Raw genomic sequence first — 119,202 nt, 5'->3', positions numbered from 1 at the left:
ATGACAATGCATGATTAGCATGAACATGAAAGGTATTGCTATTTTTACGTTATTTACAACAACAACAACAACATAATCCTAAATTAACTAACAACACTACAAATAATAACAATCCTATAGGAATAATATAATGGGGCTGTTGTGAACTACAATCGTGAACACAAAGCACAAAACATCATACCTAGTACATAAAGTAAACACTCTATAAGCTGTATGAAAGGCATTCCTTCCAGCTTGATATACATTCTAAAACATGGGAATTTGCCCTTGCAATTCAGAGATTCTTTGAACCTTTGGTAACAATGAAAGCAAATTTTGAAACCAATCAGGTACTATTCTAGTCCAATTAAAATATACCTGAAATCTAAGAGCTACATGTAACATTCTATCTGCAGGCCAGGAAATGATAGGATTGCCTGCAGCAGTGGTAAGATCAATATGTATATCTTGTAAAGTGGTGGCATTAACGCACACACAGCTATCATTAGCTTGAAAAGTGGGTGTCTCTCAACAAATATTGTCATAAACAGTGACAACTTCCCTAGCTTCAGTTTATAGATACACTGAGCTGTGGTGGTTCTAACGGCCAAAATGTCCATTGACTCTCTATTCTTATCCAAAATGTCAGGTGTCATTCCAGGGGTACTGTCTAGAAATCAGTTGGAGATACCAGGTGGTCTAATTTCCCAGATGTCTACAGTCCCACAGGCATCCTCCCCATGGACCCAGCAGGATTCGAGCCCACACCCACCCTAACCGGTCCATATGCTTGGAAGGAGCACTGTGAATGTCCACATTTCCATCCAGAAAGTGTCCAAGTATGTCTTCATGACCACAGATCAGATGGTACTCCTGACGTCTGTAAGGGCAGTGGGCCAAGTCTAGTCCAGATCCCACTGCAATGCCTTCCCAGCCTCAGTGATATTCAATACCATCTCTGTCAGTAACTTCTGGGTCATAGAACTAAGGGTGGAAATTACATGTAACTCAGCAACTCCAGCCTGTACTGAAGATAGCTGAGCTTCAAAAATAAGACTAGTGGCCCCTTCTAGTTGCCCCAATTTCTTATCATGTTCTTGGCCTGGAAGAATAGTCCAAATGGCTACTACACTATTGGCCAGATGAAATAACCCAGCCCACAGGGATCTGGTCAATTCCCTTTTGTCCAGAGGAAATAACCCAGGCCTTTTTGTTGTGCTAATCTAATGGTAGCCGAGCAATCTGGGTATGTAGAAAACTGGATAAGGGCAATGTCAGGTAAAATCCAATTAGGAGGGCAATACATACTGAAGGATTTATCCAGAACACAGGGCGCAGCCTGTAGAATAAACCCCAAAATCCAATTAATACCACAGTCCCAAGCATGGGTCCCACAAATTTCTTCCTGCCAGTATGTAATTCTTTGTTTCTTCACCAGGGTCAGTTCTCAGTGTCCTTTTCAGTCAGGAATTCCTGGACTTTGGCAATGTCAGTGGAGTGAGTGAGTCTTCTTCTTTCCCAAAACAATCGAGGTTTAGCATCCTACAGGGGAGAGGTTTCCAGCACATATCACCCTGTAATAGCTGTGCTCTTTTCTAGAAAAGTCTAAAGGCACAGTTGGTCTGTCAGTGGTCAAGGGAGCTTTTTCCCTGCTGTCCAGAAGCACAGTAGAACTAGAAGAAAGAATAGGCTAATCATCAATAGGAAAATTCTTCTGATGTGGAAGGGTCTTTTTGCAGTGAGAATCCTGGGTCCAAGCAGTCAGTTTGTGGCACTTCACAGCGGTGTCGGTAGTCAGCAGGACTGGGAAAGGGCCTTTCCAGCATGGAGCCAAGGCAGTCTTTCGCTGATGGATCTTTATGTAGACCCAGGCTCCTGGTTCCATGCACAGGATCCTTTGGTAGTGCTTCCATCACCTGTGTATAAAAAGACTTAACACATTTCATTAGTGCCTGACAATATTTAAGCATTATGTTATCCAGCAAATGAATGTCCATCTGAGCTTGCAGTTGGTAGTCAGCATTGGGTGTCCTGTCAAATTTCATGAGGGCTGAGTCCAGTATTGGGAATGGCTCTCATACACCTCAGTGCCAAAAGAAGGGCATCCGCAGCACAAATCTGGGCCAGTTTATTCTGTAAAATCCCCACTGTCCCAACTGTGGGTGGTGAGGGCAGTGAGTTGCACATAACTCCTTCACAATCGGTCCAGTAAAAATGAATTCCACGATCACTGTTGATACCCACAGGGATGGCAAAACGTGGCACAAAATCTTTAAGCAAAATGTCACAACAGTCCTGACACCTGCTTTCCTGCAGGGAAAAGCTTTAACCCAATTGGTAAATACATCAACTAAAACAAATACATATCCATAACCACAACATGTAGACATCGAAATAAAATCAATCTGAATATTTACAAAAGGTCCCCAAGGAGGAGAGGTAACTGCAGCAAACATTTCCTTCCTTGGTAGGCAGCCAAGCGGTGTCCTTGACTGGGGCCAGCACATGTTAGCCATTCTCTACTTGGCTTTTTTTTTTTCTTCATTTAACCTACAAAGGAAACTTTTACTCTTCGATTATACAACTTTTTCATACCATGAACACATAAACAGTACTGTTATACAGTACAGAAGTATTATCATTCAATGTATGCCACATATACCCTTTCACTAAAATAACCTTATTACAGAACTTTGGAAGAACAAGCCAGGACAAGCACACCCACTTTGAGAAGTTCACTTAATATAACTTCTAGTCCAATAGCTATCCACCATCCCCAGCCCTCTGGCTAAAAGTCTGAGGTAGCCAGAAGGATCCAATATGGGGAGTGGGTTAACTTTTCATGTCCTCCAAAGACTGTCAGTATGCAAATTTTAACAACAATTCTCAATTAAAAGATTTGGCCAATGTAGTTTCTTTCTCTCACTTAAGAAAATGTATTAGACTTTAGTATATCACATTTTTCAGATATAACTAAACACTTTGTACTCTAAGTTGAACAAAACAAGTATCTGCATTGCAATGCAACATTTTCGCTTGATGTCAAATCAGACCATCTCATGAAAATATTAAACACAACAATTTTTTTGGCAAAACACCACAAAACAGAACATAGAACACACAACATAATTGTGACTGCCAGTAAATCATAGTATGTTGAATGCTGTGTAGCTGGCATTAATGTTCTTTGATTATCTGAAAGACAAAAACAGAGGTCCAGTTAAATACTTAAAATATACAAATACTCTTGTTGATTCTAGGCAAAACAGAGGAATTATTAGACAGCCCTGGTTCAGCGGCATCTACCTTATCAGTTAGTTAATTTGCATTAACACAGATGCCCTCCGGCTTGCTTTTTATTTCTTTTAACTCCTGCTTTTAAACACTGAAAGAAAACATCACCACTTATAGTGCCTGTAGGGCCTAATACAAGGTCATTACATAGCACTGTATACATTCTTCAACTGATTTAACAAAATTGTTCATAGCCAAATGAGTGCAATCTAATAATTTCTTAGCCTGAATTCATTCACAAACATGTCAAAGACACCAAAAACTGTTCTCTTCAGCTTTTTCACAAAGTTCAAGTGCTGTTCCCCAGCAAACACAGAGTCAATTTTTCATTTTCCTTAAAAATCAATTGCTTTCTCCTTCCAACAGCCACTTTACCAATGCAAATCACCATTCCAAATATCCTTCTGAGTATTTGAAATCCTCATGCTTATATTCACTTACTCCTTCTTTCCACTACACCTCAAAAGTTTCCAAATCTCTCTGTCTGTTGCCCGCCTGCCTGGGCCCGATCCTTTATGGACACGAGCTTGTTCCACAACCAGTTCTTAGCTAGGAGGGTGGGCTACTCAACTAGCCCCCACCCTTCTGGTCTTGTCCCCCAAACATTTCTACTCACAAGACTACCTGAGTCCTTCCTAGTAAGGCTTGCCACCTGGGCAAAAATACATGGCCATTCACTTAACACATAATCCAAACCCCTTTGGGGGCATACCCAGAGACCCACCCATTTGTCTGCTGACACTTAAACAGAAAAGAAAATTACACAAAAAACAAAGAAAATTACAGTCTAAGCCAAATTTTTTCTACTTCTATTACATTGTCTCAGGACAACCTCAGAGCTTCATCGCACACATGGCTTCCACCCTGAGGAATTACGAATGAGAAGTTCAGTTCCGCTCACACACCCATCGCCCAAATGAACAGAGCAGAAAAAACAACAGTAACCGGTTAAACAAAACAGAGCCAAAGCTAAATAGTGCACCAAAACCAAATAGTGTTTCCTTATTCTATTAGAGCTCACCTATAATCATGCTATTCTTAACACAAAACACCAACAGTACCAAACAAAGCAAACATAAACTAACAAGGGTAAAACAGATAGATGGTGTAAATTCTACAGTGCCCCCCATTCTTAATTGCTCACCAAACTGTGACAAATTCCTGTTACTAATTTATCCCTCATGTCAGGTGATCAAACTGACAGAGCATATAATCAAATTTTAAAGCTTCATTAAAAATAATAAAACAACAATGGAGAGTGTTGGGAATGCTCCCACATCACTCGGGAAAAATATGAATGCCCCAAGCCTTAAGCCACTTTAATACTTACACATATCCAGACTGGCATGTCTGTGTATAATGTTCAGAGAAGGGAAATAGGTGAGATTATCCTGTATACAGCTTGTCCAGCATTTCCAACATGCTTCCACTCTTGGGATGGCTGTTCTTTTACACCCTGGAATCTCCTGCGTCTCTTTCAGAGATTCCAGTTCAGGTCAGCTGCCTGTCCTGTTGGATCTCACTGAACCGTTAAGTTTTTGAACTGCAATCTCAGTTTTGTAACTTATACTGCTTTTTGGTGTGCCTTTTTTATTTTCCACAACCAGCTGGGGCTGAAGCAGTTGTACTTAGCACTTAGCATAGTCCTCACTAATTCATGACCTTGAAGACAAAACAACTTCTCCTTATCTCAGGGCTAAGCCGAATTTCAAATTAACAGACAAATTGCTCACACTGTAACAGAGGTTTTTCTTTGTGATTAAAGCTCCACTGAGATATATGATCTTATCTAGATTGAAGGTACCTTCTAATGGGCATTGTTTAAATGAATTTTACAGATTCCAATCATTTAAATACCTGCAGGTTTTAGGATCATAATTGAGGTGGAATATTTAGACAGTCCCTTACCCATTTTCCACTCACACAGGAGAGACTCACAAGGAAAGGGGAGGGAAGATGGAGGCAGCTTCACTATGCCAGGCTGAGTCAGCCCACCGTGGGTCGGCTCTCCTAAAGATCCACTAGTTACTGCAGCCACTCACACTGGTGTACACACACACGGCCTCTTTTTCTTCCTTTTTCTTTTCTTTCTTTTTAACCCTTTTTCAACCTTTTTATCTTTTTTTTTTTTTTTTTTTTTAAAACAATGATGCATCTTGACCTGGTCCGACCAATACCATGAGGCGGTATGACAACCTGCATTCTAATGCATTTACCTATGCATTACCTTATGCATTACCTTATGCATTTCTTGGCCAACTCAGCAGTTCCCAGTACTGCTATAAACTAACCTTATTGGGGCCTCTCCCAATACCACTTTGCATCTGATCCTGCTGCACAGTCAATAAGTTCAGATGGCGTGAGCCCAACAGAGAGACAGACGCCTCACGGAAAGTCCTCCTCCGATACCCCAATAGAGATTTCAAAAGGTCTCATACCTCTCATGTGGCGCCATGGGGTAATGATCCGTAGTAGTTGTAAATTGTCGAAGAAAAACTCAGTTCTCACTTTTTGTTTGGATGCAGCAAAATCAAATACTTTATTATTTCTCCAGTAATTACAATGGAGGGAGAGAGTGCCATAGGACACAGGGTCCTGGACAGGTCTCTCCACTGGTAAACAATCACAGCAAGCCTTTATACCTTTTACAGACAATTTCTAGCAATAATACAGACAGTAAAAAGCAACAAATACATTTTGTTTATACATAAGCTTTCCTGCTATCTCACTAGAAAAACAAGACTGCAAGACTGCACATTGCAAGGTCGTAATAACTTTCACACAATTCACTCTGTCTTACATTATCTTGCTTCCTCACGTAACCAGGGTCACAGTTAACCTAACTCATGCTAACTAACATTCATTAAGATCTCTTCAAAACCTTGTTAATTATTTACTGGCTTCCACACAACAAAACTCCAACCATGACAATCATGACTGACGCTTCCCTAATAGGTTGGGGGGCACATCTACACAACAATATGATCCAAGGCCGCTGGTCCCCAGCGGAGTCCAACCTGCACACAAACTTATTGGAGCTAATGACAGTCTGAAATGCATGCGAGCACTTTCTCCCTTTAATCAAGAACAATGCCATCAAGATCCTCACAGACAATATAGCCTCTATGTCAGGGGTCCCCAACGCGGTGCCCGCGGGCACCATGGCGCCCGCGGGGGCATCTTTATGCGCCCGTGTCCCGGCCCCCGGGAGAGCACCCGCCGAAATTCTGCCGAATTTCAGCAGGGACGCCCGATGGCAAGCGGCGTCAAGAGGCGTCAAGAGGCGTCGCCGCTGAAATGCCGCCGAAATTCGGCGGCATTTCAGCGGGTGCTCCACCGCCGCAGTGGTCCTTCGTCTGGCAGGCACCAGACAAAAAGGTTGGGGACCACTGCTGTATGTTTTATATAAACTGCCAAGAGGGAGTGCAATCATACTCTCTATGTACACAGGCAATATGCCATTGGAATTGGTGCATCACCAGCAACATTAATGATCTGGAGGATGGCGTGGACTGCACCCTCAGCAAGTTTGCAGATGACACTCATAGGCGCTGACTCCGTGGGTGATCCAGGGCTGGAGCACCCACGGGGAAAAATTGGCAGGTGCTCTGCACCCACCAGCAGCTCCCTGCCCCACTCCCCCCGTGCCAGCTTACCTCCACCTCCGCTCCACCTCCTCCCCTGAGCATACTGCCGCGTCCTGCTTCTCCCCACTCCCACCCAGTGCTTGCCATCTGAAACAGCTGGGAGGGAGGACGGAGGAGGAACTCAGCGCACTCAGGGAAGAGGCAGGGCCAGGATTTGGGGAGAGGTACAATAGGGGCAGGGAGGGGGCTGAGTCGGGACGGGGGGCTCGAGCACCCACCAGCACCAATGAAAGTTGGTGTGTGTGATGACACTAAACTGTGAGGAGTGGTAGATACACTGGAGGGTAGGGATAGAATACAGAGGGCCCTAGACAAATTAGATGATTGGGCCAAAAGAAATCTGATCAGGTTCAACAAGGACAAGTGCAGAGTCCTGCACTTAGGAAGGAAGAATCCCATTCACTGTTACAGACTAGGGACCGAATGGCTAGGAAGCAGTTCTGCAGAAAAGGACCTAGAAGTTTCAGTGGACAAGAAGCTGGATATGAGTCGACAATGTGCCCTTATTGCCAAGAAGACTAACAGCATTTTGGGCTGTATAAGTAGGGGCATTGCCAGCAGAACGAGGGACGTGATCATTTCCTCTCTATTCGACATTGGTGAGGCCTCATTTGGAGTACTGTGTCCAGTTTTGGGCCCCACGCTACAAGAAGGATGTGAAAAAATTGAAGAGTCCAGCGGAGGGCAACAAAAATGATGAGGGGGCTGGAGCACATGACTTACGAGGAGAGGCTGAGGGAACTGGGATTGTTTAGTCTGCAGAAGAGAAGAATGAGGGGGGATTTGATAGCTGCTTTCAACTACCTGAAAGGGGGTTCCAAAGTGTTTGGAGCTTGGCTGTTCTCAGCGGTGGCAGATGCCCGAACAAGGAGCAATGGTCAAGTTGCAGTGGGGGAGGTTTAGGTTGGATATTAGGAAACACTATTTCACTAGAAGCAGCAAAGAATCCTGTGGCACCTTATAGACTAACAGATGTTTTGCAGCATAAGCTTTCATAGGTGAATACCCACTTCTTCGGATGCACTAGGAGGGTGGTGAAGCACTGGAATGGGTTCCCTAGGGAGGTGGTGGAATCTCCTTCCTTAGAGGTGTTTAAGGTCAGGCTTGACAAAGCCCTGGCTGGGGTGATTTAGTTGGGGTTGGTCCTGCTTTGAGCAGGGGGTTGGACTGGATACCTCCTGAGGTCCCTTCCAACCCTGATACTCTATGAGTCTAACATAGAAATATCAGCATCGTAGCCGCCTAGGCGTCAGAATACAACACTGGACCTACGAAGCAGGGATTTCCCACAAACCCACGCGTGGGCGATGGATCCCGGAATTCTCAAACCCATCTCCAAACTACGGGGGCTCCCCACCACAGATCTATGTGCCACAGCTCGGGACGCCAAACGCCCACACCACTGCTCCAGCGCGGCACTGGGACACCACTCCCGGGGTGACGCTCTCCTCACTAAATGGGCGGCGGCACCACTGAGATCCAGCCTCAGCGGAGTCATTCACAAGCTCAGGCAGGCGACCCGGGGCCGCTTCCCCTCCCAATGACGCGAGCGCCGCTCCTACAGACAACGGTCAGGGTCTGCTCTTCCCGCCCTTTCTAACGGTCACTCCTGGCCTTCCTCTGCGCTCGAGGCAGCCTCAGCCTCAGCCTCAGCCTCGGCCTCGGCGCCGACGCTTGCGCAGAGAAGAGACCCCCCGAGGCCGGCGCGCGGGCGGAGGGATGAGGGAAGCCCCGAAGTGGGCGGATCCGCGAGCCGGCGCGCGCCTGAGGACGTGGCGCTTTCCAGCCAATCCAGGCGGAGTCGCTGCAGCCCTCCGGCGCCTCCGCGCGGTGGGAGGGGAGGGGAAAGGGCGGCCAATCCGCGCCCCGCGCGTGGCGGCGAGGGAGGCGGGGGCGATTCCTGATTGGGTGGCCGGGCGGGCGCGGTGGGCGGTGCTGGCGCCGCTGTTTCCGGTCAGTGCGGCGAGCTGAGGGAGAACGAAGCCGGAGGGCGCTTGGCGGGAGAAGGTACCGGGTGGTTGTCGGCCTCCGTCACCCGCTGGCGCCGGGGCCTGTCTCCCCCCGGGAGGAGGGAGGTGACCGCCTGGGCCGGGCCCCGCGCGCTGCGCTCCCTCCCCGGCCGGGGGGCCCGGGGCTCAGGGCGGGGCGGCGCCCCGGGGTGGGGGCAGCCCCGGGCCTCCCTGCAGCGCCTCTGGCTGAGGGGGCGGCCCTGCCCCGGGGGTCGAGCGGCGGCTTGGCCGCGACGTTCCGCCGCCTGAAGCGGAGCGGGGCGGGGGTAGCGCCTTTGTTCCTCGCCCCCACCCCCCGCTGCACGTCCGGGCCCCGAGCCCGGGGCCTGCCCGCGTGTAACTGCCCCGGCGCGGGCGCGCCCAGCCGGGCTCGGTGGGGGCAGCCCACGGCATGGGCGGGCGGTGGCTTCAGCACCACGGCGCAAAGGCCACCGTTGGGGGGAGGGGGCTTGGGGGTCCTGATGGCATGAGACTTAATCCAACAAGCGCCTTCATTATGTACAAAGCCTCGTTTGTGTGTTGGGCACTGGGCACTACATTGGGAACACAAGACCGGCCCAGCTGGGACAGACCAGTGGCCAGCTAGCCCAGTGCCCTGTCTTCCCAGGTGCTTCAGAGGGAGTGAACAGAACAAGGCAATTACTGAGTGATGGATCCATCTGCTGTTCAAGCCCAGCTTCTGACAGTCCGAGATACCCTCAAGACTAGCCCTGCCCACAAGGCACTTACCTCTGACTTAAAATAAATAATTGGAGATATACCTGTCTCATAGAGCTGGAAGGGACCTCGAACTGTCATCGAGTCCAGCCCCTTTGCCTTCACTAGCAGGACCAAGTACTGATTTTTGCCCTAGATCCCTAAGTGGCCCCCTCAAGGACTGAACTCACAACCCTGGGTTTAGCAGGCAAGTGCTCAAACCACTGAGCTATGCTTGTATGAATTATAAGGGCTTGAAGTCTGTCACTATTTAAAAAAGCTCTTTAGATCTAGGGTGTGATCCTGTACGGGTATCTGGAATGGCCTGTGGCTCACTGGATGGTCATTCATGCTGATTTATAGCATCATCCCTTGAGAAAGTGAGAGGAGGTGTGCCACTTCAAAATTTAATCTGTTATTTCATAAAAAACAGCATGTTTCATTGTTCATTGAATGTTCACAGAAGAGCCAAATAAGGTTTCAAGCTGTCAAAATGTCAGCTGTGTGGGTGAATGAATTTTTTTTCATACACTGTAAATTGCTGTACTGTTTCTCACCATTACTCATATTGGTGTTTACTAAAACTAAGAGTTTAGATACTGAGTTGATAAAAAACCTGTATAAATGCCTTTAAATATGTAATTTTGCGTTTCTATGATACTTTCTCCAAGAGGATCTGTGAATTGACATACTAGCTACATGGGGGCATGTGAAGTAATCTCTCTAAAATAGTCATCTCTATGAAAACATTGCAGTTGGATACTACAGCTGTTTCTCCATGCCTCATGCTGAGGGTTGCTGCATTCTTTTCCCCTTGCCCAACCTATACAGCAGTGACCTTTGCTGTAACCACCAGCTTTTGAAATGGAAAAACTTCAAAGCCAGTAAATATTTTTTTGTATTTGACTAGAGCAGTTATTTGAGCAATCTCAAGCATTCCCTCTCTCCACCACCAGCGGAGTACATATGTACTGCACCTCCCGATTTTCAACCAGGATCATGAGTAAAGACCTGGTGTTTCTATGTGACAAGACAGATCAATAGGCCGTGGGCTGTTTCGATGTCAGTATTATTAAAGGACAAACTTGAGCATAATTTCAAGGTTTATTGAGCTGTTGTGTCCATGTTTTTTCTGTGTGCTGGAAGAGAGATATTTTTTTTTTTTTACTGTATTACTGTAGCACCTAGGAGCTCTAGTCATTGGCACCTAGTATAAGGGGGTCCTGGCCTAAGAGCCGCTCAGGTGTTGCACTGTTGTGAGTGAGCTCTTGCTGCAAATGCAAGAAAGGAATAACATGAAATCAGCATTCAGAAGGTAGTGAACAAGTTAAGATTGCTATGAGCTCGTATTGTTGCAAGTACAGATCTCTCAACTCCAAGCCATTAATTACCACTTCCTAGTACTTAGCAATGAACCCCAGTACCCATTTATGCAGGTAGCTTAGTTCATGGCTTGCTTATTGTGACTTTGTGGAAAAAACTTACATCAGTGAGGTAAATGGTGGCTTGATTTTCCTTTGATTGTAACATAATTTAGAGGGTCTTTAGATGTTGCAAAAGTTTTGTCATATTCTATAAACAGAACTGTTGATGACTTGTGGAAAACTTTGTCTTTAGTAATAACTTTACCTAAAGATTTTTCTCTTGTTTACAACATTGAATTGGAACAAAATCTCTGATCGTGGGTATGAGATTGTGTCAGAGTCTAATGTTTGGATAGTGTGAAAATGATTCAGAGTTGATTTGATTAAATCACTAGTCAGGAAGACTTGATTTAATCATGGCTTTCTACATAAAAGTGCATTCTTGTTGGTTGTTATACATATTCTTCACAACTCAGAGATGTAGGTTTCATTTGTAGAAGGTATACCCTATACATTTTTAAACAGTGATTTATTTTGAAAACTTTTTAGATTAGTTTTACAGCTATATCAGAAAATGAATGATTGTTTGGTTATTTCATTTACCAAAGGTAATTGAAGCAGATATTTATGAAGTCATTAGGAGGTGAACTATCTCCAGTTTAACAGGTTAATCATTAATATTTGGAGGATTTTCTTGCCATGCTGTATTATGAAGCGAACATAACCAGACAGACATTTAAATTGTTTTATTTAATTAAAACAACATTATGTATTAAGCATATTTTTGCTGTTGAAGAAAAAAATCCAGGTTTTGTAAAATATTATATGTCCCTCTCTTCTTACATTTATCTCCAGACTTCTTCCCCTTGTCCAGATCTATTCCGCCCCCAAAAATCTTCTATTTATTGAACTTTTTGAAACTTTGCACTTTTAGAGAGAGGTAAGGGATTGATGCTGTTTACACAAATTTGCAGAGAGACAATAGAGTTGAGGTCTGTTATTTCTCACCTCTATATATTATTTATTCAAAAACATTTTTGCTGTTAACCGGCATGTTACCTCTGGAGACACACATCCATGGTTTGAGAACTGCAAAACTAAGCATTTCTGATGGTCTCTTCTAGAGTGAGCACTGAGTCCCATTGGGTAGATAGAAAGATTAACCTAAATAATCTATACAGAAGCCCGTGGAACCCCATAAGATTGCGACCCTAATCCATGAACTATTGGAACTCATTTACAAAACTTTTCTTAAACATTAAATGAATATATTGTCTCATACTATAGAATTAGAATTTATAATCCTTATTCCATGATGAGATATCTTTCAGCTATAATGTATCTTAATCTTTAGATAGGTTTTTCCTCAAAAAGCATTTTATCAAAAAAATTCCAATTTAAATAAAAAATAAATTAATTTGTTTTTTAAATAATTGATTTTTATCCACCCTGAAATGATTACGGTCCTGTCCATGCTTCAACTTTACAGGTTAGAACCAACTAACTGTTTCAGAATGTCATTTGTGTCCACATACAGCATAGATGCCACAATTGCAGAGTTTCATCCAACATCATCATCCCTACCAGAAGACTAGTCTGACAAATGGTTGTCTTCCTGTAACCAGTCTTGCAAACCTGTTGTTTTTGTGGGGGGGGGTTTCTGGTGTGGATAGGACCCCTTAACAGTGTTTGGTTTTTCAGGTTTCCCTATACACTCTGGTATGTCCTAACACAGACAGATGGGAGTATTATCTACTTGAAATGTTCTGTGTGCATGTCATTAGAGTGCTCTGAATTTTCCCAGAAAATGCTGATTAATACAGGGTAGGCTGCATCTGAGGAGTGGGCTCATAGATGATTCAGGCATCTTGAAGGGAGAAAAACTTCAGTGGACACAATTCTGCCTCTGTCATTGTAACAGTGTTACATGAAACCATTACAAACTGGTTTCAAAACATAATTGTAATATGGAGACACCTTAATATGATGGTTACTCTCCACCTGAATACTGTGTTTGGTTCTGGTCATCCCAGCTCATAAGGTTCAGAGAAGGGTTATAAAATTGACTAGAAGCATGGAAAGACTTTTACATGAGGAGCAATTAAAAAGGTTAGGTCAACTTAAGTTAGAGAGTAGAAAAAATCATGGCACAAAATAGAGAAATATAAAAATGACATAGCATAGAGAAAGTCATTTGGCTGTTCCCATTTAATCTTTCTCATAATACAAGAACACAGGGACATACAGCAAACAAAAGAGCAACACATTTAAACCTTATAAAAGGAAATGTGATGCTTAGTTAACCCATGGAATGAACTGAACAAGATACCGAGGTCAACAGCTTAGTATGATTAGACACTTTAACAAAATTATGGATATTATTTGCATTAGGATAAATATTCATAAAAGATATAAACCGTCATGCTTCAGGAATTAAGCCAACTGCTAACTTCCTGAGGTTGGCGAAAAACTTCCTTTACCAGGAGGCGTTTCTGGAAATTTTCAGTTTCATTATAGAATATTAAAATTTTTCCCTGAAGCATCTATCACATTTCTTGTGTTTGTAAGAGCTTGGAAAATGTAAAGCAGTATATAATTACTAATAATTTTCATAACCATAATGTCTATGGCTGGAGCAGTGTTGTGAGACCTGAATTAGTGTTTGAAAAGCATTTTGAGATCTTTAAAGGCAGAACTTTTTGTTTAAAGTAGTACAGTTATGTTCCTTGATTAGAATATCAAAACATGAAATAACGAACAATAATATTGCAATTGCAGCATCGTCCCAAAATTAAATTAAATCAAACAGAACAATTGCATGACAGTCTCAGTGGCAAGTCAGGTTTGCTGGGTGTTATCTCTCTTCAGAGTAGATATGTTCATACACTGTTAAGATGACAGACTGCCTGAATGCTTTATGTAGCTGAGGAATCCTAGTTTTATGGTGATGCATGTTTCTGTTGCAGAAGCTAGCTGAGGACTCTTGACAGTCTTGGAGGATTCCAGATGATGTTCCCCGCCCTCCTTCCAAATGTTCCAACATTCAACTTATCAAAAATTCTTTAACTAAACTACAACTTAAAGCGTTGTCTTTGATGTGGAAAGGAAATTTATTCCTTTATAATTAAGCTAATTTTTTAGTCAGTCAGGTCTTCCTCTTACTAGTTATTTGCATTTCAGTAGCCCCCAGTGACCCCTGTCAGGATTGAGGCCTCATTGTGATGGGCTCTTCACAGAAATGATTCCCCGCTTCAGCAAGTTTACAGTCTGAGGGTATGGCTACACTTAGAGCTGCACAGCGCTGCCGCGGGAGCGCTCCCATGGCAGTGCTTTGAAGTGCGAGTGTGGTCGCGACGCCAGTGCTGGGAGAGAGCTCTCCCAGCGCTGCATGTACTCCAGCTCCACAGCGCTGGACACTGGCGCTTGGTCACACCCTGCTGCCCTGCCGCAGGCCAGTGCAGCCAAGCCCCTGGGTGAGGTGCCTTTAGAGCAGCACAGCCAGCGAGCGAGGAGCGCTCCCGGTGCGTGCTTTGAAGTGGTGGTGGTCGGCGCCAGTGCTGGGAGAGAGCTCCACCTCCCCAAGGGGATTAGCTTACAGCGCTGGGGCACTGTTTACACTGGCACTTTGCAGCGCTGTAATTTGCTGCGCTCAGGAGGGGTGTTTTTTCACACCCCTGAGCGAGAAAGTTGCAGCGCTGTAAAGTGCCAGTGTAGCCAAGGCCTAAATTGAGACAAGATGTGAAGCGGGGGTGGGAGGGAGAGGGAAGACTAGGGAAGTACTTAGTTTTGTTTTTGTTTTTTAACAATCAGTGAACAAAAGATAACTCACTAACTGGCCACCTGCCTACCCACCATAATTTCCATGTTTGATCGTCTTGATTATATAGCGGTGAGGGAGGAAATGCTTTTATGCGTTTGTTTTCCATACAGACATATGAAGTGCAGTTAAATTTGATCAGAAAGTAGGTTGGTTGCCTTTCTAAATCTTACCTCCTTTCTCTGTCTGCTCCTTGTTCTGTTAGGCAGGCTTGGTTTAAGGCATTTATAGGAAACACAAGATTTGCTACATGGGATTCAAACAGTGGTTCATCAAATCCTGTAACTTTTCTCTGGCAACAGCCAGATGCTTCAGCAGAAATAAAGGAAACCCTACAATGAATAGTTATGGAATAACCTATTCATAAAAATTTCTTTCTTAACCTTGTTCATTTCATGTTCGATTTAATGCCCTAAGGATAAGGGTTTACATTAATTAAGCAAAAACCCAACCCTTTTGCTGTGGGTTAATAAAAATTGATGATTTGTTTAAAAAATCCTATTTTCTATTTAAATTGGATTTTTATAAAATTTAAATTAAATACAGGTTTATTTTTTAAAAAACAAACCTATTTGCAATTGACAGCCTATATTAAGGCTTAAACTTACCATATATTAAAATCATTTAAATTAAACACAAAAAAATAGTATTAAGCAGTACATGTTTACCACGAAGTTTTAAAGAAAGTCAGACCACTGAACTGATGGAAGTCAGTGGCTGAGCACCTGGAACCAGTGTTTGCTGAAGTGCTAAACCAGCTTCTTATAGCAGTAGCTTCTTCTACAGGTACAGAGAGAATATTTTCTTCATTTCAGTTTATTCAGCTAATTCAGTTCAATTACTACTAGTTCCTTGAAAGTTAAGAAACCAATTGAGAGTTGAAAAAGCAGGAAAGCTTGTTTTCTTCTTCCAATCTGTGAATAAAAACTAGGTGTGATAGGATGAGATCTACTAGTTCTGAAATTGTGACGGACATGGTGACCAGAAACCATTAGTTCAATTCACTACCTATAGATAATATTTGTTTGTTTCATAAATCAGTTGTTCTGCATTTAAAATTATTTTTGATTATCCTTTTCTTATGTATCCAGCACATTTAAGGTACTTAAATTTTAAAAAATGCTGAGCTTGACACACATCACAAGTAAGTAAATTTTGTAAATAAGAAATACGTCAATCACTATTTTCTAGCATCATAAATGTAAAAATTAAGAATCTGAATGAATGTAAATTAAGCTATATAATTGCTTAAATGTATAGCTATAGTGTATCCTTCTGGTTAGTAAAAAGAAGCACCAAATTTAACATAAAAATCTATATTTAATTTCAAATCAACATATTTTAATGGTTACTAACCAGTAAAAATCAAACTTTCTTTAAAAAATAATTGAAGTACAAATAAATAATTAAAACTAATTATTTAAATCAAGGTTTTCTGATTGCTGATTTAAATCATGATTAAAATCAGTCACTTAAATTACTTTGATTTAAATCAGTCCGTTCTGGTAACATAACTGTAGATGGTCATATTATCCACAAATATCTAATTCTCTTGTAAACCTTCCTAAATCCCCAGGCTCAATGATACCTTGTGATAATGAAGTCACAGATTAATTATGAATTGTGTGAGTATGTATGTAAGGGCACAATTAGTTACTTGCAGCCTTTAGATTTCATTTAATGTCCCTTTGTCCCTGTATTATGAGTAATTAAATATGGGCTCCTCTTTTGCCTTCTCTTTACCATGCATTATGCTGTGTGTCCTCTGTAATATTCTTTCTTACACATCTCTCTAAGCAAAACAGTCCAAATCTTTGAAGTCTCTCTCTCTACCTTTATTTTATTCTGGAACTCTGAGTACCTACTGCTTCTTCTAAATCTTCTCATAGATAAGAACCAGAACATGAAGACACACCATGATTGATATATAGGCTTTGTAATTTATAACCTCTGTACGTCTAGCCTCCAATATCACAAGTTATAATGTGATCTGCTTTGAGACTGGCAACTCCAAATACAGAGCTCTTGCTTAATACGAATGGTAGAGCTCTTTGTCAGGGCTGTGTGTTACATCTGTTTTAACTTCATATCCTCTGGGTGTTAATATTAGTTACATAGCAGGATTATCTTCATCGGATTATTTCTTCTGTCATAATAACATTAAATCGCTTCCAGGGCCTGGGAAACCTACATCTGTGTTGAATGTGGCATTGAATCTCATCCTAACAACTTCACAATGATTCATGTGGCAAACAGACTGCACAGATCCATTGGATGTTGTTTCTTACTGTGATATTTACATCATCTTAAACTAATATTTGTAATGCGGTTATGCGCCACTTAAACAACAGAAATATTGTGACGTTACAAGAAGACTCAAGTAACTGTTTAAGTATTTTATTTAACTTTTCCTACTTGTTTCACTTGCTTAAAGGATGGCAAACTTTCCTTTTTGTTGTTGGCTTTTTAACCTCTTGAAGTAGTTTAAACTAATGTGGGAGGCTTTTTTCATGACTCCTATTTCTGTGAAATAGAACTTAGTTTTATAAAGCTCTTCTTGCAGGACTTTACTCTTCATGTAAACGTCTCCACTTGTACCATAGTGGGTGAATGTGAGTGCCTAGGATTTAGATATTGGGTATATGTATGTTACCTACTCATACTTCTAAATCCAAGTTATGACTAATTAAATCAGATAATCAAAGGTAATATTTGTGTGGGAGATGGGAGAGACAATTGCTTATCGGGGGAGACTAGAATAGTTTACCCTTCGTGAGTCCATTTTTACATAATATCTGTCTCCTAGAAAGATTTGGGGTGTGGGGAAGAGATGTGCATTTGTAATCTGATTCTAGGGTTTGAAGACTACTGAACTAACTGATCAGGTTTCAAAATAAATAGTCTACAGTTGCTGTTATCTATTTGTATTGGATGTGTTGGGCTAAGGACAATTAGGGCTATGATGGCTGTAAAAAGTTGAATCTTCTTACTGCATGAATCTAATAAATCAAACTTTAATATTTGAACTGTGGCAAGTTAAACATTAGCCTTCAATGTGTATTTGCACAACTCACAAGCCATTCATTGTCTTTAAATCCAGGCTGTGCATCGTTGTAGTACCTGTCTGCAACGTATCATTTCTAATTTGGCTGCAACCTTCAACTTGATCACTTTTGGAGATAGCACCTGGCAATTTGCAGGCAATAAAGTAGCATCGAGGTCAGGGATCGGCACCCTTTGGCATGCAACCTGTCAGGGAAAGCCCCTGGCGGGCTGGGCTGGTTTGTTTACCTGCAGCATCTGCAGGTTCGGCCAATCACAGCTCTCACTGGCCGCAGTCCCCCGTCCCAGGCCAATGGGGGCTGCGGGAAGCGGCGCAGACTGAGGGATATGCTGGCTGCCCTTCCTCCACTCTCCATTGGCCTGGGAAGGCGAACCGCGGCCAGTGGGAGCTGCGCTGGGCCAAACCTGCAGACACTGCAGGTAAACAGACAGGCCCAGCCCTCCAGGGGCTTTTCCTGGCGTGCTGCGTGCCAGAGGTTGCCGATCCCTGATTTAGATCAATGGTGTCAAATCATAAGGCTGTGTGGACAGGATGTGGCTTACATGGAATGTTAAAATCTTAGATTCTGCAGAATTTTGTTTAAAAAACAGTTTCTAACTCTCACAGTTGCCAAATTTGCTTTGTGAAAAGCAACATAGTCTTCTTGAGTCCGCAGACAGCCTGAAACAGTTGTGCTCAGGTGTACCTCCTTGTCCCTATTAATCTAACTGGTGTGTTAACTCTAAAGCTTAATGGTAAATTAGTTAATGATATTTAAAAATGTGTTTCTGATCATTGCAGATGGCATAGGGAAAGAGTAGGAGTGAAACCATAGTGGGTGGATTTGGGAGTTACTTCAGTGAAGGAAATGCAGAAGGAAGAAAGGAGAAGCAATATAAAGACCCAGGAAGTGGGGGAGAAGTAGAGAAAGGAGGTTGAAGTGAGAGTATTCCCATTGAGTGATGCTGAATACAAGAAGTTACTGAATAAAAAAATGTTTGTTTTCTATATTAAGACTACATTCTACCATTAATCTTTGTGCAGACTTTACATTGACGTCAGTAGGAATTCTGTTGTAGATCAAGAAGAGTCTTAAAATTATGGAGTCTTAAAAATTTCCCAAAACCACAGAAAATGATTTAAAGTGAAATTCAGCCCTCTGCACAGAATGAGTTTGACAGTGGTGAATTAAGTGTTTGTCTGGAGGGCTGTACATCTTTGGGGTTTTGTTTTTGTTTTTGTTCAATATTGTTGCACCTCCGATAGAAGTGATGCTAATATAATTCCTCACATTTGAAAGAAATGGAGCATCTTTTTAATAGACGTTAAATATGGTGAATCATAGGATTAGAATAACTTGATTGTGTTTTGATTTAGTCCTTACACTGCAACTTTAAGGTAGTAATACAGATTTTTGCTGCTGATCCCCCGGGATTTATTAAGGGGGAAACAATGTTACGGAGAATATTCTAGTTCTGTGACCGACAGGACCCAGGTGACAGTTGCCTCTCTGTCATTAGTGCACTATGCATTTGTAGACTTATGGCTCATCAACATCTAAAACTTAGATCAATCAAACTACGTTCCTCAGGGATGTGAAAAATTCACACCCCCAAGAGATGTTGTTCTGTCAACCTAAGCTCTGGTGTAAGTACCAAGAGGTCAATGGAATAATTCTTCCATCAACTTAGCAATTGCCTCTGGGAAGGGTAGATTTACTACAGGGACCGAAAAGAATTCTTCTGTTGCTGTAACAAGTGTCTGTGCTGCAGTTGTGTCACTATAACACTTGTAGTGTAGGACCTATACTTAAAGCAACCATTTGCCAAAGGCTTAATAGTGTCTGTTTGTCTGGTAGGTGAGGGACCCAATCCTTAAATGGGATCCACTAATATGGAGTCCCATTGACTTCAGTGGGATTCCTTATGTCTGCAAGACAATTGTATATCCTGCTGATGGACATAATATAAAAACTTAAACAAAACAGAACAAACCTGTATGAGATAACGGTTAACCAAGACTTGTCAATTTTAAATATTAATAACTTCAAAATTATTGACTCAACTGACTTCAAACTTGGCTCAAATTGTTTAGCTCTATTTGTGAGCTACAAAATAAGACAAGCTTATAAGAAAATTGGCTCTAATTTAAAAGGCATGGACAATTGATATGAGCAAACCATTTTTGAAGATTGCAGACTTAATTAGTGGTATGTGCATGCATGCATAACACACTTGTGTGCACCTGGAAACACAGCAAAAAATTGTGCATGTTCAGTATGCAAGTTTCAAACTCCCATAACTTTAAACAGATTCAATTGTATTTTTTAAACCATGTGACGACACTAGTTGTGGACTTGACAACAAAGGTCTTGGAAGAGCCTGGCTGAAGGCAGATCTGTGGGGTGTTGATAGCCTCAGAGGGGGCCCTATTGAAATGCAGTGGCTGCTTGTAATCTGTGAGTGAGTAAGGCAGAACAAAATGAAAAGTTGGGCAGAAATTCCAGGTGTCTGGATTCATCCATCCTTCATTATTAACACAGAATATTGAATCTGAATGAGTATCTTGGGCAAAGCAAGGGGGGAGAGAGAGTTCAGTGGTTTGAGCATTGGCCTGCTAAACCCAGGGTTGTGAGTTCAATCCTTGAGGGGGCCACCTAGGGATCTGGGGCAAAATCAGTACTTGGTCCTGCTAGTGAAGGCAGGGGGCTGGACTCGATGACCTTTCGGGGTCCCTTTGAGTTCTATGAGAGAGGTATATATCTCCATATATTTTAAGCAAACCCCTACATGATTTATCTGTTAATATCCCAAAGGTTCATCTTGAATCGTCATGACCATTCAGCAGTTTCTTGTGTACCTATCCCTTTGTGCGGTCTGTGTCCTGACCAAACCCACGGACAAGAAGGACCGTGTTCACCATGACCCGCAACTCAGTGACAAAGTCCATGATGATGCACAGAACTTTGAGTACGACCATGATGCTTTCCTTGGTGCAGATGAGGCCAAAACCTTTGACCAGCTGACACCAGAGGAGAGCAAGGAGAGACTTGGGTAAGGAAATTAACTAGCTTTTTACTTCATGTCAGAAGAACTACCTCACACTTTTACTCATCTGGAATTTTGCAAAATAGTTTTCCCATTCTTTGAAATGTAATCCTAAAACTCAAGTATATTGATATTTCTTCTATACCAGATGACTGGTACACATGTTCTAAATTTAAAACTATAAATGGGGTTCAGAAGTCAGTAGTGGTTCACATGTGACTCGCAAGTCAAATGTAGCCTTATGAAGTCATAGGTTGTCTGCAGCACTTCTCATCTTTAATATGGAGCTGTTTCTTTAGAGGTCTCATCATGCAATATGGTCTTGCCTCTCATATCCAGTTATAACATTGCATGCTGGGCTAAGTTCCCTCTAAGTTACGTGGCCACGCAGTAGCCTATTAAGAGGCTTCTCCCCAGCCCCGGACCTGCCACGGCCAGTGGGGAGAGGCACCCCTCCCCTGGTCCCCCAACCCAGACTTGCAACAGCTGGAGGAGAGGCATCTGTCCCATGGCCCCAGCCCCAGAGCTGCTGCAGCAGGGAGAGATGCCTCCCCTTTTCCCCCCAGGTGCTGCTGCAGGGAGAGGGAACTGGGGGGAGTCCTCCCCGGCGCAGCCTGTACCCAAAACCCCTCATCCCTGGCCCTACCCCAGAGCCCACACCCCAGCCAGAGCCCTTACCCCCCTCCCACTCCAACCCTCTGTCCCAGCCCTCATCCCTGGCCCCACCCCAGAGCGCACACCCCCAGCCGGAGTCCTCACCTGCCCATACCCCAACTCTGTGCCCCAGTCCTGAGCCCCCTCCCACATTCTGAACCCCTTGGGCCCACCCCGCCACATGAATTTTGTTATGTGCCCCAGTATGGAGGTGATGTGTCACATGCATCACCTCCATATTGGTTTACATAACAAAATTCATTCCGCACATGTGTGGGGAAGAATTGGAGGGAACACTGATGCTGGGCTTATAATATCCAAGAGCCTAGTGAGCTACAGATTGGTACAATGTCTAAATCAAATTAAATAGCTTTGCTGTTTGCTCCACTCCATACAGTTTAAGGTAACTGGGTGCTGGCAAGCTGTCGTTATTTGAACAAAGCTTGGCTCCTATCGTAAGGAAGAACTAAAACCCCCTGGCAGCAGCTGGGCTCTCCAGCCGTATTAATTCCCATCTAAGAGGCAACTGCAGCACAAAAAACACACCCATTGGCACAACTAATGAAAATAGCATGCTTTTTAATTAACTTTTGTCTTCCTACTTTCACTCTAATTGGCTCCCATTGATAACGCCAGAGTCTGACCTTGAGAAGGATACAGTAAGAGCTGGGGCACAGCAGTCTTTTGCTCTTCAGCATAGCAGGGCATTCCCCTCTGTCCAAGTGCCACATAGCTGCACCTGTCACCACTGTGGTTTATATTTGGCTTTACACTTTGAAGCATAAGCCTACCCAGCACTGAAAGCTCTTGTTGAAGTGGCTCTTGTGAGTGCCCCACCTACAACACCTCCACACACAGCCTTCCCAACCTGCCAGATACTCGAATAGAACATTTTTCAGCTTTATTTTAGGGACTATATCAAGTTAAAAACTGTAAAACTGTAAATGTCTTTTTATGGTATTAACACTAAAATTATTACAACATAAACTTGTTTTTTGCAATTTAGTTTTCACTTCGTGTTTTTTCCCTCAGCGTGGCAATTAAATTAGGCCAATCAATTTCACTTTTTAATTCTCATGCACAGTTCTTGCATCATAAATGTAAGAAGGTGCTCTGTAAACAGACAAGACAGGGCTCCTGCCCCAAAGTGCATCTAAGTGACACAAACAAAAGCAAATGCAGGACAACTGGTTTTGGAGACATTACTGAGGTGACGATATGTGCCCTATGCTTTGCACAAAGATGGAATGTTCATGTTGCAGAGACTGACTGGAGAAAAATTTAAGTCCAAATTAAAGTAGTGATTGGCACTTAAAAAAAAAATCTTTTCTGTAAGACATTGCAAACACTTCCGTTTTATAAAAGCCTGAATTTCAAGAATAAACTGAGTGTCTACGTGAAATACTTGTTTCAGTTCTCCAGACTAGTGCGATTTTTGTCTGGAAAAACTAATATGTAGCACCCTTTCTGAAAGTTTCCTTGTATGACGTTATTGCACATTACATCACCTTCACTGTATTTTTCTTCTGTTCTCCGTCTCAGTTCCTCCAAGTTCCTAAAGGAATCCTGATGGTAGGAACATAGGCATTGTCATATTGTATCAGCCAATGGTCCATTTAGAGAGACAAGGTGGGTGAGGTAATATCTGTTGTTGGACCAACTTCTCTCTAATTTCCTGGGACTGACACAGCTACAATTACACTGCATTCAATGATCCATTTTAGTCTAGTTTTCTGTCCCTGACACTAATATCATATGCTTCAGGTGAAGGTGTGTTTTCTTAAAAATGGACCGTTATGTCCATGGAGTAAGTTTTTCCTAACTTTAAAATATACACCTACAACCTCAAGTGCTTGTTACAATCATACTCTTTTAGGCTGAGGAAGACTAGATTAGAAGGTTATTGAAGAAGGAATAAGGGGTTGCCTTTGCTTGACATGGGAAAATGATTGCCTGCTGCCTGGAATTAATATGTTTCCTCTCTGTGGCACACTCAGCTCAAGGAGCAAAAGATTGCTGTGGAAATCACACCTGGGTGTTCACTGTGCCAACCAACATTTTTTTCATAACTTCCAAAGTGCTTGGCTCCCAGTGCTGCTGAGGCAATGAATGAATGATTTTTTTCAGAACGCAAGTTGCTCTTCATGCTTGTGTAACAAGCTTTTCTTGGGCTGTCAGTTGTAAAATTAAACAAGCTTGTTTTTATTGCTTTTGTGAAGAAAGTGTTCTAGTGGGAAAGATCAAGAGGTTCTCTTCTAGTGCATGAGCATGTGCAAGAGAAATGTGCAGCTCAGAAAACTGGTTACAGAATGCAGAGATACGCAAGAGATCCTCTTTTCAGGTTGCTTTGCTTTTCTAACCTTTAGGTTTCATCATTGCTTTGCATTTTAATTTCACAGTTCTGCTAAGTTATTGGCTAGAAAAAGCTGGCAATGGGAAGAGTGGGGACTAGGGTAAAATTTTGCTCCTTTAAAATGTCAGAATGGGTATTCGAACCCACCCCTCCCTCTGACATGCCATTTTTCTTTGTTTTACATGTGAAAGGCACTTTCATTACTCTTTTTGATTCTGAACTGGTATTGTGCTTGGTCAGTCGTAACACACTACTCAAGCTGATTCTTGTGGCTGGCATGTTTGTGTGTCTGCTTTTGAAAGAGCACAGCCTTCGGAGTTGAGAAGGTTCTTGCTCCAGAGCTTTTACAGCACTGCTTTTGGCTGTTCCCTGAAGTCACTGTCTTTCTGGTGATCTTCACATTGTCAACTGAACTGGAGTTCAACCTGTGATTAGAGCCACATGCGGTCTAACATGCTGTTCTTATGGACTCCTGGGATGTATTTGGAACAGGTCCTTGTGCTCTGCCTGAGCTGAAAGTGAATGGAGTGTTGACTCAGGGAGCATTCCCTAAGCTGCCAGACATGAGGCAATGAGGGGAGTGCTGAGGAAATGGGATCCTGGTGAGGTCTGTCCTTCCCAGCAGGCCGGGCATTAGAGGTGGGAAAGAAAGGAATGTATCAGAGTTGTAAGGAATCACAAAATACACCTCTGCCCTGATATAACGCGACCTGATATAACACGAATTCGGATATAATGCGGTAAAGCAGCACTCCGGGGAGGGGGGCTGCGCACTCCGGTGGATCAAAGCAAGTTCGATATAACGCAGTTTCACCTATAACACAGTAAGTTTTTTTGGCTCCCGAGGACAGCGTTATATCGAGGTAGAGGTGTAACTGAAGCATCATGTCTTAATTGTGCTGTGATGCATTGCATTGTGCATCAATATGTGATGAAGCTGCATTTTTCTTATGGCTATGAAGAGTTCCATGACTCACGTTTTTAAAATATCCATGACTTCTGATTTGGGAGTCTTGCCCATAGGTGTCTGGATGTGGTATCAAATAATGGAACCAACTTTACCCAAAGCCTTAATAGCTGGCCAAGTTAAAACTTATTCTACTGGGGAGGCTCAGAGCACAAATTCTTGTAAACTAGGGCTGCTGACTTGTCATGGACTCCAGTGTGGATGAACTAAAACTATTAGTAAAATGGTTGTAAACTATTATTGAAAAAGTAAGATTTTGATTAAAATATTGTATCAGATGCGTGGCTTTTTCTGTAAAACCATGCTTTTTACCTTTTGTCCTGACAGTACTGTGATTTGGCATATCATATCGCAAACCTCTAGCCCTAAGTGGTGACTCAACATCCTTAGGCAAGTAGAACATCAGGGCATTATGCAGCTGCTATTTTACAGCTCTCTGCAACTCCATTCTTAGATTCCTTAAGGCTGAGTGCCTCTGACAGGAGGATTAAAAATGATTCTAGGCTGGACTAATATTGCTGGAATTCTAGGAACCAACCAAATGGCACAAACCTGACAGTTAGACGCTCCAAAGTTTAGAGCAGAGTCCCACCGCCTCTTGGATATATTGCACTGAAAGCTGTTCGACAGCTTCATCTACAAAAATGAGTCACTGGTACAAAGATATTCTGGTAAGTTAGTTTTACTTCCATTAAAGTAGGTGGAAAGTCTCCCACTGGGAGCTGAATGAGGCCCTTAATATTCCCTCTAGCCAAAAGGTTATGAAGACTAAAGTTCATAATTTTCAGAAGGAATATGGTAGATGATGTGCTGAGTGTTGTATGACTTATGAGGTTAAACAATGGATGCAGCATTGCTAGTTTTAGACTAGCGACTGAGCAAATCTACTAGTATGTTTTGTATTGACACTGAATCCACATATTGTTCATAAAACACTAGTATATTTATCCAATTATGCTTCTTTGGGGAGGGGAAGTCAGTCACTTGCAACATGTTCATTATCATTGGAAAGTGTTATCACAGAATCATAGAATATCAGGGTTGGAAGGGACCTCAGGAGGTATCTAGTCCAACCCCCTGCTCAAAGCAGGACCAATCCCCAACTAAATCATCCCAGCCAGGGCTTTGTCAAGCCTGACCTTAAAAACCTCTAAGGAAGGAGATTCCACCACCTCCCTAGGTAACCCATTCCAGTGCTTCACCACCCTCCTAGTGAAAAAGTTTTTCCTAATATCCAACCTAAGCCTCCCCCACTGCAACTTGAGTTTAAGTGTCTCATACTTCTTCACAGCTATGTCAGTGTTTATGAGCCTGTTATCTATATACTTTCTAGACCGCTGATACTGATTACACCTATAGAGAGTGGAGCTGATGTGATGTTTATAAATGAAATGGCTGAGAACGTTTAGGACTGTAACATGCTGTCTGCACAAGTCTGTCTGCATGACAGAATAGAAATGTTATAATGGAGTTCAGTCATCATGTGTATCATCCCCTCCCACAGACAGTATACAATGTCTTGCTGGAGGTATTATTACACTCAAATATTATAGTAGCTTTTAATATATGAAATTTAAATGTCATTACTTCAAAGTGGCTAGCTTAAACTATACTTTGTTACATTTTTGTTAAACAGGTGTCCTTTATTAAAGTAAAACACTGATTTTTGGGCAATCCTGGGAATAGAAAAGCCCCATACTTTGTTCTAAACAGTGCTTCTTCTGCCATCAGACTTTTTCTGTTTTTAAAATGCAAGAAGTTCTGCAATAAATAACTTAGTTTTAAAAACACTACCTTAAATTCTAGTACAACCAGTTGCAAGTGAAGCAGTAACAAAAGACACAACTGCATGGATTCCAAGGGAGGTTTTGAAAACAAAGCTCTCTTCTCAAGAAGAATGTGCTGTATCTTGGCTTTGTTTAAAAACTAGTTAGGTGTCACTGCTTGGGAGAATGGCAGGAAGGTGGGGAAATTTTCGTTTGATTTATAATTCTGGTGAATAATATTAACAAAAAATGGTTCATCAGCTATGTACATGCTATTAAGAATGGATACTGCTCAGAAGGTCAGAGCTTATCTTAGAGGGGGGGAAGGATTCTGGTCATATTGAACCACTCCAAATTTAACTCTTGCTCTGTTATCATAACTTCTCTTTTCATTAATAACATTGTAATTAATGTACACCTCTACCCCCTATATAACGCAGTCCTCGGGAGCCAAAAAATCTTACCGCATTATAGGTGAAACCATGTTATATCAGGGTAGTGGTGGCAGGGCTCCGACGGTGATTTAAAGGGCCCGGGGCTCCCCGCAGCAGCCCGGAGCCCCGGGCCCTTTAAAGCACCACCTGAGCCCCGCTGCAAGAGCCCTGGGGTAGCGGCAGCAGGGCTCCAGCGGTGATTTAAAGAGCCCCGGGCTTCGGCCGCTGCAGGGCACCCCGGGCCCTTTAAATCTTCACCCAAGCCCTGCTGCTGGATATAACGCAATAAAGCAGCCCCGCCCCCCAGAGCGCTGCTTTACCACGTTATATCCAAATTTGTGTTATATCGGGTCACGTTATATCGGGGTCGAGGTGTATTTGCACTTACATAGCAAAGTGCTGTACAGACATTAATCTTCAAATTCCATCTAGGGGAAATACACACATTTGTGAATGTATATTTGCGTTCCTTCAATGGCTTTTCTTCACAGCTGTCATTGAAAAAAGTCTGCAGTCTCAAAGCATGTTTTATAAACCACGCATCTTTAATTTCTTCCTTTATAGAGTGGTGAACATCACACTCAGATGTTCTGATCAGTGACCTCTGTGTGGTAGTTTTTCATCATTCTGTGGCTGTAGGATCTTTATTACATTGATTGGCTTGAGCATGTAAATGAGCTAGGACTGGGTATAGTGGTTTTTGTATTTCTTCAGCTGAGGAGTCTTTTCATTTTGTTTCAAATACACACAAGTCGTTGCTTAACAGCTTTGCAAATTATAATTTTGCTGAAATGTGCAGCCAGGTTTGTTCTAGACTAATGACGGATGCTTCAGTAGTAGAAGACATACACTTCATGAAGAATACAAAAACTGAACATCTTAGGAATGAACAAGTCAGTATTCCAGTAGCATGTGACACACTGAGGCTGAACTGTGCACCATCCATTTTGAATCAAGTGTTCGCTACATCAATCTGGTAAATCACTTTCTAAAATTGTGTGACTGGCAAAAGCGTATAGAATGACACCAGCTGGAAAGCAGTTTTTTGGTAGCTTGCTGGGTTACAGTTTGGAATTGACTTGTTCAATCCTGCCTAAAGGTGCAGTGTGCCGCCAATTAAAATGCGCTTATTTCCCTTAACTTTTCCTGCATTTCTCTGCATTTTCTACAGAAAGATTGTAAGTAAAATAGATGAAGACAAGGACGGGTTTGTAACTGTGGAGGAGCTCAGAGACTGGATTAAATTTGCACAAAAACGCTGGATTTACGAGGATGTAGAGCGCCAGTGGAAGGGGCACGACCTCAATGAGGACGGCCTCATTTCCTGGGAAGAGTATAAAAATGCCACCTACGGCTACATCTTAGGTAGGTCTTTATTCTTGGGGTGAAGGCTTTGTGGAGCTGGCACCTTGAAACTTGCTGTTTTGTCTTGTAGAATGATTGTAGATAAAATAGACACGGATAAGGATGGGTTTGTGACGGAGGGGGAGCTGAAAGCCTGGATTAAGAAGGCCCAGAAGAAGTACGTGTATGACAATGTCGAACGCCAGTGGCAGGAGTTTGACATGAATCAAGATGGATTAATCTCCTGGGATGAGTACAGAAACGTGACATATGGCACTTACCTGGGTAAGGGGCAAGATGTCAAACCTGCGGACACCGTAGTCTCTAATCAATAAAGCAGAAGTGTTGTGTAATACAGAGCATGGAGAGCTCTTTTCCTTCATATTAGTAAGAGGTCCATGTGAAATTGGCAAGCGTGCAGAAAAATCTTAAAAGCTAAAGTTTGTATGAAGATATGGCTTTGTAACTCTGCTTTATTGATTCATTTTAATTTAAAAATCTAATTTAAAATTCAATCTGAGCAGTAATCTTGACAGTTTTATTCAAGGCTCCTGGGAAGACCCTTTGTTTAATACTTAGTTTAACTCTCCATTGCTTGTAATATCCCACTTGGAGCTCTAAAGCTTTTCCCTAGCAATAGTTATCCACTGGTGGTCTGCAACATCTGCAGAAATATATATGTGGCTGTGGACACGCAGCCATGCTGTAGCAAGGTACGGTATGTTGTCTCTGTTTGTATAAAGTGTGGTTCACTTGGCTTTTAACAGCTACACTTCTGGAATTTGAAGCTCTTGAACAACATCATCAATGTCTTTTCTTAACCTTAGGACGAAAAAATAAAATGTGTGTCTTATCCTCTCCACTCCACCCCTACTTCCAGTGGGGGCCCGCCCTTTTTTTAGCCATGCCACTATGACATAGGGCCTAGATCTGGTTTACCAAGAAGCAGAGACTGGCAGTAGCTGTGGAGACCTTTGAGGGGGGGAGCTGGTGGGGGAGGAGCTATTTTGTGTAAGGGTTGGGGAGAACAAAGACTAACAAAGGGACTTGTAACCTGATTGCGAACAGGTGTGGTATGATGGAATACATTTTGCAGAGCAGTGTGACTATTTGTGGATCTACATAATAAATTTATTACATGCTTTCAAAACGTATGCTGCATCTTGTCTGCTCTCTTCTGGCTAATCCGTGTCCCTCCAGGACTGTTTCTATCACTTCACTCTGCTGACAGCTCTGAGGTCTGGGGCTCTCCTCCCTTTAAATAACCTGTTAAAACTCAAGCCCGGCAATGTTCAGTGCAGCACCAATGGCTGGTTAAGAACAAAGATCCCGTGACCCTGTAGAACTAGAAACAAGTCTTATCCCATGAACTAGAAAGGGAAAATACCAGATTTCTGATGGCATCCACAGCACTTGTTTCTAGCCCTGGGACATCCCAAGCTATCTGATTTTCACAATTAGACAATGTAAAGTATAAAAAAACTATCTTGGGTAATCTTGAGGGTTTTATGGCTTTCTCTGAACCCATGCAGTTGGATCAGACAGCTGTCTCTTCAGGTATATTTTTAAAATGTCCTAATGAAGAAAAGTAATATACTAAAATATTTCAAGGTTTTTTTGTAACATATATGGCATATGTAGAGCCCCTGGGCTGGTGGTATGCCATAAAGATCTCAATCCCAGGAGTTTGGGATGGGCATATGACTCACCAGTCCCCTGGGCTAATGCTGATAAAACCTTCAGAATGCACTTGCACCACCTTTTACTGACTTTGTTATATACAATTTATAAGTACAGATATATTTCTCTACTAAATAGTTAATATATTAAAACTACTCTGGTCTTCCTTTCATAACAACAATGCTGATCTGTCCTTGACAAAGCCATGTATGTTTAATGGCTTGGCTTTCCACTTCTGTTAAAAAGTAAATACTTTGCCATAATATATTTCTGGTGAAAGATCTTCATGTCTGTTGTGAAAAGCTGTTTTCCCTTTCTCTGGCATGAACACATTTGGAAATGCCCCTCAAATGTTTGATGCCCAGACAGGAAGCTAACAGACCCCTTTACCTAATGGAGAACATACATCTTCCATACTGCAGGAGCGGAGACACCATCCTCTTTTACTGCAGCTATGTTGGCTGTTGTATGTAGTATTTTTAAAATTAGATTTTTGTGATCTGAATGGAACCGCATGTTAGTAAGCTCCAAGACCATGCTGGTCACTTCATTGCTGCATTTGAATAGTGTGTGTAAGCCTCTGAGTACCCCATGCTTTAGTGTACCTCACCAGAATGCAAGAGGAATTTCTGTGGACCCAAGCTGTGCGCGATACAATAAGCAGGCATAGCTCTCTGTGGAAGATTTGCTTAGATTATGATCTGATGTCCTCTTTAAAGAACAAAGCCATTATATTCTTTGCGTTTGTTTAATATTGGCTCTAAATGGCACCAACTTCATATGCAGGCTTCAGAACCTGGCACCTGGCCTTGCTGGTATGTTGCTCATAAACAGTGATTTTTTTTTATTTTTTTTTAATACTCTGGATCTGCATTCTCTTCCATCTGTGGTTCTTTAGGCCCCAAGGACAGCTTTCTGAATTTTCCCATATATACCCTCAAGTACTCCATGCTGTGGTGAGCCGGGGGTGTTAGATGTAAGTGCTCTTGAGCTGGCGAGATGAAGTACTAAAGAGCAACCCTAGATGCTGCTGCTGCTACAGTGTTAACAGTGCCACTAATTGACCTGAATTTTAGTGAGTACCTTGAATGCTTTCTACATCTATTTCCGTTGTGGCCTTGCTCTGCGAAGTTCTAACGAGCTGTGCAGTTGAAGCCATTAACTGCAAATCACTAAGGGTATGTCTACACTACGAAATAAGGTCGAATTTATGGAAGTTGATTTTTTAGGAAGCAATTTTATACAGTAGATTGTGTATGTCCCCACTAAGAGCATTAAGTCGGTGGAGTGCATCCACAGGGCTAGCGTCGACTTTCAGAGCGTTGCACTGTGGGTAGCTGTCCCACAGTTCCTGCAGTCTCTGCCACCCATTGGAATTCTGGGTTGAGCTCCCACTGCCTGATGAGGCAAAAACATTGTCATGGGTGGTTTTGGATACATGTCATCAGTCGCCCCTCCCTCCGTGAGAGGAACGGCAGACAATCGTTTCGCACCTTTTTTCCACGGAGACGCCATAGCACGGCAAGCGTGAAGCCCGCTCAGCTCAGCCGCTGCTGTTATGTCCTGGGTGCTGCTGGTAGCAGATGGTGCAGTAGGTGCAGATGGTGACAGCTTCCGCTGCCACTCTGCTGTCCTGCAGACATCATACCACGGCAAGCATGGAGCCCGCTCAGATCACCGCAGCAGTTATGAGCACTGTAAACACCTCGCACATTATCCTGCAGTATATGCAGCACCAGAACCTGCAAAAGCAAGCGAGGAGGCGACGACAGCATGGTGACAAGAGTGATGAGGACATGGACACAGACTTCTCTCAAAGCACGGGCCCTGGCAGTTTGGACATCATGGTGGTAATGGGGCAGGTTCATGCTGTGGAACGCTGATTCTGGGCCCGGGAAACAAGCACAGACTGGTGGGACCGCATAGTGTTGCAGGTCTGGGATGATTCCCAGTGGCTGCAAAACTTTCACATGCGTAAGGGCACTTTCATGGAACTTTGACTTGCTTTCCCCTGCCCTTAAGCGCCAGAATACCAAGATGAGAGCAGCCCTCACAGTTCACAAGTGAGTGGCGATAGCCCTCTGGAAGCTTGCAATGCCAGACAGCTACCGGTCAGTTGGGAATCAATTTGGAGTGGGCAAATCTACTGTGGGGGCTGCTGTGATCCAAGTAGACAACGCAATCACTGAGCTGCTACTATCAAGGGTATCAGAGGGGTAGCCATGTTAGTCTGGTTCTGTAGAAGCAGCAAAGAATCCTGTGGCACCTTATAGACTAACAGATGTTTTGCAGCATGAGCTTTCGTGGGAAATGTGCAGGTCATAGTGGATGGCTTTGCTGCAATGGGATTCCCTAACTGTGGTGGGGCGATAGATGGAACCCATATCCCTATCTTGGCACCGGAGCACCAAGGCAGCCAGTACATAAACCGCAAGGGGTACTTTTCAACGGTGCTGCAAGCACTGGTGGATCACAAGGGACGTTTCACCAACATCAACGTGGGATGGCTGGGAAAGGTACATGACACTCGCATCTTCAGGAACTGTGGTCTGTCTGAACGGCTGCAGCAGGGGACTTACTTTTCAGACCAGAAAATAACAATTGGGATGTTGAAATGCCTAAAGTTATCCTTGGGGACCCAGCATACCCCTTAATGCCATAGCTCATGAAACCGTACACAGGCAGCATGGACAGTAGTCAGGAGCTGTTCAACTCTAGGCTGAGCAAGTGCAGAATGGCGGTAGAATGTTCATTTGGATGTTTAAAAACGTGCTGGCGCAGTTTACTGACTCGGTTAGACCTCAGCGAAACCAATATTCCCATCGTTATTACTGCTTGCTGTGTGCTCCACAATATCTGTGAGAGTAAGGGGGAGACATTTATGGCAGGGTGGGAGGTTGAGGCAAATTACCTGGCTGCTGATTACGTGGAGCCTGACACCAGGGCAGTTAGAAGAGAACAGGAGGGCGTACTGCGCATCCGAGAAGCTTTGAAAACCAGTTTCATGACTGGCCAGGCTACCGTGTGAAAGTTCTGGTTGTTTATCCTTGATGAAAACCTGCCTCCCTGGTTCACTCTACTTCCCTGTAAGCCAACCACCCTCCCCTCCCCCCTTCAATCACCATTTTCAGAGGCAATAAAGTCATTGTTATTTCAAATTCATGCATTCTTTATTAATTAGTCACAGGAATAGGGGGATAACTGCCAAGGTAGCCCAGGAGGGGTGGTGGAGGAGGGAAGGACAAGGCCATACTGGACTTCAAAACTTATTGAATGCCAGCCTTCTGTTGCTTGGGCAGTCCTCTGGGACGGAGTGGGTTGGTGCCTGGAGGGGGACCCTCCCCCCCACGTTCTTGGGCATCAGGGTGAGGAGGCTGTGGAACTTGGGGAGGAGGGCGGTTGGTTACACAGGGGCTGTCACAGCGGCGGTCTGTGCTCCTGCTGCCTTTCCTGCACCTCAAACATACGCCAGAGCATATCAGTTTGATCCTCCAGTAGCCTCAGCATTGCATCCTGCTTCCTCTCATCACGCTTCCACCACCGCTCCTCTTGCTCCAGCCATCTATCCTCTCACGCGTCCCTCCTGTCCTTGCCTTCATCTTGTGCTTTCCTGGACTCTGACATTGTCTGCCTCCACACATTGTGCTCGGCTCATTCTGTGGGAGGATTGCAAGTGCTCAGAGAACATGTCATCGTGAGTGCATTTTTTTCGCCTTCTTATCTGCACTAGCCTCTGGGACGGAGATGATGGGGGAGCGTTGAAACATTTGCAGCTGCAGGAGGGGGAAAAAAGGGAGAGTTGTGTTGACCATTTAAAATGGGTTGGCCATTTAAAAGGAGGGGCTGCGGTTTTCGGGTTAACGTGCAGCACAAACCCAACTAAACCCCTCCCTCACACCCAATTCTCTGGGATGATCGCTTCACCCCTCCCCCACCGCGTGGCTAACAGCGGGGATGGTTTCTTTTCGGCCACAGGCACACAGCCCAGCAGGAACGGCCACCTCTGAATGTCCCCTTAATAAAATTTCCCAATTTCAACCAGGTGACCATGAATGATATCACTCTCTGAGGATAACACAAACGGATAAAGAACGGATGTTGCTTGACTGCATTCCAGTAGCTTTACTGGCCGCGAATACATCCCAAATCTTCAGGGCAAATTAATCATTAAACACGCTTACTTTTAAACCATGTATTATATTTACAAAGGTACACTCACCAGAGGTGCCTTCTCCGCCTTCAAGGTCCGGGAGCCCAGGTTGGGAGGGTAATGTCTCCAGAGTGATAAAGAGTTCCTGGCTGTTGGGGAGAACGGTTTCTCCGCTTGCCTGCTGTGCGCAATCTTCAACCTCCTCCTCATCCCCAAAATCCTCATCCCTGTTGCGTGAGACTCCCCTGCAGGAGTCCACGTAGAGGGGTGGGGTCGTTGTAGGGGCACCCCCTCGAATTGCATGCATGATAGAAGCAGCATGTCTGGGGGATCTTTGGTTTTTTGGTAGGCTTGCCTGAGCTCCTTAAGTTTCACGCGACACTGCTGTGGGTCTCTGTTATAGCCTCTGTCCTTCATGCCCTTGGAGATTTTTTTCAAATATTTTGGCATTTCGTCTTTTGGGATGTCTTTTGGATTTGTCTCCCCATACAGCGATCAGATCCAGTACCACCTGTTCGGTCCATGCTGGAACTCTTTTGCGATTCGGGACTCCATGGTCACCTCTGCTGATGATCAGCTTGCCACACTGGCCAAACAGGAAATAAAATTCAAAAGTTTGCAGGGCTTTTCCTGTCTCCCTGGCCAGTGCATCTGAGTTGAGAGTGCTGTCCAGAGCAATCACAATGGAGCACTCTAGGATAGCTCCGGGAGGCCAATACCATCGAATCATGTCGACCCTACCCTCAAATTCGACCCAGCGATGTCAATTTCAGCACTAATCCCCTCGTCAGGGAGGAGTACAGAAATCGATTTTAAGACCCCTTTAATTTGACAAAAATGGCTTCGTCGTGTGGACGGGTACAGGGTTAAATCAATCTAACACTGCTAAATTCGACCTAAACTTGTAGTGTAGACCAGGGCTAAGTCTTGGCTTGGTTCATAGCTCTTTAACGCCAATTTTTTGGAGAGTCTTAATCTTTTGTAAACAAGCATAGGAATTTTTCTGCCACATGTGCAGGTATTTTACTAAAGCACTTAGTTTAGTCTAGCCTGACATGAGGACACAGGGGAAAAAAAAGTTAGCAAGTTATTTGCTTCCTTTAATTTACCCTTAATTAATTCACATGGTTGTTACATATGTGTTTCTCTAAGCAGTTATCCTTGTCTTTTAAATTACACGTAAAAGGAATTTATTCCTTATACTTCTGCTCCATGTTAAAAATGAACGTGAGACCGGTGACCTCACAACTTGAATTCAAGGTGCCATTGGCAGCAGTTGTAGCAAATGGAGTGTGAACCAGCCCACTGTATAGCTTGGGTGCTAACTTACCCACAGAGAGAGAGAGTGGTTTTGCTTTAGCAGATAAATGGACAATAATAGTATAGCCCCCAAGCTGTCACAACTGAACGTGCATTCACCAGATCAAAAATCTTTTTACTGTTTTATTTTTAATATTTGCCTAATATCGGAATTTTAAAGTGTCACTATTTAATTTAGTGTTTCATATTCACAAGATGGTAACCACATTCTGGACTAAATAAACTCTAAACTGGGCTTTTGGTAGCCCAGGATATGATTTATTACTCTGTTGATAAAGGGGCACCTGTATGTTGTTACTATTTTAGTTGTTAAATGCACTTTGTCCTCAAGTATTCACTGTTAATTAAAAATATCTTGCTACAAACATGGGTCCTATAAATAAATATATAATTTTTATTTGAAATTACTGAAATCTGCTTAAATTTAATCACCCTAACAGTCTCTCAGATACTTTTGGGGAGCATATAAGTATCTAGATTTGGACAGTCAGCAGTGTTGCTCTTGCTTTGAAAATGCCTGTTGCACCTCAGTGGGAGAGCATTATCCCATTACATATTCTGTTCCAGGAGTAGTCAAAATCTAGCCCACAGTCTCTTGTACCTTAAACACAGAGACCATGCAGCCCAATGAGATTACAGCTGTCAGAACCAATATTTATCTTAAAGTGTCCTTAGCTGAGATAAGCTTGGGAGCATTTCATGTTGACACTTCTCTCTTCAAGATGCCCCTCTGTTAAAATGTAGAACCAGTGGAGACCTTTTCCACTTCATGCAAAATAGGTGCAGTCTCTGGAGTCCTAATGAGTTTTCACTGTGACCCTTGGATGTGCAAAGTTTGGGCTCTTCTAACACACACATTGTGACGTTTCCCTGGTCAACAGCAAAAGGAAAATTTGACATGCAATATTGGTGCAGTTGTTTTGTGGATGAGCTTTGGAGTCTAAAATGGGTATAACGTGTCTGTTTCTGCCCAGATGACCCAGACCCTGATGATGGGTTCAACTACAAACAGATGATGATGAGGGATGAACGAAGGTTCAAAATGGCTGACAAGGATGGAGACTTGATTGCTACCAAGGAAGAATTCACTGCCTTTCTGCATCCAGAAGAATATGACTACATGAAAGATATAGTAGTACAGGTGGGTGCCATTTCGAAAGCAGGTTGAGATGATAGAGTTTTTTATACTTGCTATTCAGGCTAGTAAGAGTCTGGCACCTCCCAGTTACCAGTGATCTCACAGGAGCACGTAGTTGGCCTGTTGGGTGAGGGGGAGTCATGTGTAAGGTTTCCTTACTGGTGGGCACAGCTTTTTGTAAGGTTTCACTTTTTTATCCTAAAGTTTTGAAGTTTTTATGCACTATTCCAAATGTTTGAAAAAAATCTTGCCTGAACCCTCCTCCCCATAAGCAGCAGTTCCAGGCAGCAACCAGTTCTGTGATGGATAGTGTTGCAAACCTGATGAATGCCCTGATAGGACATCAGGGCAAAACATTGTTGGGCTTTGCAGGAACTAAGAGAAGAAAAGATGCTTCTAGTCACGTGCTGAGTGGCTCCTTTTCACTTGGCTAGTTGCTGAAGGGGGCAGAGTTATGTTCCGCTTCCAGAGCACATTGAAACTCCTTTGTCAGTCTGTCCTCGTCTGCTGTGCACCAGGGCAGACCTTCCATACGTAGCTGCATTTGGTAGCTGCTTTTGGAGAGTTTTCCATTTAGCAATTGCTGTTTTCTGAAGTACAGGTGTGTTACTTTATTTCTAGAAGGATTAGCTATGTACAGTAACTCCTCGCCTAACGTTGTAGTTATGTTCCTGAAAAATGCTACTTCCCGTTTCCCCATAAAAATTAATGTAAATGAGGGGGGGTTAGGTTCTAGGGAATTTTTTTTCGCCAGGCAAAATACTTTTTATTTATTTATAGATAGATACACACACGCGATACGTTTTAAACAAACAATTGAATACTGTACATGGCAATGATGATTGTGAAGCTTGGTTGAGGTGGTGGAGTAAGAGGGTGGAATATTTCCCTGGGAATGCCTCACTGCTAAATGATGAACTGGCGCTCGGCTGAGCCCTCAAGGGTTAACACATTGTTAATGTAGCCTCCCACTCTACAAGGCAGCACGAATGGAGGGAGGGGAGACAGCGTGGCAGAGAGAGACAGAGACACACACCGTGAGAGAGAGAGACGCATTGCTCCTTTAAGTACGCTGACCCCACTCTAAGTACATTCCTTTTTTAAGTAGCTCAGTAAGTTGAGACAGCAGCTGCTGCCAACAAGCTCCTCTCATGTCCCCCCTGCTGTTCTGTGAAGATAGGGTACAGGAGCAGGGGGGAAGGGGGCACCCTGACATTAGCACCCCTCTTCCCCTGCCCTCTGCACTGCAGAGTGGGAGCAGCTCCAAGGCAGAGGGGGGAGGGACAGCTGAACTGCCCGGCAGTTGATAGCCTGCTGGGCGGCTGCCACACAGTGAACTTAAGGGAGCAGGGAGCTGATGTGGAGGCTGCCAGTCCACCCTGCTTCCAAGCCCCCACCAGCTAGCTCCAACAAGCTGCTCTTTCTGCAAGCAGTGGACAAAGCAGGCAGCTGCCAAATAACGTTATAAGGGAGCATTGGGCAACTTTAAATGAGTGTGTTCTCTAATTGATCAGCAACGTAACAACGAAACAATGTTAACTGGGATGACTTTAAGTGAGGAGTTACTGTACTTAGGCCTGGTCTATACTGGGGTGGGGGGGGGAAACGATCTAAGATACGCAACTTTAGCTACGAGAATAGCGTAGCTGAAGTCAACTTATCTTAGATAGAATTAAAATTACCTTGTGTCCTCGTGGCGCTGGATCGACGGCCATGCCTCCCCCATTGACTTTGCTGCCTCTTGCACTGCTGGAGTTCAGCAGTCGACGGGAGAGCAATCGGGGATTGATTTATCGCGTCTAGTGTAGATGCGATAAATCAATCCCCGATAGATCGATCGCTACCCGCCGATCCGGCGGGCAGTGTAGACGTACCCTTAGATAGCATTCAGTTTAGTTCACTATTTGATACTGCATAATTCATGGAGGGTTTTTTTTTCTGGCGCTCATGTTTGGCACCAAAAGTAGTATTTATGTGCTTGGCTGCACAGAGATGAGAAGGCATTAAACTGAACATAATCTGTCTCAGCAAAACACTTTCTCTTGCTACAGTAAGCAAATCTTACCCAAAATCAAACCATACCTCTGTTACAGTTAATAAAACTAAACCTTGACTAGTATGGGAGTACAGCTAGATTCTAGTTCCCTTAAGTGTCATACACTGTAACAAAACTTCAGATCTGAAAAGTCATGAATGAATGAAGATATCCCATCTCCTAGAACTGGAAGGGACCTCAAAAGGTCATTGAGTCCAGCCTCCTGCCTTCACTAGCAGGACCAAGTACTGATTTTTGCCCCAGATCCCTAAGTGGCCCCCTCAAGGATTGAACACTCAACCCTGGGTTTAGCAGGCCAGTGCTCAAACCACTGAGCTATCGCTCCCCACCAATAGGCATAGTTACCAAAAAGCATAGCATTTCAGTTTTTACAGTAATTAACAAGACAAACAAAAAGACATTCTGCATTTCTTTCAGTAATAGGGTGCAAAAAACTTGCATACACACATCTCAAAAAGATGTCCTCTTTTTTAAATTCTTAAATCTTAAAATATATTTACTTACAGTAAAAGCAAAAACTTGAGTTCTCAACTGGAATAAATTATCACACAGATTTTGAAGCTACCACTTTTCCTTTCAAACGCTAGAGGGAGATTTAAAAGGCGGCTTCTAATGGGAGCCTGGTTATAGCCTTTACAGTATGAAGTCACAACTGATGCTTCCTTAATAATATAAATAGAAAGAGGTTGAGGTCTTGTGAAACTCTGTGAGATGGCCTCTGCAGATCCTTACTCTTAGAGTGGTGACCCAGGCATGGTACTCACCTCCATCAAAGTAGATATGGGGAGACAACAGATTCACAGATTCCAAGACCAGAAGGGACCATTGTGATCATCTAAATTGACCCCCTGTATTACAAGGCCACAGAACTGTCCAAAAATAATTCCTAGATCATATCTTTTAGAAAACATCCAACCCTGATTTTAAAATAGTCAGTGATGGAGAATCCACCATGGCCCTTGGTAAATTGTTCCAATTGTTGATTACACCATTACAAATATACACCTTATTTCCAGTCTGAATTTGTGTAGCTTCAACTTCCAGCCATGGGATCGTGTTATACTTTTGTCTGCTAGATTAAAGAACTCTTTATTGAATATTTGTCCCCCTTGTAGGTATGTACAGACTGTGAGTAAGTCACCCCTTAATGTTCTGCTTGTTAAGCTAACTAGATATAGTGATTGAACTCTTTGAGTCTAATAATACAGCGATAACTCAATTAACTAGTAAATACATTTGCTGTCTCATGTTTTCCCCTCTAAGTGGTAGAGAGCCATAAAAAGACCTGTTTTGTCCATGAACTTTGAGGCTAACCTAGTCCTTTTTTAAATAGGAAACAATGGAAGATATTGACAAGAATAGAGATGGTGTCATTGACTTGGAAGAATACATAGGTAAGCAACTTGCTCAACTCCATTTTTTCTCCTTGAGTCTGATGATAATGTGTTCACTTCCCATCAGTGCTTTGTAAAAAGATACTCCCAAAAGAAATTACATTGCAGCCTCTTGTGACTAGTCTTTGTGCCAAAGCAGCCATGCTCTTTAATCTCTTCTTCCTTGTCTACTCTCTGGAGTTTTTCTAATGGGTCCCTCTTTGCTCCCTAACTGTGAAGCTGAGTTTGATTTTTTTTTCCCCCTTGTCAATCTTTGCTATGTAATTTCAAATTAACTGCATAACCAAAATGACACATGTAACTGGACAAAATGCAAGTATGACCCCAGAACCCTAGGCAGACGGGAACATCTGCTCTAAATCCATAGGCTGCTCTCTGATATATGACAAGGGCCTGCCAATTGCAAAACAGTGCTGCCGCTTCTCTTGGCAGTAGTCAGTAGCAGAGCAGCTGTCATTTTAGCTGCTTCTTTTTTTTAAATGTAAAGCTTTGGCATTGAATAAGTGTGATGATAAATGCATCTGACTCTAAAAAATATGCCAACATAGACCCTCTGCACATTTCTCTAAACATATTTAAAGTAACCTTTTAAAACCTAAATGTCTGGGCTAATCTTGCTAAAGTAACGAGATCCAAGCTAGGTGGCCACTCGGACATTAACTCATGGGTGGAAAATCTGCAGCCCCCCAGATCTGTGGTGTGGCCTGTGTAATAGAGGGCTGCACCCTGCAGCAAATGCTTTAAGAAGGCTGTAGTACTGCATGTGGGGATCTGCAGTTTCCACTGGCTGTGTCTGTATTGAAGATGAGGGTGACTGCTGCAATTTCTCTACTTAACTTAGGTGTAACCACCTTGCTTTACGATTTGCTTGTGCAGTCCCAAGTGGAACAAAGAGGTGAGGGGGTGTTCTTGCATCAGCAGCTGTCTTGTGTTCTCGTTCAGGGGATATGTACAGTCATGATGGCGATGCTGATGAGCCAGAGTGGGTGAAGACCGAGCGGGAGCAGTTTGTGGAGTTTAGAGACAAGAATCGAGATGGGAAGATGGACAAAGAGGAGACAAAAGATTGGATCCTCCCCTCGGACTACGACCATGCTGAGGCAGAAGCGCGGCACCTTGTCTACGAGTCTGATCAGAACAAGGTGAGAGGCCCTTGGTCCCCTTCAGTGTCTCGTCCCGTGCAGGATGGAGGCTTCGAAAGCCACTTCAGAATTGTCTCTGAGGATCACTTTGTAGTTTTGGCAAGAAGCCTGAGTCACTGTGAGCAGCTCCACTGATGCTCTCCCTTTCAGTAGCGATTTTGGGGCTTAACTCAGTAAACGTAACAGCCCTTTTTCCTGGAGCTAGCACTGACATTTAAAAAGTTTGACAAGTGCTCTTATTGAGCAATCTGATTAGCTTCCTCTTTCCGTGCCTGGGGAGGCAGCCACATCTCTGCCATGTTGGAGAACAAGGCATCAGCCCTTCTCTTCACCCCACCCACCCCAAAATGCCTAGGGTGAAAACATGCAATGGTCTCTACAATTGTCTCCATTTAACTAAGAGGATGGGAGTATGTCGTGGCTGCTGTGTGAATCTGAGCTCACAGAACTGTGTGGGGAAGACGTGCACACACACTCTGGGGAAACTAGGGCCCAGGTGGTGCTTGCTCCCTGCCATGTGGCCTTGGGGGAATGCTGAGAGAGGAGCCAGCCAGAGACTCCAGCCGTAGGAGCAGACCAGGAATGCTGGGCCCTTCAGCCATTCAGAGAACTCTCCACAGTTGTGTCTGGACACTCTGCCCTGCAGTAATTGGCTGCTTGATCCAGACCTCCTCTCTCCTCCTCTCCCCACCCCCTACTCCAGCTTCACTGAACACCGGTCCCTCTTACCTCCTTCCTTTCCCTTCCCATTCAGCTGATCCCCTCGTAAGGAAATCCCACAGCACACAACCTGTGGCACTACCATGACATTTACCACCATCACGTTGTTCACTCTGCTTGTGTGTTCCACCCCTCCCCCAACCCTGTGTTTGTCTGGTCTGTTCTGGGGACAGTCTCCTCTGCTGTGTTTGTCCAGTGCCTGTGTCAAGGTGTCCCCCCCTCTGAATTTTAGGGTACAGATGTGGAGACCTGCATGAATAACCCCTAAGCTTATTTTTATCAGCTTAGGCAAAACAGTCGCTGCCACCACCAAATGTTTTAAAAAAACGATTGAGAGAGAGCCATTTGGGAACTCTGCCTTCCCCCAATTTTCCCCAGTCCTTATCCCCTCTTTCCTGGCAGGATTTGACTAATTTCCCTCCCCTAAGTCTCTATACCCTTTTTCCTGGGTAGACTCAAGAAAATTCCCCCCACCAATTCCTGGTGAGCCCAGATCCAAAATCCTTGGCTCTTAAAACAAGGAAAAATCAATCAGGTTCTTAAAAGAAGACTTTTAATTAAAGAAAAAGGGTGAAAGGAATACCTCTGTGAGATTAGAAAGCAAGATGATCTCACAGACAACAGATTCAAAACACAGAGGATTTCCCTCTGGGCAAAACCTTAAAGTTACACAAAAACCCAATTTGATTCTCCCTCTGTTTGCAAAATAAATGACAAAGAAAAATAAAGAAATCTGCCACATTCTTATCTAAATACTCACTAATTTAAACAAGGGTTAGATGGTTGTTTTCTGGATCTCTGACTCCGGCAAAAGTACACACAGAACAGACCAAAGACTTTTTCCCTCTTCCCTTTTTGAAAATATCTTATCTTATTGGTCCTTCTGGTCAGGTGTCAGCTAGGTTATGTGATCTCCTTAACCCTTTCGAGGTAAAAGAGGAATTTAACCCTTAACTGTCTATGACAGCCTAGCACAATGGGGGCTGAATGCTTGGCTGCCACCACCATAATAAACTTGACAAACATTCTTTCTAATTTTAGGATGGGAAACTCACCAAAGAGGAGATCGTTGACAAGTATGACTTGTTCGTGGGGAGCCAGGCCACAGACTTCGGAGAAGCCTTAGTACGACACGATGAGTTTTAAGACGTGTACAGAGAAACCTGTTTCTTAAAAGTAATTTATTTTTTACAGTTTCTGGATTAACATGAGAAACGTTTTCGCTACTGAGACTATTATTTCAGGCTATAAAGTGAAAAATCCTGTCCTGTCCTCTTTCCCTTTCCCAAAGGGATGGGGACGTGGTGTTCTGAAAAGTGACTCTGTAATGAGAACACTTGTGGTTTTAGATTTACACTTTGTTTTATGTCTAACAAGTTCTGTTTATTTTTGTATTTGTTGGGGTTCTGTGTGAAATGAAGAATGCATATCCTGAAAAGTTAGCTGCAGAGCAATGTTAGTTCCTTCCTCAGTGCCCCACCTCCCTCTCTCCCCCTTACTGTAGAGACATAGCGACAGAATTTTTTACAAGCCACGGAACAAGGCCAGGCAACAAAGCTATATGATGTTTGTTTAGACTGGGCCATGTAAATTCAGTCTGAGGGCCACAGAGGCAGCTTGTTCGGAGCCCAAGGGCAACACACAGTTTGCCACAACTGAGCACTTTGCAGTCATCTTCAGTACAAAAGACATTCTCCCAAAATGCAATGCTGTATCTTGTCCCGTGAAGTCCAGAGCATTGCATGCTGGGAGCTGTCTGTCTGGACTGCACGGTAGAATTTGGGGATGGTGTTTGACTGAAGACTGCCTTTTGGCCATTCCTGCTTTGGAAACCCCTTCAAAATAGGCACCATGGTGTATGGCGGCAGCAAGACAAACCTGTGCTTGCTCTTCTCCAGCGCATTCCTTTGTGAGGCCTTTGCTGTTCTCGGCGCTTCAGTAATTTGAACTAATCCAGCAAGTGTGATCTGGAGCTTTCCATCCAGAAATATGTGGGAGGTGGGGCTGTCTTGCACATGCTGCTAAAATCCTCAGCCTGAGTTTTGTGTTTGCCGCAGGGTCTCTGTAAATGTGAGTTACTTGTGCATTACATTCTTCTGAATCCATCTGGCTTCCCTGTACATACTTAATCAAAGCCATGTGACCCTACTAGATGAGGCAAGAAACTGATGTCATGTGACCCTCTGTATGTTATACAAGGAAGTCAACCAGGAAACGTGACTGATCCTAAATTGGTCCCTTAAGGCAACGAACAAAGTGGATGAGTGCAGCTTGCTGCATGGGGATGGAAATGGGAGGGGCTCCCTTTTTATTTCAACCATTAGACTTCTGCAAACCATACATAATTGAAGTGCCTTTACCTGCCAAAACAGAAACAAACCGGGGCTAGGTTGTCACTTTAGGAACCTCAAGATGAAATGCGCCAAAAGAGGATAACTAAGAAAACAAGGCTACAGCAAACCAGAGAATAAAGACGCTGAAGATGGAAATTAACCTTTGTGTGTTCTGCTCCTGTGCAGTGGTTAAACAGCAGTATTAGTAGAAATCTTTGCAGCAGTGTTCTTACCTTCTTGTGAATTTTTAACCATATGCTGCCTATTTTACCAGGGATTTTTTTTACCTCAGAAGGCAAACCACTTACTTTGTTGTATCCTGAGGTATTTCCTTATGCTTTTTTCTTTAACCAGGGAGAACTGCTGTTAGAGAGCCAGAGATAAGTGATTGCCAAGAGATGACTTCTCTACCTTACTGGTGACTCTTCCTTGGAGTGCCATTTTGCACAGCTTAATGGGTCACTTGCACTTCTCATGTGTGGGGCCTAGTGGGGAGAGTGTTGAAATTAGTCTAAAGCAATCACTGTGTTTGCAAACATAGGTCATTTCCTTCACTGTGTTGTCCTATGAACACTAACGCCAGGCTCTTCTGGCCCCTTAACTGTAATGAACTTGGGCCTCTTTTTCTTTACATTGGTTTGTTTCAAGGATTAAAGGCTTGAAACATTCAGTATGTGTATTCCTATTTCATGTAACTTTCTACAAATAACACGCTTTTGATATAACTTGAGACAATGAATCAAATCATAATCAAGCATTGTATATGAGATTTGTATGGTATTCATGCCTTTAGTGTTCACCCCTGAAGTATGGATGTTCTGACCCTTGGATGTGCTTTATGGTTTTGGGATAAAGCCAGGAAGAAGCCTACTCTAATAAACAAAACTTACGCCTAGCAAAGGAATCTGGAGGGGATGAAGGCCAAGTAAGGCAGCAGCGATCGGGCTCACTACAGGAAGGCTTTAGCCTCACATTTCTGGTGACCCAAGCTGCTTTTCGATCTCACATTTAAAATTAATTCCATTATCTCCTGACCTCCATTCGTCCCATCACAAAATCTCCATGTGGTCTTCACACAGTTGGGTGTCTGTGTGTGAGGCTCAGGACTTTGAAATGTGCTGTTCAAAGTCACAATTGAGATGCATTTACAGAGCTATGTGGTGGAAGTTTGCACAGCTGCTGTCAGCACTAATGACTGGTGCAGACACTTTATAAACACTAACATTCTTTCACCAGTAAAGTAAAACCTAGTTTGTATGTTCAGCATCAGGAGAGGTTTGGCCATATTCAGTGCTCTGCGATGCACGTCCGTTTAATCTCAGCGTGTTCCCACTTCTGCTGTATGTTGTCAAAAGCAAATGTAAAGCTGGTGAAAAACAGATTGCACACCCAAGGTGTCTGTTCCCATGAATGCTAATCCTCTAGGTTTTTTTGTAGAGTGTAAACAGATTTTTATAATGTATGTCAGACGTAAATCTGTCTCAATAAAACTGTTTACATTCCCTGTGGCTCCAAATGTGTGGTGGTATCACTCAGCAATTGAGACTAGGAATGATCTACTGGTTGTATTGGAATGATCTGTGGTTTGTCATCACTAAGAAACAGTGCAAGTGGGATGCTGCAGCAAGAATAAGCACTTCCATAAACTGCACCTTGCTCGGTTTATGGACTTGCATCCTGAATGGGCTAAGACAATGAGAACGTCCATACTGGCTCAGAACAATGGTCCATCTAGCCCAGTAACCTGTCTTCTGACAGTGACCAACGCCAAACACTTCAGCAGGAATGAACAGAACAGGGTAACTATCGAGTGATCCATCTCCTGTCGTCCACTCCCAGCTTCTGCCTGTTGGAGTTTTAGGGACACCCAGAGCATGGGGTTGCATCTGTGACTTTCTTGGCTAATGGTCATTGATGGACTTTATCCTCCAGGAACGTATCTAATTCTTTTTTGAACCCAGTTATACTTTTGGCTTTCACAACATCCCCTGGCAATGACTTCCGCAGGTTGCCACTATAAAGTTAATCAAAATACACGACAGTAGATTGCTTTGCCAGCCAGCAAGTTAAAATATTTTTATATTAGCTGAAAATAAAACTGCCTTTAGTGCACAACCAAATGAACAAGTCAATCGAAGAACTTGCCATTGATGCAATTCTCAGGAGCCCAAAGCTGTTCAGGGGTCACTCTCCAATCATTGAGATGCTGGAACTGCTGGCATGGAATGCAGCACCTGTTCTTTGCTTTTCACATTGCTGGGGGAATGTCTCAAATTGTAACTACCGTTGCAGTTTTAGGTAGATACAATCTAATATTTACTGACGCTGGAATTCACCTATAATGGGGGGGGTGACCTCCCTTTGGAAAATGGATGTCTCTTTAAAAGCTGACCTGCAGGTTGTGGTCTAGACACAGATGCAACATCTGATGTTATAAGCCTATGTTACTCCAGTAGCCTCCTGTGCGGGCAGAGAATACTTTCATTTGGACAATATGAGATTGGAGACACTGGGTAGAGTTGAGCTCTATCTCTTCTCCATCTCGCTTCTTGGCCTCGTCTACACTAGGAAACAGCAGCTTTTAGGTGAACTGGGGCTGACCGTGGTATGTCCTCATCTGCGCTTGAAGCTAAATCATGATCAGCACAGCCACAGTGGATCCAGTTGGTGCTATTTCCTAGAGTAGGCGAGACCCTCTGCTCAGATCTGTGTACGTGTGGGGTCATCTGTGTGGTTAGACACTGCATATTGCCGCTTCTGCAGCATTGTCCGTGTGTGTCGCTGCTTTGGCTACACCAATCTTTCTTCTCTCTTTGGCTGGCCTGTCCCAGCTCCTGCAGCTTCCTTCCCTCTCGCCACATCTCCAGACCAGAGCCTGTGCACGCTGCTGTGGCTTGGTTTCCTGCATGTGGTCTGCAGAGGTGCTGGTGTGTTCAGGGCTTTAGACCTAATCCCTGCCCTAAGTGTTATAAATAATGGACAATTTGCCTAAGCAGCAAGAGGCTACAGGATTTCCCCTGTATAGGTCCCCATATTTCACCCATGACTTTAGGGACTTAATATGCCCACACCCAAGGGGGATGAGAGATCTGAAATAATGGAGGTTTCATGGTGCTGGGAAAGAGGATTCCCAGGCTAGGACTGCACATCCGTAGCGGCCATGGCACGTCACTCCCATTCTCAAACCTTTCCGCTACCTTCGCTTTTGCAGGGAGTCCAGCTCCGCATTCTACTCCTTGGTCAGACCCTGCACCTGCCCAGTCAATGGGGGCACCTGGCTATAAAAACTGCTCCAGAGACATGCTTCAGTTTATGCCAGGGTCTTTGTCGCCCTTTCCCCCTCTGTGCTCAGTTGCCACTGGCCACCTTTGTGCCTGTTTGAGAACAAACGACTCCTATTGATGCAAACACCTCCACTGCATTCGCTACCACTGGCATCATCTCCTTGTGTCTCTGCCTCAGCAACTCCCCATCCCATTCAGATCTCTGCTGCTTATGCCCCTGACTTCCCTTTGCCGCTCTGCTGACTTTGTTCTGTAGTCGTATTGTTTGAGGTGACCGGCAAAGGGAAAAAGGTCTCTCCCTCCCACCCCTGCTGTGTAAAGGCCTGAAACTCTTGTTTAAAAGTCCTTTCTGCCCGTGTTTGTGCTTGAAATAGCAGCGTTTGTCTCTCCTGTTCTTGCTGGAGGACCAGAGGGATCGTGATACCACACGAGGTGGGGCTTCAACTGATCCTTAGTAAACTAGCCTTTTAACAAGCACCTGCTGTGCATCCATTTTGGTTGAGGGTCCAGAGGGATCTTAGCGCCCCCGCTTGGCTGCAATGCAGGGATTTTAAAATGTGCTGGAGGGAGGGGGGGAAAAGGTAAAATCCCCAAGCATGCCACGGATGGCGTTTTATAACTCCACCTCCCCACCTCTTTAAATCCGGGGCTCGGCTTCACGTTCTGCTCAGCTCTGGGGGAAAGGAAGCAGTTGGCCATAGGGGGTTTGAGCTTCTGTAATTCTTCCACAGGGAGGCAGCCCAGCCTTGGGTTAGGGCTGGTCCTGGAACCCTGCTCATTGCTGGGATGATTTGTAGCAAGGTTGAAGAAGTAACAGGCCCAGCCCGTGGCTCTGCTAACCTGTGAAGGTTTGTTACCCCCAGCGAAAAGCAAAGCATATGGCTGCAAAGAGGGGCAGGCAGCCTCCTGGCTGAGGTGAGTGCCCTTGAGAGTAGCGATTGCACAAGGCAAAGGCTTGGATTTTGTTTGGGAGGGACCGTTGGCTCCGGCTGTAGGCCAGACTGTAAGTGCGCTGTGATCTGTGAACACAGGAACGCGAGATCGCGCTGAAGCCACACGCGTTCTTGGGGAAAGATCATTTGCCTTTTTTAACCTGATTGTGCGTTAATGGAGAAGTTCGTGGGTTTAACTGTACACAGGTGCGGTTCTGCAAGCGAGCGCTGCCCGGAATGAAGCCATCGGAAACTGGGCCAGACCCACCTAATCCTGGTCTGGGAGTCGCCACCCTTCCATCGCACGGGCACAGGGAGCCCTGGGAGAGCCCTCCAGTTACTGCCACCGTAGCGGGCTGACGGGTACAGAACGGCTCACCACCACCGTGCCGCGTTCAGCCCATTCGCGTTATTTTATTGTCAGAGCCGCTCCTACGTCCGGCCGCTGGAGTATTACCCTGCGCTACAAGGATGAATACAAGGCAAATGTACAAGCTGTGATACAGGTTTTTGCAGGTACTGCGCATGCTCTGTACATTTCAATACACACGTATGTTGGGAGGACAGCTCTGGGCCTGCGTCCTAGCCCGCGGCGTCCAGGGCTTGAGGTTATCGCTCGGTGTGGAAGGAAAGACGGTGGATTTCAGAGCCCGGACCCCTGCGTTGTAAGATAATGGTCGTTCCCCCCTGTAATGAGTGGGACTGCTGAGAGGTTCTTGCTTTGGCGGGGTCTCGCAGAGGGCCAGGTGGGGAAGCCACTTGCTGACCTCCACCAATGGGGGGAGGGAATGGAGCTGAGCCGCCTCCCTCCCTCCCGTGCACACGCTGCGTTTGATTGCCCGGGGTCCCCAGGTGTTTTATAAACCACACGTGCCCAGCCCTGCTGGGCTGCAGGGAGAGGCACTGCGGGCCAAGCTCAGGACGGCGCACACCTCCCCAGAGGTGCGGAACGTCCACCGAGAGCAGACAGGACCTAGGGCGGAAGGGCTCCTCTCCAATGGTCCTCTGGAAGGGGGTGGGCTTGGGCCTGGGGTTTTTAGAAAAGACCCTCCCTTCCCATGTCTGTGCCAAGTTAGAAGGACTGGGGTACGGGGAGATCCAGTGACGGCAACCGAGCTGGGGGCAGTGGTCGAGCTATTGAAATGGATGCACTGCCCAGGCGTGTGGGGGGGGCTGAGTCCCACCTGCCCCAGAGCTGCCTTGGGGAGTACAACAGACACACACACAGGGAGAACCAGCCCCATGGCCTTGGGCGGGGGACCAGGGACCCTCTCCATCCCCTCAGGGATAGCTCCCTCCCGAGCCTAGCTTGTCTCTCACCCTATCCTAGACAATGCCTGGGTGTAGCCTCCATCCTCTCTCCCCACCTCCCAGCAGGGCCCCCCGCCCGCCCCAAACACAGCTCTAGGGCCAGTCTCAGCACGGCTGGAAGGCCTGGGTCTGTCTAGCCTCTTTTACCATGCTGTGCCCCTCACTGCGGTCTCTGGGCGCCTGACACCTGCTGCCACCCCTCGCCGCCTGGGAGGGGGGTTGTGTTGGGGGCGGAGCTTGTGGTTAAGGCACTGCGCTGGGATGCCAGAGCTGCGGTCGAGACCCAGCTCTGCTACCGCTGCCCTGCGTGACCTTGGCCGGCTCGCTCTGGGGCTGTTCCCACCTGCGCAGGGGGGTGAAGGAGACCGCCCCGCCTCCCAGGGAGTTGGTGAGGGGAAATCCACTAATGGGGGAGGGGTGTTCAGACCCTCACACCCACCTCGAAGGGGTCAGTCACAGCAAGGAGGTGGCAGCTTGGACTTACCCTCCAGTCAGCTGAGGGTTTTTTGCTACACTCCTGGCTTCTGGCTCCTTAGCATGTAAATGAATTAGCCCCGGCTGAGGGGCAGATCCTAGCCCTCAAGCCTGCTGCAAGCCCCGCTGAGTTCAGGGGGGTAAGACAGGGCACTCGGTTCCCTGGCACTCAGGCTGAGCAGGACAAATTCAGGGGTGACTCAGGAAGTGGGGGCGATTCTCAGTCAAAGGGAGTCCAGGGGGCTCATGCTAGTGTCCCAGGCACCCTGGGGAGGGGGTGGAAGACAATGGCAATCCCACCCTTTTGGTCTCTGGGCCCTTTGGACTAGAACAAGGGGCTGGATCTGCTGCTTCCTTCACTTTCTCATCTGCCTTTTCTATTGGAATGGGAGGATGCTGACAAAGGACTGGGGAAGTCTGGGAGGGACGTGGGGCCCGGGCCCTGCTCCTGGAGACCCCTTCTGTTGAGTTTTTGAGAGAGCAGAGGGGATGGCTCAGCAGAACTGTGACCACATGGCAGGGGAAGCCTGGGGAAGCATTGGGGGACCTGGTACAGACTTCAGATATGAGGCCTATTATAAAGAGGACGGGGATTGATTGTTCTCCATGTCTGCTGATGGCAGGAAGAGATGTAATGGGCTTAATCTGCAGCAAGGGAGATTCAGGTTCAATATTAGGAGAAACTTCCTAACTCTCGGGGTGTTCATAGAATCCTAGATGATCAGGGTTGGAAGGGACCTCAGGAGGTATCTAGTCCAGCCCCCTGCTCAAAGCAGGACCAATCCCCAACTAAATCATCCCAGCCAGGGCTTTGTCAAGCCTGACCTTTAACACCTCTAAGGAAGGAGAGTCCACCCCCTCCCTAGGTAGTTCAGCTCTGGAACAGGCTTCCAAGGGAGGTCGTGGGTTCCCTGTCACTGGACATTTTTAAGAACTGGTTGGACAAACACCTGTCAGGGACGATCTAGGATTACCTGGTCCTGCCTCAGTGCAGGGGGTTGGACTAGGTGACCTCTCGAGGTCCCTTCCAGCCCCGCATTGCTCTGGTTTCCATAGGGAGGGGGGTAAAGGGGGTGCAGTGGTGGAACGGGCCCTAGGGCGCTGGCCAGAGGATGCTGCCTGTCCCCAGAATCACGGGCTGAACTCCCGAAAGGGAGCAGGAGCAAGGTGCCCTCTCGGCTGCCCTCACAGCACCTCTGGTGCCTTGCTGGACACCAGCACCGCTCAGCGAGGGATTTCAAAGCACCTGACAGCCAGGGGGGGTGACCTCACCAATGTGAGGGGGGTCGGCTCCATCAGCCCATTTCTCCACTGAGCCCCAGAAAGTGCAAGTGACTTTCACACAGTCAGCGGCAGAGCCGGGGATAGAACCCAGGAGTCCTGACACCCAGCCCCCCCTGCTCTAACCACTAAACCCCACTCCTCTTGTGTACCCCACTCACCTTGTAGAGCCAGGGATAGAACCCAGGAGCGCACCCCCGCTCTAACCACTGACCACACACTGCCTCTGCCCCCCTCCCCCTCCCAAGCACTGTGTGCTGGTTCCCAGCTGGGGGCTGTGCTGGATGAAGGAGCGATGACAGCCGGTCCCGACGGGGGGAAGATGGGAGAAGGCAAAGCTGCCAGAGGCAGACTCAGCCTAGGGGGTAGCAGCTGTGGAGGGTCAATGGGGGGCTGCATGGCCCCCCCAGGGGCAGAGTGGGGTTGCTCTCCGCAGCTGGTTGGATCCATCCTCCCATCGGGGGTCGGTGAGTGCAGGCCAGCTCACCAATTGAAATTTACAGTTCAGTGTGTCGGAGGCGCAGCCGTGGGGCCTCGGGGCTTCCTCTCAGAGCCTGCGCTGGAGCCCGGTGCCTGCTCCCCTTGGGATGGGCCCCGTGAGATGCCGCAGCCTCCTCAGCTGGGGCTGACCTGGCTGGTGGACACGGACGAGACCTCGGTTTTCTGGGCGGAGCTGGACACGTCGGACTCGTCCGTGATGGGTTTCCCACACACCGTCTCCATGATGCAGGCGCGGAACTGTACGGGGAGAGAGCGCCACCCCCCTGCACCGTTAGACCAGCCAGGGTGGTCCAGCTGGAGACCCCCGGGCTGCCTCTGCCCGCAGGATGCTTCTGTCCAGCCCCCGCCAACCACATTCGCCCCCCGCAACAGACCTGCTCCTGTGACATTGAGTGTAATGTCACATCTCATTGAACGGTGGCAGGGCCAGAAGAGTTAATAACTCCCAGACTGGCCTGACCCAGGGCCCAGCTCTAGAGCCTGGTTAGGCAGAGCTGTAAATGAGCAGAGCTTTGAAATGCAGCCTGCAGTGTTAGAGGTAGAAGGGTGGGGGTGTGCTCAGGGCTTGGGGTGTAACAAACAAGTCTTGTCTATTGCTATGGCTTTGATTCAAAGTGGCTAGGTGCGCTGCAGCGTGGGTGGTGTTTTCAGCGCTGCGCTGCACTTACTCCACACACACCTGGCACATCCAGCGCTGCAACTCCTGGCTGGCTGCTGGGCTGGCACCTGTCTGCTTGGGGGGGTGGGTAGATTGCGCTGCTCTGCACATGTGGCCACACACACACCAGCGCTGTATTTGGGCCTCCAGGGTATATATCCCAATGCTTTTTTTTTTATTAACTAAATTTTTTTCTTTTTTTGTTGAACTTCCAGGCTCCAGGCTGCTTAAAAAAAAAACAAACACAGCTCCTGTTGCTGTGAATCATCTGTAACAGTGACAAATCAATTGAGATAACCCACTACCTGCTGTGAATGAGGCAGGCAGAGGGATGAGTGTTTGTTTGAGTCGTTGGAGCAGTTGCTTATCTGGTCTGGCAGGCTGTTTGCAGTTAAGAGTAAATGAGGGAAGACTGTAACTCCCAGCACTGCACACCTGCAAGTGTAGCCATACCCAAAGATCAGAAAAAGGAGCATTAACATTTAGGAAGACACTTGAGGGAACTAGTATTATTGTCTCTGTGTCTCTTTGAAGGTTGTGGTGACCTGCATCTGAACTGTTCAATGGATAAATTACCCGGTGCTAATTGCCAGGATGTTTGGAAGGAGAGTTAAGCCTATTGTTTTCTCAGGCCGAAAGGCTGCTGGAAATGTATAAGAACCCTGGGACACGATCCTGCTTCATCTCAGATCTGCTTTGAGTTTCAAGAGGGGGAAACCTTAAGCCATAAGGATTGAGATCCCCAGTCACTGACTGGAGCCACCCTGAATATGGACATTGGACTGTAACCTCTGGACTGTTTCTAAAAGGACTTTTGGCAACTACAAGCTCATCTCTGCTGTGTATCTGAACCTCAAGAATTGAATTCAAGTCTGTCTGTAGATTGATCTTTTAACCAACTCTCTCTCTCTTTTCTTTTTTAATAAATTTTAGCTGAGTTAATAAGAATTGGCTGTGGTGTGTATTTTGGGTAAGATCTAAGTTATAATTGGACCTGGGTGTGTGGCTGATCCTTTGGGGTTAGAAGAACCTTTTCTTTTATATGATGAGAGAAGATTTTCAGGAATCATTATCATATCTGACGTGTGTCTGGACGGAGGCCTGAGGCTGGGCACTTGAAGGGAACTGCGGTGTTTGGACCTCCGAGTAACCAGTGAGGTGCTACAGAGGCTGTTTCATGCAGGTAAATCGAAATATTGGAATATCCACCAGCTTCTGGGGTTTGTCTGCCCCGTTTGGTTTGCAGTTCACCCTGATTGAGTGACCTCAGCTGGCTCCCATGGGCAGCACCGTCACAGCTCCACAAAGGGCCGCGGCAGGACTTCGCAGGCTCCCTACCCCCCACACAGGGACGCCGTTTTGTAGAGCATGTGCTTCTGGCTGTGGGTTGGACCACCCTGAAGGGGGGCTGGGTTCTGCTGCGCTGCCCCCCCATCCAGGCCAGGCAGCTGCTACTAGCCCTCTGGCCTTGGCTCACGGGCTCCACAAGGAAGCACCCACATGCATGGGCCCCTGGGGAGTCTTTGCATTGCCATCAGCAGACCGGGCAGGGTAGGCCCGTGCTGCGAGGTGCTGCCAAGAACCCTCTCTCTCAATGCCCGCCTGGTAGGTCTGGCTCATCCTCCGCCTCCAGCTGACCCCAGAGCTGGGGTGGGGAAGGAATTTCCCCGCAGATTGGCAGGGACCTGTGTGGGGGAGGGGGTTCACCAGCAGCATGGGGCAGGGTCTCCTGCTGGCATCGCCTGGGCAGCTCACGCCTAATCAGCTTGGGTAAATCCACCTCTCTGAGAGGTGGTAGCTAGGTTGATGGAGGAATTTCTGCCGGCGGCCTAGCACTGTCTACACCAGGGCTGACACCGGCTTAGTTACCTCGCACAAGGCGTGGCATTTTTCACAGCCCTGAGCAACGTGGCTGAGTCGACCTCACTTTGTCACGTAGACCAGGCCTCAGTATCCCCTATTCTCTGCCCGCGGCTCACGACAGTTGTGTCCCCTGAGGACCAAAGTTGTCGGCTCCCCGTAGGGCGTCTGGGGGCTGGTGCTGGCCTGTGCTAGGCAGGAGGTCACGCTAGATAAACCAGCGGGCCCTTCTCCCCTCTGCTCTCCGCCCGGGTACAGTGCTGGCCAGGCCCTCTGCCCCCCAGCCCTCCCCAGGCCATTTCCCGGGAACTCAGAGCAGGGACCCGAGCAGAACCTGGCGTCAGCACAGCCCCATCGCCCTGCCCGTGCTCTCAGCCAGGCCGCATGTGGGGCCCGTGGTTCATATAATGACCCGGTGACCGCCAGGGCAGGCTCCATGCACCTCTCCAGGCAACCACCCACTTCTCCAGCTCCGATCCTGGCTGCACCTGGGAAGGGACTTGGGCTGCTCCAGACGCTGCTCTCAGGGACCCCCCGGGACTTGGGCCGGGGCAGGACTGGTCCGTGGCGCAGGCCAAGCCGCGCTGCCCACCGGGGAAGGAAGGAAACGCTCACCTGTTTGTTCATGAAGCCGTAGATGATGGGGTTGTAGACACAGGAGCTCTTGGAGAAGAAGGCAGGGACGGTGACGAGGCGCAAGTCGAGGCCGTGGTTGCGGTTGTTCACTATGTACATGGCCATGGCCGCGTAGGGCACCCAGCAGATGCAGAAGGAGCCCACCATCACCACCACCATGCGGGACACCTCCCGCTCCGCCTTCTGGGTGGTGGCCGACTCTTGCTGCTGGGCCGCTACCTGCAGGCAACCCACCAGGGCCCCCGGCCATGAGCGGCAGGCTCCCGGCTTCCCTTCCCTAGGCCCCTTCTCCACTGGGGTAGCTCCGGAGAGCAGGGCTGCTGAACCAGGGTTGGAGCGGCCGGACGGTCTCTCGCCCCCTCGTGGCAGGTCTGATTTCCCACCCCGCCGCTCGCCTGGCCCCGGCTCCGACTCCAACGGGGAGAGGGTCATACCTGGGGGATTCCTCCAGGAGTCACAACGCCCCGTCCATCCTGGATTTAGTTACCAGAAACGCATGCTCCCTCGGGTCCTCGGGGTGGGGCGGTGCCCTCCCGTCTCACGCACACACTGCACACTCGCCAGCGTGCAACCCTCCTGTCTCACACACACCACACACTCACCTGCGTGCAACCCTCCCGTCTCACACACACTGCAAACTCGCCAGCGTGCAACCCTCCCGTCTCACACACACCACACACTCACCAGCATGCAACCCTCCCATCTCACACTGCACACTCGCCAGCGTGCAACCCTCCTGTCTCACACACACACCACACTCACCAGTGTGCAACCCTCCCGTCTCACACACACTGCACACTCGCCAGCGTGCAACCCTCCCCCCTCACACACCCCACACCCTCACCAGCAAGCAACCCTCCCATCTCACACTGCACACACAACCTCCCGTCTCACACACACACCACACACTCGCCAGCGTGCAACCCTCCCATCTCACACTGCACACTCGCCAGCGTGCAACCCTCCTGTCTCACACACACCACACACTCACCTGCGTGCAACCCTCCCATCTCACACACACTGCAAACTCGCCAGCGTGCAACCCTCCCGTCTCACACACACCACACACTCACCAGCATGCAACCCTCCCATCTCACACTGCACACTCGCCAGCGTGCAACCCTCCTGTCTCACGCACACACTGCACACTCACCAGCGTGCAACCCTCTCATCTCACACCACACACTGCACACTCACCAGCATGCAACCCTCCCGTCTCACGCACACACCACACACTCACCAGTGTGCAACCCTCCCGTCTCACACACACTGCACACTCACCAGCGTGCAACCCTCCCGTCTCACACACACTGCACACTCACCAGCGTGCAACCCTCCTGTCTCACACACACTGCACACTCGCCAGCGTGCAACCCTCCTGTCTCACACACACACCACACTCACCAGCGTGCAACCCTCCCGTCTCACACACACACCACACACTCACCAGTGTGCAACCCTCCCATCTCACACACACCACACACTCGCCAGCATGCAACCCTCCCGTCTCACACACACACTGCACACTCACCAGTGTGCAACCCTCCTGTCTCACACACACACCACACACTCTCCTGCGTGCAACCCTCCCGTCTCTCACACACATCACACACTTGCCAGCGTGCAACCCTCCCGTCTCACATACACACCGCACACTCACCAGCATGCAACCCTCCCATCTCACACCGCACACTCGCCAGCGTGCAACCCTCCTGTCTCACGCACACACCGCACACTCGCCAGCGTGCAGTCCTCCCATCTCATGCACACCGCACACTTGCAAGCAGCCAGGTGCCCTGGGAGCTGGCAGCATGCCCTGGCTCTCTGCAGTGGGTACTTACGGCGCGGAGGGCGCCCAGCAGCTGGGAGTAGGAGAAGCAGATGAGCGAGAAGGGCACGATGAAGCAGAAGATGAAGAGGAACCAGGTGTAGTATTCGCTCCTGTACTTGGTCCCAACCGTGTACCAGTCTGGGCCGCACGAGCACTGCAGGCCTTCGGGGATGAACCTGCAAGACGGAGGGCACAGCACTCCCCCAGGGCTTGCTCGGCACAGCCCACCACCTCCGCTGGCCAGGGCTGGGGGGATGGGCGGGGCCAGTCGCGCCCCCTCCCCGCCCCGTTTGCCGTGGCTCGTTCCCCAGCAGCAAGCAGTCCTGCTGCTCCCGGGAGCACAGGCAGGTGGGAGAAGGCTCCTCGCTCCCCGGCCGATCGAGAGCCTGGCTACTGCAGCCACGTGCAAGCAAGAGGGAAATCGGAATGATGAGAGTTTGAGGCCTGGCGGCTCCTGACCTCTCAGGCTGGGAACGCTTCCCGAGGCCGGTGCGTGCCCTGCCCAGCCTGAACTCGAGCCCAGAGATCAGCCCGAATAGCCCAGCCCCCCGCGCTGCAATCGGGGCCCCAAGCCGGCGGGTGGCAACGCTGGTTCTGAACCAGTTCGGAGCGAGAGGCTTTGTGCACCACCGGCTCCCTGCAGAGCTGGCTAGCGGGTCAGCTGCCAGGCACTCTGCCATGGGGGTGGGGAGGTCCCCCACATCTGCTCCCTCTTGGCAGGGGCGTTTGCCAGGCGATGCCATGAGGCTGGGCAAAGGGATTGGAAAGAGGCAGGCCCAGGGCACACTGGGGCGACGGGCGGGGGGAGCTCCCTCTCTCCTCTAGGACGCCCCAGCCCCCAGCCCGGCTCCTACCGGCTCCACCCAAAGTAGGGCGGGATGGAGACGCCGATGCCGATGACCCAGGTGGCCGCCACCGCCATCAGAGCGTGCTTGGAGCTGAAGCGGAAGTTCCCGAAGGGTTTGCAGATGACGATATAGCGCTCAAAGGCCAGGAAGGCCAGGGACCACCCGGTGACCAGGCCTGGGGAAGGCACAGGGAGGTTACCCCACACAGCCCCTGCGCCCTCAGCCCCGCCCCGCGCCCAGCTAGCACCCCGAGGGACCCCCAAACCCACCTCGCTGGCGTTCCTGGGGCCGGAGGCTGAGAGGAGCTCAGCCAACGTGGAGCTGGCCCGTTGAACCTCTGCCCCATGTTCCCCCTGTTCCCCCATTAGCCAGGCCCCCTGCTTCCCCACCAGAGTTGCTTCTGGACACAGGTGGGGGGCAGGGGAACGGCCCTTTCTCCGCATGCATTTGTTGCAGGCAGAGTGACCCGGGGAAACAGCTGACGGAAACGCCCCTCGCATTTCAGCGGGGCTGGGGAGTCGGGTGAGGTTATTTGGGGACGGGTCACAGCAGAGGCTGCCTGGAAAGTCATTTCGTCCCCGTTCGCCTTGTCCCCCTGGATTGTGGCGCATCCACCAGACTCGGGGAACGCGGCAGAGCCTGCAAAGTCTCCGGGTTCGGCTTCGGAGCGAAGCCAGCGGTGACGGCAGCCAGGTCACCCCAGGGGCCAGTTTGTGAAGGAAGATGAAAATCTCCATCCCCGATCCTGCAACTGGATCTGCAAGGCTGCCACGGTCGCCTGGACTTCTGCAGCCTAGTGCAGTGCCCCCCCTTCCAGCGCTGCCGCCTGTCAGCACAGGGCTCCCCCGGGACTGGCTCTGTCCAGCCTCCGGTGAAGGCCGTGGGAACTTGCCCCTCGCGGGTCCTGGGCCCTTCGGAAGCTGTGACACTGCCAAGCATCCGGAGCTCGCGCCCGCTCCGATGCCTGGCACTGCAGGGGGCCGGAGAAGGTGCAGTAAAGGACAGCGACAGGATGGCTGAAGAGGGTCCCCCCCTGGGGGTTACCTGGGAATATGGGGGCGCCTGCTCTCCTCTCCTGACAGATTCCTCAGCTCTTCTCCTACCCTGCCCCCCCGCCCCGAGTTCCCAGCTCCACCCGGAGCCGCAGGTCACGCGGGCATCCCGGGGGAACTGCAGAAGGTTGGCCCAACACCCTAAGCCTGAGGGCCTGATCCCCACTCACTTCCCACCAGCGTCCCCCACTGTTGCTCTTCATTTCCCCGGGACAGCCCATCCCCCATTCCGTTCTACTCGGGCCTGATCATTAAAAGAAACCAGCTGTCTGTGCTCACAGGAACGTAAGAACGGCCAGCCTGGGTCAGACCAAAGGTCCATCCAGCCCCGGGTCCTGGCTGCCGACAGTGGCCAGGGCCAGGTGCCCCAGAGGGAGTGAACAGACCAGGGCAATGGAGAGTGATCCAGCCCCTGTCGCCCATTCCCAGCTCCTGGCAGGCAGAGGCTTGTGATCACGGGGGTGCTTGGATCTCCCCCCCGGGCTGCCCAGCGCTTCCTGCCTCCGCTCGGATCTGCCTCGCCCCCAGAGCAGCCCCCGCTGCGGAGCGTGGCCCCGGCACGGGAGGGAGAGGCAGATCCTCAGCTGGTGCAAATGGCTCTGGCTTCACTAGGGCCCCACAGTGCCCCCGGCAACCCCTCTGAGCCCAGGCCACAGCCCTCAGCTGCTGGGCCCCTGCCCGGCTCGCCCATGGGGCCTGCCCTCGGCCCTCCCCCCGCGTTACCTGCCACAGAGCCTAGGAAGGCCTCCAGGGCGCAGGCTTGCCGCCCGAAGATGAAGTAGCCCTGGGAGCTGGAGATGAAGACCATGAAGACGGAGAAGGAGCAGAAGATGAAGCCCCCCAGGCAGATGTTGACCAGGATGTAGTTGAGCGGCTGCCTCAGCTTCTTGTATTTGATGGTGACCACGAGGACGATGGCGTTGAGGGGCACGCCGGCGAAGAACACGAAGCCCATGAAGGCCGTCTGGAAGTAGAAGGCCCAGAGTGGAGCGATGTGGTACTGGGGCCCGTCCCAGGGCCCCACCGAGGAGACGTTCTCAAAGAGGTAAAAGTCTTCTTCCCCCGACATCCTGCCGGCCGGGAGCGCTGCACGGAGCCTGCCCCGGCTCCCTCCCCCCTTCTAATATACAATCCCCGGGGGGACAAGCCACTTAAGGGCTCATGGGGGGATCAGGCATTAAGCCTGAGCTTCCTACGGACAAAGTTTGGGATTAGGGGCTGTAAGCCCCTTACCTCCCGTCCCCTAAGCCCCCTGAGAGGGTAATCTTGTTGGCTGCGCAGCCGGGAGCCGATTGTGTGGCCTCTAGGGGATTCCGGGGGGTGAAAGGGCAGGGGGCGGCTGGCAGCCTGCTCCCGTTCAGTGGGGCTGGGTGGGTCATGGGGGGCCGTGAATCCAGAGGCACCCCAGTGGGCGGCTGTCACCTGTCTCCCTCCTTTCCGCCAGGAGACGGAGCATCCCTGGCACGTGTGGCTGCCTGGTGCACCCCAGCGCGTTCCCCTTGGACCCTGTCCCAGCCCACTGGAAAAGGGGCTCCCAGCCCTTCCCTTTGGGGTCTGTGGCACCACCGCGGTCTCGCAGCAGGAGAGATTTGGAGCCTACATTTCCCATTGCCGTCTTTCCCCTCCTCCCCAGTCCCGCCAGGCTCAGAACGTGCCCAAACCGCTGGAGGGTTGGCCACACTGTGCATGGCACCAAAATGGAGTGTGGGGAGAGGGACAGCATGGAAGGGACGTGCCAGGGGCACTGGGGTGCCCAGCGCAGCAGGGACGTGATGGGGGCACTGGGCTGCCCGGTGCTGCGGGGACGTGATGGGGGCCCGAGGCTGCCCAGTGTGGCGGGGATGTGATCGGGACATGGGGCTGCCCGGTGCGGCGGGGATGTGATGGGGGCATGAGACTGCCCAGCACGGCGGGACCCTTATGACCCTGGTCCAGCACAGCAGTGCCCAAACCTGGCTTCCAAGGCCACAGCACAGCTCACGGGGTCGCCTCTCCTTTCCCTGTTAACTGGCACCAGCTGCAACATTCCTGCCCATGAGATCCGCTCGGATTTGGCAGCCGAATAGAAACGGTAGTGGAGCCGGTGATGGAAACCTGCCACCTGCAGCGTGGGGTGTCAGAGCAACCTGGGGGTGGGGGGTTTGGGGGAGGCACTTAGGGACTCTAAGGGCCACCCAGGGCTTTTGCTCTAAGATCGGCCGGGCAGGAGGAGACCCCAAAACATTTGCGGTGGGGGACGTTAATCGTCCCCATCCAGCTGGGATGTGGCCTTGGCAGCCAGGCTGGGCACTGCTGTGGATTTGAGGCAATAAAATTCCTCCTCCTTTTCACTGAGCTTCTCTTCTTGGGGAAGTGGCTTCGTTCTGGCAGATCCCCCCAACCATTAAAAATGGGCTTGTCCGGGATTTGAACCCGGGACCTCTCGCACCCTAAGCGAGAATCATACCCCTAGACCAACAAGCCAGCTGGAAAATGTTTGTGCAAGAAGTTGGCTTAGAGGAGACCTTGGCAGTGCTGGAAACCACAAGACCACGTGGCCTCTGAGGTTCAAGCAGCTGCACAGTTCTTCCCCCGGCGCCTCAGCACTTTCCACCTTGGGTGGCTCAGACACAACATCCACTAGACCCTGAGTCAAGCCACTTCAAGCAAAGCAGAGCCCCCACAAACCCAGTCCCTGCCTGCGTAAGGGGCCCGCTGCTTGCGTCTCTCTTTAGGAGCTATGCTGCGTTTGCGATGGGCCGCGCTGCGAGGGGGGAGCTGTGGCAGAATGCACCCTGTGTTCACGCCCTGCACACGGCTTTGCACGAGGACTGCCTGGTGAGGTATTTGCTGATCAGGAACAGCCGGGCGAAGTGCACGGAGCAGCCTGACAGGTGACGTTAGAAACACAAGCAGAGATCAGGACGAAAAGCAGGTTTTCCAGAGAAGTCTGGGGAGTGGTCAGACCAGTTCCTCAGGGCAAGCCGACACCTCGGCCGGTGTAAACAAGGCCCATGGGTCATTACCTGCTCAGTTCCCATTCTTGGGCAGGGGCAAAAATCTACATCTTAGCAAAGAGACAGCACTGGGTTCCCAGCCTCACCGACGGCCTGTCCTCGGGCTCCCAGCTGGAGGTGAGGGGACAAGGCTATAAAAAGGAGGGGGAGACGCCCCCCTGCCCATCACATTCTCTGCACCGGAGAAGACAAAGGAAGCAGCTGCTGGACTCTGGAGGAGGCGTCCGGACCTCAAGGGGTTGGTCAGGGGGCCTGCTGGAGGCACCTGGCCACACAACTTTGCTTCGACTCTCATAGAGTTTGGGAAGTTGGGCACCTGTGACTGGTTGATCTTTATTTTTCTTGTGACCGTGTCTGACTCTTAGGGTCACTGCTGGGGCTCTCTGAAAACCGCTCTCTTTGTGGCTAATACACTTGGTTTGTTGTGTTAGCTAATCCGGTGTGTTAAGCTGAACTGTCCAGGTAACTATTTACAAGCTGGGATATTCTTCCCTTAGAGTAGTAATAGCTTAATAGACTTGTGCTGTCCAGGGCTGGACGTCCGTTTCTGGGGGGAATCTGAGGCCTGGGAGGTGTTGGGTCACCCTGCAGGATAACCCAGGCTGGGAGGAGCCGGGCTGTGGCTGGCTGCAGATCACACACAGACGTCACTGGGAGTGACTTGCATGCGGGAGGCTGTTTGTGAGCAGTGCAGGACTGGAGGCCAAAGCCGTGTAAAGAGCACCCCAGGGTAGAGGGCAGGGCTGGGTTGTGCCCTGGGTATGGCACAGGAGCCCATTCTGCAGCTGGGGGAGGGAAGCCAGGTGCCACGGGGTGGATTGCAGCCCCGTTCCTGTCCAGCCCACCCCGAGAGCAGAACATTCCCAGATCTCAGGGATCCTGGCGCTTGTGCCCGGCTGCGTCGGGCCCCTCGGTTTGCAGCAGCTGGTGAGGGAGCGGCGTTGGGTGGGAAGAGGTGCGACCTTCCCTCGTCCGTCTCAATGTGCTCGCTGCACGGGCGGGGCAAGATCACTGGGGCAGCGGCAGTGCTGACCCCTAGACAACTAACCAGGTCCCAGCTGGGGGCAATGGGAGGTTTTCGGGCAGTGGGTCGGGTGTTGGGACGAAGTGGGAATTTACTGTAATATTTTTATTAAGCCGATATGTGCCTCAGTTTCCCCTGGATTGTGCTTGACCACCCAGTGGGGTGGGTGGTGGGGAGAAGGACTGTTTGCTCACAGGGCAGGCTGAGAGGCCTAGGCCTGCATGTCGCCCAGCTGTCTGAGCTGGGATGGGTCATTAAAAAGGCCTGGCCGAGGCTGACCCTCTATCAGTGGAGGACATTGGCCCCTGGCAGCCAGCGCCCCCAAGGAAGAGGGATTTCCCGGCCTCTCAGCAGGGAGCTGAGCAGAGACCCCAGCTGGCGCACAAAGGCCTGGGAAGGGGTGAGGTGCCGGGTAGGAGCTGGCTGCTGCAGGGAGACGGGGCTCTGACCTGGGACCCGCCCAAGGGGGTCAGACAGAGTCGGACCACGGCGTTCGCCGCAGCTTGGCTGGGCTCTGGGCTGGCCAGATGGACTTGGGCCATGCTCTAACCGTGCCAACCGACGGCCCCTGTGCGCTGCGCCAGCAGCCTAACGCCCCCGACTGGTGTGACAACGCCGTGCGAGTCGCTGCGAAGGCTCGGGAGGTGCATCCGTCCCTGCGGAGTGGCCAGGCCTCTCCAGGGTCTGTCTCTGCGGGACTTCTCTGTAACGCTTTCACCCTAAGAATAAATGGGGCTGCTCCGAAGGAGCTGGGGGGTAGCAGAACCGCAGGCGATACACTGGGCATAGCCTTTGGGGAGAGCACAGTGCAGGCTCTGGCCTGGCTGGGGATATTACAATATAGGCATGGAACTTTGCAGCCTGAAAAAGCCCCGGTCAGGAGGGAGAGAGCCGCAGCCTGCCGGCACCGTACGCAAGACTCACATCCCTACACCAACAGCGCCGGGAACCAAAAGCACAAATTAGTCTCTGTGTATCTGGAGCCTGTAATTAAGGCTCAAGGGCAGGAGTCCCAACCTCAGCGCAGAGTGTTAAGAACCAGCCCACAAACCCCAGTCTGGTGCTGAGTTCTCTACTTCGGGCTCACCAATTATCAAGTGTAAACTCCCTCACGTGGGGTCACAGGCAGTGCCCGGGGGTGCGCCGATCCGTCCGGCCACCCCAGTGAGCTTCTCTTTGTGACAGATGGTCCCTATGACAAAGATCACAGCAATATTCGGGTTACTCCCCAGTCGCTCGCCCCAGGCCAGCTGCACCTTAGATCTCACGCCAAAGCCAATGCTTGTAGCTAATCCTACAGTGTGACGAACTGGGAATGTTCTTAATGTTTGCTGTGAATACGGTGTTGGTGCCTCAGTGTCCCCCATGTGATAAGGGGGTGTGGTTGCTGCAGAGCAAGGGGTCAGTGCACCTAAGTGCCTGACACTGTCTCCTAGCAACTGATGGCCTGGGCCCCTCCTCTGCAAAGGTGCCAAGTGAAGGTGTTGGAGACAGAGAGATCAGGTGACCTCCTGGCCCGGGGAAGAGACACAGCCCAGAGAGGAGGGGCTGGAGGCGGTTTCAGTTTTGAAGCTGGCTGGAAAGGGAGAGGGACGTCCCGACGGGGCTTGGGCTTCCCAACAGGGCTGTGGCCTCCCTGGGGGCCCCAGATGGACCTAACTAAGACCTGTCTTGGACTGTGTTCGTGTCGACCAAATAAACCTTCTGCTTTAGTGGCTGGCTGAGAGTCCTGGTGAATCGCAGGAAGTGGGGGTGCAGGACCCGGTGGCTTCCCCAGGACCCCGCTGGGGTGGACTCACTGGGGGAAGCGCACGGAGGGGCATATGCTGAATGCTCCAAGGAGAGACCCAGGAGGTGAAGCCGTGTGAGCTTCTTGCCCTGAAGACAGTCTGCTCCAAGGGAGAGGAGGCTCCCCAGAGTCCTGCCTGGCTTGGTGGGGAGCAGTTCCAGAGCATCGCCCGGGGGCTCCGTGACATACAGTAAATGGTCTTGAGATTTATTAATTAGGGAAAGGAAACGGGAAAGTGATTTACAAGGTTAACGCAGGTAGATACACACATGGGTTCCAGTCTGAAGTTTCACAAAGGAATAGAAGCTTCTGTAATAAGCGAGCTCTGTCCGTCCTTTAGGGCAAACCCAGGCTAAGCAGCTGGGGATCCCTTGCTTATGCCTAGAAACCTTAGCCCCAGAGGAGTCCAAGCAGCATGAGATCCAGTTCCTCCTTGTTGGGGGGTTTTATTCCCTTCCTCCCATCTGCTTTGAGTTGCAAACTCTGCTGAGGGGAGGGATTCACTTCTACAGCTCATCTTCATGGGGGAGGGAGCAGAGGAAACAACACAATCTTTCGTCCTCTTTAACGTTCCACGATCATCTGTCTGGCGTCGCTGGGCCGCCTCGTGGGGCAGGGCACAACACCTTCTGCTGGAGACTAGCATTTCACACGAGTTAACTCCTCTCTCCTGTCTGGTCAGTTACACTCTCACACAGGCTCACAATGCAAACGCTCAGATATGACCTGACAATACGGGAGACAGATGTTACAGGTGAGATTAATGCCAGCAGCAACTCACAGGCCTGCCCTAACATCTCAGCACATTCTCATAACTCTAATACCGCTGCAGCATGGGGCTCGGGTCACTGCAGGGTTAAACTAGTGTAAACGGTGGATTTCCTGTAACTTGAAGCCTTGAAACCATGATTTGAGGGCGTCAGTAGCTCAGCCAGAGGTGAGGGGTCTGTTACAGGAGTGCGATGGGGAGGTTCTGTGGTCTGCGAGGTGCAGGAGCTCTGACTATGACTATGATGATCCCTTCTGACCTTAAAGTCTATGAGTCTAACACTCATTGAGCCAGACTGATCCTAGCCATGTATGTGTCCGTGTTCACGTGAGAACGTCGGCAGGAGCTGGTACCTGGTCTGCCAGCAGCACAAGAGTCTCCTTTCTCCAGCTCCGGGCTACGACGTACAGAGCCGGGGACACTTCAGATCTACTCTTTAGCCTTTACTATCTACTAGGCTACTGAGAAATGTTGCTTTCAACATCCAGTTAGTCTCCCACTCCCCACGCGGCTGCAGGTTTTGATGTAAATGATGCCTTTGGTGCGAGGCTATTGACTGGGTTCCAGGTGTCGGGCCAATGCAGGGGAACCCTCCTGTGCCGCTACTGAGCACATTAATACGTAGCGTCGGTCTCTGCGTGGCTTGCGGGACATTCAGAAAAGCCGCCAGCGCCCTGTCTTCCTGGATAGAAGTATGTGTCTGGGTTTGGGCGGTGCCACCCGAGCCCACAGCTTTCCTTCCTTCCCCGGTTTAAACAACGCGTCGCTCCCTTTGGGTAGGCGCGATGCTCTGCCCCTCGCCCCTCTGAACGAGATCCCGCCGGGGGCCAACGCTATCTTGTGTTCAGATCCTGGAACATCGGGCCCAAAGCGTCTCTGTTGCTTGTGCCGAATAGACGGAGCCACCTGGCTAGATCGGAAACAACCGAGCTCTCCCTGGCCACGTGCTGCTCTCCGGGAGGAAAGTTTTACAGCTGATCGGCAAGTGTTTGGTCATGGACCTGACTTTTTTACTGCTGCCCCTTCCCCTCCAGCCAATGGTGCTCGGCCCCCGCCCAGGGCAGGGCGTGGAAAACCCATTCTCGTGGGCAGCTAGCAGGTGGCGCTGCAGGGTGGGGTTGCAATGGAAAAAGGCGAGTGTTTTAGTCCAGGTTCAGAGGGGGAGCCGTGTTAGTCTGGATCTGTAAAAGCAGCAGAGAGTCCTGTGGCACCTTATAGACTAACAGACATTTTGGAGCATGAATACCCACTTCGTCGGATGCATGTAGTGGAAATTTCCAGGGGCAGGTATATATATGCAGGCAAGAAGCAGGCTAGAGATAACGAGGTTAGTTCAATCAGGGAGGATGAGGCCCTCTTCTAGCAGTTGAGGTGTGAACACCAAGGGAGGAGAAACTGGTTTTGTAGTTGGCAAGCCATTCACAGTCCGTTTAATCCTGAGCGGATGGTGTCAAATTTGCAGATGAACTGAAGCTCAGCAGTTTCTCTTTGAAGTCTGGTCCTGACGTTTTTTTGCTGGAGGATGGCCACCTTAAGATCTGCTATTGTGTGGCCAGGGAGGTTGAAGTGTCTCCTACAGGTTTTTGTATATTGCCATTCCTAATATCTGATTTGTGTCCATTTATCCTTTTCCGTAGAGACTGTCCAGTTTGGCCGATGTACATAGCAGAGGGGCATTGCTGGCATATGATGGCATATATTACATTGGTGGACGTGCAGGTGAATGAACCGGTGATGGTGTGGCTGATCTGGTTAGGTCCTGTGATGGTGTTGCTGGTGTAGATATGTGGGCAGAGTTGGCATCGAGGTTTGTTGCATGGGTTGGTTCCTGAGCTAGAGTTACTATGGTGCGGTGTGCAGTTGCTGGTGAGAATATGCTTCAGGTTGGCAGGTTGTCTGTGGGCGAGGACTGGCCTGCCACCCAAGGCCTGTGAAAGTGTGGGATCATTGTCCAGGATGGGTTGTAGATCCCTGATGATGCGCTGGAGGGGTTTTAGCTGGGGACTGTATGTGATGGCCAGTGGAGTCCTGTTGGTTTCTTTCTTGGGTTTGTCTTGCAGTAGGAGGCTTCTGGGTACACGTCTGGCTCTGTTGATCTGTTTCCTTATTTCCTCGTGCGGGTATTGTAGTTTTGAGAATGGTTGGTGGAGATATTGTAGGTGTTGGTCTGTAGGTTTCTGTCCTTGGAGAATATAGATAAAAAGTCTCACTTACTTTCCATACATTATTTATGTGGGGAAAGTCAGTTTGTTCTGCAAAATCTTCTTCCGTCCCACTGCCGCTATGTGCTGAAAAACAAATGGGCTTGTCCGGGATTTGAACCCGGGACCTCTCGCACCCTAAGCGAGAATCATACCCCTAGACCAACGAGCCAGCTGAGCAAAACTTTTCTTCCAGATGTTTTTAGAGATGAGCCATTGGCTGGGTTGGCACTCAGGGATCATATTACTTTCCATACACATCTGGCAGCAGGATGTTCCTAGACTTTTTCCCCCGGCTCCTAGACACACTTGAGAGAACAATTCATGGCCTTCGCTACACTGGGATTTTCACCCCGCTGAAGCTGCCGGGATGGAAAACTCCATTGTAGGTGTGATTTGCCCGGCTATAGTTTAGCCCGTTCACAAAACTGGCGATGCTGCGGCTTTGAGCCACTGCAGCTACTGGGGAAAGGTCTCCATCTTCAGCCTCTAAAATCTAGGCTCGAGGCCGGGCCAGTTCCAGAGCAGGTCGCTGTGGAGTTCGAGGACTGTCTATGTGAAGGGAAATGTCACTATTGTCTCCTCTCTGCCTTTGCAGCAAAGAGTCCTGTGGCACCTTATAGACTAACAGACGTTTGGGAGCATGAGCTTTTGTGGGTGAATACCCACTTCGTCGGATGCAAGTAGTGGAAATTTCCAGGGGCAGGTATATATAAGCAAGCAAGAAGCAGGCTAGAGATAACGAGGTTAGTTCAATCAGGGAGGATGAGGCCCTCTTCTAGTAGCTGAGGTGTGAAAACCAAGAGAGGAGAAACTGGTTCTGTAGTTGGCAAGCCATTCACAGTCTTTGTTTAGTCCTGAGCTGATGGTGTCAAATTTGCAGATGAACTGAAGCTCAGCAGTTTCTCTTTGAAGTCTGGTCCTGAAGTTTTTTTGCTGCAGGATGGCCACCTTAAGATCTGCTATTGTGTGGCCAGGGAGGTTGAAGTGTTCTCCTACAGGTTTTTGTATTGCCATTCCTAATATCTGATTTGTGTCCATTTATCCTTTTCCGTAGGGACCATCCAGTTTGGCCAATGTACATAGCAGAGGGGCATTGCTGGCATATGATGGCATATATTACATTGGTGGACGTGCAGGTGAATGAACCGGTGATGGTGTGGCTGATCTGGTTAGGTCCTGTGATGGTGTCGCTGGTGTAGATATGTGGGCAGAGTTGGCATCGAGGTTTGTTGCATGGATTGGTTCCTGAGCTAGAGTTACTATGGTGTGGTGTGCAGTTGCTGGTGAGAATATGCTTCAAGTTGTCTGTGGGCAAGGACTGGCCTGCCACCCAAGGCCTGTGAAAGTGTGGGATCATTGTCCAGGATGGGTTGTAGATCCCTGATGATGCATTGGAGGGGCTTTAGCTGGGGACTGTATGTGATGGCCAGTGGAGTCCTGTTGGTTTCTTTCTTGGGTTTGTCTTGCAGTAGGAGGCTTCTGGGTACACGTCTGGCTCTGTTGATCTGTTTCCTTATTTCCTCGTGTGGGTATTGTAGTTTTGAGAATGCTTGATGGAGATTTTGTAGGTGTTGGTCTCTGTCTGAGAGGTTAGAGCAGATGCGGTTGTACCTCAGTGCTTGGCTGCAGACAATGGATCTTGTGGTGTGCCTGGGATGGAAGCTGGAGACATGAAGGTAGGCATAGCGGTCGGTAGGTTTTCGGTATAGGGTGGTGTTAATGTGACCATCACTTATTTGCACCATGGTGTCTAGGAAGTGGACCTCCCGTGTAGATAGGTCCAGGCTGAGGTTGATGGTGGGGTGGAAGCTGTTGAAATCGTGGTGGAATTTTTCCAGAGTCTCCTTCCCATGGGTCCAGATGATGAAGATGTCATCAATGTAGTGTAGGTAGTGAAGGGGTGTGAGTGGACGAGAGCTGAGGAAATGTTGTTCCAGGTCAGCCATAAAAATGTTGGCATATTGTGGGGCTATGCGGGTGCCCATAGCGGTGCCACTGATCTGGAGATATATATTGTCATCAAATTTGAAATAGTTGTGTGTGAGGATAAAGGCACAGAGCTCAGCAACCAGTTGTGCTGTGGCATCATCATGGATACTGTTCCTGACAGCTTGTATTCCATCTGTGTGTGGGATGTTTGTGTAGAGAGCCTCTACACATCCATGGTGGCTAGGATGATGTTTTCTGGAAGGTCACCAATGCATTGTAGTTTCCTCAGGAAATCAGTGGTGTCACGGAGATAGCTGGGAGTGCTGGTGGCATAGGGTCTGAGTAGAGAGTCCACATATCCAGACAGTCATTCAGTGAGAGTGCCAATGCCCGAGATGATGGGGCGTCCAGGATTTGTGGATCCTGGGTAGTAGATAGAATAACCCTGGTCAGGGCTCTAAGGGTATGTTGATTTGTTCCGGTGTTAGTGTAGGGAGTATCCTGAGTAGATGGTGCAGTTTCTTAGTGTGTTCCTCAGTGGGATCTGAGGGAAGTGGTCTGTAGAATTTGGTATTGGAGAGTTGTCTGGCGGCCTCCTTTTGGTAGTCAGACCTGTTCATGATGACAACAGCACCTCCTTTATCAGCCTCTTTGATTATAATGTCAGGGTGGTTTCTGAGGCTGTGGATGGCATTGCGTTCTGCACGACTTAGGTTATGAGGCAAGCGATGTTGTATTTCCACAATTTCTGCCTGTGCACGTCGGCGGAAGCATTCAATGTATAGGTCCAGACTGTCATTTCGACCCTCAGGAGGAGTCCATGTGGAGTTCTTCTTCTTGTGCTGTTGGTGGGAGGGTAACTGTGTATCAGTGCGCTGTTCAGTGTTGTCCTGGAAGTATTCTTTGAGTCAGAGACGGCGAAAGTAGGCTTCCAGATCGCCGCAGAACTGTATCATGTTAGTGGGGGTGGCAAGGCAGAAAGAGAGTCCCCGAGATAGGACAGACTTTTCTTCTGGGCTGAGTGTGTGGCTGGATAGATTGACGATATTGCTGGGTGGGTTAGGGTTACCACGGTTGTGGCCCCATGTCGCAGGTAGGAGTTTAGACAGCTTACAGTCCTTTTTCCTTTGTAGAGAGGTGAAGTGAGTAATGTAGATCTCCTGTCTTATTTTAGTGAAGTCCGTTCATATGGAAGTTTGGTTATTAATGAGAGTCTCCAGGTTGGAGAGCTCTTTTTTGATGTTTTCCTGTTTGCTGTATAGGAGGCTGATCAGGTGGTTCCTCAGTTTCTTTGATAGAGTATGGCATAGTCTCTCACTGTGGTCTGTGTAGTATGTAGATAGCAGTGGATTTTTTACCATTAGTCCATTTGGTATGATGTCCATCCGTTTGCATTTGGAAAGGAAGATGATGTCTGTCTGTATTTGTGCAAGTTTCTTCATGAGGTTGATGGATTTCCACTCCATACGGCTAAATGCAGTGCCTTGCATGGTGTCAAGTATCAGAGGGGTAGCCGTGTTAGTCTGGATCTGTAAAAGCAGCAAAGAGTCTTGTGGCACCTTATAGACTAACAGACGTTTGGGAGCATGAGCTTTCGTGGGTGAATACCCACTTCGTCGGATGCAAGTAGTGGAAATTTCCAGGGGCAGGTATATATATGCAAGCAAGAAGCAGGCTAGAGATAACGAGGTTAGATCAATCAGGGAGGATGAGGCCCTGTTCTAGCAGCTGAGGTGTGAAAACCAAGAGAGGAGAAACTGGTTTTGTAGTTGGCAAGCCAGTCACAGTCTCTGCCTTTGCGTTCGTTCTTTAGGCCAAATCTGAGGGCCGGTAAAAGGCTGCACTGGCCCGGAGGAGGAAGGTGCATTTCCAGGGGCTGGTCCCTGGCTCACAGGCAGTGAGAGCAGCACCCGGTGTGCGCTTCCCTGCCCAGCTCTTTGGGTGCCCGCTGCAGGGGCTGCTTCTGATCCCCCGTGGAGCAGCTGTACCGAGCCCCACAGCACTCAGCAGGTCTCAGGCCGGGGGCTAGTTTTAGGACTGCCCTCCAGGGGGCGCTGCCACTGGGGCTTGAGGAGGCGTTCGGGGGGGTCACTCTGCGTTCTCCTGCCAGCCCCAAAATCTCCCCACACTCCCCAGCATACGGGCCACAACTCCCCCCTGCTCCTGGCAAGAGTGCAGACCCCCAGCACAGCTGCACGGGTCTGTCAAGTTATCAGCCCATGTGCTTCTGGCAGACAGCTCCCGCCTCCGCCTGGCATCCCAACCCCCCCTGCTCAGGGGCAGCCCCATTCTCCCCAGCAGGGGCACAGGGAGAGACTTACCCCAGTGTCAGAGTCAGGACTAGAACCCACATCCCCTATGGCTGCCCTTGGCATGGTACCACCCTGCAGTACATGGTGCATTAAGGCGGTGCCAGAGGGGGCCTCTGCTAGTCCTGCACTGTGGTGTGGTGGAATAGGTGCAAGGCTAAGAGCCAGGGGACCTGGGTTCTAATCCAGCTTCTGCCATTTCATCTCCCCAGGTGTAAAACTGCCCCTGCCCTGCTGGGGAGGCTGTGGGCTCTTTGGCCACCAGTGAAATCTCCACCCCTCCTATTGCATGGCTAGCAGAGGCACTTGCAGCTCTCTGGGATTTGTTGTTGCTGAGCAGGGGGGGGCAGGCAGGAGCACAGCCCCCCTCCCCCTGCTATCAGTGGGGGCACAGAACGGCTGTGGGGGGAGAGGCAGCTCCTCTGGCTGCACAGAAAGTGGCCCAGTTTGTATTCACCTCTGGGTGACGGGGGTGGTGCTTCTGGGAACATACCTTATGAACTGCCTTCCATGCCTGCATCCCCTCTTGGTAGCCGGCTCTGCCCCCTCACGGCTGCTTTGTCAGGGGCATGTTGCCTTCCCACACGGGTTTGTTGTCCTGGCCTGGAGGGCTCAGTCCTGAGTGGCAGCTTAGCTCAGCCTGAGCTGTTGGCACTGCCGGCACACGGCTCCTGTGCCCTGTGGTGAACCAGACACCCCTGGTGCCAGGGCAGTGGATAAGCTACAGCAACCCATTGATCTCTAGGGATCAGTGCTGCACAGAGGCTTTGGGGGGCCTGGAGGAAAACCATGGCCCAATAGAGCTCTCAACAACACGAGTGCTGCACGTCTGTGGGGCAGACAGAACCGTCTCTGGGGGATGTCCCAGACCACAGAACAAAGTCCCCCAAGAACTAAGGACCATCACAGACCTCACCACCTTCCCTTCTCTACCATAAACACAGGGCAATAGGTCTGTTATCAAAACAAAGGAAACCCTACCAAAACAAGACACTCCCACCACACGTGTCTCCCTCTGGGCCTGGGGAGGGGATGAGGGAACCAGAGTGTGACAGACGTGTAGCATGACGCAAGGTGCTCAGACTACACTGGTGATCACACTATTAAAACCCATGTCAATTAATAACATTGCTTATAAACCATCTTACAAAGGCCCTAGGTACAACCTGCTTCAGCTGGCGTGTTGCTTTAGGGGTATGAGTCTTGCTTTGGGTATATCCCAGATCAGCCTATTTCCCCCCCGGTAAGTAGCACATGTCTGTGCATGACATAACCCCGGCCTGCCCTTCCCCACGGATAAAAAGGGAGTGGAAGTAATCATACAGGGAGACCAAAAATATTTTGGCAGCTGCTCCTGGAACGTTGGTGCCCAAACCTGGTCCGATGGGCTAAAACCGCCAGGGCCCAGCGGGCTGAATGTTAGACAGAGCCGGTGACGTGCCGAGGGGGACTGAACATTGCATCGGGGCAGCTGAATATTTACATTAGCTCAGTAAGTTTGTTTCTTCCGTTGTACAGATCAGAGGGAGAATCCGAACTCAGTCGATGGGTGTCTGCGGCGTGTGGTAGCCGTGTCGGCCCCGGGATATTAGCGGGACAAGGCGGGGGAGGGAATAGCTTTTATTGGACCAACTTGCACTGGTGAGAGACGAGCGTTCGAGCCCCGCAGAGCTCTGCTGCGGGGCCGGGACTGCGGCGCGTGTGCATGTCATCCCGCAGGGGGACACGCGATACTTTGCTGTGCAGGCTGGTGGGCGCACGCAAGTGCCCGAGCTCAGTGGGAAGGGAAGTGAGAAGCCGGGTGCTGGGTACGAAAAGCCTCCATTGCCAGCTGCAGAGACTCCTTGCTCACGGGTGCAGGGAGGCTCAAGGCTGGTTTGCCAGGGCTGCAGCCGCAGCTGGCAGTTCCCGTCTGCTCCGCAGACTCCCCGGGCAGGAAGGTGGGGTGAGGCAGCAGCCAGCCCCGAGCGCTGCTGGGAAGTGAGACTTCAGTGTAACCTGATTGCCAGGCTGCTGCTTTGCAGAGGTGGCACCTATGGCAACAGCTGGAAGCAGTGCTGCAAGGTGGCTCGTTGGTCTAGGGGTATGATTCTCGCTTAGGGTGCGAGAGGTCCCGGGTTCAAATCCCGGACGAGCCCTGTTTTGCAATTGAGTGTGGGGAGGGTTTCCCAGAGAATTTCCCCTTTGGCCAAGGCTGGGTTGTGAGAACCGCACGTCCCCGCAGAGATCAGTGATGCTGCTTGAATGCTGGGTCCAGCCAGCCAGAGGCTATTCGGGACAAATCCCCCCCCACCCCTTGCCGGTGCAAAGACACCACTTTGCTGGGTGCTGCTGCAGCAAGTCCACGTGTCCCGGTGGCAAAGTGGGAGTTTCCTGAGACACATGGTGGCACCGACCTTGCCCAGCGATCGCGCCCCACTTCATGCTCAAACGCTGCTTTGGGGGCCGAGGGGGGGTGTCGCGTGACTGTCTGGGGGGGGCTGAATGGGCGGCTGAGACCGACCCGGATCAAGGGAGAGTCTGCAAAGACGCTGGGAAATTCCAGCAGGCGGAAGGTGTGAGCTCAGCGTGGGGCTGCCGGAGCAGGACAATGGACCCAGAGGTGACAGGCGGCTGGGATCATGGGTGCCAGCTTTGTATAACTTTTGGTGGTGCCCAGAACGGGTCTAAGTAGAACCGTCCCCTTCATAGGATGGACCAGGGCAACCGCCCTGGGCCCGCGCTTTTGGGGAGCCCATGATTCAGGGGGACACAGGGTCCAGGGTGGCCAGGTGGGCTAGCGGGGGGCCTGGTACTGGCATCAGTGAGCGACCCAGCCCCAGCCTGCCCCGCCCTGCTGGCTCCCAGCGTCGCTTGGGGGAGGGGGCAGAAGCCTGAAAGAGGCGGGGCAGGGGCTTGGGGAAAGGGGTGGAGTGGGGCAGGAAGAGGTGGGGTGGGGCGGGCTGGGGCCAGGTCGCTCGCTGCCGCCGGCACCAGGCCCCCCACTAACCCTCTAGGCCACTCTGGTCCATGTGTCCCTCTGAAGCGCGCGGCCCCCCAAAGCGTGAGGCCTGGGGCGGTTGTCCTGGTCCATCCTATGGACAGGACGGCTCTGAAAATATAGGCCCAAACATTGGGGAGCCGGGTGTGACGTTATTGACATACCCTGTGATCATGTAGATCATTGTTGCAACCACTGTTATACGTCTGCAGTAAATATTGTGCAAAGGTTGTCGTGTGAGGTGTCTCGGGAAAGGTTCTGATTTGCTGGCTGGGATTACGCTGTGTGTGTGTATCGTTGTTGTGGCTGAAGTGGTGAATATTGGCAAGGTTCTTGGATCTCAATGTGATTTGATTCTAAGGAGCCTTAGTAAAGCATCTGGCCGGCTTCTTGAGAAAGGAATTTGCAAGTTAAGCGCCCAGTCAAGAAACACTTAACTGACAATGCACCTTGGGAGACTCCAATCCACATAAGAAATCTACCAGGGAACGTTCAAGATAGCGTGTGGGCAATGGCTGCCACCCGTAAAGAACTGAGTCATGCATGGACATGTGACTTGCCCATGTGACTCCAAAACTCCATTTTCCTGTAGTTTCCACAGTAAGAACAAAGAGGTGTCCGTATTCCTGGAAGAGACTATAAAAGGAAGCTGCTTCATCTCCATTTTGTCTTCAATCCTGCTTCTTATCTCTGGAGGAACTGTGCTACAAACTGAAACTCTGAACAAAGGACTGACTGACCCATCCCAGATGGGGATGTTCTAGAGACTTGATTTGAACCTGCAGTTTATTCCATCACTGCTACAAGCCTGAACCAAGAACTTGGCCGTTACCGTATGTAATGGATTCCATTTAACCAGTTCTAGCTCTCATCTATATTTCTTTCTTTTTATGAATAAACCTTTAGATTTTAGATTCTAAAGGATTGGCAACAGCGTGATTTGTGGGTAAGATCTGATGTGTATATTGACCTGGGTCTGGGGCTTGGTCCTTTGGGATCAGGAGAACGGTTTTCTTTTATTGGGGTGTTGGTTTTCATTATCATTTGTCCCCAGGACGAGTGGCCCTGGTGGTGATCCTGGGAAACGGGAGTGTCTGAGGGAATTGCTGGTGGGACTTGTGGTTAGCCAGTGGGGTGAGACCAAAGTCCTCTCTGCTTGGCTGGCTTGGTTTGCCTGGGTGTGCAGAGAAACCCCAGCTTGGGGCTGTGGGTACAAGGAAGGGAGCCTTAATATCCCCATATTACAGGAGGGGCTCAGAGAGCAAGGGAACGACTCACACGGCGTGTTTGGGGCAGGGTTGGGCCGTGACTGCAGCTCTGCCACGTCAGAACCTGGCAGTGTAACTACCGGCCTGGCCTAGCTCTCCACCTCGTGTCCCCTAGAAACACGGCTCCGTGTTAGAGCCTCGTGATCCAGGCCGTTCACCACCACGCTGGCTCCCGCCTTGTTTCTGATGGGGCCAGAGCGCACTTCCCACAGGACGTTGACAAATCACAGAGAGTCTGAGCCCCTTGGGCTACCAGAGTCCCTCACTACCCAGATCTCTGGGCACCTTAGAAACCTCCACCCCCAGCAGCCCCACATTGACCCTGGGCTCTGCCCTGGTCGCTCGCAGTGCGTGTGTCATTGGGGGTGGGGAGGGCTGAAGCAGCCAGGTCCCGGGTGAAGATGGGTCTAGGAGAGGCCTGGAGCGTTGTGTGACGGGCCCGCCCGGAGGCAGCCGCTTTCCTCACCCCATTCCCCTCATGCGATGCTCCCCCGGCCCATAGTGGAGAGCCCAGCCTGGCCAGGCCAGGCAGACGCTGACCTTCCAGGCTGGGTTACTGGGGGAGCCCTGGAGCTGGCCCAGTGCCCCGTTTTCCCCGCCCCGTCCCAGGGACAAGATCGGGCTCAGCACTAGCAGGGCTGCGGCAGGCGGTGGGGAGCTGCGAGGCGGAGCGGCCCCCTCCCAGGAAGGATGAGCAGGTGAAATCAGCTTAATGAGAGGAGCTTGGCTCAGCCCCCCTGACCCCTTTGGGGGGGTGGAAATCGAAGGAGGATTAAGGACAAAGGGCTCCCTTGAGCTGCTTACCCCAAACTCCCATCTCCAGCCCAGCAGGCTAATCAGAGCCCGGAGCAGAAACGGACCCACAAGAGCCGCACTCAGCCCAACCTGCCCAGCCCTAGAAATGACCCAATTCCACAAGTTCCCCGCTTCCCTCTCTTCCCCCTGCATGGCGCCGAGATCTCGCTCGGCCGCCCGCCCGGGGCTCGTCTCTGACGTGTTCCTCCGCCTCGGGGTGTGTCTGCGTCTCAGCCCCTGGGACCTTCAGCGCACCGGCCTCTCGCTCTGGCTTTCAGCCTCACCTTGTCCCGGTGGCAATGGGCACTCCAGAAAGGTCAGAGAAGGCTAGAACGGAATCGGAGGATGCTACAGAATAGCCTGATCTCGCATTGTGCTGGACAGAAATGGAAACGACAGCCTCGCTCCCCACCCCATCTCTAGCTAGTAACCGTCCGAGTGTATTTCTCTAACGTTGTTCTCCACCTAGGATGTCTTTCGAGAGCCTCTGGCCAGCCTGTGTGTCTTTCTAGAGCACCTCTCCGTGTGATAAACCAGCATTGCTCTAAAGGATCTCTCCTCTTATTTTCTTAGAGTCTTGATTGTTTGCAAATGTTTGGCTTTCTGGAGTGTCTGCCTGGTTTTCTAGAGCACATGGGCAGAGGTTCTTAGTGACTGGAATGGCAGAGGGGCAGCAATCAGTATGGGAGCTGCTGCCCCCTGGGATTGCATAGCGCTGTGTGATGGGATGAGATGCAATGGTCTATTAATATAGCATCATGTGCATATTCCATCCATAACTGCATTAAGTGATTAGTACGGTTGCAAGGATAACGGTGCAAATGTTAGGGAAGGCAAAAGTTAAGGTTGCTCACTTAACCTTAACTCTGCCCCCTTTGCACACATGCATTGTTATGGTGCAGGCTTTAATTTCATGATCACCTTTGGGCACTCAGAAAAGAAAATAGAATGTCATAGATAAGTGTCTGCAGCATCTCATAACATGTTTTCTATTCTTTTATCCTGGCACTAGTTTCATAATGACCAGTATGATAGTCTTGGTCTGCACTGCATTATCTTCGCTCCAAGGTATGTAGCACAATCATTACCTTAGCAGATAAGAACTGCACATTTTCTTCTCCACCCACAGCAAGTCCTTTCTGGGGTGTCTCAGCGGATCAGGAGGCTAACTCGGGTGGCCTATATCTGCCAGCCAAGTCTGTGTTGTTCCACGTAATCTGTCGTATGTCATATAAGAACATTACCCCGTGTACTTAACTATAAATGACTTTTCTGGGCACTCCGTCATACAGAGTAGGACGCAGCGCTACAAGACACTACCCAGGTACCTAAGGCTGCAGTGGACAAACGTCTGACATTGTCATAGCTGAGAAATTGTATGTGATCATGTACCTACAGGCTATAGCATAAAGGATGCCTGCAAGGCGGCAGAGTTAAGGTTGCCCATGACCTAACCTCAGTGGCACCCATTCAGATATTTCTTGCGGTAAGGGGGAAAATTCTGATCTGTCCCCCTGCATCCGGGTCTCCCTCAGTAGGGGAGCTTTCCCCTCGCTCTTGCCCCCACAGTGCATGAGTCGGTGATCCAGGAGTCGAGGTCTCAGCCGAGTCCCCTACGCTGAGCTGTACCAGATCCCAGTGTCTGTACGCCAGGTGGCAGCGCCATTTCGCCCAGCCGCCCCTCCGTCTGGTCACAGGGGTGGCTGGATCAGATTTCAGTGGGACCATGTAGCCAAAGCGACGGTCCAGAGCTCTCCGGCAGCAGCTGTACCGGGTTAGTTCGGGACCATGGCTTAAAAGTGATTGAACTATGCCCCCCTTGCCCCTCCCCCGGCGCGGCAGCCTATGGAACTTTGAGCAAGTGCAAAAATCATGTGTGTGGGGGGGGCTATTCCCCCCACCCCCTTCTAATGGGTGTCCCTGATTTAACTTTGCCACAGCCTCACTTTTGAGCACTTATCTGTGCACCCCTAATACTCCCTTAGCCCTGGGTTTTAAGGTGGAATTGCCTTGGGGCTGGGGGAGGGGGGGGTGTTTCCTTATTAGAAAGGTATAAATAGGCAGCAGTTTCTGAACACGCCATCACTTAGTCCCAGCAATATCGAGGGTCACGGCCAGGACCTCGTGCCTCTCGCAGGGCGGCCTCCCGGCCCCATTCCACCGTTCACACCCATCCCCTGCCATTGGGATGGCACCGCTGTTCAAAAGAACAAAGCGAGATTTTCTTTTTTATCGTGAGGAAATGGATTCCACCCCTCCTCCCCCCCATAATTAATTTGGCTCAAACACCCTCACCTGGAGGCAGACCCTGCCCCTGGGATACATGAGTGTAAGCAGGCAGACTCACCCCTGCGGCGCCTCCTGCTGGTCTGTTCTGGGAATTAGCTCATTTTCCAGCCAGGAGCGCCCTCTGCAGGCCAGTGATCTGCCTTACCTCACTCTGGCCCCCTGTGTCCCTCCCAGGACCCCTTCACTGGGTTTCTGTCCCTCCTTGCAGAACCCCTTCAGTCTCAGGGTTTCCCCCTCCCAGGGGAACCCACATCCACTAGCCCCACTTTGCCTCCGTGTTCAGCTACTGCCAGTCTCCATCTAGCCCCCACTCACTGGGGCAGACTGCAGTGCATCAGCCCCTCATCATAGGCAAAGGGGGTTCTGGACCTGCTGCCTCTGCCGTGCCTACCCATGGGCTGCCCCCTGCAACCCAGTACCTAATAGACCTGTCAGCAGGCCTGCACCAGGGGCTTTCCAGGCCAGAGCTCCCAGCCCTGCACCAAATCTAGGTTCTTGCTAATCCTGCAGCAGCCAGGCCCTTCTCCCTCAACAGACAGAGAGAGGCTGACTGGGTTCCTGGCTCACTGCCTCTTATCTGGGCCAGCTGGGCCTGATTGGGGCATGGCCCCAGCTGAGCCTGCTTTCCCCAATCAGCCCAGGCTTCTTGCCCCAGCCCCAGCCCTCTCCTGGGCTGTTTTCCACCCCGAAGGGCAGGAGCGGGGAACCACCCTGCTACAATGAGCCCCATGAGCGGAAGTGAGAAGGGCCTGCAAACTGGACAGTGGGACCGGGGGGTAAGGCCTCCTTAGCTTGCCCAGCACTGCCTGGCTGCTAGGGAAAGACCCCCGAGAACTAGCCCCAGCCCATCCACTGACTGCAGCGACTGGAGAGAGGACTGGGTGATGCATGGGGCTGGGCTATGGGATCCACTCGGTTACAGAAGCAGAGTGCCTGACTGAACCTTTCCCCCTCCAGCTGGCAGTGGCTGCCAATGCAGAAAGAAGCTGGAGGTTTTTGGTGCAATTCCCAGGGACTGGTGTCCATCTGTGACAGAGCGATTCTGGCGGGACCCAACTGAGAGTGCCAAATCAGGACCAATTGCTTAAACAGGGCAGTTACAGCCCTAGGCTGGGGTTTTTCCACCTCTAAGGCAAACCAAACCAGCCAGACAAAAGGACTTTGGTCTCACCCCACTGGCTAACCACAAGTCACACAAGCAATTTCCTTAGACACTCCAGTCTCCCAGTATCACCACCAGTGCACTCGTCCTGGGGATAAATGGTTATGAAAACCAACACCCCAATAAAAGAAAAAGGTTCCCTCGATCCCAAAGGACCAAGCCCCAGACCCAGGTCAATATACACATCAGATCTTACCCACAAATCACGCTGTTGCCAATCCTTTAGAATCTAAAATCTAAAGGTTTATTTACAAAGGGAAAAAGGTAGAGATGAGAGGTAGAATTGGTTAAATGCAATCAGTTACATACAGTAATGGCAAAGTTCTTAGTTCAGGCTTGCAGCAGTGATGGCATAAACTGCAGGTTCAAAATTGAGTCTCTGGAAAACATCCCCCACTGGGATGGGTCCTTCAGTCCTTTGTGCAGAGCTTCAGTTTGTAGCAAAGTCCCTCCAGAGGTCAGAAGCAGGATTGAAGACAAGATGGAGATGAGGCATTAGGCTTATATAGACTTTTCCAGGTGTAAGAATCCCTTTGTCTTCACTGTGGAATTTTACAGCAAAAATATGGAGTCTGGAGTCACATGAGCCAGTCCCTGCATACTTTGCTGAGTCACAAGGCGTGTCTGCCTTCTCTCCATGGGTCCATTGTGTCCTTAATGGTCCTTAATGGGCCATCAAATAGGCTAGGCAGAGCTAACACCAGCTTGTCTGGGAGGCTTCCCCCAGAAGCACAGCACAAACTTGAAATACTGACAGCATGGAGCCAACATTCATAACTTCAACTAAAAATGATACAGACATACAGACAGCATAATTATAACCAGCAACCCATAACCTGGTCTTAGACACCTTATAAGACCCCCTTTACTTAGGATTTGGTGCCACTACAGGACCTTGGTTGCAACCCATGTTCTATATGGTCCCCATTTATATCAATAACGTCACACCATCGCAATCCCCCCATGGCCTGGCAGCCCCTGCTCTCCCCTCTGGAGGGAGTTACCCCAGCATAGGGGTGGGCTGGGGGGTGGGCCCTGCAGCTGGACCGGGCCTGTCTCCCCCTGGGGCTAAATGCACAGGTGGAGTTTTATCGAGTGAACAGGCCCCGGCTTTACTGTTCTCCAGCAGGGCGGTGAGCAGCTTTGAGTCCCAGCCCAGGGCTGTAGCAGAGCCAGGCCACAGGAGTGCAGCGTGTGGGTATATTGCAACCCAAGCCGGCCTCGGCCCCCAGGCGAGCTGGGCGGCACCCTCACGGGGCACGAGGAGCTGGGATCTCTCCCGCTGGGTAAGTGCTCTCTAGACATGGGGGCTAGTGGAGAGAAGTGTGAGCAGAGCCAGGGACCTCAGCAGCTGCAGTATGTCCAGCACTGAGGGGGGACTTGGATCTCCTGAGCTGAGCAGCACTGGCGGGACTGAGAGGGAAAATCCGCATGCTGCAAGCAGCTCCATTGCACTCTTCCCACAGCCAGTACCTCAGGGTGGCACTAGGGGCGCTGTGTGGCAGGGAGGGGTGCAGAGCTCAGTAGGGGGCGCTCCCTAATGCAGACCCAATACCCCAGGGTGGCACTAGGGGGCGCTGTGCAGCAGGGAGTGGGGTGCAGAGCTCAGTATGGGAGCAGTCACCCCTCTGCCTCAGTGCTGACCCTAGTGCCCCATTGTGGTGCTAGGGGGTTCCTGAAGGAAGCAAGTGGGGGACTGTGACATTATGAGTGTAATGTCACATCTCATTGAAAGGTGACAGGGCCAGAAAGAGTTAATAACTCCCAGACTGACCTGACCCAGGGCCCAGCTCTAGAGCCTGGTTAGGAAAATATGTAAATGAGCAGAGCTTTAACATGCAGCCTGCAGTGTTGTTTGCTCAGGTCTTGGGGTGTAACAAACAAGTCTTGTCTATTCCTATGGCTTTGATTCAAAGATCAAAAAAGGAGCATTAACATTTAGGAAGACACTTGAGGGAACTAGTATTATTGTCTCTGTGTCTCTTTGAAGGTTGTGGTGACCTGCATCTGAACTGTTTAATGGATAAATTACCCTGTGCTAATTGCCAGGATGTTTGGGAGAAGGAGTTAAGCCTATTGTTTTCTCAGGCCGAAAGGCTGCTGGAAATGTATAAAAACCCTGGGACACGATCCTGCTTCATCTCAGATCTGCTTTGGGTTTGAAGAGGGGGAAACCTTAAGCCATAAGGATTGAGATCCCCAGTCACTGACTGGAGCCGCCCTGAATATGGACATTGGACTATAACCTGTGTATATATATATACAGGTTATAATATATATATATATACACTATATTATAGTTATATAACTATATTTCTGAAAGGACTTTTGGCAACTACAAGCTCATCTCTGCCATGTATCTGAACCTCAAGAATTGAATTCGTCTGTCTGTATATTGATCTTTTAACCAACTCTCTCTCTTTTCTTTGTTAATAAATTTTAGCTGAGTTAATAAGAATTGGCTGTGGTGTGTATTTTGGGTAAGATCTAAGTTATAATTGACCCTGGGTATGTGGCTGATCCTTTGGGATTGGAAGAACCTTTTCTTTTATATGATGAAGTAAGATTTTCAGGAATCATCATCATATCTGACAGGTGTGTCTGGACGGAGGCCTGAGGCTGGGCACTTGAAGGGAACTGCGGGGTTTGGACTTCTGAGTGACCAGTGAGGTGCTATTGAAGCTGTTTTGTGCTGGCTGGTAAATCTAAGTATTGGAATAACCACCAGCTGCTGGGGTTTGTCTGCCCCGGTCTGTTTGCAGTTCACCCTGATTGAGTGACCTCAGCTGGCTCCCACGGGCAGCACCGTCACAGGGACTCAGTAAGGGCCCCCCCAGCTGAGTTGGTGCTAACCCCTGTGCCCAGTGGGCGTGATGCTGCAGGGCGCTGTGGGGCTGGACAGGTCACCGTTCAAACCATCCATGATAAAAACAAGGTCCTGAGCCCAGGGAAAGATCCCCTGGCGATGTTTGCAAGGCGCAGGGTGTGAACCCTGATGCCCCGACCAGGGTCCCATTTAGTGACTCCTCTCTTGGGCTAATTGGCTCCTCCAGTTTCAACTGGTTTCTTCTCCACTTCCTGTCTTACACTGTCGTGTAGCATCGCTGGCCCTGTTTAACAGCTCCACCGGCCCGCCCCAGAGGTGGCCGCATGCCAGCAGGTTAGCGAGGTAGCAAGCGGTGAGTGAGGTGTTTGGGGGTCATTTGGCTTGTAGGGTGCACTCTCCTTAACGAACACCACAGACTTCCTTAATTACTGCACTGGGGACTAGAACCTGCCATGAACAGCAGCGTGAGGACAGAGACTGCCCCCCGCCGGCCAGAAGGGGATGCTCTGCTATGTGTCCTGCCAATGGCAATTCTCCTTGAGTTCTGTGGCAGAAGCGGCGGGTTTGGGGGTGCCCCGGAGTCGCAGGCTCGGGGCTCTGGCCCTGCTGGGAACGGAGCCAGGCAGGATTCTGGCGCCAGGTCTCCCCACACGGCCACTCTCCGCAGGGCAAGGAGCCGCCTCCGCTTCAGCGCATCCTGGGTCTGAGCTCGGAGCATTCAGCCCCCTGCTCACCCCATGAGCTTCCTGCAGTGAGTCCATGGGGCTGGGATGCCTGGGGCAGCCTCACCCGCCCCACAGGGCCCCTGCCCCCCACTCCGCAGCCAGCCCTGACTCCCAGCCAGCGTGGGACACAGGAGGTTTATATCCGTTGCCAGGACACTGAGTATCGGCCATTCTCTGTGCCCAGGCAGCCAGTTGGCATCACACCTGCCCTGTAGGGGTCTCTGCACCGATCACACACGCTTGTCCTACCACCTAGACACTTCAGTAACACATGGGGAAACTGAGGCACAGTCTTCAGCGAAAACATTAAGAACATTCTTGCTTTGTCCCAGGGGTTCTGAGGTCCCACCCTGCTCTCGCTGGGAGTGACTCGGCCGTGCAGCCTGGAAAACGATCAGGCTTTCAGAAGGACGCTAGTTTGGTACAATGTTTTAAGACTTGGCACACATCTTTGAGCCTGCCAGGACCCGAGCTGATGCCAACCTCACGCGGGCAGCTACAGCAAAGTGTGCTGAATTCCCTGCCCACGGGGTGTCACCCTGCATTGCCGAGGGGACCTGGAGCCTCACCCTCCAGTCCTGGCGGGGACGGAGAGCGGCAAGCGAGTTCCAGGCCCGTCAGCTTGGCTGTGGGCTCGCCCTCGCCCGGCTGGGCAGCCGGCAGTTCAAAAGGTTCTTTACCGCAGGCCCGGGCCCAGCTTTGGTAGCCACCTCTCCGGAGCAGCGCCCGGGCCGTGCGACGCGAAGGGATTCAAAGAGCAGGCCCAGCTGCAAGGCCCAGCAGGAGGCACCAGGTCCGGCTCTGGGCTCGGCAGATCAGCGCGGCTGGCAGAGCAGATGCTCAGTGGGGAGCGGCGTGGGGAGTTGGGGGAGGGAGCAGGGGCACTGGGGATCAGGAAGCAGGTGTGTGTGTGTGTGTGTGTGTGTGTGTGTGTCGGCTCCATTGCCCTCTGCAGGGCGGACAGTGTCCGACGCACACGGCTCTCTCCAGCTCACTGCACTCTGGGTGCTGCCTCACAGGCGTCAGGCTGGGTCCCTGCTGTGCCAGGGGCCTCGTGGGCGCTGCCCGCTGTGCGGCGGAAGCAGCGCAGAGCTGGGCCGGGGGTGATCTCCGGCGATGACGGGCTGAGTTGGTTTTTCCAGGCCGGCGCTGACCTTTCAGTGCTGGGGGCTGCTGAGCGGTTCGTGCCCGTTCCCCACACCGGGGTGTTTCTTAGGTCCATCAGCAAGTGCCATGTGATCGTTAGCAAATGTTTCAGCCCTCTTTGATTGTCGACATTGTAATCAACAGCAGCCCTGGGGGCAACCCTACAATAACAAACCACAGCACGGAGCCCAGCGCTCCTGGGGGCAACCCTACAATAACAAACCACAGCACGGAGCCCAGCGCTCCTGGGGGCAACCCTACAATAACAAACCACAGCACGGAGCCGGCGCTCCTGGGGGCAACCCTACAATAACAAACCACAGCACGGAGCCCAGCGCTCCTGGGGGCAACCCTACAATAACAAACCACAGCACGGAGCCCAGCGCTCCTGGGGGCAACCCTACAATAACAAACCACAGCATGGAGCCAGCGCTCCTGGGGCCAACCCTACAATAACAAACCACAGCACGGAGCTGGCGCTCCTGGGGGCAACCCTACAATAACAAACCACAGCACGGAGCCCAGCGCTCCTGGGGGAAACCCTACAATAACAAACCAGAGCCCAGCGCTCCCAAGAGCAACCCTACAATAACAAAGTAGTGCATATGCAATATGATCCTTGCCTAGTAACCTGTTTCTCTAGGGACACCCGCTCTCGGGGCTTCATACCCTCCACTGGGACCCGTTTCCCAGGGGAATCTGGCTTTGTCCTCCGTGGGCTGTGGACGAGAGCTGCTGCGCCGCGGAGAGTTTCCAGGGTCACGGCCCCCTGCCCTGGGGAATGGGTGGGAGCTTTCGCTGGCCCTGACGTGTTCCTGACGAGCTCAGTGCAGGACCCCAGGTGGGGTCTCACTAGGGCCTAGAAAGAGGGACTAATGCAGATGTGGGCAAACTATGGCCCCTGGGACCGTCCTGCCCAGCCCCCAAGCTCCCAGCTGGGGAGCCTAGTCCCCAGCCCCTCCCCCGCAGCCTCACCTCGCCCCCGCGTGGGGAGTGCAGCTGGCTCTGGCTGGGTGTCGCAGCTGCGAGCTCCTGCTGCTGGTAAGGGGAGCGGGAGTGGGGGGTTTGGGTAAGGGAGTGGGGAGTCCTGGGGGGCAGTCAGGGAGGAGGTGGCGGTTGGATGGGGCAGAGGTTCTGGGTGGGGCGGTCAGGAACAGGGAGCAGGGGGGGTTGGATAGGGGTGGGATCCCAGGGGAGTTAGGGGCAGGGGTCCTGAGAAGGAGTGGTCAGGGAATGAAGAGCAGAGGGTGGTTGGATAGGGGTGGAGTCCTGGGGGCCTGTCAGGGGCGGGGATGTGGATAGGGGTCAGGGCAGTCAGGAGCAGGGGTTGGATGGGGGCAGGGGTCCCGGGGCGGCAGTCAGGGGCAGGGGTTGGATGGGGGCAGGGGTCCCGGGGGCCTGTCAGGGGTGGGGGTTGGATGGGGGCAGGGGACCTGGGGCCTGTCAGGGGCGGGGGTGTGGATAGGGGTCAGAGCAGTCAGGGAGCAGGGGTGTTGGATAGGGGGCAGGGGTCCCGGGGGGGCTGTCAGGGCGCAGGGGGTTGGATGGGGGCAGTCAGGGGACAAGGAGCAGGGGGGGTTGGATGGGATGGGGGTTCTGAGGGGAGCAGTCGGGGCGGGAAGTGGGAGGGGGCGGATGGGGGGCGGGGGCCCGGCTGTTTGGGGGGGCAGAGCCTTCCCTGCCCGGTCCCCCCATACCGTTGCGCAACCCGGATGTGGCCCTCGGGGCAGAAAGTCCCCGGGCTAACGTGAGTGGCTCCCTACGGGGGCTTCCCCGCTCATTCCGCGATGACACCGGTGTGGCACTAGGGGGCGCTGTGCGGGGGGCAGTGCCCCAGAGCACGGTAAGGGGGCGGGGACCCCCCCGGACCCCCCCGGACATTACAGACCAAAGCCCCTGGCCCCGCCCCGGCAGCTGGACACAGGGGCTCCCCGCTCCCCGGCGGCCGAGTCCCACCCCAGAGGCGGTTGCATCTCCCCCGGGGTGAGCGATCCCGGGGCGGGGGCCCCGATCCTGCCCTGTCCGTGCCCGGGGCTCGCGTGCCCCCCCCCCGCCAGGCTCCGGGGCTGCCCGCGGGCGGGGCCCAGCCGGCGAAGAGTTAAAGGCCCCGGGGTCACCCCGCTGGAACGGAGCAGCCCGGCTCGGCTCGGCTCGTGGGGGGCTCAGCTGGGGGTCGCGGGGGGGGGGGGGCGCAGCGTCCTGTCCCCGGGTTCCTCCTGCAGCGGCTCCGCGGGGGGCCAGCTGGAGCCCCGCCCCCAAGCGGGGGGGGGAACCCTGCTCCGCCCCCGGCTCCCCCCGCCCCGGCTCCGCGTCCGCACAGCGGCTCGGGGAGCGGCCATGGCGCAGCAGCCGGGCCGGAGGCAGGAGCGGGCAGGTCCGTGGGGCTGCAGCCCCCCCCCCCATCTCTCCAACCCCCCCCTCGCCGGGCCCTTCAGCCCCCGCATCCCTCCACCCCCCCGCATCTCTCCCCCCCGCCCGGACCCTTCACCCCCCCCATCTCTCCATCCCTCCGCTGTTGGGCTGCCCCTCCCGCATCCCTCCACCCCCCCATCTCTCCCCTCGCCGGGCCCTTCCCCCCCATCTCTCCATCCCTCCGCTGTTGGGCCGGACCCCCGCATCCCTCCACCCCTCCCTCCTGGCCCTCCACCCTTCCCGCATCTCTCCATCCCTCTGCTGCTGGGCTGCCCCCATGGCTCCCTGGACGGGCCCTCCACCCCCCCCGCCCAGTGCCCCACCGTGCAGGGAGGGGATGGGAGTGAGTTGCCTGGCTGGGACCGGGGGCTGGGCTCCGGTGACGTGGGGGGTGCCTGGCCGGGCTGTGGGGCCCCAAGGGTGCCTGGCTGGGACCGGGGGCTCGGCTGCGGTGACCTGGGGGTGCCTGGCTGGGACCGGGGGCCTAGCACGACGCGACGCGCTGCTCCGCCTGGAGGGGGCTGCCCTGCCAGCATGGGGATGGGCACTTAGGGGCACCATGGCTTGGCAGTGTCGGGGGAGAGCTGTGCAGCTCCCCGGAGGCACATCTGTGCACATTGCCCTGCGAGGGGATAAGGGCCCACTGCTTGCGCTGGCCGAGGGAGCGCTCCTTTAGCTCTGGTGGGAGCAGCCCAGCTCTTTGCTGCACAGGGACTCGGGTTCTAGTCCTGACTCCCCAGGATGGAGGCCGGGTCCCCGCTGATTACAGCGGGGGGTGGTGTATGATGGGGCTCCTCTGCCTGGGCAGGCAGCCAGGCTCTGTGCCGGGTGACTCCCCTCCATCCCTGGGAGCTCAACGCACATTGGCTGCATTTCCCCCCCACCACCCCCGGGAATGGCACGTGACCCAGTTATGTAATTAACTTGTGGACACAGATGAGGAGCTGGGGGGGGGGGCGAATGTCCCAGCCCTGCAGCCTCCACCCTCCCCAGAGTGACCAGGGCTACCTGGAGGGAGAGGAGATGCTGGAATGGGTCTGTGTGTGGGGCATGGAAGGGCCCCTGCCCAGTTGGGGGGTCAGAGCCCTGGAAAAATAGACTGTATGGGAGGATCCTGCACTGGCCCCTGGAGTGGGGGGGGGGAACAGGCTGGCTCCCCAGTCTGCGAGCAGAGGTGATGGCACCATGGTGCTCTGTCCTGCCCTGGCAGCTGAGCACATGAAGGCACATTACAGACATTCAGCCTCAGAATCCCCTGCCCCTGCGAACTCAGGGAAAAGCATCGGTGACAGGATTGGAACCCAGGAGTCCTGGCCCCCAGCCCCCTGCTCTAACCACCAGACCCCACTCCCCTCCCAGAGCTGGGGGCAGAACCCCAGAGCACGTGTGTGTTTGGGGGGGGAGATTGGGGGTGCCAGGGAGCAGTCCCTGAGCTCACCCCCCATATGTGCTGTCACAGCCCAGCAGCGGATGGGTGTGGGGGGAGTTGCCCTTTGAGTGCAGTGTCCTGGCTAGGGTCAGCATAGGCTGGCGGCTCTCTGGGCTGCCCATTCCCCCTGGGGCAGGGGCTGTTCGGGGCTGGACCCGTGCTGATTTGCTGCCATCACTTCCCCCTTGCTGGGCAGCAGCTCTGCACCAAGGGTCAGCTTGGAAAAGAACGAGGGGATGGACTCTCCCAAGCTCTGCCCAAGATGCAAGCCCCTCCCACTTGGGCCTGAGCACGCCAGTGGGTTGCTCGGGTACCTGCCATCAGTAGGTTTCAGAGTCAGTGCCCCTGGGGTGGGCTGGTGGTGGTGCCCATCGCTCCGAGCTGTCTGCAGGCGCAGGCAGGTGGTGCTTGGTCACCCAGGCTGGGCCCTGCCTCGTCTCCCTCCTTCTGCGACTTTCACTGTCAGCTCCTCCCCCGTCCTCGGCTCCCTCTAATTCACTCTCCCTCCAGCCGCTCTCTCCCTTCCATGCTCCACAGGGCAGCAGCCTGCAGCCTGTGCAGCCCTTGGCTTTGTATTTCAAGGGGTGAAGGGCCTGGCCAAGAGGGGAATAGCGGGGGGGGGGGCTGCAGATCAGGACTGAGGTGCTTTGGTAGAGCTGGCAGGGGGAGCCCAGGGCTGGGGTAGCAGGGGGCTGCGGGTCAGGAGTGAGGGGCGCTGGCAGAGCTGGGGTGGGAGCCTGGGGCTGTGGGTCGGGAGTGAGGGGCGCTGGCAGAGCTGGGGTGGGAGCCTGGGGCTGTGGGTCGGGAGTGAGGGGCGCTGGCAGAGCTGGCAGGGGGACCCCAGGACTGGGGTAGCAGGGGGCTGTGGGTCGGGAGTGAGGGGCTCTGGCAGAGCTGGGGTGGGAGCCTGGGGCTGTGGGTTAGGAGTGAGGGGCGCTGGCAGAGCTGGGGTGGGAGCCTGGGGCTGTGGGTTAGGAGTGAGGGGCGCTGGCAGAGCTGGGGGGTGGTAGTGGGGAAACGCTGACTCTTTGGGCATCCCAACCCCCTGTCCTTCCCCCGAGTACACTCTGGGGGGGGGGTGCAAGCGGCCCCCAGGGGCCCAGCCGGTAGGTGGCAAAGGTGAAATTCCCAGAGGTTCTGGCAGCTGATGTCTCTGGGCTCCCCTCGGTTGTCATGGGAACGGGAGCGTAATTGACAGCGGGGGCCCAGTGCTAAAAATAGATGTGTTAAAAATAGCCAAGAGGCTGGTGGGGGGCGAGAGGCTGAATGACCCAGCCCAGAGACCTGCCCCCCACGGTGCCCCTGTTGGGCTGGGTCTGATTGACAGTGCGGGGGAAGCTGCCCGAACGCGTGGGGTGGGCACACCTGCTTCGTGCCCCCAGAGGGGTGTCCTGGCCCACACGTGTGGGGAGCTCGGTGTCCCCCAGTGGGCATCTCGAAGGGTGAGCTCTGTTGGGGGGCCAGGCTGCGTGTGTCTGCGAGAGCCTCGCTACCATTGCCTGGCTCTGCCCTGCCCGGCTCTGGGTGCAGTAACGGCAGGTAGGAGGGGTGCGGGATGGACCTGGGGGGCAGAGCTGGATGGGGCACTCAGGACTGGGGTCAGCTCTGGATGGATCTCAGGCGGGGACCACCCCCCGTTTTCATCCATGTGGCTGCCTCTGGGCCCGGTTCCGCCCGCTGCCATCAGGTGGTGCCAGTGGGTCACGTGCGGCGGGGCAGAATCCGCTTCTCCAGCCGGGCCAGGGTGGCCTTTGCCCCTCCTTGCTGCAACAGCTCCGAGGTTTGTCTCTGCCGAGGCTCAGCGGCCTGGCCCCAGGCTGGCATGGCAGGGGGTGGCTGCTCCCTGGTGCAGAGGGTGGCCTGGGGGACATGCAGTGAGTGCATTGCGAGGGGCTGCGGGCTCATGCAGCGTTCCTTGCCAGGTGATGTGGGTGCCCCGGACCCGGAGGAAGAAGAGGAGGAGGATGTGGGGACCGCGGGCGCCATGGACGAGGACGAGAAAGAGCTGGACCTGACGGACCAGGAGATGGAAGACCTGAGGGCCCAGCTGCTGCAGCTGCTGGAGGAGCTGGAGGAGACGCGGGAGCTGGCAGTGAAGCACGAGGACGACTCGCTGGAGCTACAGGGTAAGGGTGGCACGCGCTGGCTCGGAGCCACGCGGAATCGTGTGAGCAGGAGAGCACGGGAAGGTGACTTGTGTGCACAGGGCATCAGCTCTTGTGAACTCCTGGCACGGGCCGTGGCACGGTGCATGTTCACAGAATCATATAGACCTCAGGGGGTCTCTAGTCCAACCCCCTGCTCAGAGCAGAACCAATCCCCAACTAAATCATCCCAGCCAGGGCTTTGTCAAGCCTGACCTTAAAAACCTCTAAGGAAGGAGATTCCACCACCTCCCTAGGGAACCCCTTCCAGTGCTTCACCACCCTCCTAGTGAAATAGTGTTTCCTGATATCCAACCTAGACCTCCCCCACTGCAACTTGACCATTGCTCCTTGTTCTGTCACCAGCTACCACTGAGAACAGTCTAGATCCATCCTCTTTGGAACCCCCTTTCAGGTAGTTGAAAGCAGCTATCAAATCCCCCCTCATTCTTCTCTTCTGCAGACTAAACAATCCCAGTTCCCTCAGCCTCTCCTCATAAGTCATGTGCTCCAGCCCCCTAATCATTTTCATTGCCCTTCGCTGGACTCTCTCCAATATGTCCACATCCCTTCTATAATGGGGGGCCCCAGACTGGACGCAATACTCCAGGTGTGGCCTCACCAGGTCTCTGTCACGTTCTCTCAAGTCCCCATGCGTGGGGCGCCAGGGGGTCTTGTGATCTCTCGTGAGCACCGTGGGGCACGGAGGGCTTGTGCTTGCACAGGTTTCTATGCACGGCGACGGCTCCCTCGGTGCCATGTGCTTTCCCATTCCCTTGGGCGGGCTGGGGTTCACGCAGGACTCCCAGCCCCTCCAGCGAGGGGCCCAGAGCTCCAGCTGTCCTTGTCCTTCCCATGTCCCTTCTGCCCCTCTCCAGATGCTCGCAGGGCGGCGGGGGGCGATTCTCCCTCTCCCCCATGGAGTGCTCAGCTTGACTCACGTCCCCCGGGGACATCCCTCCCTGTGCACCGTGGTCCGTGGCCCAGCTGAGGCCCTGGGGGCCTGCAGCCCCGTCCCTCTGATCAGCATGGCAGGGCGGGTGCAGGAGCAGGGTCTCTGCGCGCTCCCTGCTGACCTCACCCTCTCTGCTGCAGGCTTGTTGGAGGACGAGCGACTGGCCAGCGCCCGGCAAGCCGAGATCTTCACCAAACAGATCCAGAGGCTTCAAGGTAACCCCCCCCACGCAGCAGTGAGTTCCACAGGTTAATTATTGCCCGTGCTGGGGATAAAACTGTTTCCTTTGCTTCCTGGTCACTTTACTGGCAGGCCGTGGTGCGCGTGTTCCCGCACTGGGGTATTGGCCGGGGGAATGGCCTTTCACGTGTCTTGCCTTCCCTAGTGTCCTGACTCTGCTGGAAAGCAGACGGTGCCGTGGCTGGCGATGGGCTCGTTCGACAGACAGATCAATGTTAATCCCAGCGTCTTGGCCACATTCCAACTCAGGCAGTTCCAGTCTCGCTCCTTCCGTCCCCTTGACACAAGATTCCCCTTCGCTCCCTGTCCTGAACGGCTGGGCAGCGTGGCCTGTGCCTGCGAGCAGCTGCCAGGCCCCGGCCCAGCAGTGGCCGCCCATCACTGCTTGGCCGGCTGATCCGTTGGCTTTGCGGTTCTCTTCCAGGATCGTTTAACCCGTGGGGCAGGGCTGCTTGCCGGGTCTCCATCGGGCGAGAAACGGGGCCTTTCCTCGCTCTGGGGCCACGCCCCGGGCTCCCAGGCACACGCAGCGCCCCCTAGGGGTGTCAGCAGAGACCCTCGGGGGGCTGTATGCCAGCTAGTGCAGGGCAAAGGGCAATACCCCATGCAGCCAGCTCTGCCCCCCCGCCCCCCGCAGCAGGCCTGGGGGGGCCCCGACGGCCAGTTAGCACTCGGGGCAGGTCTTGGGGCCGCTCTACTCTGTGCCGGTGGTTTCCATGGGTTAAAAGCTGTCCGAGTGCTCGGGCTCGCCCCGCTCGCCGTGTGGGAGCCACCTTGGTGCCAGGGTATTCGGGAGACAAGGGGGGGAGGGACCGTCTTAGCGGAGCCCTGCTGGGGTGGCCAAGCCTCCGAGCGCTCTCGAGGGCGGGGGAAGGGAACCGGAGCAGGCCAGCGACATACAAGGTGGGCCAGATGAGGCAGCCGGGGCTCGGGCCTGGGAGGCTCTGGCCCAGCTTGTATTTCGCTGGGACGCTCTGGTTCCCTTCCCCAGACCTCAGGAGGCGCTCGGGGAGCTCAGAGCTTGTCTGGGCCACGAAGGAAAGAAAAGAAATGACCCCCCCCCGGTGAGTCGGGGCTCCCGCCGTAAGTGTGACCGGGGGCCAGCGTTGACGGGCTGTTTCCGGTGGGCCCCTGGCCCTGTGCTCTCCCGTTAATGACCCGGGAGGAAACATTCACTCCTCTCTGGCAGTTTGCAGAGGGGGACGGGGAATACACAGGGCGAGCTGGGTTGCTGGGCACAAGTGCATTTCAATACAGCCGAAGTGGGGTCCCCTGCGTCCAGGGCCCCCCCTCATGGCCAGGGGTGGCTCTGCAGTGCCCTGTAACTCCACCGGTGCCTGCCCCACCCACGCCTCAGGCAAGCTCCCCCCGCAGAGTCCCAGGATGGCCCCCCTGGTGCGAGCCTCCCCTCGGGTGCTCCCACGCTTTCCCTGCCTGCGGCCTCACCAGGAGAACCCCAGAGCTCAGGCCTTCCGGCTGGAGCGTGCCCACGCCTGCCGTCTCCAATTCACCCTGCCCCAGGCCCTCTTGCCAGGGCCTTTGCGGCTTTGGCTGGAGCCAGATTCCTGGCCGTGGGGTCCAGCCCCCCTGGTGTCAGGGTCTTCTGCCCGTCTTCCTTCCTGCCCTGCGCTCCAGCCCTTCAGAGGAATCACCCGGTCCAGCCCGGGGTGCCGCAGTCGGTCCCCCACACCCAGCTCCGCCCGCCTCAAGGGGCAAGTCGCCCTGGGGCAGCGTGAGGCCCTGCTCGTGCAGTCCTTGGCTGCAGGGAGGATAAGTGACGTCTGTATTTGGCACTGGTGCGGCCGCGGCGGGAATCCTGTGTCCTGCTCTGGAGTCTACAATTCAAGAGGCTGTTGAGAAATTGGAGAGGGGCCAGAGAAGAAGCAGGAGATGGAGAAAGGATCGGAAGAGCGGTTCTCAGCTGGGGTTACTGTTTGCCAGGAGCTGGGAATGGGCGACAGGGGATGGATCCCTTGATAACTCCCTGTTCTGTTCATTCCCTCTGGGGCACCTGGCATTGGCCACTGTGCGATGACAGGATCCTGGGCTAGAACGACCTTTGGTCTGACCCAGTAGGGCCTGTCACGGGGTCCCAGGCGCTGCTCTGGAGCTGCTCCCCACGAAGCCAGGCAGGACTCTGGGGGAGTCTCCTCTCTGGGAGCAGCCTGGCTCCAGGACAGGAAGCTCCCACAGCTTCCACCTTCCTGGGTCTGGCCTTGGAGCATTCAGCCTCCCCTGCCCCTCCGTGTGCTTCCCCCAGCGAGTCCGCCCAGTGGGGTCCTGGGGCAGCCAGAGGGTCCTGCAGCCAGACGTGACTCTCAGCCAGCCGGGAAAACAGGAGGTTTATTAGACGACAGGAACATGGTCTAACAGAGTTTGTAGGTACAGAGAACAGGACCCCTCAGTCGGGTCCATCTTGGGGGGTAGGGAGCCCAGACCCCGTTTCTGGGCCTCGCTCCGTTTCCCCAGCCAGCTCGAAACTCGCCCCCTCCAGCCCCTCCTCTGGCCTTTGTCTCTTTCCCCGGCCAGGAGGCACCTGATCTCTTTGTTCTCCAACACCTTCAGTTGGCACCTTTGCAGGGGAGGGACCCAGGCCATCAGTTGCCAGGAGACAGGGTGTCGGCCATTCTCTGTGCAGACACCACCACACCTGCCTAGGGCTCTGCAGCAATCACACCCCCTTATCCCACTGCCTAGATACATAAGAAAGACAAAGGGGAAACTGAGGCACCAACACAGTATTCAGAGAAAACCTTAAGAACATTCCCAGTTCATCACAGGGCCATTCTTATGTTCTATACCCCTGGGGGCACGCAGAGGTGGGTACATCAGCTCATCTGGATATTGGCCTAGTTTTACAACAGACGACATACAAAGCACTAGCGAAGTCAGTACCAACTCCAGTTTCACCCAGACGAAATGAGAAGCTTGGGGTACACAAGACACGTCCGACTCCTGAAAGGCGTCCAGTCGCCTGGAAGGGTTGAGAGCCCCTGGATTGGAAAACCTGCCCTAGGGTGATAGAGGGGACAAGGTGGGCAAGATATTATCTTGTACTGGGCCAGCTTCTGTTGGCAAAAGAGACGCGCTTTCGCCCCACACAGAGCTCGGGTGACCGGACGTCCTGGGGTTATTGGGACCATCCTCATATTAGGGGCTTGTCTTATACACGCAACTAGACCCCCCAACAGAAAAGTGCTCCAGGTTTCCACGCTGGTGGCCCTACCCAGAGCTCTTCGGCTGGTCTGTGCTAGTGACGGACTCAAGGAGCCCCACACAGCGGAGCTGAAGGGGGACTTGATCTCAGTCGGTCAGTACCTACCGGGGGAACAAATATTTGCTACCAGGCTCTTCAGCCTCGCTGGAAGGTGAAGCTAGATAAATTCAGACTAGAAATAAGACGTGGGCGTTTCTAACCGTGACCACAGGTAACCATTGGGGCCGTTTACTAAGGCTCGTGGTGGGGTTTCCTTCACTGCCCATTTTTCAATCCAGACGGGATGTTTTTCTGAACGCTCTGCTCCAGGCATTACGTTAGGGCCGTTCTCTGGCCTTTGTTATGGGGGCGCTCAGACGAGGTGATCACAAGGGTCCCGTCTGGCCCTGGAATCTAGGAATCTAGGCTCAGGGTGATGCAAGGCGCTTGTCACGGAGTGTGGGGGAGTCAGGCCCTGCACCCCCGGCTTCCTGCCATTCACCAGGACCCCCAGCCAGCCAGTAAAGCAGCAGGTTTATTAGACGACAGGAACACAGTCCCAGACGGGTCTCGCAGGCACAGATAACAGGATCCAAGGTCCATCTTGGGGTCCCAGGAGCACCACAGCCCCCTTGGGGAATCAGAGCCCTGTCTGTCCTTCCCTCCATTCCCCAGCCAGCTCCTGAAAACTCCTCCTCCCCCAGCGTCTCCTCCCCCAGCCTTTGTTCAGCTTCCCGGGCAGAGGTGTCACCTGGCCTCTAACCCCTTCCTGGGTTCTCCCGTTACATGCTCAGGCATCTTCCCTCAAGGCCAGTCTCCCCTCCCCCAGTGCAGCTCGTCCTCCCAGGCCAACACCCCCCACTCAGCATTCACAGCCCCCAGTAAGAACAGTCCCAGTTGGTCACAGTGCTACAAAGACCCTTTACAGCTCCCTGCTTTGAGCACAGCCCCAGCCCTGCGACACATTCGGCCGAGATGGAGCCATGATGGCCCTGGGAGTGGGGCCTGGACAGAGATCTCGGTTCTGTACTCAGCTCTGCTACAGATTCCCTGTGTGACCTTGGGCAAATCACTTGAGCCACCCTGTGCCTCAGTTTCCCATCTGTAAAAGGTAGCACAGGGGCCCCTCTGTCTGTATAAGAATAACGTTTCCCCTTTCGGATCTTCCACTTCCTTTGATTTATTGTATTTTCAGCTTTATTCCTCCCTCCCCGGCTCATTTTTAAAAAGCATGGACCTTGTTTTGGTTTGGTTTTTCATCTCTGTCTGGGGAATGTTTCCCTTGAATTCAATCACAAAGCAGCTCTGCTCGCCCAGGGTCACACACTCAGCTGCTTGTGTTTTGGACTGTGGAACTCCCTGCCACAGGAAGTTGTTGAGGCCAAGAACTCATCCAGGCTTCAGCCAGGGATTGTCCACGGATAACAAGACTTTGCAGCGTTATTAATGACAACAGATATTTGCTGGGCACTGCCAGCGACAGGACAGGGCTCGAGGGATGTTCGTTGGCTCTCATCCAGTCCGGCTGTTCTATGTTACACACTAGGACAAACATGTGGGATGGAGAACCCCCCCCCGCCCCAGACTCCTAAAACAATTGGTGCTGTGGTATTTGGGGGACCTGCTTGATCACTCACTGGCGCCTTTTTATTCTGATCAGTTTGACCCGCACAGCCCCGCCGGGTCCCCTGCTCCTCTGGCTGCAGGGGAAATCGATTTGGGCTCCACTTCCCTGCCAGGGTGGGACGAGGTTACCGGGTCCCCTCTGCTGTTATTTCTAGCCCCGTCTCCATTACCTAGCGCTGCGTGCGCACGTGCACGATGGAGCTGTGAATAGCACTGGCGTTGGCTGGTGCGTACGTGTTCACACGCGCACGTGAGCACACGCTCACACCTGTCTGCTGCCCGGCAGGTGGGGACCTCGCTGTAGCTTTTCAGTCTCAGGAAGAGTCTGACTGTTGCGGGACTGGGCAGGGCGCTGGGCGTTCCCAGCCCGTCTGATTTAAAATCCTGCTGAGCCAGGCCTCCCCTGGCCTGGTGGGTCCCCGCAGCCCAGCCCTCGGCCAGTGCAGAATTATTCTCTCCGGTGTGTTTGCTGCTCGTCCCATGTGCGGTTGGGTCTTCGTAGCAACGGGGCTCCCTGCACCCCGAGGCAGCCTGGGCCAGCTCAGAAGTTCTCCGGAGGGCGCTTGCGCACCACGCCAGCGGCTGCGTTGTGCAGAGAGAGAGATTGATTTCCTGATCCTCTGTTTCCCTTTTCCTTCACTCCGAGTCGCTCCCGCCCCACTGCTCCCTCTGCCTCCCCCGAGGCATCGCTCAGCCCAGCCAGATGTGGTCCGAGCTGTTCTCGTGGGGCCGCCTGGTCTCCCAGCCCCCTGTCTGGCCTTGCTGGGCGCAGCGCTGGCTGGGGCGATCCCCTTTGTGGGACGGAAATAAAGGAAAAGCCACGTGAAAAGCGAGGGACAGCGTGTTCTTGGAAGGGACGTTTCAGGGGAACGCCAGCTCCCTTAGCAGGGCGGGTACGTGTCTGCCGCCCCCAAGGAGACCACACAGTTCTCGTGAGCATCAATGTCATGTTTGAAAGGCTCCTTCGGTTCAGTTTTAACGCCTTTCAGTACAGCCGAAAATAAGGGACAATCGCGCTAAGGAGCAAATCAAGAATGTAAGAGCGGCCATGGTGGGTCGGCCCAATGGTCCATCCAGCCCAGTCCTGTCTTCTGACAATGGCCAGTGCCAGGTGCCCCAGAGGGAGTGAACAGAACAGGGCAATGGCGAGTGATCCACGTCTCCACCCGTCGTCCAGTCCCAGCTTCTAGTGACCAGAGGCTTAGGGACACCCAGAGCATGGGGTTGCATCCCGGCCCATCCTGGCTAATAGCCATTGATGGACCCATCCTCCAGGAACTTGTCTGGTTCTTTTTGAACCCTGTTATACTGTTGGCCTTCACACCATCCCCTGGCAAGGAGTTCCACAGGTTGACTGTGCGTTGTGTGAAGAAATACTTCCTTAGGTGTGTGTTAAACTGCTGCCTACTAATTTCATTGGGGGACTCCTGGTTCGTGTGTTATAGGAAGGGGTAAATAACACTTCCCTACTCACTTTCTCCAGTCCTGATTGTATAGCCCTTGTGGCAAGGCACCTCCCCACACCGCAGCAGGCTCCACGCTCCCCCCTCGGTGGCGGGGGGCCAGGAGGAAGTCAGCCCCTCTCTGGACGGTGTTGACTCTCTCACTTGACAGAGGGAGGCGTATTTCCCAATATTTTCCAGGCAGGCCCCCGCAGTGCCCCTCTGCCAACTGAAGGAAAAAAGAAGCAGGTTCCACTACAAACCAAAGGGGAATAACTCCCTACTCTCCTTTGGAGGGGGCGGGGGCGGCGGCAGCAAAGGTCGCAGGCAGCCCTTAATTGGTCTCTGGGTCCCTAATTGACCTGAGGTGACCCCTTCTCAGCTTGAAGGGAAAAGGGCCTTTATCATTCTTGGGCTAATACTCCTGCCTTCCACCGCCTTCTTCCAGCCGTCCGGCCTGACTGCGTCATGGCCTTTGTCACATCCCCCGTCCATCCTCTCGTCCCCAAGCCAAACAGCCCCAGGCTTTTTAATCTCTCCTCACCTGGAAGTTGTTCCAGACCCCTAAGGATCTGTGTTGCCCTCTCTGTCCCCTGTCCAATTCGAATGGATCTTTTCTGCAACGGGGCCACCAGAGCTGCACGCGCTAGTCAAGGTGTGGGCGTGCCATGGATTTATACAGGGGATTACGGTATTTTCTATTTCCCTTTCCTAATGGTTCCTAACACTCTGTTCCTGTTCTGGCTGCTGCTGCACATTGCGTGGCTGTTTTCACAGAACTCTCCACAATGACTCCGAGATCTCTCGCAAGTGGTAACAGCCAGTTTAGAGCCTATTGTTCTGTATAGTCGGGGTTATGTTTTCCAGTGGGCATCGCTTTGCATTTGTCAGCAGTTCATTTTATCTGCCATCTTGTGGCCCACTCACCCAGTTCTGTGAGATCCCTTTGGAGTCAGCTTTGAACTAACTGGGGACAGTCCCATGAAATAAGGGGCGGGTGGTCACCCCACACTGCACGGAGAACAGTGCTCCAGGCGCTGCCTCCTCAGAGCAACTCAAACCTCCTTGGCCTGCAAAGCCTCTGCTGAAGTGCTGGTTTCCCACCAAAGCTAAGCACTGTACAGATCACACACAGCCTCTGTGCTCCCCCGGGTGGAATCAGAACTGCTCAGGTGTGTTTCATAGGCCCTATACTGCTAGCAACTGACAGGGATTCTTCTTTAGCTCCCCTCAGGAGGGGCTTTTGAAGCAGTTATCCCCACTGCTTCCAAGTGTGCCGAAGCCCTGCTTAGGTGTAGAATCGTTACAACCTTAACCAAAAAGCCTCTCTGCTCAGAACAGCCCCCTCCCCACACCGACACCTCACCTGGGCCCTGTGGGGCAGAGATTTGTAGATCATATGTAAGGCTAAGATTTTGTCATGGACATTTTTAGTAAAAGTCACGGACAGGTCACAGCGACCTGTCTGTGACTTTTACTAAAAATATCCATGACAAAATGGGGATCTGCGGGAGCCCACACCGCCTGCAGCAGCTGGGGGCTGTGGGGTCCCCTTGCCACCCGCAGCTTTGGGGGTCCCTCTGCTGGGGCTGCCCCCACCTCCCGTGTCAGCCAGGAGCTGCGGGGTACCCCTGCTGCCCACAGCTCCAGGGGCCTGCGATGGCGGGGAGCTTGGGGTTCCCCTGCGGCCGCGGTGGCCAGGAGCTCGGGGGCTCCCTGCCACCCACAGCAGGTTGGAGCTCCAGAGGCAGCGGGGGTACCCTGCAGCTCCCTGTCCTTATGGGCAGCGGGGGTCCTGCAGCTCCCTGTCCTTATGGGCGGCGGGGGCCCTGCAGCTCCCTGTCCTTGTGGGCGGCGGGGGCCCTGCAGCTCCCTGTCCTTGTGGGCAGCGGGGGCCCTGCAGCTCCCTGTCCTTGTGGGCGGCGGGGGCCCTGCAGCTCCCTGGCCTTGTGGGCGGCGGGGGCCCTGCAGCTCCCTGTTCTTGTGGGGAGCGGGGGCCCTGCAGCTCCCTGTCCTTGTGGGTGGCGGGGACCCTGCAGCTCCCTGTTCTTGTGGGCGGCGGGGGCCCTGCAGCTCCCTGTCCTTATGGGCGGTGGGGGACCCTGCAGCTCCCTGTCCTTATGGGCGGCGGGGTCCCTGCAGCTCCCTGTCCTTGTGGGGGGCGGGGGCCCTGCAGCTCCCTGTCCTTGTGGGCGGCGGGGCCCCTGCAGCTCCCTGTCCTTGTGGGCGGTGGGGACCCTGCAGCTCCCTGTCCTTGTGGGCGGCGGGGCCCTGCAGCTCCCTGTCCTTGTGGCGGCGGGGCCCTGCAGCTCCCTGTTCTTGTGGCGGCGGGGCCCTGCAGCTCCCTGTCCTTGTGGGCGGCGGGGGCCCTGCAGCTCCCTGTCCTTGTGGGCGGCGGGGGCCCTGCAGCTCCCTGTCCTTGTGGGCGGTGGGGACCCTGCAGCTCCCTGTCCGTGTGGGCGGCGGGGGCCCCTGCAGCTCCCTGTCCTTGTGGCGGCGGGGCCCTGCAGCTCCCTGTCCTTGTGGGCGGCGGGGGCCCTGCAGCTCCCTTTCCTTGTGGGCGGTGGGGACCCTGCAGCTCCTGTCCTTGTGGGCGGTGGGGACCCTGCAGCTCCCTGTCCTTGTGGGCGGCGGGGGACCCTGCAGCTCCCTGTCCTTGTGGGCGGCGGGGGCCCTGCAGCTCCCTGTCCTTGTGGGCGGCGGGGGCCCTGCAGCTCCCTGTCCTTGTGGGCGGCGGGGGCCCTGCAGCTCCCTGTCCTTGTGGGCGGCGGGGACCCTGCAGCTCCCTGTCCTTGTGGGCGGCGGGGACCCTGCAGCTCCCTGTCCTTGTGGGCGGCGGGGACCCTGCAGCTCCCTGTTCTTGTGGGCAGCGGGGGCCCTGCAGCTCCCGACCACCTCAGGCTGAAGTCACGGAGGTCGCTGGAAGTAATGGATTCCGTGACTTCCGCAACCCCCATGACTAAATCATAAGGGCATAGGGAGCGATGTGAGGATCTGGTCTGATCTCCTGGCCAGAGGACTCCCCTGAATTAATTCCCGTTTGAAAGAAGGAAGATCTTGCGGAAAAACATGCAATCTGGATATAGAAACGGTCGGTGATGGAGAATCCACCACGACCCTGGTGAATTGGTCCAAAGGTCAGTTACCCTCATTGTTAAAAATGACGCTTTCTTCCCAGCCTGAATTTGGCTAGCGTCAACTTCCGGCCGCTGCAGCTTCTTAGACCTTTGTCTGCTTGACAGAAGAGCCTCTGTTATCAGATTCTGCGCCCATGGGGGTACTCACGGACTGTCACCAGGTCACCCCTTCGCTTTGGATAGATGGAGCTCCTGGAGGCTGTCATTGTGAGGTTGCTTCAGCCTTCTGGTGGATCTTCGTTGGTCCCTCTCCAATTTCCCACCCTCCTTCCTGAACCGCGGGCTCCAGAACCAGACACAGAGTCCCAGCAGCGGCTGCACCAGTGCCAAAGACAGAGGTAATAGAACCTCCCTGCTACTCGAGAGGCTGCTGCTTACGGATCCAGGCATCGCATTAGCCCTTTTGGCCTCAGCTCGTGGGTGCTCGTGTTCAGCTGATTGTCTCCGTGACCCCCCCCACACACAGTCTTTTTCAGAGTCTCCGTTTCCCAGGATAGAATTGCCCTGTCCCAGAGCCCCAGGGTCAGGGCTTCGCCCCAGCTTTGGAACGGTCTCGGGGCCAGCCCCCCAGGGGGTCTCACTCCTCCTCCAGCGTCAGCCACGCAGCCTCATCGCCTCCTAGACAAGCTGTGGGGCTCCAGCCGTCGTTTCACACCGAGAGCTCCGCTCACCGAGTCCCATGGAGACGGCCTGCTGGGAGAGACTTGGCCACTCCCCAGGGATTGATGGGGGCATTGGCTGCCAGATATCAGTGTCTGAGCCATTGGGTTTGTCTTCTCGGATCCTTCGTTGATATGAGGTGGCCTCAGCCAGCCCTTTTTAACGGCCCATCCCAGCTCAGAGAGCTGGGCGACATGCACGCCTATGTCATCCAGCCTGCCCTGAGAGCAAACGGCCCCTTTCCCCACACTGGGTAACCATGCAGCATATATGGGAAACTGAGGCACACATAGGGGTTTTCCAGGGGTTAGTTGAGTGCTCTGGGCTGACAGCGCCGCCTAATGGCAACGCTCTGGGATGTGCCGTGTCATGGTGAGAGTCCACAGGCTCATTTGCCTAGTGGCTGTAGTTCAGGGGGTAGTGTCGCCTAGTGGTGGGGGAAAGTAGGAGAATCTGGGCCCACCCTACTCCACAGGGTTCCAATCCAGGGCCCTTCGAAACAGTGGATCCTGCCACAGGATTCAGGACCCAACACCTGAGTCGCTTCCTACCCTCATTCCAGTCTCTCCGGTGGCGTCTTGGCGTGGGATGTGGGGTCCCTCTCGAGTTCCCTCTGATTAATCTCTGGAGTCTCCGCTGGCCACAGCAGGTCGTCCCCTTTGGTTCCCACGGTCGACCGGCTTCCCGCGGCACAGCTAGGAGGCCTGACCCTGGTGGCTTGGAGCTTCCCGGCTGCTCTCCTCCTCTGTGAGCCTCGACTGAGCGGAGCTGCTCCCTTTTGAATGCTCCCTCCACAGGGCCATGGTCTCCTGGGCCCAGAGCCGCCCGTTAACCCTCGCCTCTCCTGTGGGGGGTCGGTACAACCTGTCACAAAGGGGCAGAAAAATACGACAGACAATTCCCATTTGGTCCCTGTAAATCTGGCCTGTACTGTTTGTTCCTCGGTGTGTGACTTTACATTCGGCCGTATTAAAACGCATATTGTTTGCTTGTGCCCAGCTTACCAAGCAATCCAGATCGCGCTGAATCAGTGACCTGTCCTCTTATTCATTTACTGCTCTCCCCAGCTGTGTGTCACCTGCAAATTGCCAGTGACGAGTTCATGTTTTCTTCCAGGACATTGATAACAAAGTGAAATGGCCCAGAACTGATCCCTGCGGGACCCCACTAGAAAGACACCCGCTCAGCGAGGAGTCCCCATTTACCGTTCTGTTTTCAGTCCTATCAGTGAGCCGGCTTTGAATCCATTCAACGTGTGCCCGGTTAATTGTATATCGCTCTTGTATCTTAATCAAAATGGCCTGAGGTGCTGTCACGGGGTCCCCGGGCGCTGCTCTGGAGCTGCTCCCCACGAAGCCAGGCGGGACTCTGGGGGAGCCTCCTCTCTGGGAGCAGACTGGCTCCAGGGCAAGAAGCTCACACGGCTTCCACCTTCCTGGGTCTGACCCCGAGTATTCAGCATCCTCTGCCCCTCCGTGCGCTTCCCACAGCGAGTCCGCCCAGGTGGGGTCCTGGGGCAGCCAGAGGGCCCTGCCCCCCAACTCCGCAGCCAGACGTGACTCTCAGCCAGCGTAAAACAGAAGGTTTATTCGTCAACAGGACCACAGTGTAGACCAGAGCTTGCTATTCCAGACATCAGTGACTTTCAGCCACGTCCATCTTGGGAATCCTGGGCCAGATGCCCTGGATTCCCCCTCTTCCAGTCCCCTCCCGCAGACTGCCAGCCTCCAGCCCAACTCCACACCCCCGTCATGCCCCTCCTCCTTCTCTTTGCCTCCCTTCCCCGGCCAAAGGTGTCACCTGGGGTCACCTCCTGGGTCTGCAAATAGCTGGGCAGTCTCACCTGCCCTGAGGGCCTCAGCAAAATCCCACCCCCAGTTCCCACCACCCAAGTATTGGTGCAGTCCCCAGGAAAACTAAGGCACCCACAGTATTAGTGTAGGACAGTCAGACTCACATGCAACATAGCAAGATGGATAAAACCCCACTTGGTCCCGGGTACCAAGTCCAAGGCCTTACCGAGGTCTAAGGCCATGACAACACGATTACCTTGTGTAACGCTGCCCGCAGTGACTCAGGAGTGTGAGTCCCAACCTCAGGGCAAAAAGCCAATGAGGAGTCCAGTGGCACCTTACAGACAAACAGATTTATTGGGGCATAAGCTTTCGTGGGTAGAAAACCCCAAGTGTTTATTTTGTACCCACGAAAGCTTATGCCCCAATAAATCTGTTAGTCTGTAAGGTGCCACCGGACGCCTCGTCGTTTCTGTGGCTACAGACTAACACGGCCACCCCCTGGTACTTGGCAACCTCAGAGCAAACTCTTAGGAACCGGGGCACAAACCCCAAACTGGCTGTGAGGTCTGTACTTTGATTTCACCAACCAGTTATCAGGTGTAAACTCCTCCGCCTTCCCATGGAGTCCCAGACAGTCCCTTCGGGTGCTCCGATCTGTCTCGCCACCCGGGGAGCCTGCCTTTCTGATAGACGGGCCCTTGCACCAAGAATCAGAGCAATATTCAGGTTACTGCCAGTCCCAAAGGACTAGTCAGTTACCCCAGATCAGTCGCACCTTAGATCTCACACCAAAGACAAGGCTTGTTGCCAGTCTTATAATAAACGACCTAAAGATGGGAATGGAAACCCGAGAGTTACGTAGCAGGTTACAGCAGGTAACCATAGATACACAAATGAGTTCCAGGCTTAAGTTTCACAAAGTACTAGAAGTTTCTTTACTACGCTAGCTCTGTACGTCCTTCAGGGTTAACCCAGGCTAAGCACTAGGGATCTCTTGCTTATGCCTACAAACACCTTGTCCCTCCCAGAGTCCAAGCATCATAGAGAGACATCCCAGGTCCTTTTGGCTTGGGGTTTTTATCCCCTTCCTGCCATGTGCTCTGAGCTGCAAACTCAGCTGATGGGAGGAGTCCACTTCCTGACTCCTCTCCACTGGGAGGAGAGCCGAACAACAAAAGACTTTTGTCCTCTTGTTGATGGTGTGTAGGGAAATTCCCATCCCACAACAGTCCGTCTGGTATCGATGGACCTTTCCTGCTGGGCAGGGCGCGACACCTTCTGCTGGAGCTCAGCTCAGCCCTTCCCACGAGTTAATGTCTCTCTCCTGGCTGGTGATTTACAGTCTCTGAGGCTCACAACGCAACTGCTCAAATATTGCCATACAATACGGGACACAGATGTTACAGGTGGGATTAATCTCGGCAGCAACTCACAACCCGCCATCAAGGTCAAACACTCAACACATTCTTACAATTCTAATACCGAGCGTGTCGCTGTTCAGCTGAGACAAGGGGACCCTGGCATGAGCTGGCACCTGGCCTGCCAGCATCCCGTCTTTATCAACCCAACTTCTCACCTGAACACACTTGGGCTCTGATGATCTCAGCGAGCCCCTGCCTCCCATCCTCGGGGCCTGCCAGTGTCAATGCCCTGCTGCCCTGGCTGGGGGGCCAGGACCCAAACCCTATAGGGTTCCAGGGATCACACCTGCCCCAGGTCACACCAGGAGCCAGCAGGTTGTGTGTGTCGTACAACTGGCCCCATGCAGCGTGGGGCACGGGGCACCGGCTGGGGTGAACTACAGTCAATGGTGGATTCTCTGCCGCGCTGGGGCCTGTAGCCCATGGGGGCCGTGCCGCGCTGGGGCCCGTAGCCCATGGGGGCCGTGCCGCGCTGGGGCCTGTAGCCCATGGGGGCTGTGCCGCGCTGGGGCCAGTAGCCCGTGGGGGCCGTGCCGCGCTGGGGCCTGTAGCCCGTGGGGGCCGTGCCGCGCTGGGGCCTGTAGCCCGTGGGGGCCATGCCGCGCTGGGGCCTATAGCCCGTGGGGGCCGTGCCGCGCTGGGGCCTGTAGCCCTTGGGGCCGTGCCGCGCTGGGGCCCGTAGCCCATGGGGCTGTGCGCGCTGGAGCCCGTGGCCCAGGAGCCGCCCATGGGGGCCGTGCCGTACTGGGGCCTGTAGCCCGTGGGGGCTGTGCCGTGCTGGGGCCTGTAGCCCATGGGGGCCGTGACGCACTGGGGCCTGTAGCCCGTGGGGGCCGTGCCGCGCTGGGGCCCGTAGCCCAGGGGAGCCGTGCGCGCTGGGGCCTGTAGCCCATGGGGCTATGCCGTGCTGGGGCCTGTAGCCCGTGGGGCCTGTAGCCCATGGGGGCCGTGCCGCTGGGGCCTGTAGCCCGTGGGGGCCGTGCGCGCTGGGCCTGTAGCCCGTGGGGCCGTGCCGCTGGGGCCTGTAGACCAGGGGAGCCGTGCCGCGCCGGGGCCCGTAGCCCAGGGGAGCCGTGCCGGGCTGGGGCCTGTAGCCCGTGGGGGCCGTGCCGCGCTGGGGCCGGTAGCCCGTGGGGGCGGTGCCGCGCTGGGGCCGGTAGCCCAGGGGAGCCGTGCCGCGCTGGGGCCTGTAGCCCGTGGGGGCTGTGCCGCGCTGGGGCCTGTAGCCCAGGGGAGCCGTGCCGTGCTGGGGCCTGTAGCCCGTGGGGGCCGTGCCGCGCTGGGGCCTGTAGCCCGTGGGGGCCGTGCGCCGGGGCCTGTAGCCCGTGGGGCCGTGCGCGCTGGGGCCGTAGCCCGTGGGGCCGTGCGCGCTGGGGCCAGTAGCCCGTGGGGGCCGTGCGCCAGGGCCCGTAACCCGTGTGGGCCGTGCCGCGCTGGGGCCCGTAGCCCGTGGGGGCCGTGCCGCGCTGGGGCCCGTAGCCCGTGGGGGCCGTGCCGCGCTGGGGTCTGTAGCCCGTGGGGGCCGTGCCGCACTAGGGCCCGTAGTCCGTGGGGGCCGTGCCGCGCTGGGGCCTGTAACCGGTGGGGGCCGTGCCGCGCTGGGGCCCGTAGCCCGTGGGGTCCGTGCCGCGCTGGGGCCCGTAGCCCGTGGGGCCGTGCGCGCTGGGGCCCGTAACCCGTGGGGCCGTGCGCGCTGGGGCCCGTGAGCCCGTGGGGGCCGTGCGCTGGGGTCTGTAGCCCGTGGGGGCCGTGCGCGCTGGGGCCCGTAGCCCGTGGGGGCGTGCGCCTGGGGTCTGTAGCCCGTGGGGGCCGTGCCGCGCTGGGGCCCGTAGCCCGTGGGGGCCGTGCCGTGCTGGGGCCCGTAGCCAGTGGGGGCCGTGCCGCGCTGGGGCCCGTAGCCCAGGGGGGCCGTGCCGCGCTGGGGCCCGTAGCCCAGGGGGGCCGTGCCGCGCTGCCCGTAGCCCGTGGGGACCATGCCGCGCTGGGGCCCGTAACCCGTGGGGGCCGTGCCGCGCTGGGCCCGTAGCCTGTGGGGGCCGTGCCGCGCTGGAGCCCGTAACCCGTGGGGGCCGTGCCGCGCTGGGGCCCGTAGCCTGTGGGGGGCCGTGCGCGCTGGGCCCGTGGCCCGTGGGGGCCGTGCCGCCAGGGCCCGTAGCCCGTGGGGACCGTGCCGCGCTGGAGCCCGTAACCCGGGGGGGCCGTGCCGCGCTGGGCCCGTAGACTGTGGGGGCCGGGCCGCGCTGGGGCCCGTAGCCCGTGGGGGCCGTGCCGCGCTGGGGCCCGTAGCCCGTGGGGGCCGTGCCGCGCGGGGGCCCGTAACCCGTGGGGGCCGTGCCGCGCTGGGCCCGTAGCCCGTGGGGGCCGTGCCGCGCTGGGGCCCGTAGCCCGTGGGGGCCGTGCCGCGCTGGGGCCAGTAGCCCGTGGGGGCCGTGCCGCGCTGGGGCCCGTAGCCCGTGGGGGCCGTGCCGCGCTGGGGCCCGTAGCCCGTGGGGGCCGTGCCGCGCTGGGGCCCATAGGGGTGTGTCGCACTGGGGGCACCAGGCCAGGGCGGGCACTGGTGGGGCAGAGAAGGCCCTGGCCCCGCCACTCCCCAGGCCTGGCCCTGCCAGCAGGGGGCGCGAGCCGCAGGCCGGGCCGGAGCAGCTGGAACCGCGCGGGGTCGCCCGGGCGACACGCAGGGGCCAGCCCGGCCTGGAGCCAGGGGACGCAGCCATGGAGCTCACGCCCTCCACCTCCGTGGGCAGTGAGTGCCGCCGACCCCCCCGGGGACCCCGGCACCCCCCCTGGGGACCCCGGCAACCGCCCGGCAACCGCCCCTGGGGATCCCCGGCAATCACCCCCAGGGACCCCCAACAATCCCCCCGGCAACCGCCCCCGGGGGACCCCGGCAACCACCCCCCTTGGGACTCCCGGGAACCCCCCCGGCCACCGCCCCGGGGGATCCCCCCCGCAACCACCTCCCAGAGTCCCCCAGGCAGCCGCCCCCTGGGAATCCCCCCTGACAACTGCCCCCAGGGGTTCCCCCCTGGCAACTGCCCCAGGGACCCTCCACCTGGCAACCATCCCCGAGGGAGCCCCCACCTGGCAACTGCCCCCCCGAGACCCCGTGCATGGCAACCACCCTCTGGGGACCACCCCATAGCAAACCCCCACGGAGTCCCCACCTGGCAACTGCCCTGGGGCCCCCCCATCCCAGCAACCACCACCTGGGAACTCCCCATCAGGCAACAGCCCAGGGGACCCCACCGGGGAACTGCATGGCAACCACCCCTGGGGCCCACCCCACATGGCAATCACCCCTGCCCCCAAGGCCCTGCCCACTACCTGCCCCCCCCCCCCCCCGGGATCTCCTGGGCAAACACCCTGCAGCTGCCGCCAGGGCCTGCCCCACCTAGCAACAGCTCCCCGGTACCACCTGGCAGTCGCACAGCAACCGCCCCTTGGGGACCACCGCAACCAGCCCCCTTAGGACCTACCCCCCAGGAACCCCCTGCCTGGCAACCGCCCAGCAACCAACCCACGGGGATCTGCCTCCCAGGGACCACCCGCCCAGCATCTGCCCCTCAGGGAGCCCCCCCGTCCAGTAATCATCTGGCAACCACCCCTCCCAGGGACCCTCCCACCCCAGCAACCAGCTCCCTGGCACTCTCCCACCTAGCAACCCCTGCCCCGGGAATCCCCCCATGAGAGACCCCTCCCTGACAACCCTTGCCCAGGGACCCCCACCCACCAGAGGCCCTTCCACCCCCCCAGCCCTCACCCCACAGGGACCACTCACTCAGGGGACCCTAACCCCGAGGTCAGCCTTCCAGGGGGTACTCCCTGCCCCCACCCAGCCCCAGCCCAACCTCCCCCAGTCACCCCTGCTCCCAGGGGATCCACCCTGCACCTGCCAGGGGTTGCCCCTCCCAACTTCCCCCTCCCCCAAACCGTCACCCCAGCACTCACCATGGCTCTCTGCCCCCCTACACACACCCTCCCGCCACTCCCAAGCACGTGCCCCACGGTTCCCTCACTGCTATCACGCCATGGGTCCCCCCTGCTCCACACCCCCAGCACTTTGCCTCCACAGCCTGCCCGGCCTATTTCCATCCCGCCCCTGCAGCTGCCCCAGGGGCTCCCCCACTGCCTCCCCACCCCACTGTCCCCTGGAGTTCCCCGTTCCCCCCCGGCTTGCGCGCCTCATTTCACCCATTCACTTACTGCTGGACCCCTCCCCCCCCAGCCCCCCAGTGTGTGCTCCCCAGGCATCGCTCCTCCCTGCTTGTCCATTTCTGGCTTGGGGGTCGGAGCAGGCCCCGGCGGGGGGCAGGTGGGTTGGCCAGGGATTAGGCTCCTGGGGCTGGAGCAGGAGCTGGCCTGGAGGTGGAGCTGGCTCAGGCTAGCAGGAGGCCCTGTGGCAGCCAGCAGATGGGCTGGGAGGCAAAGCAGGTGGAGGCCAGGCACCCTCAGGTGAGGGGTGTCTCTTGGGGGGCCTGGCTGTTCTGTGGAGCCTGGGAGGGGCATGTCATTCCCCCTTTTTTCATCCTGCCTCCCTGGATCCACTGCCCAGAGATTCAATTGGCTATGGGGTTATACCTCACTTCCTGTCCCAAACTGCCACGTCCCGCCCCAGAGGTGGCTGCATTTCAGCAGTGGGTGAAGTGATCCTAGTGTGTACAGGCTGGCAGGTGCTTTGGGATCATTCGGGCTCTGCAATGCGCCCCTTGCCGCGGTCCCCTGGCCAGAAGGCACTGGCTAGGGAGAAGGGGCAGTAATGGTGCTCTGGCGCCAGGCCCTCACCCCGCCTCCCTGCCCCGCCCCGTGCAGCTCAGATGCGCACACTGAAGGATGAGTTCAGCTCCCTGCAGGAGACGAAGGCGTTGGAGCTGGAGCAGGTGGAGCGGGAGCTGCAGGAGGCCAACGAAGAGATCCACAGCCTGCAGCTGGAGGCGGAGGAGGTGGCGGCCATCCACGAGAACGAGATCGCTGCCCTGCAGGAGCAGCTGTGCCGGCTGCGAGCCGAGCTGCAGCGTGTCCAGCAGGTCCGCGAGGAGTACGAGACGGAGATCACCACCCTGCGCGCCGAGATCACGATGAAGGGCAGTGGCCAGGTCCGGGCCGAGGGCCGTGCTGACGAGGTGGCTGCGCTCCAAGGTATCGCCTCTGGGATCCTCGCTCCGCTGTGGGGTGGGCTCAGCAGGGGGCACTGTCGTCCCCCCCCCCGGCAGTCAGTGCTGGCCCTGATCTCCAGCGTGGCACTAGGGGGCGCTGTGCTGCAGGGAGGTGCGGGGAGGCTCAGCAGGGGGCGCTCTCCCCTGGCAGTCAGTGCTGACCCTAATACCCCAGCGTGGCACTAGGGGGCTGTCACACCTGGCACCACTCTCGGGCAGGGGGGGTGGCCCCACAGGACCCTGGGGCAGTGTGGCATCCCTCAGGGCGCGCTCTCACCAGGGCAAGCCCCCTTGGCTACAGCGCCTCTTGGGTCTGGCCTCGGAGCGTTCAGCCCCCCCTGTTCCACGCTCCCCACAGTGAGTCCACCTGGCTGGGACACCTGGGGCAGCCTCACCCCCCCACACTGCAACGGGGCCCTGCGCCCCACTCCGCAGCCAGCCCTGACTCCCAGCCAGCGTGGGACACAGGAGGGTTATTAGTGGTCGGGAACAGCGTAGAACAGAGCTTTGTTTGCACAGAAAGCAGGAACCTGCAGCAAAGTCCAGCTTGGGGGCAGATCCAGAGGCCTGGGCTCTCCCTGAGTCCCAAACCTGGAGACTGCCTAGCCTCCAGCAGCCCAGCCTCAGTCACGCCCCTTTGCCCCTCCTCCTTCCTTGGTTTCTTTCCGGGCAAGCCAGGCACCCGGCCTCCACCTCTCTGTTCTCCAGCACCTCCGGCTGGCTCCTGCAGAGGATGGGCCCCGGCCTTGTCTGTGCACAGGCAGCCATTAGGCAGTCACACCTCCCTTCTAGGGGTCTCTGCAACAATCACCCCCCCTTGTCCCACCACCTAGCCCTAGATATTTGTGAAACACACCGGGGAAACTGAGGCACACTGTATTCATACAAAACATTACGAACATTCCCACTTTGTCCCAGGGCACTGTGCTGTAGGGCGCTGGGCAGTGCTTCACCAGGGGGTGCTCTGCCCTCACAATCAGTGCTGACCCCAATGCTCCAGCACAGCACTAGGGGACGCTGTGCTGCAGGGGGCAGGGTGGGTAGGAACCCCCAGCCCCAGGGCCAAGCCAGACACAGCCCCGGACACCGCGGGCTGGCGCCATCGGAATGGAATGGGCGCATGGAAAGCAGCCCCAGGGAGCTGTGGAGGTCGTGGTCATTGGGGGCACTGTGGCGTGTGAGTCTCCTGCGAGGAGGGTTCTCCTGTGGGGCAGGGGCTGTGGGGGCAGGGTGCTCCTGCAAGGTGGGGGTACTATGGGGGTGAAGGTCTCCTGTGAGGCTGGGGCTGTGGGGGCAGGGTGCTCCTGTGAGGTGAGGGTACTATGGGGGTGAAGGTCTCCTGTGAGGTGGGGGCTGTGGGGGCAGGGTGCTCCTGTGAGGTGAGGGTACTATGGGGTGAAGGTCTCCTGCGGGCGGGGCCGTGGGGGCAGGGTTCTCCTGTGAGGCGGGGGCTGTGGGGGCAGGGTGCTCCTGTGAGGTGGGGGCTGTGGGGGCTGGGTGCTCCTGCGGGGCAGGGGCTGTGGGGACAGGGTGCTCCTGCGAGGTGCGGGCTGTGGGGGCAGGGAGCTCCTGCGAGGCGGGGGCTGTGGGGGCAGGGTGCTCCGGCGGGGCAGGGGCTGTGGGGACAGGGTGCTCCTGTGAGGTGGGGTACTATGGGGTGAAGGTCTCCTGTGAGGCGGGGCTATGGGGGCAGGGTGCTCCTGTGAGGAGGGGATGTGGGGCAGGGTTCTCCTGTGAGGTGGGGGTGAAGGTCTCCTGTGAGGCGGGGCTGTGGGGCAGGGTGCTCCTGCGAGGCGGAGGCTGTGGGGCAGGGTTCTCCTGTGAGGCGGGGCCGTGGGGGCAGGGTGCTCCTGTGGGGCGGGGCTGTGGGGCAGGGTTCTCCTGCGAGGCGGGGCTGTGGGGGCAGGGTGCTCCTGTGGGCGGGGGCTGTGGGGCAGGGTTCTCCTGCGAGGGGGCAGTGGGGCTGGGTTCTCCTGTGGGGCGGGGGCTGTGGGGGCAGGGTTCTCCTGCGAGGTTGGGGCTGTGGGGGCCGGGTTCTCCTGCGAGGGGGCAGTGGGGGCAGGGTGCTCCTGCGAGGGGGCAGTGGGGCAGGGTGCTCCTGTGAGGCGGGGGCTGTGGGGGCAGGTTGCTCCTGCGAGGCGGGGACTGTGGGGGCAGGGTGCTCCTGCGAGGCGGGGGCTGTGGGGGCAGGGTGCTCCTGCGAGGCGGGGGCTGTGGGGGCAGGGTGCTCCTGGGGGGCGGGGGCTGTGGGGGCAGGGTGCTCCTGCGAGGTGCGGGCTGTGGGGGCAGGGAGCTCCTGCGAGGTGCGGGCTGTGGGGGTGAAGGTCCCCTGCGGGGCGGGGGCCGTGGGGGCAGGGTGCTCCTGCGGGGCGGGGGCTGTGGGGGCAGGGTGCTCCTGCGGGGTGCGGGCTGTGGGGGCAGGGTGCTCCTGCGGGGCGGGGGCTGTGGGGGCAGGGTGCTCCTGCGAGGCGGGGGCAGTGGGGGCAGGGTGCTCCTGCGAGGTGGGGGTGAAGGTCTCCTGTGAGGTGGGGGCTGTGGGGGCAGGGTGCTCCTGCGAGGTGGGGGTGAAGGTCCCCTGTGAGGTGGGGGCTGTGGGGGCAGGGTGCTCCTGTGGGGCAGGGGCTGTGGGGCTGGGTGCTCCTGTGGGGACGGGGCTGTGGGGGCAGGGTGCTCCTGTGAGGTGGGGTACTATGGGGTGAAGGTCTCCTGTGAGGCGGGGGCTGTGGGGCAGGGATCTCCTGTGGGGCGGGGGCAGTGGGGGCAGGGTTCTCCTGCAAGGTGGGGGCGGTGGGGGCAGGGTGCTCCTGCGGGGCGGGGGCTGTGGGTGCAGGGTGCTCCTGCGGGGCGGGGGCTGTGGGGGCAGGGTGCTCCTGCGGGCGGGGGCTGTGGTGGCAGGGTTCTCCTGCGAGGCGGGGCTGTGGGGGCAGGGTGCTCCTGCGAGGTGCGGGCTGTGGGGCAGGGTGCTCCTGCGGGCGGGGCTGTGGGGGCAGGGTGCTCCTGCGGGGCGGGGGCAGTGGGGCAGGGTGCTTCTGTGGGGCGGGGGCTCTGGGGGCAGAGTGCTCCTGTGGGGCGGGGGCTGTGGGGCAGGGTTCTCCTGTGGGGCGGGGGCAGTGGGGCAGGGTTCTCCTGTGAGGTGGGGGCTGTGGGGGCAGGGTGCTCCTGTGAGGTGGGGGCTGTGGGGGCAGGGTGCTCCTGCGAGGCGGAGGCTGTGGGGGCAGGGTTCTCCTGTGAGGCGGGGGCTGTGGGGCAGGGTGCTCCTGTGGGGCGGGGCCGTGGGGCAGGGTGCTCCTGTGGGGCGGGGGCCGTGGGGCAGGGTGCTGCTGTGGGCGGGGGCTGTGGGAGCAGGGTGCTCCTGCGAGGCGGGGGCTGTGGGGCAGGGTGCTCCTGTGGGGCGGGGGCCGTGGGGCAGGGTGCTCCTGCGGGCGGGGGCCGTGGGGCAGGGTGCTCCTGCGGCGGGGGCTGTGGGGGCAGGGTGCTCCTGTGGGGCGGGTCCGTGGGGCAGGGTGCTGCTGTGGGGCGGGGCTGTGGGGGCAGGGTGCTCCTGCGGGCGGGGCCGTGGGGCAGGGTGCTCCTGTGGGGCGGGGGCTGTGGGGCAGGGTTCTCCTGCGAGGTGGGGGCTGTGGGGGCAGGGTGCTCCTGTGGGGCGGGTCCGTGGGGGCAGGGTGCTGCTGTGGGGCGGGGCTGTGGGGCAGGGTGCTCCTGCGGGGGCCGTGGGGCAGGGTGCTGCTGTGGGGCAGGGGCAGTGGGGGCAGGGTTCTCCTGTGAGGTGGGGGCTGTGGGGCAGGTGCTCCTGTGAGGTGGGGCTGTGGGGCAGGATGCTCCTGCAGGCGGGGCTGTGGGGCAGGGTGCTCCTGTGGGGCGGGGCTGTGGGGCAGGGTGCTCCTTTGGGGCGGGGGCTGTGGGGCAGGGTTCTCCTGCGGGGCGGGGGCAGTGGGGGCAGGGTGCTCCTGGGGGCGGGGCTGTGGGGCAGGGTGCTCCTGCGGCGGGGGCTGTGGGGGCAGGGTGCTCCTGTGGGGCGGGGGCGGTGGGGGCAGGGTGCTCCTGTGGGGCGGGGGCCGTGGGGGCAGGGTGCTCCTGCGCGGCGGGGGCGGGGGGCCCCGGGTGCGCCTGGGGGGCGGGGGCCGTGGGGGCAGGGTGCTCCTGCGAGGTGGGGGCCGCGTCCCATTGCAGCCTGTTTGCAGAGGAGCTGCTGGCCCTGCGGGAGCAGTACCAGGACCTGATGGAGGAGCACCAGACCCTGCAAGAGAGCAACAAGATCATGGTGCACCAGCTGGAGAACCTGGAAGCCCAGAAGTACAGGTAATGGGGCTGGAAGGGGCAGCAGGCCGGGGGGCGGGGGGGGGGGCAGCTTCAGACCCCACAGGCGGCTGGGCTCAGGACCTGCCTCCTGTTCCCCACGGCAGCTGGGGCTGGAACCAGAATCCTCAGGGGATCTGTGAGCAGGAGGCAGGCCCCTGGCTGGGCTGCTGGGGGCTGGGCCCCCCAGGAGCGGCTCTGCAGTCTCTGCCCGGGGCCGCGGGCTCTCTTGGCAGATCCAGGAGCAGGTCGGAAGAGTCTCGCAAGTCGACGGAGTCGGACGTGACCCATCCCCAGGTGCGCCGGACCCTCTCTCCCCGGCGCGCCAGCCCCCGCCTGAGCGGCAGCGTCTCCTTCAAGTCGGTGGACGACATGAGAACCATCAGCACCCCCAGCTGCAAGAAGGAGCCCCTGAGCCAGGCCGAGGAGTCCGACTCCGAGCTGAGCCTGTGCTTCCAGCTGCAGAGCGAGGAGGAGAAGGTGCATCTGGCCCAGAGCAAGGTACCCCCATCCTGGCCCTGCCCAGGCGGGGCGCTGCGGGGCAGGGGGGAGTGTCTCCCCAGGGCCCCCCCAGGCCTTGGCCCCGCTGGACGGGCAGCCACTCATGCCCCTCTCCCTGCCCCTGCAGTGTGACAACATGCAGACCGAGCTGCGGGAGCTGCAGCGGCAGTACCAGGCCATCCAGCAGGAGCGCCAGCAGCTGCAGGAGGAGCTGAGGCTGTGCCGGGCGGAAATCCAGAGACTCAAAGGCACCGTGCCCGCTGACGGGCGGGTAGGTGTGCCCCAGGGGTGCCGCCTGGCCACGGGCAGGGGTGTTGCTGGAGACAGGCGTGGGTAGTGACAGTGCCATGCTGCCATGGGGGGTGCCCCGTGGGTGCTGACTGTGCCACGCTCCCACAAGGGGTGGGGCTTGTGGGCGACGGCTGTGCCAAGCTGCCGCCTCCTGGGTGCCCACCACTTTCCCATAGATCCCATTCTTGGCTGGACCCACTGAGGCAGAGGGGGGCGCTGCTCCAGGGAGCCAGTGGAGGACCTGAGCGGGGGCGATACGGGGGTCGCAGCCAGCGGCGTGCAGGAAGCGGTGCCCAGTGCTGGGGGCGGTACCAGCCGGGCACAAGAGCTGCCTGGACCCAGACGGCGACGGTCTGAGCCCGGGGCTGGTCAGTAGCCGCTGGAGCTGGGGCTCGTCCAGACGCGCTGGCAAGTCCTGGGGCAGACGGGGCCTCGGACACTCCGCCAGGGAGCCCCCGCCCGTGGCCCAGCCTGACCCACGGCCCCACCCCCACGTCCCCTCCCATGGCTCAGCCCCTCCCCAGCTCCGTGAGCCCCAAGTGGCCTGGCTCCCCGCAGCCGCTGGGGCAGGACTAGGGAGACCCCGAAAAGAGGCCAAGCAGCCTGCGATTTAATCTCTCTTTTCTCTCCCTTCTCATCTCCATCCACCCCCCACCCCCCCGGCCTGTGGCTGCCGCCCCATTCCATTCCCTGCTCTCCCCCCATAGAGCCGCCCCGCCCCCGACGCCCCCGTGATCTCCCTCCCCCTCATAGGACTGGTTGTTATAGTGGCTCTGCTCTGGTGCTGGTGGGCCGAGACCTCTTCCTAATGCCGCTCAGGTACTGGTATCTCCCTTCCCCTCGGCCTGGCCCAGGACCCTGCTTGGCTCTCCCCGTGCATGGCAGGCTGCTCCCGCTCCCTCGGCTGCTTTGGGGCTCCAGCACCTGCCCTCTGATCCCTGCCCCCCGCCTCGCCTCTCCCCTCAGCCACCCCCTCTGCTCTCCATCTCCCCAGGCGCTTGCTCCAGGCCGAGTGGTGAGCGAGGGCAGATTCCCTCCCCCGGGCCTGCTTGGCCCCAGGGCTGCCAGCTGGAGACGGGGGGTGGAGGGGGCCCATCCTCCTGGGAAAGGAGCTGGTCAGATAACCCACAAGACGTGGCACCTCGGCCCCACTGCTGAGGGCAATAGGTGCCCCCGCGGGAGCCCCGGGCGCTGCCCCTGTGTAGGGGTGTGTGGTGCCCCCCGCTGCCACCCCAGGCCCTGCGCCCCGAGGCAGGGCCTGCGCCCCAGGTGGCCAGCAGGGGGCACTGTGCACGGGCTGAGGATTCGGGGGCATCAGCAATGAGGTGTGATGCCCGTCTGCCAGAGCAGATTAGACGGGCTGCAGCCCTGGGGAGAGGCTTTGGGATCCCCAGGCAAAGCCCTCTGAGTGCCCACGCGCAGCATGAGCCCCCTTGCTAAGCAGCCAGCCCCCCGCATGCCTCAGACCCTCACCATCCCCCACCCCTCACAGCACCCCCAGCCGCCCAGGGCTTCTTCCCGGGACACATCCCACAATCCTTTGTGGCCGCCAAGGCTCGTGGGACAGCGTTTGGCCCCCACAGGGTTGGGAACCAGGGGCTGGGCTAGGCGAGGGGCGGGCGCCCCATCACTGGGGCCGTGGGAAACAGGGCGGGGAGATGGGGGGCCCCTGGGTCTGATCCCAGGGTCCCCCCAGAGAGGGGGAGCGCGAGGGACCCCAGCTGTCCGTGCTCCCTGGGGAAGGCTGCCCCCCAGCTGTTAGCAGCTGGCCAGGAGCTCCACCGCCCCCTGCTGGCCGGGCTCAGCTCCTGCAGCTGGGCCACGGGAAGGGGGGCTCCAGCGCAACCCGCCCCCCCAGGCTCCAGGTGCCTCCCGGCCTGGCCCCCACCCCGCAGCCGCTGAGCAGCCCGGGCTCCCTGGAGGGCACAGCACTGACCTCCCCCCCATCTCCCCCCCACAGGTCCCGGCCGGGGGGCTGAAGCCCGTCATCCTCTTTGCAGTAGCTGCAGCCGTCTTGCTGCTGTACCCCTGCCTGAAGCGGTCCTGCACCAGCACCGTGCCAGCCTGAGGAGTGCCACGCCCGGGCCGTGCCAGGCACACAGCCCCCCGCCCCCATGGCCTGCTGCCCCCCCAGCACACGGCAGTCACCCCCCTGCCCCGGTCAGTCACACCATGGCAGCAGCTGCCCCCACGGGACTGGCTGTCTCCGTCCTTGGGGGCTCAGGGTCAGGGGCGCTGCATCCGTGGGGCAGGGAAGGGCGACTCGAGGATGCTGCTCTGGGAGTGCGTGGGTGTGGGGGGTGGCTGGGAGAGGGAGCGGGTGGGCTGCAGGCTCCGTGGGAGAGTGAGGGGCTCCCTGGAAAGCCCTGGGGCCCCCGGCTCTGGGCTGGCTCCAGTCCCATTGGATCATAGCACCAGCTAGTGGGGGGGTACGAGGGGTCCCTGCCAGCGACTCCCCAAACGGAACCTGTTCCGGTAGAGTCCCGCCCTGCCCCACACTGCCCCCCCCATCCCAGCCCCCGCCCTGATCCCTCTATCCCAACCTCCTGCACTGCCCCCTCATCCCAGCCCCCGCCCTGCCCCACACTGCCCCCCCATCCCAGCCCCCCTTCATCCCAGCCTCTGCCCTGCCCCATACTGCCCCCTCCATCCCAACCCCACCCTACCCCCATCCCAGCCTCTGCTCTGCCCCATACTGCCCCTCCTCCATTCCAGCCCCACACTGCCTCCCACCCTGCCCCCTCCGTCCCAGCCCCGCCTTGACCCACCCTGCCCCCTCCATCTCAGCCCCCACCCTGCCCCCCATCCCAGCCTCTGCCCTGCCCCATACTGCCCCTCCTCCATTCCAGCCCCCACACTGCCCCCACCCTGCCCCCTCCATCCCAGCCCCCGCTCTGCCCCACACTGCCCCCTCCATCCCAGACTCCCGACTCACACTGCCCCCCTCCATCCCAGCCCCCATCCTGCCATGGGGGCGCTGGGATCCCAAGGGAGCCCCAGCCAGGGCTCTGGTCCGGTCCCTGCTGATTGGCTCCATGTCCGGCGCTAGTCTGGGTCCCAGCCACGCTGGCTCTCGATGTCCCCCGTGGCCACTGCCGTGGAGCGTTGTTACCTGGGACGAGCTGCCGACACACTGGGAGTGGCAGGATGCGCCTTGGCTGGGGGAGGGAGGATGGGCACCCCCCTGCCACCGCACTTCTGCCAGGGACCGGGCAGACGCCACCCCGCACCGCCACCGTAGCCCAGCCGTTCCGAACCCGCGCCCACCTCTGCCTC

The 119,202-nt window shown here is 53.9% G+C and overlaps 3 protein-coding genes and 3 non-coding genes across 9 annotated transcripts; 3 read left to right on the top strand and 3 right to left on the bottom strand.

Annotated features, from left to right (window-relative positions):
• The first annotated feature begins 8,832 nt into the window (after positions 1-8,832).
• CALU (calumenin) lies at positions 8,833-45,836 on the top strand. 2 transcript variants are annotated; one of them, XM_039519981.1, is made up of 7 exons: positions 8,833-8,927; positions 20,665-20,902; positions 28,506-28,699; positions 36,539-36,705; positions 40,092-40,152; positions 41,095-41,294; positions 43,056-45,836. In XM_039519981.1, exons 2-7 carry the CDS (start codon positions 20,682-20,684, stop codon positions 43,158-43,160), a joined length of 948 nt encoding a protein of 315 aa, XP_039375915.1. In that variant the 5' UTR covers positions 8,833-8,927; positions 20,665-20,681; the 3' UTR covers positions 43,161-45,836. The 2 variants fall into 2 exon arrangements, with proteins under 2 accessions (XP_039375915.1, XP_039375913.1); XM_039519979.1 differs by lacking the exon at positions 28,506-28,699 and adding an exon at positions 28,242-28,435 and having other exon boundaries at positions 43,056-45,835.
• A 6,055-nt stretch (positions 45,837-51,891) lies between these two features.
• OPN1SW (opsin 1, short wave sensitive) lies at positions 51,892-60,084 on the bottom strand. Its single transcript, XM_039519978.1, has 5 exons — positions 59,739-60,084; positions 57,970-58,138; positions 57,126-57,291; positions 55,264-55,503; positions 51,892-52,367 (listed from the first exon to the last, which is right to left on the bottom strand). Exons 1-5 carry the CDS (start codon positions 60,082-60,084, stop codon positions 52,245-52,247), a joined length of 1,044 nt encoding a protein of 347 aa, XP_039375912.1. The 3' UTR covers positions 51,892-52,244.
• A 1,322-nt stretch (positions 60,085-61,406) lies between these two features.
• TRNAP-AGG lies at positions 61,407-61,478 on the bottom strand. The gene has a single exon. It is a non-coding gene; the product is annotated as a tRNA-Pro (tRNA).
• A 6,416-nt stretch (positions 61,479-67,894) lies between these two features.
• TRNAP-AGG lies at positions 67,895-67,966 on the bottom strand. The gene has a single exon. It is a non-coding gene; the product is annotated as a tRNA-Pro (tRNA).
• Positions 67,967-74,101: 6,135 nt separating this feature from the next.
• TRNAP-AGG lies at positions 74,102-74,173 on the top strand. The gene has a single exon. It is a non-coding gene; the product is annotated as a tRNA-Pro (tRNA).
• Positions 74,174-87,546: 13,373 nt separating this feature from the next.
• CCDC136 (coiled-coil domain containing 136) lies at positions 87,547-118,528 on the top strand. Of its 3 annotated transcripts, XM_039520589.1 has the most exons (9): positions 87,547-87,601; positions 90,991-91,194; positions 92,308-92,382; positions 110,495-110,821; positions 115,020-115,137; positions 115,371-115,635; positions 115,763-115,906; positions 116,634-116,745; positions 117,887-118,528. In XM_039520589.1, exons 1-8 carry the CDS (start codon positions 87,565-87,567, stop codon positions 116,733-116,735), a joined length of 1,272 nt encoding a protein of 423 aa, XP_039376523.1. In that variant the 5' UTR covers positions 87,547-87,564; the 3' UTR covers positions 116,736-116,745; positions 117,887-118,528. The 3 variants fall into 3 exon arrangements, with proteins under 3 accessions (XP_039376523.1, XP_039376524.1, XP_039376522.1); XM_039520590.1 differs by lacking the exon at positions 116,634-116,745 and having other exon boundaries at positions 115,371-115,614; XM_039520588.1 differs by lacking the exon at positions 116,634-116,745.
• Positions 118,529-119,202: the final 674 nt, after the last annotated feature.

Source organism: Mauremys reevesii, linkage group 1 (genome assembly GCF_016161935.1).
Source record: "Mauremys reevesii isolate NIE-2019 linkage group 1, ASM1616193v1, whole genome shotgun sequence".
NCBI lineage: Eukaryota > Metazoa > Chordata > Testudines > Geoemydidae > Mauremys > Mauremys reevesii.
The sequence above is the reverse complement of the archived record's forward strand: the minus strand, read 5'-3'. Positions and strand labels throughout refer to the sequence as shown.

What these genes read in the sequence shown, in the direction of transcription:
- CCDC136 (XM_039520588.1), top strand. Translation starts at nt 87,565, where the DNA reads ATGGCGCAGCAGCCGGGCCGGAGGCAGGAGCGGGCAG. An exon ending in CCGGAGGCAGGAGCGGGCAG is followed by an intron (nt 87,602 to 90,990) that starts GTCCGTGGGGCT and finishes GTTCCTTGCCAG; the next exon opens with GTGATGTGGGTGCCCCGGAC. An exon ending in CTGGAAGCCCAGAAGTACAG is followed by an intron (nt 115,138 to 115,370) that starts GTAATGGGGCTG and finishes CTCTCTTGGCAG; the next exon opens with ATCCAGGAGCAGGTCGGAAG.
- CALU (XM_039519981.1), top strand. Translation starts at nt 20,682, where the DNA reads ATGACCATTCAGCAGTTTCTTGTGTACCTATCCCTTTGTGCGGTCTGT. An exon ending in GAGAGCAAGGAGAGACTTGG is followed by an intron (nt 20,903 to 28,505) that starts GTAAGGAAATTA and finishes TTTGTCTTGTAG; the next exon opens with AATGATTGTAGATAAAATAG. An exon ending in ACGAGTCTGATCAGAACAAG is followed by an intron (nt 41,295 to 43,055) that starts GTGAGAGGCCCT and finishes TTCTAATTTTAG; the next exon opens with GATGGGAAACTCACCAAAGA.
- OPN1SW (XM_039519978.1), bottom strand. Translation starts at nt 60,084, where the DNA reads ATGTCGGGGGAAGAAGACTTTTACCTCTTTGAGAACGTCTCCTCGGTG. An exon ending in TGCTGGGCGCCCTCCGCGCC is followed by an intron (nt 55,504 to 57,125) that starts GTAAGTACCCAC and finishes GGTTGCCTGCAG; the next exon opens with GTAGCGGCCCAGCAGCAAGA. An exon ending in ACGGCTTCATGAACAAACAG is followed by an intron (nt 52,368 to 55,263) that starts GTGAGCGTTTCC and finishes CTCCCCGTACAG; the next exon opens with TTCCGCGCCTGCATCATGGA.